This window comes from Eptesicus fuscus, chromosome 12 (assembly GCF_027574615.1).
Source record: "Eptesicus fuscus isolate TK198812 chromosome 12, DD_ASM_mEF_20220401, whole genome shotgun sequence".
Taxonomy (NCBI): Eukaryota; Metazoa; Chordata; class Mammalia; order Chiroptera; family Vespertilionidae; genus Eptesicus; species Eptesicus fuscus.
In genome coordinates this window covers 89,037,975-89,172,568 of record NC_072484.1, presented here as the reverse complement: position 1 = coordinate 89,172,568, position 134,594 = coordinate 89,037,975, and the positions used below count along the sequence as shown (strand labels likewise).

General features: G+C 44.5%; 2 protein-coding genes across 2 annotated transcripts; both read right to left on the bottom strand.

Annotated features, from left to right (window-relative positions):
• Positions 1-17,448: 17,448 nt before the first annotated feature.
• On the bottom strand, positions 17,449-48,863 carry DSC2 (desmocollin 2). Its single transcript, XM_054723851.1, has 16 exons — positions 48,798-48,863; positions 40,615-40,699; positions 39,553-39,752; positions 37,716-37,835; positions 35,523-35,678; positions 34,119-34,263; positions 32,232-32,398; positions 27,919-28,053; positions 27,487-27,672; positions 24,659-24,915; positions 24,392-24,534; positions 23,071-23,298; positions 21,399-21,635; positions 20,905-21,029; positions 18,347-18,598; positions 17,449-17,689 (listed from the first exon to the last, which is right to left on the bottom strand). The coding sequence occupies exons 1-16, from the start codon at positions 48,861-48,863 to the stop codon at positions 17,492-17,494; spliced, it is 2,700 nt and encodes an 899-aa protein (XP_054579826.1). The 3' UTR covers positions 17,449-17,491.
• A 14,313-nt stretch (positions 48,864-63,176) lies between these two features.
• DSC1 (desmocollin 1) lies at positions 63,177-84,040 on the bottom strand. Its single transcript, XM_008148328.3, has 16 exons — positions 83,978-84,040; positions 81,378-81,462; positions 79,902-80,104; positions 78,565-78,684; positions 77,561-77,716; positions 75,890-76,034; positions 74,609-74,775; positions 74,104-74,238; positions 72,505-72,690; positions 70,703-70,962; positions 70,409-70,551; positions 67,864-68,076; positions 67,151-67,396; positions 66,178-66,299; positions 64,612-64,842; positions 63,177-63,728 (listed from the first exon to the last, which is right to left on the bottom strand). The coding sequence occupies exons 1-16, from the start codon at positions 84,038-84,040 to the stop codon at positions 63,531-63,533; spliced, it is 2,673 nt and encodes an 890-aa protein (XP_008146550.2). The 3' UTR covers positions 63,177-63,530.
• Between the last annotated feature and the right edge of the window lie 50,554 nt (positions 84,041-134,594).

Here is a 134,594-nt window from a genome sequence, read left to right as displayed (position 1 = left end):
GTGGGTGCGGCTCCGGGCGCGTCCCCCGGTTCGCACAGGACGCACGGGGTTCCTCCCCATCGGGCGCCCCGTAACGGGAGGCGCAGGATCCCCGGTGGCCGGAGGAGGCCGGCATTTGTACCACGTAAAGGAAACTCTGCCCTCCGACCACCCCAAGCACCCGCACAGGAGCGATGGCCTGGGGCCCAGTCCCTGGCCCTCGAACCTTCCGGGAAAGAACGCGGTTTTCCCAGGCGCATGCCAAGCGGTGCCTTGGTCATTACACGGAGATGGTACTGAGAAGCAACCTTCCCGTGTTCGGTCACAGGGAACTCGACCACCTGAAACCCTGACTCTAAAGGAGACGCACATAGTGACTATCATGTGCCAACAAGCAAAACGTGTGTTAAAAAGTGAAAAGCATTTCTTTGAGCAGAAGGATTGCCACCGGAGAGGCGCAGATGAAGGCGACAGCTCAAACAGTGCTCTGGGAGGACGGGAGGCAGGGCGGCTGGGGCAGAGCCGCAGAAGGTCCCTCTTCCAAGCTCAGGGAGGCCGGCTGGTGGGCTGGTTTCAGTGTGCAGAACCCGGGAGCGAAAACTGCAAGGAGGTCAAGTCCCTGTGTGCCCCAGGGTTTTCATGGCTCAGCCCGGAGCCAAGTCTAGCAACAGGTTTAGCAGCTTCACTGAGAACCGAGGCACACGATGTGCGATGAGCCGAGGCCCTGTTTTGTGAATAGCCTCCTGACTCTCTCAGCAACCTTATCCCATTCCCCACCCCCACCCCCACTATCACATCCAACAAAGCCTTCAGGGCCCCAAATCAAACAGGCAGAAGGGGCTGGTGGAAAGGAAATGTGTGAAACCCACTTCCCGCCCAAAACAGTTCCCAGTCTACGGGGGAACCAAGGCCACCATCATGGCCCAGAAGGGTAGACTTTTCCGGGGCGAGGTGGCGGGCAGCCCTCGTCCTTCGTGTCCCCCTGGGTTGGATTTTGTGTCCTCTGAGCCGCCACCTGCAAGATTCACAAGGAACTCCTTCCTTCTTAGATGTGTTGCTGCTCCTCAAAGTCCGTGGGCAAGGTCCAAGGTCAGAGCCCTCGGGTGGTCCAGATTACCCCAGCAGGTGCTCCGCCTTCATTCACCCCGACCTCGTCACCTCAGGAGGCTCAGTGCCTCCAGTCTTGGAATTCCCTGAAACTCACAGGCCCCGGCTCTCAGCACTCAGACCTTGTCAGCGTTTCCAGCCCATCTCTGAAACTCTCAAGGCCTCCATCAAGAGGTTCGGTCTCACCTCCAGAGGCCTCTTCCATGCCCACGAAAAGCTTTCAGAATTTCTCTCCACTCCAACCATTGCACCTCCCATCCTCCAGACCTTCACCTTCACCCAGAACCTCAGGGAGCGCCCCTCCAAGTTTCCTCGGGCCCAGCCAGCCTTTAGGAACACACGTGGATTGTGGCTTTCCCAGAACATAGGTGATCGTTTCTGGGAACTAAGTTGCATTCCCTTAAATTCATACGCTGAAGCCCTAACCCCCAATATACCTGTCTTTGGAGATAGGGCCTCGAATGAAGTAATTAAGTTTAAAAAAGATCGTAATGGTGGGGCCATGATCTGATGGGATTCGTGTCCTTATGAGGTGAGACACCAGAGAACAGAAAGCCAACCTCCTCTTTCTTTTTCTCTATCTCCCCCCGCCCTCTCTCTCTATCCCCCATCTCTCCTTCCTACCTTCCCACCCTCCCTCTCAGGCATGGACACAAAGAGAAGGCAGCTGTCTACAAGACAGGAAGAGAGCTCTCATCAAAAATCACATCAGTCTGCACCTTGATTTTGGACCTTCAGCCTTCTGAGCTCTGAGAAACAATGCTCAGGTAAGAACCAGCAGAGGGAAGGGGCAGCCGGGCAGGAGTGTGTTCCAGGCAAAGGCAGCAGCAAAGCTGTGGGGAGTCTTGTGAGGACTCCCCATGCCCTGGCAACAAGGGAGTGTCCTCAGAACCAGCTCCTGTGGCGAGGAATGAGGTTAGAAAGAGGCTGGCGACAAACCAGGCTGAGGAGTGAGATTTCACCCTGGAAGAGATGAAGAATCATCCACTCACGCTAGAGAAAGGGTTCTAACGGAAACCGGCCCAAAGGACCCTCAGGTTCTTTTGCCTCCCGCCACGAAGCCAAACACAGGACTCAGGGGCTGACAGAAGGAAAGTGGTTTATTCAGGTGCCGACTACCTGAGAAGATGATAGGCTCATGGCTTAACAGCCATCTTAATCTCTCAGGGCCGGCAAAGGGCTTTTCTAGGGGGATCCTGGAAAGAGGAGAACTAAGGAATTCTGGTGACAGGATGTGCAATTTCACATTCTAGCTCTCAATGGCTTCAGTGCTCTCCTCCGTGCGTGTCAGCATCTGGCATTTGTTTGTTTGTTTTTTGTCTCTCGGTGGGTTTTATTTCTGGGGATGGGATGTTGCAGGCCAGGCCAGCCATCAGCACTTGGTACGCTTCTGTGGTCGAGGCCAGTGAGAAGGGAAGCTGGTACTGCTGCTGCCTGTAACATGCTTATTTATGAAACTATTAATATTTTAGACTAGAAGTTTTGTTCGTATATTCTTACTTTCAATTCTTGGTTAGCTAATTAAATGTGAGGGGTTTTTATACCCTATACCGGTGGTCGGCAAACTGCGGCTCGCGAGCCACATGCGGCTCTTTGGCCCCTTGAGTGTGGCTCTTCCACAAAATACCACGTGCGGGCGGGCACGTACAGTGCCATTGAAACTTCGTGGCCCATGCGCAGAAGTTGGTTTTCGGCTCTCAGAAGAAATTTCAATCGTTGTACTGTTGATATTTGGCTCTGTGAACTAATGAGTTTGCCGACCACTGCCCTTTACATACCTGCTTACCTGTTACATAGCTACAGTTAGAGAATTATCACTCTGGGTGAGGTAATGAGCTCAGTTTCATCAGTGAGCCTGTGTATGCGTTGAGACTGCTTTCCCTGAATGTTTAAGGAATAAACTACTTCGAAATGTTTCTCTTCATTCTAAGTAATCCTAGTTTTCAGTGATTTTAACGTTCTCTACTAGAGTGAGTCTGACCTGATTATTTTTGTCTTCCTGGGGACTAAAACTCTAAGATAGCTATCAGCTGCTTGTTTCATCTGTGCTGTGTAATAAGAAGATTGTTAAGCCCATTAACTCAGTGTTAAACGTACTGACTGTACCCTAAGCTTTCATTTTTTGCTGCTACAAAATAAAAGTTCTCAAAATATACTCCAGAAATAATGTAATGAAGAACATTTGGAGTACTTTTATTTGTACTGCAAGATTCTAGCTGCAGTATAAATAATAAATAACTGGACATAGTATTAGTAATTATCTTAAAATTGCCTGTGTTATAGCATGTATTTGCCCATCGTAAGAATATGAGTCTAAGTCTTAATAAAAAGCAAGGCATTTTTATAATTTAGAGAAGAATTTTTACAGGCAGTTAAAATTATCACATAAATATGACTTGGAGATAAATTTAAATTGCTTTTCTTTTTCCCGTGTAAATTACAATTTTAAATGAGTGTTTGCAAATTTATTTAAAACCTGAGCTACAGCCCAGCTGGCCAGTGGGCCAATGTGGTGTGGCTCAGTGGTTGAGCATCGACCTATGAACCAGGAGGTCGCAGTTGGATTCCTGGTCAGGGCACAGGCCCGGGTTGTGGGCTCGATCCCTGGTGTGGGATGTGCAGGAGGCAGCCGATCCATGATTCCGTCTCATAATTGACGTTTCTAGCACTCCCTCCCTCTCCCTTCCTCTCTGAAATCATTTAAAAAGTATTAAACAAACAAACAAACATGAGCTTCAGTTTGAATATAATTAAAACTGGAATTAATTTTAAGTCATTATGAACCATCATAAAGCATAAACGTTTTTCTGAAATATCTTTATTTTAATGCCCTACACCCCAAATGCAAAGTCATTTGAAATCACTACTAAAAAGAGAAAAGAACTCATTTCCCCTGTTATCTTCTTAGTTTGAGGCAAAAGAGCAGCAATAACAAAGGATCAAAAATGGGAAGTGATCTTATGCGAACGTACAAAACTTTAGGAATGGATGCAGGTGAGTTGTACAACTTTCAGTAAAAAGCAAACAGGATCATTACGAAGAGTTCTCTGTGCCCAGGAGGAAGCTGGGCCCAGGGCCTCAGGGGAGGAAGCTGGGCCCAGGGCCTGGGGGGGGGGGGGCGGGGCTGACCCCTGGCCCCCTGAGCGCCGCTTCCTGGCCCTGGAGGCAGTGCAGGGGGTGGCCTATGAGTCTCCGTAAAGACACCTAAGAAATACAGCCAGAGCAACTCCTGATGTTCGCAACGAATGTGCTAGCAATGAAAACGGACCTGGATGAAAAGACGCTTAAGACCAAGTAAAAGATTGGTTTGAACAGTCCTTCTTGTTTCACAGCATGAGTTCTGCCATGAGAAGGCAGCGCAGAATCCCTTTTAGAACGTTATTTAGGATGCATAGGGCCATAAATAATCATCGAACAGCTTACTTGGAACAACAGGAGGGCGCACTGTACAAATGTGAGCTCAGGTGCCAGGAGCCCTGCAGGTTCCAGACCTCAGCTGCCCTCAAGGTAGCCACATGCCCTATAGAGAGGCCCTCCCTCCCTTCGGCGTGGCGGCCGGATTCTCTCGCCCACCGCTGCTTCCTCCTTTGGGGACCAATGCCACTTCCTGTCCCCCTGTCCCAGGTGTGACTGGAGGCCCTCCACCAACACCCCAGAGCACCCCGAGAATAGCCATGACGTCTTGGCCATTTGAAAACTCCGCTGGAAACGTGGGGAGAGCAGGAAGTGGAAGTCAAGAGGAACCTATACTAGTTAGTGCATTGCTGCCCAGAACAAGGCCATGCCAGAATCCCCGCCCCTCTCCTCTCCTGTCTCCACATGGCCCCAGCCCTTCACCCTGCCCTCCCCCCCCCCCCCCCCGCAGGGCTACTCCCACCCCCAGGGAAGTGATCCAGACAGTGAAGAGAACTTCAAGTCTAGCCCAAATGACCCCTGGCCTCTCAGGCAAGAGAAGTTTCACCTTCCTCCTTCCCTGGCCGGTCCCCCAGTTCTCACCTGGGATTAGTTTCGGCCCAGAGTGATTGACAGTGGGACCGTCCATTCCCTTCAGGAAAAAACTCACTCCCATCCACAGAGGTGTGGCCTTTCACTGTCACCTGGGCAACAACCATACCAAATTCAGACACTTGTGCACGTCTCAGATTCAGAATTATTCCGCTGAAGTCACACCTTGACAACAGTCTAATGCACATAGGGTGTGCAGGGCTCAGAAAGGCGCTCTCCCAGGCTGTCCTGTCCCACTTACCCACTAATGTGGGAACTGTTACAGTGCTTTCCTCTCCCCCACTGGGATCTTCAAGGGGCCTTTTAAGGAGGGAGGTGTGGTCTCCTGGTGACTTCTCCCAGGCCCGAGGGCACGGTGATTTCCACACAGAAACAAAAGGTTATTGTGGGAGTGATAACTCCTTACAGTAACCGAGAGTCACCAAGGCCTGACAGGGTGAATTTTCAGTCCTCCTCCTCTTAGATCATCTCCAACCCTCCCCTCTGGTTCAGTCCTGACACAGGGTGAATTTTCAGTCCTCCTCCTCTTAGAATCATCTCCAACCCTGCCCTCTGGTTCCCTGCGGAGGGAGCCTCCTCCCACAGGGAGCCTCCTCCCACAGGGCGAGGCAGCGTCTGTCCTGATGTTCTCAAGTCCGGAAGCTCTTTGTGCGCAGCTGTTTGTGCAAAGGGCATTGCTCAAGCGCCAAGGGTACAGGTGTGAGCGGGCTGCCTTCCAGATCCCAGGTGCCATTCACCCCCACCTCACTCTGATTCACTGCCGCATCAGCCTCCTTTCTTCCCAGGGGTTTGGGGGGGCCGTCCCGCCCCAGCAGCTGGGGGAAGAGGCAGATCCCCGCTGCTCCCATGCCTAGCCACCAGCTCCGCAGTAGAGAGGCAGCCTTTCCCAACAGTTCCTCCTGGGCACGGAATTATTTAATTCAGCGTTTATAAACGTATGCGTGCTAATTATTTCATTGACTGTTAGTTATATGTTCACTGATTTTTGTTTATTCAAGACTCACTCATCTTCCGACTGCGGAATCTCAGAGGGAAGGGGGGGCAGGGTGGGTGGGGAAGGTGATCAACCTAAGACCTTGTATGCATATAATGATAGCCCATGGGCACACATAGGGTGGTGACGGCCTGGGGCAGGGGGCGCTGGAGGAGGTCAATGGGGGGGGGGGAGGACATATGAAATAATATCAACCATAAAGATTTTTTTAAATAAAAATAAACAAACAAATAGGATGTCTCATCTTGATGCGTCTTTTCCTTTCAGCCCGCCCCGTGCCCAGGCCCTCTGCCCCTCGATGCGGAGTGGTTTCCTCCCACCAGCTGTTGAGCAGGCTGATGCCTCCACAGGTGGTTCTTCTCGTGCTTTGCTCTCAAGCATCACACTTGTGTACACACTCCCCTCACTGGTGATCTCGTCTTTCGTCTTCACTTGCACATGTCTCTGTAAGGTGACATCAGATACCTGTTCCGCTAAACAACCCCAATAGAGAGGGCCTGCCTGAACATTAAAAAGAAAAATGAGGTGCGGCTAACACTCTTAGTAGGCGTGTATGTACCAGAAAGGTTATCTCCTGCTCAAGACAACATGCCACCAGATGTTATCTGGAATGGCTTCTCCATCGTCTAATGACGATCTGATCTCACCTGCTGTACTGTTTGTCCCAAAGGTCTAGCAGAGACTGGGGCACTGCCTCCTCCCACTCCTGTCACCCCAGGAAGGGTGGACAAAAAGAAGCTGGGCATGGCAAGCATCATGGGTACGGCCATGGCATCTTTCCTCCTGTATGGTGACCGGCCTTTCTGTAGTAATCCCAGGACACTGGACACAGATGTCGCCCAATCTCAACTTTTCCTTTGTCACCGGGTGCACCGGAAGTCAGGTCCTCTTTCTCCAGAGAGGTCCTGCAAAGTGATGAGCATGCACAAGTTACGACAAATGTGAGTCACAGGACATCTTATTTTCCGCCACATTCCCTGATGGTAACATACACATCCTTCCCTGGGAATGAAGGGCTCTGAGCCTTTCTCCCGCAGCCGCTCCCAGGGACAGTTTTCCAAACTCATCTGTTCACAGAGGAGGTATGGATGGTGGCAACTGGCCAGGCATGTGCCAGGGTTTTTCTCCAAATCTGACCAAGGGCCTCTAACATGGTCCTCTCCTCAATTCCTTTTGGGGGGTTCTTTACTCATCTTGAAATGTGATGACAGAGATACAAAACCCATGCAATCAGGAGACCCATTTCGGAGGAATTCAGGCCTTGAAGTTTCCCAAAGATGCAGGGTCTTCATTTTTTAAGTGTCATTTTGAGTTAGAGGTAACATCTCCATTCCCCGTGGGTGAGCCCTTATTACAGAAGCTGTAGAAGCCGTCTAATATGTACTCTTACAAAAAGGCTCAAGGCTATTTTTGTGTATTTCATTAGGTTCTTACCTAATGGGCATGAGAAATAGACTGTAGTTCCTGGCCATGATGGCCTGTTTCTATCCCTTGATGTCAATAAATTCGTGGAAGTATATATCAAGCAAGCATTTCTCCCACATGCCCATTCATGTCTAAATGTTTCCCGTCCTTAGGGAAATACAAAATATTCATGGCTAGCAAGCTTCCAGTGGTTTTACTTTCCCATCTCAAGGAAAAGAATATTTAACTCTTGGGCTTGGCGTTTTAAATTGTTTCCAGATCAACTACCTATGTTATTCAGATGTCCCTCTGTTGGCAATGGACACCGTTCTCCCAATTTACTTTGATGGCCACGGCCTTTGGGAAAAAGAAAAACATCCCCTATTATTTTGGGATTCTTTTCCCATTCGGATAGCAAGAGCTGTCTGGTAAGGCTTTTCGCATCATGGCCCCGTAAACATGAGACGAAGAGAGGGGCTTCCGTTGCCTTCAGACCAAGCACTGCACTGCAATAGCTTAGGAATCCGGAGTTGATGCCAGTGTCGGGGAAAGCACTGCCCTACTTCTCTGTCAGATACTAGTAGCTCTGTTCACCTCTACCTGGTGTTTTTATTTTATTTTATTTTTTAAATATATTTTATTGATTTTTTACAGAGCGGAAGAGAGAGGGATAGAGAGTAGAAACATCGATGAGAGAGAAACTTCGATCAGCTGCCTCCTGCACACCCCCCTACTGGGGATGTGCCCGCAACCAAGGTACATGCCCTTGACCGGAATCAAACCCGGGACCCTTCAGTCCACAGGCAGACGCTCTATCCACTGAGCCAAACCAGTTAGGGCTGGTGCTTTTATTTTTGTTTTTGAACCTTTCCCTTTAGCTCATGCTTTCCCTGCGTGTTTGCCTTTCCGTCCCACACTCTTAGCTGACAGGGTGCGAATGTTCTGACGCCACATGGAACGGACAGTGGTGAAGGCGTGATTCCTGACGCTACATGTTTTAGGAAGACCAAACCGTCCCGACACCCACGTAGTTTACAGTGAGATGACCAGCGCCCCCACCCCCACCCCCACCCCGCGGGCATCCCCATGACCACCCTCAGCTGCTATAACCCGCTGGCTGATGCTGCTTGGGCTTCATGGAGCCCTCTGCCAGTCAAGCTTCTGCGGGCTCAGGGTACGGCCCTCCTCCCCAAACTGCAACAGATTCCCGCAAGCTTGACATACAACATAGAAAGAATGTCTAGAATGTATGTGTATGCCGCAGATGGGAGACAGAGCCTGGGAAAGTAGAAAATGCCAATCCCCGCTTTGTTCAGCCTCTGGAGGGGACTCCGCTGAGCCAGCACCGGTGCAAATAAAACAGTTCTTTTCTGATCTCCGAGTGCGTGTGGTCTGACGCTCCCCCCAGCCTGGTTTCTGCCGTAACAACGCAGCCTGAGAAGCGGGTATTTGTAGAGGCCAGGCGGGAAAGGTTCCTGAGACGTGACCTCTGGTTGGAGACCTGAAGGGCAGAGGGGCCCACTGATCTGGAGGGAGAGCCGTCCAGGCGGAGAGAACAGAAGTGTGAACCCGGGCAGGGAGCACAAGCTCAGTGTGTCCAGGGAACAGCGAGAAGCCAGGGGAAACTGCAGTGGAGTGAGAGGTGCTGGCACATGAAGCGGTAAAAAGAAGCAACAGGTTTTTAAAAAATCTCATAGCCTTTGTTAAAGAGTTTAGTTTTTATTTTAACCCCATCTGTTCATAAAGTCACTGAAGCACTTTGAAGAGGGAAGCACTTTGAAGGGACTAGGCAAGGTCTGATTTATACTTTTCATAAATCACTACACGAAAACAGATTGTACGAGGCAATACTGGCAGATGTAGTCGTTCAGGCCAAAGCGGGTGGTGGCTTACCCTGTCCATGTAGTAATGGAATTAGTTATAAAATTTCGGATTTGTGACATAGCTTGAAGTTAGACCTCCGAGGATGGGTTGATAGATTGAAGATGGATGTGAGAGAAAGAGAAGACCCAAGATGCCCACCAAGGACTTCGGACTGAGCATCAGTGTGAACCGAGTGAATGAATGAGTAATTGAATGAATGAGATAACTTGGGAGAGGACCTGGTTTGGGTTAAGCTATCAAGGGTTTTTACTGGGCCTGCAAAGTTTGAGATGTCTCTTATATCCCAAGTTAAGGTTTTTTATTTACAACTTAGAGACTAAAAGAGAACATCTAGAAAAAGAGTGAAGACAGATCCCTGGGGTACCACAAGAGTCAGGAGGGAAAGAGGGACCAGTCTCTCCTAGACTAGGAGGCGTGGCCAGTGAGTGAGGAGGGACACGCTATGAACGTGGTGTCCCATAAACCCAGGGAAGACAGTTTGTCAACAAGACGGAAGTGTTAACTGTGGCATAGGCTTTTGAAAAATCAAGTAAGAGTAGGGCTTAAAAATTGACCCTAGAATCGGATATGAAGAAGTCATTGGTGATGATGAAAAAGTGAGTTTTGGGGGAGTAGTGGTGAAAAAGTCATAATTGCACCCTGACCGGTTTGGCTCAGTGGATAGAGTGTCAGCCTGCGGACTCAAGGGTCCCAGGTTCGATTCCGGTCAGGGGCATGTACCTTGGTTTCGGGCACATACCCAGTAGGGGGTGTGCAGGAGGCAGCTGATCAATGTTTCTCTCTCATCGATGTTTCTAACTCTCTATCCCTCTCCCTTCCTCTCTGTAAAAAAATCAATAAAATATTTTTTTTTTAAAGAAAAAGTCATGATTGCCAAAAGCCACAGAGAGACTAGGCAAGGTGATGAGGAAATAAAGGCAGGCAACTCTTTCTCAGATCATCCTTCCTTGCTCCTGTCACACTTGGTTTTCCTAACAGCAGAGCCTGGAAGATGGATGTGCGAGGAGCTAGTCTTTTGGGAGATACTCCTGGAGGCCCTGGGGCTGCTTCCAAATCGTGGCTATTTTAAATGATGCTGCAGTGAACATAGGGGTGCGTGTATTCTTTCCCACCAGGGCTGTGGTTTTCTTCATATATATTACCAGAGGTGGAATTGCTTGGTCATAAGGCAGCTCCATTTTTAGTTTTTTGAGGAAACGCCATACTGTTTCCCACAGTGGCTGGGCCAACTGCATTCCCACCAGCAGTGCACCAGGGTTTCCTTTCCTCCGCATCCTCGCCAGCACTAGCTGTTAGTTGATGATAGCCATTCTGACAGGTGGGAGGTGACACCTCACTGTGGCTTTAATTGCATTTCTCTGATGATTAGTGACACTGAGCATCTTTTCATATGTCTATTGTCTGGCCATCCGTATGTTCTTTGTCCATTTCCTAATTGGATTGTTTTTTTTGGTGTTGTTTTATAAGTTCTTTATAAATTTTGAATATTAACTCCTTGTCAGACGTTTCATTGGTGAATATGTTCTCCCATTCAGTGGACTGTCTTTTCATTTTGTTGATGGTTTCTTTTGCTGTGCAAAAGCTTTTTAGTTTGATGTAGTCCCATGCGTTTATTTTTTCTCTTGTATCCAATGCCCAGAGAGACATATCAGAAAAATACTGCTACAAGAAACATACAAGATTTTACTGCCTGTTTTCTTCTAAAATGTTTATGGTTTTGAGTCTTACAGTTAAGTCTTTAATCCATTTTGAGTTTATTTTTTTGTGTATGGTATAAGAAGGTGGTCTAATTTCATTTTTTGTGCACAGCTGTTCAACTTTTTCAACATTATTTATTGAATAGTTAATTTTTACCATATTGTATGTTCTTGCCTCCTTTATCAAATAGTAATTGACCATAAAGAAGTGGCTTTTATATCTGGGCTCATTCTTTTCCATTGACCGATATGTCTGTTTTTATGCCAGTACCATGCTGTCTTGATTACTATGGCCATGTAGTACAGTTTGATATCAGGTAGCATGATTCCTCCAATGTTTTTTTTTTTTCTTTCTCAAGATTGTTATGGCTATTTGGGGTCTTTTGTGGTTGGAATATTTGTTCTAGTTCTGTGAAATATGCCATTGGTATCCTGATAGGAATTGCATTGAAACTACAGATTGCTTTGTGTAGTATAGACATTTTAATGATCATACTTCCTTTCCATGAACACGGTATATGCTTCCACTTATTTGTATTTTCTCCAATTTCGTTCTTCAATGTCTTATAATTTTCCAAGTACAACATAGTAAACTTGGTTGAGTTTATTTCAAGGTATTTTTCTATACAATTTTAAATGGGATTGTTTTCTTAATTTTCCTTTCTGATAGTTCATTATTGGTGCATAAAAATGCAGCCAATTTCTGGGTATTTATTATGTATCCTGGTACTTTACTGAATTCATTTGTCAGTTAGTAGTTTTTTGGAGGAATCTTTAGGGTTCTCTATATAAAGTTTCATGTCATCTGCTAGGTTTTTCTATAAAAAGAACTAGAGAAAATGAGGCAATAGTTGAAGGACATCTTGAAGTCAACAAGTCTTATTCACACGAGAGAAGCAAATTGCATAGTGGTTAAGAACATAAATTCTGGATCAGCCTACATAGTTCAAATATTGATTCTATTATACCCTAGTACTGCCACTCTCAGCTAGGTGCCTCAGTTTCCTCATCCATAAAATGGGAATGACAGTTTCTAATTTGAGTAAGGATTAAAAAAGCATTAACATATGTACAGTTTTTATAACAGGATATGGCACATGATAACTACTATATCCATGTTTAACTATTACTTCTATAAAGCATTGCTGTTTATTTATTATTGGGAATGATCTAGGCAAGAGTGTATAATTAATGATGTAAGAGACAGCAGTTTAATCTCATGGACAAAGATCTTGAGGAGGAATAAGGTCATGGGACCCAGTGTATTAATGGAGAGGTTGCCTTAAGTGGGAGCAGAGGCAGCTCAGCCATTATAAAGGATGGAGGCCAAAGTATATGGTATGGTTGTTGGTAGTCTGTTGCAGAAGGTGGTGGGAAGATAAAGAAGTTCTCTTCAGCTTTAGATTGTCTCTGAAATCTGATGCAAAGTTATCTTCTAAGTGAGGAAGGTGGATTAGAGATTTGAGCAGAGGGCAGGTGTAAAATTTAAAAATGACTATGTTGGTGTTTTGAATTATTGACTCAAGTTTTCAATAAGCAATATTTTAAAGACTTTTTATTAATTTTAGAGAGAGAGGAAGGGAGAGGGATAGATAAACATCAATTTAAGAGAGAAATATCGATCAGCTGCCTCCTTCATGCCCCCTACCAGGGATCAAGCTCGAACCTGGACATGTGCCCTGACAGGGAATCTAACTGGCAATCCTTTGGTGCCTGGGATGATGCCAACCAACTGAGTCATACTGGCCAGAGCAAGACACATTTTTTAATGTTGTGAACTGGTACACAATTTATGTATTTAATCTGGAACAAGAGTTTCACGAACAATACTTACTATCCCTATGTGTAATATACACTGACTGTTTCTCTTCATTAATAATGTATATTGTCACCCCTCAAATTAATTGGCTGTGTCTCAATCAGTGGCTACGTCTCACTGATTGAAAAACCCTTAACTTAGGTAACAGGGCAGTTACCCAAGGATGGAGGCCAAAGTATATTGTGCCTCAGCACTGAGAGTCAGCGTGGTTAAATGTTTTTCTCTTGAACCATGTTTCAGAGCTCAAGTAACAGTCATGAAACAGGTGTATCCACTGACAGGGTTTTGCCAAGGGATTACTAAGGAGAAGGGAAAGAACACTGAGGACAAAGGTGAAATAGATTCAAGCAATCCTATATAATAAATAGGTAATATGCAAATTGACCCTCACTGCATCACACAAGATGGCCACCCACATGTGGTCAAAGATGGCCACCATAAGATGGCCGGCAGGGGAGGGTAGTTGTGGGCGATCAGGCCAGCAGGGGAGGGCAAGTTAGGGGCAATCAGGCCAGCAGGGGAGGGCAGTTGGGGATGATCAGGCTGGCAGGGGAGGGCAGTTGGGGGCAATCAGGCTGGCAAGGGAGGGCAGTTGGGTGCGATCAAGCCAGCAGGGGAGCAGTTAGGCATCAATCAGGCTGGCAGGGAAGTGGTTAGGGGGTGATCAGGCAGGCAGGCAGGCAGGCGAGCGGTATGGTTGGGAGCCAGCAGTCCCTGGATTGTGAGAGGGATGTCTGACTGCCGGCTTAGGCCTGTCAGGGATCAGGCCTAAACCGGCAGTCAGTTATCCCCTGAGGGGTCCCAGATTGGAGAGGGTGCAGGTTGGGCTGAGGGAAACCCCCACTCAGTCATGAATTTCGTGCACCAGGCTTCTAGTAAATAAATAAATTTAAGCTGAGAAATTGGTGTTTAAAATTCTCAGAAAATTGGGCAGTTTGGTGCAACAAATAGATTGTGTGAAGCAATGAGAGAGAAAGAATTGAGGATACTGTTTCTGGCCTGAGTGATTAGGTAGACCCTCTATGGAAAACACAGGAAAATCTGACCTGATGTGGGAGCAGGTTTGCCTTTTGGCACAGTAGGTTTAAAGCCCTGGCAGGATCACGGTTCTCGCAGAACCGAGGTCTAAGTGGGTATCATACAACCCTCGGAGCTTCATTTAGTCCAGGAGGTTGGACATCGACGGCTCTAGCCCCATGGAGGGGAAAGTGCGTGGTCCTCAGGATGTTACCTAAGGGCTGACCAGGGCAACATCCGGTGTCAAGAGTTCAATGTGAGCCCAGGAAAGGGCTGGAGATGGAGACTGAGGGAACCTGCTGTCAAAGTCAGATCAAAAAAAAAGAAGAGAAAAAAAGCGGTTACAGGGAGATCCTAACACAGGCTGCACGGAGCCACCAGCAAATCCCTATGGCTTTTTCCTGTTGAAACAGCACCGCCCATTTCTCAGGGAAAGCCTCTCAGGGTTTGAATGCTATTTGCCTCCTGAGGCGATCTAAGGTTGATTAGTCATTGTATCTGCTTTTCCTTCAAGTCTCAAGATTTACCACAACCTCGTGATGGTGGGCTGTGGATAAGATACAGCTTCCTGAATACCTGGGAACCAGTAAGCTGTGGAGCCATCACAGTGAGATACCGTCCAGCTTCTGGGGAGGACGCGGCATCGGGGCCAGGTGTCAGCTGTCCAGCCAAGTGGAGACTGGAGCGATGGTCACTTCTAACCACAGCGCCCTCTTCCCATCACACTGCAGCAGCTAACACACACACACACACACACACACACACAGACACACACACACACACACAGACACACACACAGACACACACACACACAGACACACACACAGACACACACACACAGACACACACACACACACACACACACACACACACACACACACACACACACACACACACACACACGGAGTGGTGACTCTGCCAGCTCTTCCAACTCTGATAACAAGAGTACGAAGCGGACCCCTCCACCTCCCTTACGCAGGTCAGACAAGGGAGGGAACTAGACTCAGAGTTGAAGGGGCTTCTGAATCCCGCAGATGGGAAGGGGGAGCGGGGGTCTGCATCAGGCACTCTCTCCGGAGACTCTGCACTCACAGAGGGGCTGCCAGAGAGATTAGACTCCCAGGCAGGCCAGTGCTTGCCTCTGAGGCCAGCCCTCTCTCTGGCAGGGCAGCTGGGAGAGCAGCTGAGGCAGGGTTCAGCAATCTTTGCAATGTACTCGTATGTTCTGAACTATCGAACATATAATACCCAGTTACCAAGCCAGCGTGATGAAGAGAGACATACTCAACTGACAAACACTCTAAAGTGAAAAACAAAACAAAACACTGACCAAAAACCTTCCCATTACCTTATTTTCTTAATTGATTTTTGTTAACATGACACAGGTTGTACAGGTGACTTATTTAAAATCATTTCGTATTATTAGGAGTGTCTTTTAGGTGTATAACGTTCATGCTTAAAACCCATTTTTTATTCAAATGCCTTACAGTCACTCTAAGAAAGGAGTCCTATTATTACTCCCCATTTTATGATGAAAAAAAGACACAGAGAAATTATGCAACTTAACAATAGCCCATAGCATCACAGTCTTTAGAATAGAAAATAATAACAATGGGTGATTATCTCTCAAAATCAAACTCTAAAATTCTAAAAAATAAAGAACAGGATTCTAAAGAGACTCATTTCTCTAAATAAGAAAACAAAATCCCATAAATAAATTCTCATATCACACACGTGATTAACAACCTCATACTAATTTTTAAAAACTACTTGATTTCCTTTATCATAACCAATACTATACAAGAAATTCATATGTAATTTATTAAAAATAACTTTGAGAAACAGTATATTTGACTGGGCAGTAATGAAACAATGGAAAAGATGAACCGATTATTGACTAATTATCAAATGTTAATCCTTAAAAATAATTGTTACAAGCCAACCTTGTGAATTCAAGATAGGCGTATGACTAACAGTCACAAATGTTAGAAAAGCACTTAAAATGTCCATATGGTTAGCATATATAGAAAATTTATTGACTAAAATCAGCTGTGAAATCTGGCCTGGAATTTGGTTGACTATTAAATTTAACTTTGTCTCATTATTTCAAAATTTAAATAGTTTTCTCTACATTATTAAGAACTGTAATCTTAAAATAGTAAAAAATAACTTCACAAACACACAGCTATGACGAACCATAGCATCCAAAAAGCTATACAATATCTGTTCCCACAGAGCTTTCCCAGTCCCTGTATTTCAAAGCTTATTTGAAAAACCATCACTATTTTGCATTTATAAACGGTATCCTCGCACTAAAGATAGGAACTGTAAATATTCTATCATATACAAAATGGCCACATCCCAATTTTAACTACAGTATTCTTTTGTTAACATAGAAAGTTGTATCTAATAAAAAAAAATCACACATTTCTACAATTTCAAAGGCAAAATTAAAGGTTCTTTGTTGAAGAGATAATGAAGTAATCACCAAGATGTTTGAAACAATAAAGTCAACATTACATTGATTTCAAGGAAAACTAAGAATGCATGCCTTCACATAAAACAGAAACGGAATAACTCACTTTACAAGAGAAGAAAAAAGAGATAGCTTTTAAAAATATATTAAATTCTCCAACCCAAGTAAGAACTTAAAAATAAAAAAAAGAGGAAAGAAAGAGAGAGGGGGAAAAAGAGAGAGAAATGGAAAGGAGAGGAGGAGAGGGAGAGAAAGAGGAAAGAGGGGAGGAGGAGGAGGAGAGAGGAGAGAGAGAGAGAGAGAGAGAGAGAGAGAGAGAGAGAGAGAGAGACCAAAACTTTGCAAGAATAAAAATACATTCTTAAAGCACTTTTTAAACTTAACTTTTGCTGACAAGGTGGGAAACAGAGGGAACATAGACTCAGTGCAAGATTTCATATAGAATACAACCTAGAAACTCAACTCCACCAAAATGGAATATAACAGTCAACGCCTGGTTGGGAGTCTCCCTTTGCATTATGAAGAAAGGTCTTGTTGTAAGAATAAAAAACATCAATAATGCAGTATATATATATATACACTTTAGAGTGGTTAGGAGTACAACAGTCTTCAAGCACCACACCAACAATGAATTAACTAGGTAACAGGAGATCACGTTAGAGCAAGGCCTCCACAATGTTTCTGTTAGGTAATACTTGGGCCTACGATAAAGACTTACGCTAATCATTTTTATTGCACTATAACTTGGCTGTTGTCATTATGCCAACATGTAAACAATAACGCAGACTTCCTGAATATTTCTGTTTCTGTAGGTCTCTTGGGGTGGAAGACAAGTAACTGAAAACTCTGTGAAGAACTGAGAAGTGTGTGCACTCACTCACAGCATTTCTCCCTCACTGCATTGTCCTCAAGACATCCCATCAAAACAAAAGGGTAGCCCCAACTCCAGCACAGTGTCTTCTATTGAAAAAAACAAAAAACAAAAAACCAACAAAAAAAAAACCAACAAAAAACCCAACCCTGGTCTTTAATTTAATTTAAAAAAAAAAAAAAAAGGAAGGCAGAAAAGGTGATAAAGCCACTGGCTTCGGTAGCCTTATCGGATGCACTCATCTCTTCACGCATGCTTCTGCGAGCGTCCTGAACTTGGGTTCCAAATGATCCAGGAAGTCCAGGCCGTCCTCCTCCTGCCGGTCGCTGCAGCAGCCCACGGAGCCGGCCGCCGAGCCCTGGCCCTCGTAGCGGTAGGCGAGGACGTAGTCCTGGGCGTGTCCGTGACCGTCATCCTGGTTGCACAGCTGCACTTTCTGCCGAGGGGGGGACACAATGCCTCTTATTATTAGCATTTTAAACACCAGGACTTACCAACGTGAAAAAAGGGCTTGGATTTACCTTCGATTGTTTAATTTTTAATCAGAGTGTGTCCTCTAATGGATTCCTACATGTAAGAAATGCACATGATTGGTCTGTAGCACAAATCACACTATACATTCATGACATAGCATGTTCCTAAAAGCCACCCACGGGACACAAGGGTACAAGTGCTCATTTCAAGGGACCCTCACTTTCCCTTTAAACATGTTGGCTGACATGAAATGCATCCCTTAAACTGATCCCAATGGACGCGTGTGCAGATCTTCCCAGAGAGGCCTGGGGACCTGCTGGCAGGGATCCTCTGAGATCACCCTTCTGATTTGTAAGCCACGAGTTCCCACGTGGGAAATATAAACACGACGCCGTGAGGAAAAGAATTTAAATATCTCACATAATTTCGGTAAGAACTAAAAACCAAACAGCATGTGAGGCAAAGACCCACTTCCCAGAACTAAATCAAGACGAAGGAAAGCAGCTTTCCTCTCAGTAGGCTAATCGTTAAGAGCTAGAATCAGTCAGGCCATTCGATTGCGATCACTTAGGAAGTCGCAGAGGAATCGGTGGGGGTGCGGGCGGCTGGGGAGACGCACCTCGCCGAGGCGGTGCTGGGTGAAGCTGCGCCACTCGGAGTGGGTGCCTCTGCAGGTGTCCACCTCCACGCGGCCCGCCCCGCAGGCCTCCAGCGTGTGATGCTGCCCGGGTCCCCGGCACAGGTCCAAGGTCTGGTGTCCCTTCACCATTTCGATGGCCTCCTGCCCTCCGTGGATCAGCCCGGATCCCACGGGGCCACAGGCCCCCGGCCCCGCACTGCCCACGGTGTGGGTGAAGCCGTTGGCGGAATACTGCAATGAAACAGACTGTGTCAGGGCCCACAGAGGAGAGGAAGAGGAAGAGAAAGAAGGAGGAGGAGAGGAGGAGGAAGAGGAGGGGTGGGGAAGGAGAGGAGGCGGAGGAGAAGAAGGAGGAGGAAGAAGCAGAAGAAGAAGAAGAAGAAGAAGAAGAAGAAGAAGAAGAAGAAGAAGAAGAAGAAGAAGAAGAAGAACAACAACAACAACAACAACAACAACAACAACAGGCATGCAGGTAAGGCCTGAGTCTCTGTGCCAGGAGGTGAGCTCCCTGAGAGCAGGAGCTGAGCCTGCCTGGCAGCCCTGAGGCTCAGCTATTGCAACCGCAGGCCTCAGTCGTGTCCGAGGCAAGCCGCAGATGGCAGGGGTTGATCGGCCTGGACCCTGAGACAAATCAGAAAGCTGACGGGGGGTGGGGGGTGGGGGTCCTGTGGTTAGACACTTCCTCCAAGACTGCCCAGCTTCATCTGCTAAAGCCTCCCAGCCCCTCCCGCCGGCAGCCAGGCCTCCAGGACTATGGCCACACGCGCTTCCCCTGCTTAGTCTAAAGCCACTCCCGCCACCTGAGTGGGGAAACAGAGATGAGGACCAGTATTTTCATTCCGTGTCAAAGCCGGTTCCCCTTCAACTAAAACAAGAACAACAGAAATAAAGGGGCCATAAAGGAATCTTAGCTGTGGCCTGGGCACGTGTGGGCGGGTCCCACTCGATGTGTCTCTCTCACATGGATGTTTCTCTCTCTCTCTCTCTTCCCCTCCCTTCCACTCTCTCTAAAAATCAATGGAAAATATCTTTGGGTGAGGATTAACAACAACAAGAATTCCAGCTGCAATAATGCGTCTTTGTCATCTAAATAAATAAAATACATCAGCAGGGAAAGGAAGGCTACCGGAGCTTGCCCCTGATTTGCTATGTTGTGTTGTTAGAGAGAACCCCAAGTTTCATTTTTCCCCACACCTTCCTAGACGCCACCATCCTTTTGTTTTCTAAATCTCTCCAGCTCTAACCATCGATTATGCCTTTTGCAGGGAATTTACTTGTTCCTCATGGACATATTAGGCGAGAAGTCAAAGTTGGGGCAATGTAGTCACTCGCTGGCCTTGCTGTTTCATATATGAGACCCGAGACTCCTCTCCAACCCACATGAGAGCCAGAAAGACTCCACTAAAGTCCTTCTCACGCTGACCCAAGCCTATAGTCAGTTTAGTGCTGTTGCCAAAAAATAAGATTAAAATAATTCTGCTAATGATCAGTGAATAATTAATTGAAAACTTTTTACAACACAAACAGCGGTTTCAATATATATATATATATAGATATATATATATATAGATATGTAATGTTGAAATCATGAAACATTTGAAATGGGAAGTAATGCTGGCAGGCTCAAGGACTGTTACTATTAAGTAACACTGTGTGGCTACATGGAAATGCCACCTATTGCCATGGGAATCGATGTCCTGTTATATGTTCCATGGGACCGATGACGTTTCTATATAGCAAGTTACCTGATTTCAAAAGAACTTTGTTCAGAAAAAGATGATGATCGTTGGTTAGGCCAATTTATCCCTTGTGTTTATTTTAAAAAGACAGTCCTGGCCGGTGTGGCTCAGTGGGTTGGGCACCGCCGTCCTGTGCACTGAAAGGTTGCCAGGTGGATACCCGGTCGGGGCACACGCCAGGGTTGCAGGTCCGATCCCCAGTGAGGGGCGGGCAGGAGGCAGACGATCAATGCGCTCACATGGGTGTTCCTCCCTCTGTCCCTCTCCCCTCTCCCTTTCTCTCTCTGTAACAATCAATTTAAAGATCCTACCTAATAATAGACAAATATGCAAACTGACCGCACCTTCGCTACGCCCAAGCCATGCCCACCAACCAAGCCACGCCCACCAACCAATCAGGACGAGTATGCAAATCACCCCCCAAAAATGGCGGCTAATTTGCATAGCAAGACAGCTTAGAAAGAAGCCAAGAGATGCTGAAGGGAGCAAAGCTGCAGAGAAGCAAGCAAGCCGGGGGGAGGGGACAAGGGAGGAGCGGAGGTGGGGCCGGGGGAGAAGGAAGGAGAGCGGGGCGGGCTGGCGGAGAAGGCAGGCCGGGGGACAAGGGAGGAGCGGAGGTGGGGCCGGGGGAGAAGGAAGGAGAGCGGGGCCGGGCTGGCGGAGAAGGCAGGCCGGGGGACAAGGGAGGAGCGGAGGCGGGGGCGCGGTAGAGTGCAGCAGGAAACCCTATTGCAGGATTTTTCCTGCAATGGGAATGCTAGTATTTAAATAAAAAGATAGAAAAGACAAACCGCTTACCACCTTGTCATCGCCAGGCGCCTCGGTGTTGGACACAATGAGGTTCTGCTGGGTCACATCATCAGGGAGGACCGTGGGCCTTTTGGCCGCCCCCGTGGTCCCACAGACCAGGGTGAAGAGGATGCCTGGGGGAGGAGAGAGATTCCCTGAGGTTAGCACCCGACAGCGGGAGGAGGGGATGTCTGACGTGAACACCAAGGTAGCTTTCCAGAAAATGCACCCCCGGTAGCTGGTATCAGGGTGCAGAACAGACACGCCTGCCCTCAGCAGACAGGGCACAGCGGCCCGCCGCACGCTGCGATCCTGGGTTAGGTTTTGTTTACGCTGAGATAACAGTGGAAGTAAAATAAAGGCACCTTCATGGTACACTAGATCTGCGTGTGCACAGGCATCCGGCTACAGCGAATGAACAGCTACAGCTAACGGTGCTGCTCTCACCGTGTGTCCGGGAAGTTACTGCGGAGGCTATTACTTGGGTGCGCGCAGGGACTCACAGAACAGCAAGGCTATGCCCAGCAGGATGGCGAGGATGGCCCACTTTCCAAGTCGGAGCTCCCCGGTGCCGGTCCTGGGGACCCCGCGGAGCGAGCAGTCGTTTTCGGTGATGCAGTCACACATGATGACAGTTAAGGGCGTGACCTGGGACAGGCCGTGTCTATCGGTAACTCTGACCCGGACCGTATACGGGCCAAACGGAGCGTCGTTTTGATTGAAAAGACGTGCTGCCGTATCTGGAAAAAACAAGTCAGTAAAACCCAGCGTCATAGAACGTCATCGCTTTCTCCAGAGCCGAAGTCGCTGTGACCGGACAGTCCCCAAACCTCCCTGCAAATGGGCGTTCCCGATGGGATGGCACAGCGGCTGCGAGATCGCAAATGTGGACGGACCAAGTGGTTCCAATCTACGGCCGCTGCAAACCCGCTGCATGGGAACGCTGGTCTCTGCTGCCCCTTTAGAAAGGCCTTCCGGTTTTTGCAATAACATTCATCTGTCCATGAATCAAGTCTCCCTCTCCTAACCAGGAAACTTGTGAAGAGATTGGTTTTATCACAGCTTTGACAAATTTAACATAAGCACTCGGGGTATGATTTCTTTCTTTTTTTTTTTTTAAATATATTTTATTGATTTTTCACAGAGAGGAAGAGAGAGGGATAGAGTTAGAAACATCGATGAGAGAGAAACATCGATCAGCTGCCTCCTGCACACCCCCCACTGGGGATGTGCCCGCAACCAAGGTACATGCCCTTGACCGGAACCGAACCTGGGACCCCTCAGTTCGCAGGCCAATGCTCTATCCACTGAGCCAAACCGGTTTCGGCAGTATGATTTCTTTTAGACACGATTCTGACACAGGGCCTTGACCTGCCACTACGGCTTCTATCGACCTTATCTTTCCTCCTCCATTCTGTCCTCCCTCTCCCTCTATCCAAGCCCTTTCTTCTTTTCCTTTGCCACCATGAGAAGCTGAGGAGTAGTCGCTGAAAGCATGGGATTGACAATCTTTCCGGGGCATTTTAAACACAAACCCCGCTCAGCTTTATGGGTCTGGATCCTAAAAGGGGGGGCGCAGGGAGACAGGGCATCCTGGGCCCTGGGGGGACAGTCAGCAGATGGAGAAGCTGCGGAAGGGTTAAGAGCTGACATAGGCAGCGATGCCACGGGGCATGGAGAAGGTCCCTTTCACTCTCGCCATTCTTGTCAGCAGAGATGTGATTGTGCTTCAAGTCAGAAGTACAGACGAGGAGCCAAGTTCAGGGAGAATCCCAAGCAGAAAACAATAGTGATGTCACAGACCACTGCGGTGTGGATGTGGAGCAAGAATGAACAGGAGGATTCACGTTAACACCTGAGGGAGCCCTGGCACAAGACTGATTCGAGATAAGCCCCGGAGAGGTCCAATTCCTGCCACAGTAACACTGAGAAACCTGCCTTCTTCATTGGTTCCCACGTCTGTGGCAACAAGAAAGAAGTATGTCCGGGCGGCCGGAGGAAGAGCAGGATAAAGGGCGTCAAATGTATTAGGATGGGGGAAGGAGATCAGACTTTGATTGCACCCCAGAAACAGATAATGTTACCCCAAGAAATTCAATTTCAAAAAATTTAAAAAGGAAACCACATTTCAGACATCCTCACGGGGAAAAGGACCAAGTGTTCGGACGTCCATACCGTTAATTTTTGTCAGTCCCCACATCCTCTGGGCGTCTGAGTCAGAATCCTCCTCCAAGCCGAAGGTGAAGGGCGGGCCGTTCACAGGGTCATCGGGATCGAAGGCCACGATCTCCGTGGAGGACATGGTGGGCTTGCAGATCACCGCCGTCTTCTTCAGTATGACTGGGCCGTTGTCATTCACGTCTTCCAGGATGATCCCCAGTGTCCCAGTGCACGTCCTTCCAACTAGGAAATCGGATATAAAAACACAACATTGAATGTTTGGAGTGTTCACTAGGAAATTATGCATGAAAATTTTTATTTAAATATTTATTAGGCACCCTTCAAATGGGTCCAACAGACAATAACTGCTATTGAGATTTGTCATTCACTCCCTAAACAGCTACAATAGACATGGAAACGTTTATGGACGTGAGTTTTGACTAATTTTTAAAAGGAGAAAGGAAGGGAGTACGGACAGGGCTTAAAAAATATATTTTTTATTTTACGGCGGGGCAATAAGTATGTTCTCTTTATAGTGAATTTTTCTGCCAAACAAAATAGTATAAGAGATATGACTACATAACTTGAAGCTAATGTTACTTGTCATTTTTCTCGATATTTAACGGATACGTAACTTTTAAAAGTGATTCAAGTTCCAAGCGTTTCTGTGGCTGTTATTTTATCCTGACATCTAAAACTGAGGGTGCTGCCCTAACCGGTGTGGCTCAGTAGACAGAGCGTCGGCCTGCGGACGGAAGGGTCCCAGGTTCGATTCCGGTCAAGGGCATGTACCTCGGTTGCGGGCACATCCCCAGTAGGGAGGTGTGCAGGAGGCAGCTGATCGATGTTTCTCTCTCATCGATGTTTCTAACTCTCTATCCCTCTCCCTTCCTCTCTGTAAAAAAAATCAATAAAATATATTTTAAAAAATAAAAAATAAATAAATAAAACTGAGGGTGCTATTAGAAAGCAGACAGGAGTTAAGAAGTTACAGCATGCCGAAACCGGTTTGGCTCAGTGGATAGAGCGTCGGCCTGCAGACTGGAAGGTCCGAGGTTCGATTCCGGTCAAGGGCATGTACCTTGGTTGTGGGCACATCCCCCGGTAGGAGGTGTGCAGGAGGCAGCTGATCAATGTCTCTCTCTCATCGATGTTTCTAGCTCTCTATCCCTCTCCCTTCCTCTCTGTGAAAAATCAATAAAAAAATACATTTTTTAAAAAAGAAGTTACAGCAAACGTCTCCATGACTGTAAGTGCCGCCTGGGGAGAAATACTCTGAGGATGCACACCGCTGGCTTGAACATGTCCGCGGCTGGCTCAAGGACAAGGCTCTCACCTTTGTCTGTCGCAAGGATGGTAACGTTGTAGACCCCGTTTCTGATGGACTCGGCCTCTCTATCCAAGTTTCTAAAAGTTGTAATTGATCCCGTGTTTTCATCAACAGTGATCCAGCCTTTTGGGTCATTTATTTTCTTGTACCTGTCCATAAGGAGTTAAAATAACAGAACGTATCAGGAGCCAAATTACAATCCTGGTGTCAAAACGAATCCTAAATGTAAAAACCACGGTACGTTTGGAGTTCGTGACGCTGAGTTGTAAGCACCTTATGTCGCTGCTGCCCTCCGTGTCTGGGTTGTACGCTTTGTACCCGCCGCTCCTCGTGTTCACCGGCGCGTTTTCTTTAATCCGAACCGTCTGCACGGGAGGGACGCACTCGGGGCCCTCGTCCTGGTTTTTCACGTTCACCGTGACGGTGGCTGTGCTCATGGCTGACCTTGAAGTCGTCTCTTGGTAATACGGGGCTTCGTTAACCACGCCGATTTGCAGGGTCAGCTGCTGTCTCTCCTCATAATTCAGCGGCTGCAAAAGCAAGTGAGTTGGAAATCAGTCCAACTGGACTGCGGGGCAATGCCAACGGGCTGTGGGGTCCCCTTTTGTACGTACTCACAGGGAGCATGGATCAAAACTCATGACGATGATGACATTCCAATGGCAATTTAATGGAATGTATAACGTATAACTGGCATAACATGAATGAAGGAGGTATTATACGTTATACAGATGACAGTCCATGCTGGGCAACGACTTGCTTTTGGAATGCTGGGCAATAACCCCTTACATCTGGAACCGTGTCGGTGCGGTGCTGGGAAGGGTCGGGAGAACATTAAACACGTGCCCAGAAACGAGGTGGTGGGGAAGGAGGGCCATCCTTCACCTGACTCAGTGTCTGGTGGAACCGGCAAAACCAAACCAACCAAAACCCTGCTCCCCAGCTGCAGATGAACACAAGGCACATCATGGCTCCTGACACCAGTTTCAGGACGTGGTCAGTGAAAGTGCTTCCAGGTTAGCACCTGAGACATTCCTTTAGGACCGTGGTCGGCAAACGGCGGCTCGCGAGCCACATGCGGCTCTTTGGCCCCCTTGAGTGTGGCTCTTCCACAAAATACCATGGCCTGGGCGAGTCTATTTTGAAGAAGTGGCGTTAGAAGAAGTTTAAGTTTAAAAAATGTGGCTCTCAAAAGGAATTTCAATCGTTGTCCTGTTGATATTTGGCTCTGTTGACTAACGAGTTTGCCGACCACTGCTTTAGGAGATCCAGACCCTAACCAACAGCTCTTTGCTACTCCTTTAATTTCAGGACAGCTCCTGAGGTGAATAAAATGATTTGAACCTGGTTTGAGGTAGAAAACATGGATCAAATCTTATAAAACACTAGAGGCCCAGTGCACAAATTCGTGCATGAGTGGGGTCCCTTGGCCTGGCCGGTGATCAGGGCGATCAGGCTGTCTCGCTTAGTCTGATAGGGGCTGATGGGGCCCAGCCGGCTGGGGAGCAACCACAGGAGGGCTCCAAGGAGTGTCTGGCCTGTCTCGCCCAGTCCCGATGGGCCAGACCCCTACCAGTCAGAGCGTCTGCCTCCTGGTGGTCAGTGCGTGTCACAGCGACCGGTGGAATGGTCGGACACTTAGCATATTACGCTTTTATTATATAGGATTTTTAAAAGAGAGAAGACATGGAAACAGAAGGTAAGCTTCTGGCCATTACACTTCGCTTTTTTATCTTTTCTCATCCTAATTACTTTCCAAAAAACTGGCAGTGCGGAGCTGAATGGAGGGTTCTTATTTTGCCTGGTGTGACGTTGTAATGAGAATGGGTGAGAGCATTTCCTACAGGACAGAAATGGGTCAGGCCTCAGACTTCACAGAAGTACATTCCCTTCTTAGAGACCAAGGATGAGGGCAGGGGCTGTTGGGTGAAGAAAGAGAGAAGATTTAAAGGACATTTCTTTGCTGTTTTGAAACCAAGAAAACCCACCCACCGACTGCAGCTAATTGTCATCATTGTGAGAAAAACGCACTCATCCTTTTTGATCCACGCTCCCTGTGAATATGTACAAAAGGGAAAACCCACAGATCCAGCACTGAATCGTGTTCTAGTTAACGAAGCAGCAGGTATGACTCTGTCTAGAGCCGAAGAGGCTCAGATCACTGTATGTGCTCACTCTGGCCCTGGAGTGAGCGGCGAGTTCTACGGAGATGCTGTAGAACAGTATTCCAAAGACGGTGTACAAGTATCCACATGTTCGAACGGCCAGCAAACTAAGGATGAGGTGCACGCCGGACACCCAGGACGCTCTACCAGCAGCCTCCCTGTGGGTGTGGCCAGGAGCAGCTCGTCACCTGGGGAAGCCCGAGAGTGGAGGCTCCTGCCCCAGCTGCAGAGCGATGGGCTGGGCACGCCGGCCCTGGCCCCTGGCATCACAGCTGTATGAGTGTCTCAATTGTGAAGAGACACCGGTTACACCGTGGATACCATTATCATATTATTTGAATACATATATACCTATTTTTACATCATGACTTTCCACGAGGTTCCTCACGCTAGTAATTTTTAATTGATTTATGGAGATAAGAGTTGCTTCTGAAATATAAAGTACCACTTATGGGCTATTGAATCAACTGGCCAAAAGGTACACATTTCCATTATAAAGTCAATATGTCATGGGAATCATGGGAATGTCATGAACAGCATGGTGATTAGAGTTAATAATCCCGTATTGCATATTTGAAAGTAGCTAGGAGCATGGATCTTGAAAGTCCTCATCACAAGGAAAACATTTCTTGTAAGTATGGGTGGTGACAGATACTAACTTGACTTTATTGTGGTGATCATTTTGCAATACATACAAGTATCATGTTGTATACCTGAAACTGATGTAATGTTATGTCAATTATACCTCCATTTAAAGAAAAAGGCTCCCAAAATGATATATCCATCCCATTATATATGAAGAACATAGCATTTACATTTATCTATATATCTATATTATTCCTACATTTATCAAAATTCCTTCCTTTTCATTAACACTAGTATACTAATCTATCATATTGTAAGCTACGAACAACTAATTTACTAACTTATTCTTACCTTAACCACACACAGCACCCCTTCGTTGGTTTTGGGATCTGTTACAATTTTAAAATGTCCATTTTCATTGCCCATTAAAATGGTATACACAGCTCTCCAATTAGCAGTATTAATTAAATCCTTATCCTCAACGCTCACACGCAAGATTTCCACATCCACTGTATTCTCTTCCACTGATGCCACATACTAAAATAATAAAAACAAAACAAACAAACAAAAAAGAGTTAGTAACTCCCAAAAACAGAACACCGTGTGATGGAAGCCTGCTTCTTCTCATTTCCGAAGTTCTATGTTTCCATGATTTTAAACTCCAACTCCACGCTGCCGTCAGGGGACCCTCCATTTGAAATCACGGGACGGGGATGGAGATGGGCCTCGTCAGCCACGCACACTGGGCCGCGCGTCTTTCCCTCGCGGAGACCATGTACTTACAGAAGAGCGTGTGAAGGTCGGCAGGTGGTCGTTGACATCTTCAATGTAAATGATGCAGGTGGCAGTCGTCTGCAAGCCAAAATGTTGGCCGTTCATGTCTTGCACTTTTATTTTCAACTGGTACTTGTCGAGTAACTGGAAGGAACGTAAGAATTCAACGGCTGAGTGAAAGCACCATTAGAAACGGAGTCTTATTTTTCACTTTACCATTTCCCCTGCATTAAGAGTTTAAGAGGGACACTGTTAAAGTTCATCGCTTTCAAATGCTGGCAGAAGAATAACCCCCTCCCACTAATAATTTTCAGTTAGTTCATGAAAGCAGAGCAGTTTCTCAGGTGTAAAGTGCTACTAGTAGATGGTGGGATCAATTGGTTTTAAATTTACTCAATGGAAAGAAAAGATATAGTCCTAGCCCAGTGGTCGGCAAACTCATTAGTCAACAGAGCCACGTATCAACAGTACAACGACTGAAATTTCTTTTGAGAGCCAAATTTTTTAAACTTAAACTATATAGGTAGGTACATTGTTATTAACTTAATTAGGGTACTCCTAATTTTGTGGGAGAGCCACACGCATGTGGCTTGCGAGCCACAGTTTGCTGACCACTGTCTTAGTACATTTAACATTGCCTAGTAATCAATCAAAATCTTTCTCTCCCACCCAAAGCACATTCTTGTATGTTCAAAAACAGATAGCAGTGACTCATGCCAGATGACATGAATATCATTCTGTAAAAAAAGAGAGATTTTAAACCTTTACATTTAAAAATTTACATTGATAAAAAGATCATTAAATTAGCATGAAAACAAGGGTCGGAACTATGTCATTTTTTGTCTCCAAGGAAAACAGAATCTGGCTCTTAGGAATCTCCATTCCTCAGAGATTGCAGAAAGCTTACCACTAGTTAAAAATGTGTTCCTCCTTGTGGTGGTTTTATTTATCATAAGTAATTGAGGTATAGATTATAAACACGAAGAATAATGCCTCCAGACTGAACATGAGAAGACTTGGGTTCTATTCCCAACTCCCAAAATAACAAAATGTAATCGCAGGCAGTTGAAAAATTCCCCTTACCTAGGTTTCCTCTTTTATAAAACAACTAGAGGCCCGGTGCACAAAATCTGTGCACGGAGAGGGTCCCTAAGCCTGGCTGGCAATCAGGGCGATCAGGGCCTTCCTTCGTTCCGCACCGCCCCCTGTTGGTCAGCGCACATCATAGCAAGCAATCGAACTCCTGGTCTCCCAGTCAAACTCCCGAGGGGACAATTTGCATCTATATATTTGCTTTTATATATAGAGAGATGATAATAATGCATAATTCCTACAGAATTCCCCTCTTTTCATAGGACAAAAATAATGTGAATAACCATCCTAACCTTCTATTTAGTGAATAACCATCCTAACCTTCTATTTAGAATATTCACCTTCTTATTTGTAGTGGACTAAGACTTATTGGAAATAACCAATTGGTTGATAAGAGAAGACATGTAGTGTTGTGGGCCTAAATATTAACTTGTGATGTCCTCCGATGGAAGAACAACTCCGGTGTTCAAAGGCCTTCAAGGGTTGGAGGTAGCAGATGGAAACCAGACACCTGGAGCCGGAAATGGCTCCAGAGCCACGTGATAAAACCGCCCCAAGACTCCTTTGTTCGTCTTCAGCCGATTCTGTCAGAAGAATCTACTCAAGGGACTGATTCACAATCTGCTTTTCCTGATTACGTCAATTCCATGAAGGACCTGCATACGATGCAGAGCTGTAACACGAATTCATGCATTTATCCAGGAAATGATATTGTATTCTTCACTGGCACATACAATAAAAATAGATGAGTTTATAAATAATAAGACAAATAAGTGCCAATTTCACTGCGGAATTTCTTTGTGGATGCGGTGAAAAAAATGATTACTTTATTCAGTTTCAGTCCACAGCACAAGTAAAGAAATGGGAGGTGTGAATGGGGCACTTGTGCTGAATAACACAGCCGGCGGTTCCTCTCAAGGAAAAGCACTCGTGTGACTGTTTGGTTTATGAGCTGAACTAGCTGTTGCTGTTGTTGTGTTTATAAGCTACCGTCTTTAGATGAAAGACATCGATGGTTCTTCAGATGGGTACATCTGAAAGACATTTTGTCAAACATAAAGTTTGACACTTTGAGGGGGGAAAAACTATTTGCTACCAATAATACATTGGAGTGTTTAAACAAAAATGAGAATTCTAGAAAATCTTTACCAATCACTGTGGTATTAATGCAAGTGAGGAGGTGGTTTTTCAACATTGTTTAATGAAATGTGTCCATATTTGGGAGATCTGCATAACTTAGTGAACCAATATGATGGATGTGTGGTGTCACAAAATCATACATGGTTAAACCGTCCACACACAGTACAGACAGACCGACGGGCCTTAAGGGAACAATGTATGGAAGTCCACGGATGAGCCTTCCGAGTGCACTCTGCAAAAAACCATTTGGGAAACGACCACTTGTCACGCGTGGGTGTGGTACCGAAGAGGAACAGCCACGGGATCTGAAATCACCATTAAAACACTCTGCTCCTTTCTGACGTCGCTTCATGTCGGGTTTTCCCTGTTTACTCTAGCTAATACCGCATCCTATGACAGACTGAGTGCACGAGACACGGGAATCCATCTGTCTTACGTAGCCAGCTATAAAGAGATCTGGAAAACTACATAATAATGTCACTATTCTCATGTTATTTATTATTTTGGAAAATAATTACTTTTTAATAAAAACGTTATTTATGTTAACATGTAACATACCTATTATTATTTTAACTGGGTAATTAAATATGTATTTTACATTTTTATCAGTTTTAAATGCTAATGGGTAAATACTGATAAATATAACCCACATAAACAAAATATCTTTGGGATCTTCAAAAATACTTAAGAGTGTAAAGGGATCTTGAGATCAGAAAATGTGAAGATCACTGCTCTATTCTATGAGGGATAGAGAGAAGAAGAGGAAATGAATTAGATACGAAGTTTTAGAAATCAAAGAAATACCTGAAAAACACATAATACTGTATTTTAAGATTAAGGGTTATAAATGTAGTAAATAAACTGTCTAAGAATTCAGCTGAATATGTGCTTGGTGGAGGAGGTTAACCAAGTGGATAAGTCAGTGGTCAGCAAACTCATTAGTCAACAGAGCCAAATATCAACAGTACAACGATTGAAATTTCTTTTGAGAGCCGAAAACCGACTTCTGCGCATGGGCCACGAAGTTTCAATCGCACTGTACGTGCACGCCCGCACGTGGTATTTTGTGGAAGAGCCACACTCAAGGGGCCAAAGAGCCGCATGTGGCTCGCGAGCCGCGGTTTGCCGTCCACTGGGATAAGTGACTAAACTATGACAGTTGACAGTTACAGTGGAAAGGAGAGAATGTAACAGGAAAATAGTTTTGGAGGTAGTATCAACATGCTTTGGAAAGTGATTTTGATCAAGGGGAAAAGAGGAGATTTCAAATACAATTTGGAGAATATGAATTCAAGGTCATAACAGAAAAATTATTAATAGGACAAGAATGTATTGATGGCATTCTGACTAGAAGACGTGGGAAGGAGCGCCTGTTCAGAAGGAAAGGGGAGCTGGATTTCAGATGTGCTGCATTTAGGTGCCTGGGAAAGATGCCAATAAAGATTTCCGGGAGACAACTGAAAATGGCAAGCCAGATATTAGAGAGATATGGTCTTTTTTTAAAAAAAAAAATTATTTATTTTTTACAGAGAGGAAGGGAGAGGGATAGAGAGTTAGAAACATCGATGAGAGAGAAACACCGATCAGCTGCCTCTTGCACACCTCCTACTGGGGATGTGCCCGCAACCAAGGTACATGCCCTTGACCGGAATCGAACCCGGGACCCTTCAGTCCGCAGGCCGACGCTCTATCCACTGAGCCACACCGGTCAGGGCTGGACTTTCTTTTAAGCTACGCAAGTGGACGAAAGCAAATGAGCTTCATGAGGAAGATACGATGCAGACAGAGAAAGGAACACTGTTGTGTTTCCAAATTTCTACACATTTCCAAAAGTTCCACTTTTCCTATTTGATATTTGCTTTTAATACTACAAATATTCGTATTAGGAAATTCGATTTTTATAAAACACAATTAGAGAACACATTAGAGATTCAAAATCAGTGCACTGCAAAGTTACTGACCCCCATTAACATACTAAACATGGTAATGTTTGGAAAACTGGATTCATGACATACTGTTCAAAACACACTGACTACAGGTGCTACTAACTAACAACATGGCGAAGAATACGTGGAGAATGTTGGCCTTACCTCTCTGTCGAGCTGAGACGTCGTGGTGGTAATCACACCTGTGGTCGGGTTCATGAAAAACAGCGTGGGGGCCGCCGGCAGCTGCTGCAGGATGGAGTACTTGAGCTGCGTGTGCAGCGTGCCAGGCTCATCGTTGTCAATCGCACACACCTGTCCCACGGTGGAGCCTGCACAGTGGAAAATCCTCTTTAGCTGCCAAAACTTTCACATTCCCAACTTTCCCTTTACATACATGTTGTTATTGATCTCAGTGAGGAAGGGAGAGGGAGAGAGAAACATCCGTGATGAGAGAGAACCATTGATCGGCTGCCTCCTGCACGCCCCACACTGGGGATGGAGCCCCCAACCCGGGCCTGTGCCCTGACCAGGAATGTGACCTCCTGGTTCATAGGTCGATGCTCAACCACTGAGCTACACCAGCTGGGCTCAACTCTCCCTTTATATCATTCCTTTCCATCTACCGTATTTTCTGGCGTATAAGACGACTGGGCGTATAGAAGATTTTCCTGGGTTAAAAAGTCGTCTTATACGCCGGAAAATACGGTACTTCGAAAATGCTTTGGAAAACTTACTTATATGTCAGAGTAATAATCGTTTTTATTATAATAATAGTTTGTGGATTTCTAGATGAAGCATCCCCTCCTTCTCAGTATCCCAGCAGCCTAACATCTTGGAATTCGGTGACCATATCCATATTTACTGCATTCAATGTATAATTTTATAAATGTTGACACTATTCCTTCATGGTCTTTGTATTTCTAGAATGAAGAGTTCTAATTATTCTTTGGCCTTTTTCTATTTGTAAGATTGTACTTAAATTGATCATACAGGTCCGTTTTCTCTGAAAATTCTTGGTTTAGTTGGATCTTTCTAGAGGAAGACTCAAAGACTGCATTCTTCCAGCTAACATGGTGCATTCCCACAAGATGAGAAAGCACCTCTATTATTATCAATGACCTTGATGATTGTGCCCAGAATAGTGTCAATCATTTAATCACTATAGACCATCAGTAGGTCTCTTCAAGGCTAAGATTTTACTATTTTTGGCGTACATTCTCTTAAAAGGATTTCTTTTATCTCACACATTCTTCTTCAAGCTAAACTGTCCCCTATCCTTTCTGATTCCACATCTTCCCTGGTAATGTTAGTTACACAGGAAGGCAAAGTAACGTTTATGGAGGAATTCCTACTTTTCAGACACTGTGCTTGGCATTCCATGTGTATTATGCTTCAACTAGAGGCCCGGTGCATGAAATTCGTGCATGGGGGCGGAGGGGTGTCCCTCAGCCCAGCCTGCTCCCTCTCCAATCCAGGACTGCTGGCTCCGAACCGCTCACCTGCCTGCCAGCCTGATCACCCCCTAACCACTCCGCCGCCAGCCTGATCAACACCTAACTGCTCCCCTGCCAGCCTGGTTGCCCCTAACTGCCCTCCCCTTCAGGCCTGGTCACCCCCAACTGCCCTCCTCTGCCAGCCTGGTCACCCCTAACTGCCCTCCCCTGCAGGCCATCTTGTGGCGGCCATCTGTGTCCACATGGGGGTGGCCATCTTTGACCACCTGGGGGCAGCCATCTTGTGTGTTGGAGTGATGGTCAATTTGCATATTACTCTTTTATTAGATGGGATTACTCTTCATGACAAACCTGCATATTGATACCCCCTGTTTCAGACAAGAAAACTAAGACTTGTCAACATTTTAGCAATTGCCCAGGGTCCCGGCATACAGCGAGCTAATGAAAGGCAGAGAGAGTCGCACCCAGAGCAGCCTGAGGAGAAGTCCCTCTTCCCTACCAGTAGGATATGCTGCCTCCCAACAGCACAGGAAAACTGAACTTTGGAATTGACACACCAAGCTGCCAAACATTGTTAAAGTGGGTGGGTACTCACCAACTCTGGAATGTTCAGCAATTGTAAATATGTACGTTGAATTTGTAAAAATGGGGTAATTATCATTTTCATCCTCAATTCTGATTACCAGGGGAAGCGGGAATTCTGGATGGTAGCCATCTGGAGTTGCTGCGAAGGCCACTATCTGTGAAGAGAGTGAAATAAGAAGAGCAAAAATAATCCATCAAAATATGGTTCACACTAGTGTTGGCTGTAAGCTGCACACTGTTCAGCACTGCAGTGTGAGGCTTACCACTTGTTATTGTATCTGGACGTGGACATACCCTTAAGGCCACAAAAGGTGGTTGATTTCATGTTTAAATCAACACTCTATGTTTAAGTTGTCTAATGTAATAACAGATAATTCTGGTTTCCTCACTGTTGCTGTACAAGAGTGTAATGGTTTTTATTATTATTTTCCCAAAACAGTCTTAAGGATGATTATGTTTTGCTTTGTTTGAAAGTTTCAGGTGCATTAATTTTAAATACAATTTTCTGGATCTTTTTCAACTTTGGATCTTTAGGACTCCAAATTTCCCATGTGCTGTTAACTTAGATATTGTCTTATTTTCTACTAATTTTGGTTTTAGGCATATTGATGGTTACATTTAAATAACTGCCTTCATATAAACTTTTTGATTTAAAAAAGGGGGCGTGCGAAATAGAACAAATGAATGGCTGTAAATTGTGTGGACAATGCAATCTATTTCTTTTGATTTTATAATATGAATTTCAATCCCAGTTCTTCTCAGGACAACTACCATAGAAAGAACGGAACAACACAGGTGTTTAGAGGGCCATGCTGTAGCAATTCTATCCCTAACTATTTAATTCAAAGTATAAATGCCTGTTCAGTTAATTTGGTCTACTAGTGAATAATTAATCAAAAACAGACATAAACTAATTAAAATTGATTTACGCTAATGACCAGGTCCTCCTGGAAAATCAATACATTAGGTTAAATTCTTACATTATTAGCTCTCATTCCTCCAAGGGAAGTTACCCAGATGATGAAACGACTGAATAATCTGTCCGTAGTCCTTACTTGCTCACCACAAGTTAGTTTTCTCCCATTGCAAAGGTACGGGGCCTAATTCTAAACGTCACTGACCTCCCGTCTCTCTCTCCACCAGAAAGAGGCTCACAGAGCTCTTCTGTCAACTAAATAAATGTTTTTGAAGTGGTATTCCTTTTCCTTTTTGAAAAACAAACAGCAAAAACACTAAAACTATGACACCAAGAACTTTCTAAGGGAATCCATGAAATTCGTTTTGCCTCAAGCGAAGTCTGCGCTATCGGTTGCCTCGATGATAAACTCAGAAGACAGAAAAGGGTAAATGAACAGAGGAACACAACGGACAAGTGTAATCGTTACTGAGACAGTGTGCACACGCTAGGCTTCACCTCAAAAGAGTCGTACTGCTCCCGATCCACAGGACCGGTACAGAACAGGTTCCCGGTATTCCTCTCGACGTAGAATAAATTCAGAGGTGCTTTGTCGACGCCAGGCCCGCTGATGGAATAGTATATAGTGTAGTTCTGTGCTGTATCAGATTCGATCTAGAAGGTGGATATTATATACGTGAGACAAAACTTTATTTCAGCAAAACCTTCATCTATATATTTATATAATCACATTGCCGTGTTTTACTGAAATTGCTAGCTGCCCTCTATTTATGATGATGTATGAATGAAAAGCAAAAGAGAATAAGGACATCTGATGATTGAGAAATTTCAAGAGCAAAGCATGAAGAAAATAATGTAGTAGCATCTTACTTCTCCAGAATAACGAAGGAAAATGTGGCTCAAACATCTACGACTTTGCCTGTCTTAGAGAACCAAGTATTCTGAGCATGAAGAATTACCCTGCTGCTCTTCCTTGCTGTTGTTAATCCTCACCTGCGGGTATTTTTTCCATTTATTTTTAGAGACAGTGGAGGGAGGGAGGGAGGGAGGGAGGGAGGAAGCGAGGGAGGGAGAGAGGGACGGAGGGAGGGAGGGAGGAAGCACTGATGTGAAAAAGACAGGTCAATTGGTTGCCTTCACATGCACCCAGACCAGGGCTGGGGCTTGAGCCTGCAACTAAGGTATGTGCCCTTGATCGGGAATCGAACCCAGGACCCTTTGGTCCACAGGCTGATGCTCTCACCACTGAGGGGTTGGCAAAAGTAGGTTTACAGTTGTAATACAAGTAAATAATACAATAATTAATAAATAATAATACAAGAATGAACACTGTTCCACATGCTCACAACTGTAAACCTACCTTTGCCCACCCCGTAGGATAGCATATTTGAGATAAAAAGTGTTCTGCCTGCACAGCAAAAACTTGGAAAATGCTTTGCTGAGTTAGTGTCCGTTCTTTGTCAGCATCTGCTTTATTACAGGAGCTGAGTTTCTGTGTGGGGCGGGGATCATGGGAATAAACACGGCATCATGTCTGGGCCAGTGTAATCGTCTGGCGCTTGATTCAAAAGCAAGTTTCTTCCAAGTCGTGTCCGGCCTCTTGGTAAGGTCCTGACTGTACATGGGATGACGCACACAGCTGCTTCCCAGCCGTGTCTCTCAGCTTTGTCTGCTGGCGTCTCAGCCCATGAAGGCCGTGGGCAGAACGTCAAGGAGGATGCTCTCTCACCGTTTCAAGAACTGAGGGAGAGAGACCCGAGTCATGGACCGAATGGTGGTGGCCACTGGGAGTGGAAGAAGGCAAAGAGAGCTGCTAAGGTTTCCACTAAACATGAGAGAGAGAGAGAGAGAGAGAGAGAGAGAGAGAGAGGAGAGAGAGAATGTGGATCCAGTTGATGGAAGCAGGGGACCTGGGGATAAGCAATAGGAAGGTGTATGTGTCTCTTCCCTTCACAGCATTTGGCCTTTTCTCAACAAGCAATATTCATCCTTTTTTTTTACCGGAGATGTTTGGGAGTTTTCTAGACCACACCCCTTGTTGATCCCCTTGTTGACAGGAAAATCCATTAGGGAGCCATGTGTCTGAAAGTCTTAACTGGGCTTTACAGTTTTAATAATGGCTGTTGCATGACTAACACTGCAAAAAGTACATCTAATCTAATAATAGACAAATATGCAAATTGACCGCACCTTCGCTACACCTAAGCCACGCTCACCAGCCAAGCCATGCCCACCAACCAATCAGGACGAGTATGCAAATTATCCCAACAAAGATGGCGGCTAATTTGCATATCAAGACAGCGTCCAAAGAAGCCAAGAGCTGCAGAAGGGAGTAAAGCTTCGAAGAAGCAAGCAAGCCGGGGGGGGGGGGGGGGGGGGGGGGGGGGGACGGGAGAAGAGGAGAAGGGCGGGGCGGAGGCGGGGCCGGGGGGCGAAGGGAAACGAGGGCGGGCTGGAGGAGAAGGTGGGGCGGGAGACAAGGGAGGAATGGAGGCAGGGTAGAGTGCAGCAGGAAATCCTATTGCAGGATTTTTCCTGCAACGGGAAAGCTAGTGTAGGTATAAAGACATATATTTATCCCCATGTATTTAAACATATGCTATGCATACCCCTTCATTCATCTATCACACACCACTATGTTTTAAATACTCGCTGTCTATATAAAAAAAAAGTGGCAGAAAGCAGACGCACCTGCTGCAGGAACAGTGGAAAGGGGCCCAGGGAGTTCTCCATCATTGAGCAAGGAATGGGAGCCCACCTCCTCTTGGCTCGTCTCAGAACCTTTTCTCTGGGCTGCCTCTGCTGTGGTGCCTCGATTCAGGAGAAAAGAAAAAAGAAAGTCAACGGCCATGTCATTCTCCAGCACTGGGCGCTGATGCACCCTCCTGCTCTCCCGGGCTGAGCGGGGAGGTGTGGGACCGGGTTGTGCTTGGAAATAAAGCTAAACATCAACACTGCGAAACGGTCATGAAGACACAACGCGGCAGCCCTCTGTGAAAATAGTGGGACGGGCTTATGGAAGAGAGAGATGGAACTGTAAGGCGAGAAGCAACGCTGAGAACGAAGATGACTCTCGCCACATGGCCATGCAAAACCATGGAAGGGGAGCTACGCAAAGAACATGAGTGGACTGTGCGCCCTTCTGGGTTTGGTGTGAGCTTCTTCCACTCACCAACAAGGAGGAAGAGCCGGGACCCCCAGAGAGAGCTGTCAGAACGAGGAGGGAGACGTGGTGACAACTCCAGCTGCTGCAGGGAGTGCGGCCGGGGTGGAACAGAAGGCACTGTGAGCTTGGACGTCACCATGCCAGAAGCACAGGTCAGGTCCAGACCACCACCTGACAGCCATCTACGTTCTAACCCTCAAGACCGTGCCGTCTAAGGCCTAACCGTGCCGTTCTAACCGTTCATGCCGTCTAAGGCCTAACCATGCCCTTCTAACCATTCATGCCGTCTAAGGCCTAACCGTGCCCTTCTAACCGTTCATGCCGTCTAAGGCCTAACCGTGCCGTTCTAACCGTTCATGCCGTCTAAGGCCTAACCATGCCGTTCTAACCGTTCATGCCGTCTAAGGCCTAACCATGCCCTTCTAACCGTTCATGCCGTCTAAGGCCTAACCATGTGTTCTAACCGTTCATGCCGTCTAAGGCCTAACCATGCCCTTCTAACCATTCATGCCGTCTAAGGCCTAACCATGTCCTTCTAACCGTTCATGCCGTCTAAGGCCTAACCGTGCCGTTCTAACCGTTCATGCCGTCTAAGGCCTAACCGTGCCATTCTAACCGTTCATGCCGTCTAAGGCCTAACCATGCCGTTCTAACCGTTCATGCCGTCTAAGGCCTAACCGTGCCGTTCTAACCGTTCATGCCGTCTAAGGCCTAACCGTGCCCTTCTAACCGTTCATGCCGTCTAAGGCCTAACCATGCCCTTCTAACCGTTCATGCCGTCTAAGGCCTAACCATGCCGTTCTAACCGTTCATGCCGTCTAAGGCCTAACCATGCCCTTCTAACCGTTCATGCCATCTAAGGCCTAACCGTGCCCTTCTAACCATTCATGCCGTCTAAGGCCTAACCATGCCCTTCTAACCGTTCATGCCGTCTAAGGCCTAACCATGCCGTTCTAACCGTTCATGCCGTCTAAGGCCTAACCGTGCCGTTCTAACCGTTCATGCCGTCTAAGGCCTAACCATGCCCTTCTAACCCTCAAGACCATGCTGCGAGGCCTCCAGATACAGTTTCAAAACTTGTTCTTAAAAATCGATTCTACAGAAAAGACAGAAAGTGCTCCTTCGTGTCTAATCTCAAGCTCTCGTGCTGTAGCTCATCTCACGCTCTTGGATGTCCCAAACCACAGCCTCCCCTGAGCCCGTGCCGCACAGGCCTCTTCCGTGTGAGCACGGATAAGCTGGTCCCGGCTTCGTCCTCCTGCAGCCAGACTATCCCGTCGCCGCTCTGCCTGCACATGCTCCCGTGATGGGGGTTACACCTGGAGGACACCCTTCCCTCCACTGCCTTTCGGAGTGTGGTACCTTTGTCTGACGCTCTAAAAGGACGTGTATTTTCCTGTCTTCGTGGGTCTGCGAGTTGGAAAGGGAGACGGTGAAATGTCTCTTCGCGGAGGAGAAGAGAACAGCTTTGGCTGTGTAGACGGAACCGTCTTCTAAGACCTGGAAATCAGCATCACTGGAGTGGATCCGGTTTGCGGACTGCAAGCACCCCTCCAGGTTCACTGCGAAAGAACGTGCACAGCGCCTTCGTGAGGAGCGCACGCTAATGTGCGGTTTTAGCGAAATGTACGCATGGGGCAAAAACGTAGAATTAACCACTGACACTGGTACATCTTTCGCTTTTAAAAGAACATAAAACTCTGGGTAACTAAGTTGTGCTAAACACAAATTGGCACATGCATCACTGCTAACCCATATACTAGACCCTTTTATAGAGAGGCATTTGTCTTGATATAAAAGCATGGAAACCCCATTGTTTGAATATTTAAATTAACACCAAAAAAAGTTTATTACATGAAATTAGTACATTTGAAGTAAGTAGAATCTAGAGAATTAAAATGGGCAGTTATTGAATTAAGATATTCTTGAACTCTTTATGTCTATTATTAAATAGTCATCATATTCTGTGTTCTCATTGGTCTGATTTTTTTTCTTATACAGTTGAGTTATATAAAAAATTAATTACTGAAAAAATGATATGTGAAAATCAATGTCAATAAGATGCCAAAATGTTTTAGGACAAAAATCCAAAAACAATACCATTAAACTTAGGAAACAGTTTCAACACAATTTCTCCATTTCACAGAAACATGTTAAAACATATGCCATCTCCTTCAATTAATGCGAATATTAATAATTTTTATTACTCAAAGTAAACATTTTATCTATTTCATATTATCATGTTTTTAAATTAAAAAAAAAAACCAGTATTCCTTTCATTGGAATGATACCATAAGCATTATAAATGATAATGTGCTATATTAGTTCTAGCTCTTGGTTCCAATACAGTTATTCCTCTGAAAGTTACACTCACTTCACAAGAACGTACAAATCAGGCTTTTACCTACTGGGGCAGTTTCTTACCTCTCCCCACAAATTTCTCAGCATCCAGTTGGGAGGGAACATGTAGTGTCACTGTTTTGCACGCATCACAGGCACATGTTAAGATCTAAAGATCAATTCAACGTTATGAGTTAAAAATACTTTTAATGTGTATATATATATATATATATAAATTATAAATTTGTACAATTATAAATCAGTTTATATAACTAACAAAATAAGGTCATAATTACACTGGAGTAAAACATCAGAAAAACGGTATCAGGGTAAGAAGAAAACAATAGACTAAAGTCCTGGCTCACGCCTTCACAGAGAATGTACTCAGAGAGTCCCTCCCATCGTGGGCTTTGTGCCCTATCCTATAAAATAAAGCTAGTAACCATTTCCCAAACTCAGTGGGAATACTGAGGAACCAAAGGCAACCTATGCAAGCACGCACCGAAACTGTTAGGAAGGCAGCACAGGTGTGTAAATAGGAGAGAGAAACAAAAACAAATCAATGAGCCGGCAAAATGTTTCCATTAATTGCCAATTGCCTAATTGAGCTGTGGTACCAAATCAAAAACAGCCTAAATAAAACCCCAGAGCTTCGCCCTAGCTGGTTTGGCTCAGTGGCTAGAGCATAGGCCTGTGGACTGAAAGGTCCCGGGTTCGATTCCGGCCATGGGCACATGCCTGGGTTGTGGGCTTGATCCCTAGTAGGGGGCGTGCAGGAGGCAGCCGATCAATGATTCTCTCTCATCATTGATATTTCTTTCCCTCTCTCTCTCCTTCTCCCTTCCTCCCTGAAATCAATAATAATGTATTTTAAAAACAAAACAAAACAAAAAATACCTCAGTGCTTCTAAAGAGGAGCACTGACTCACTGCCCCGGGGTGATGTGGCCCGTTTCCATGTAAAACACCCCCAGGAACGAGCACGTAACCTTGAAATACTAACTTATTTTGAAGGTCCATCTTCTCATAAAGGAGAGTTGAGGTCATTTTAGAAAATATTTTACTTAAAAATTTTTTTAATGATTTAGTGATTTATGGTGAACCAACCAATTCCAATACAATATATATTTGAACACATTGCAATTTAATTCCATTTTCTCTGACATTTTACAATGGATGCTTCTGAAAAATGCACCATTTTTCTTCTATAGTTTGACCAAATGCAAGATCAGTAAAAGTAACATTTACATCATTACTTACAAAGTCTATAAACATAAATTAAAATCAGCAAAACTTGAATAAAAAATTTGACTTCTGCCCGGCAGGCGTGGCTCAGTGGTTGAGCAATGACCTATGAACCAGGAGGTTACAGTTCAATTCCCGGTCAGGGCACCTGCCTGGGTTACGGGCTCGATCCCCAGTTGGGGGCGTGCAGGAGGCAGCCAGTCCATGACTCTCTCTCATCCTTGATGTTTCTATCTCTCCCTCCCTCTCCCTTCCTCTCTGAAATCAATAAAAATATATTTAAAAAAATAAATTTTACTTCCAATACACATAGAAGAATCTTTATCTAATTTTAATTGCATGTGAAGAATCAGGTAACACAGAATTACAGTTCACTTGGAAACTGGGGACAGACACCATGAAGAGAGCGTGGGAACTGGAAGTTACAGTATGGGAGGAACTGTCCAGGCTGCAGAGCCCAGAGAGAACAGGAGTGCAGTCCGAGGACTGGGGTCCCAGCTCAAGGTGATTGCAAGCGAGCATCCACTTTCTCATTCAACCAACCTTCAGGGGCTGCTTGCGAGCTGCTGGGCAGAGTTCAAAGGCTACAGCCATGAACAAGGCAAAGTCCTTGACCTCTTGGAGGTGACATCATAATGAGACTCAACGAGTTAATACACAAATGCACAAAGGTCACATGAGGCCAGGAGATAAACGTTACGAGAAAAACAAGACACGGAGAGCGGCAGTGGGAAGACCAGACGCGTGAATGCAATGAGGACAATGCAGCAGCGGCAGAGCCTTCCGGGTGGACGCACCAGAGCAGGTGTCCTGGGAGGGAACTGGTTGAGTTTTACGGGGACAAAACGGAGGCCCTCGGAGAGGAGCAAGCGCGGGAAGAGTGACAGGAGATGATGTTAAAGAGACAGTCAGGGCAGATCACACAGGGTCTAAAAGGCCACACGAAGGAGTGCAGGCTTCACTCTGAGTGCAGAGAGGAGCAGCCTCAGGTGTAGGAGCCGCAGAGGCGTATTCTGGCAAGTATTTACATAAAACCATTCTTCATTTGCACAGATGCATTCCGGTAGCTATGTGACGATAGGCTACAGAAAAGCAAAGATGGAAGCCAGGAGACCAGTTTGGAAGCTATAGCAGGACTCTAAGAGAGGGAGAATGGTGACCTGGACTACGTAAAAAACAGGGGAGAGGGAGAGAATGAATGAAGACGATACTTTGGAGAAGTGTCCTATACATCCACTCATTGATGCATCCAACAAATATTTAGGAATGTCTGCCATGTGTCACACACAGAGCAGTAAACATGATCCTCACAAACACTCCGATTCAAGGGCAAGGCATATTTGCAACTTGAGTGAAGTAGGGTAAGGGCTGTAACAGGGGAGCACAGGGCACTATGGGAGAGCGGGGAAACCAGCCCCGGGTCAGAGCCGGATGATGTCACCTGAAGAGTGGCGGCACGGTTACCCACGCCAAGAAGGAGCAGAGTTTATATGTTCCAGGCAGAGGAATGGCAGATGTAGAGGCTCAGAGACGGCACAGACCTGAACATGAAAATCTGGAAGAGCCGATGCATACAGCACGAGAGGAACAGAAGTTTAAAATGTATTCTGACAAGTAGGTGTGGACAGATTCTGAAAGCATGAACAAAGCACATGGGTCTTACTTCCTACAGAGAATCAGACAAAGGCTGGTTGTAAGCAGATAAATTACATAAGAACCTTTCCATTTGACTAAGTAAGTCTGACCTGTGTGAGGAATGGAACTGGGAAACCATTTTAATTTCCAATAAAGGCAGCCAGGACATTCAGACAAACCCCCCGTGCCAAAAATGAAAATGACGGATACGTTGTTTTGGAGACGTCCTAAAGCATCTAGCAAGGAATTGCTAGGCAAAAATAGGGCAAAGGAGGAACTCAGAGTAGTAACTAAATATGACTTCTGATCCGAAAAGATTTGACTATTTTTTTTTTAATTCCCTGGAAAAGAGTGAAAACAAAACATGGGTCCACCTTAGATCTAAGACAAGTGTCGCCCTCATTAGCCTGGGACCCAAACACAAAGCCTTCATCGGAGGGGCGAGCTGGAGGTAAGCCGGCCCTCGCAGGGGTCTGGGATACACATTCCTGTCACTGGCTTGGTCTAGGAACCTCATGCCAGGAATTCACGAGGTCTAGGAACCTCATGCTGGATGGGGCCTACTGGACAGGGGGAGGGACCGCAAGAGGTCTGCTGGCTAGGGAAGGGGCTGTGGGAGCACACTGACCACCAGGGGGCAGCTCCTGCGTTGAGAGTCTGCCCCGTGGTGGTCAGTACGTGTCACAGCAACTGGTCGACCGGTCATTCTGATCGTCCGGTCATAATGGTCACTTAGGCTTTTATATATATAAATTATAATCACAACATCAATAGGAAAGCACAAATGGCAGCCACACTAAACTCAGCAACAAAACAGACTTATGAAGGCCATTGTTTACAGTTAATGTGACATCTATATATTTAACCCTTTGCACTCGCTTGCTTTTTTCTCGATTCCTTTATTCTAATGCTAACCGTGTCGAGTCACACTCGACATCCGAGTGCAAAAGGTTAAAACCTGAATATGCAAATAGACCGAACGGTAGACCAGACAACCAGATGACTGGTCGCTATGCGTGCGCTGACCACCAGGGGGCGTGCACAGACCATGGCAGGCGTCGGCAGCAGGCAGCAGAGCACGGAACATGGAAGGCATCAGCCACAGCGGGATGGTGGAGCAGGTGAGCGGGGAAGCCAGACCAAGGCGGGGCACCAGTCACTGTCATCGGGGCGAGCCTCTGGTGGTTACTGAAAATTCTTTGCTCCCGTGCACTGTGGTCCCGCTGTGCTCTCGCACCTGCTGCCCGCGCCAGCCCTGCTCACACCCACTGCCGCCACCCGGTGCCGGCCCCGATCACTCAGCGCCGTCAGTGGGTGCGAGCAGCGGCTGCCCACCCCGATCACCCATGAGGGCTTCTCCACTTCCCCCTGCTCCTGAGGGGCCATCAGGGCAGCAGCCGCCACTCGCACCTGCTGACGGCACCGGCCCTGCTCACACCCGCTGCTGGTGCAGCCCCAATTGCTTCATGCCATCAGTGGGTGTGAGCCAGGCCGGCACCGTCAGCATGTGGGAGTGGCGGTGGCAGAAGCGGGGCTGCCGGCAGACAGGGGACTGGGGGCCACGGCGGGAGAGGCCAGGAGGGGGCGTGGAGGATGGGCCGAGACCTGCCCCTGTGCCCGCTGCAGCCTCGTGACTCACAGTTCCTTTCAAGGTGCATGAATTCGTGCACTGGGCCCCTAGTTAAAGTATATCAGGCAAGAGAAAGATAGGAGATGGCATATGAATTGGAAAGGAAGAGTAAAAAAAAAAAAATCTCTATTTGCATTTGATATGACTATTTACTTGGAAAATCCCAGTAAACCAACCAATAAATTACTATGAACAATAAGAGAATTTCAGTAAAGGAGCAGCAGTAACAATTAAAATAGAGAAGTCATCAGTATTCATACACATAAATAAAACCAGTTAAGTAATATAATGGAAGAGAATAAATAATTTTCAAAAGTAATAAAATAGAATCCTAGGGAGTAAATTTAACAAGAAACATGTAAAACCTACTTGAGAAAAATCTGAAAATATTTCTCAAGGGCATTGAAGTGGACTTGCAACAGATATATCTTTATTTTGAAAAGGAAAATAAACAACATAAACGTATCAATTTTCACTGTTATAAATTTCATAGTCCTAATAAAAATCCCAACAGTATTTTCTCTGGAACTAGACATGATGATTTAAAAGGTCATAAGAAAATATCAATAATTAGGAATAGACAGGAAAATTATGAAAAAGAAAAGCAGTGCAAGGATATTAGCCTCAGCACATGTTAAAAGATCCTACAGTCTCGAAAATAAAAATAATGTGATATCCGTATATGAAGAACTGAAAGATATTAAATGCATTCAATTTGGAAAGGGAGAAGTAAAAGTTTCAATTTGCATGTGATATACCTGTATACAGTCCATAAAGTAGTAATTTTTGTCCCATTCACCAGCTATGAGACTTTCAATTTCTTCACATTCTTGCCTACACAGCAAGCTGTCCAACTTCTGGATGTTTGCCAAACAAGAAATGACTCACTATAGCCTTAAAGTCACCTTCTCTTATTATGAATGAGGTTGAAATATTTTTATGGGCTGAAATATTTTTTATTTTAAAATATTGTTACTTTATGGGAATTTTTCATTCCATGTTCATGTCCATGTTCTTGATTCAGAAGAGCACTTGATATATTAGATTAAACCTTTAAAATGTGATCTGAAATGTGTTTCTCCACACTGTCAGTTGCCTTTGACATTGGCATAGTTTACTGCCATGGACAAGTGTTTGTGTCTGTGTGTCTTAATATAATTGATTTTCTCAATTTTAATAAATGGCTTTTGAAATCTGAGCCATAAATGTCTACTCCAAATTTAAGTAGAAATTTGTCATGTTTTCTTCTATTATCTGTATGGTAGATATGTTATAATTAAATCTCTCATCTGTTCGGAATTTTCTTGGTGTTCTGCATGAGTTATGGATTCAACTTTATCTTTTGCCAAATGACTGCCTAGATTAAGTACCACATACTCACAATGTGGTATACTATGTGTATATCTATCTCCTCAATGATATGATATGCTGTCTATCATAAAATAGCTTCCTGGCTAGTCATACACAACCTCTATGGAGGGGACAGGGAGCTGGTGACACCTATAAGAAGTACAAAGTCATTTATACTGTTATCTGGCCATCCCATTTCTGGTAATCCATCCCCACAAATATGATACACTTCCCACATAGGAGATAACGTATGTAAAGGTTTATTCATCGTGGCGTTATGTGTAACAGCAGAGAGTAGTAGCCGAGGTGATGGAGAGCAGGAAAGTCAACCAGGAGATACTTCTGAATGTGGATTGAAAGGGACTGAAAGAGGGATCGAAGGAGGGGAACAGTGGGGAAGGAAAAACAAACAGCTTCCCGACTTCCTTGAGGAACAAGGTGTCTGACATATAGGACACCAGAAGAAAAGCAACATTGTCTGGGAAGATAAAGGTCGTGCCACGCCTCACACTAAAGGCCTATTGTTCAATGGAGATATCCAAACTAGCAAAATAAACGTCGGCTATGCAGGCACCTGTAGGACATTTCAGGGACAAGACCTAGAATGGGGAGCCGGATTCTGAGCGGCCGGGAAAGAAGAGACGAGTGCATTTCCAGAACAAAGGCACCATCTCCAAGGTGGAGTTGTGTAAGGAGTGACTTGGACTTGGCAATAAATCGCCTGATGATTCGGGAGAGAGAAGCTTCCTGGGTGTTTGGGCAGAAGCCAGAGTTGAAGCGGAGGGGGGGGGGGGGGGGAGTGGAAGGGGGAAGGACTCCTTGGCGTGTGCGGGTCATGAAATGTCAGGGGCGTCCTCCAAAGTCACGCTTATTTAAGAACATCTTCGACCAGGCCTTCCTCCCGAGGGCAGCAAAAGGAGGGGGGCACCCAGGCCCTGCCCTCTCCCCACCCCACCTCTGGTCCATCCTGCCGAGAAGCTAAGCAGGACCCGGGCCTGGGGGCTATTCCGTGTCCTTAGTCACTTATCACCACTGTCTTCTAGAAGGATCTGAGATGGACGCAGACAGTTCTGTGTGGAAGTGCATACAAGGCGATGCTATTTATTGCCTGAGACTAACCACCCCTTTTCCTTAATAAATGAATGAATGAATGAATGAATGAATGAATGAATGAATAAATACAAACAACAACAAGGGCCCAGGAATTCAGTGAAGGGTGTGGGGTCCCTGGAGCTCGGAAGACCTTCCAACAGTGACAACTACAATCTCATCACCTAACAGTTCCAGGGGTTCGCTGTAAAATAAGAGCGGCAGCGAGGGGGACGCTGTCCCAGTATTTCAGCCCCCGGTTCCCCCCCAAACCCCTGGCCCCAGAGGAACCTTCCCACGGTCCGTCCGTCTGTCTGTCCAGCCCCCGGTCCATCGGGTCTGACTGCAGACCCAGCGCCAGAGCCTCTGTGTCCAAGGAACCAGAACCAGGACCAGAGCGCCTCCCCGCCGGGTCTAGTTAATCTGCACTCGGATGTCGAGTGTGACTCGACACGGTTAGCATCAGTAGCAGCTCGTATGTCGAATGGTATGGAATGTATCAATAATTTGAAATATAAAAAAATCCAAATAAATAAGTTTGTATGAAAAGAAACTCCAGTTTTTTTTATTCTACTGCCGCGCTTTGTAAGATCAGGGGTGTTTAAAAAATTAAATCCCGAGTAGAATAAAGGAATCGAGAAAAAAGCAAGCGAGTGCAAAGGGTTAACGCTTCTCCCTCCCGAGGCCCCAGGCCACACCCTCCGGGGGGCCGCTCCCCCACGGGGTCCGAGCCTTCGGGTCCCCCAGGCCGGTCAGCCCGAGGGGAACCGTCCCACCCCGGCCGGCCACCCCTTCCGCTCCCGCGGGCCGGGGCCGGGCTGTGCGCTTTGGGGGGGCGGGCGCGCGGGAGCACCAGGTGCCTCGGGCAGGGATCTGGGGGGGCATCTTCTCCAACAGGAAGGGAAGGTCACCCCCGGGGCGACCAGAAAGGAGGAAGGGAAATGGAAAGGACGGGCGCCCCCAGAGCGCGCCCCCTGGAGCGGAGGCCGGGGGTCCGGACCCACCACGCGCGCCCTCACCCCCGCGACCGCCCGGGCCCTGCTTGTCTGGGGCGCCCGGCGGCCCCCGGAGGCCTGAACCCGCGCGGAGGCCAGGCGACCCGGAAGGCGCGGGGGCGGGGGCGCGGGCTCCCCGGGCCCCGGGGCCACGCTTTCCGCTGCGCCCGCGGGTCGGATCGGCAGCGACACCTCCGCTTCCCCGGGGATCGCGGCGCCCGGGCCGCCGCCTCTCCCGTCCCGTCCGCCCTCCCGCCGCAGCCACCGGCTCCATCGGGTCCCCCAGCCCCCCGCGCCCCCCGACGGGCCGGGGCCGGCACTCACCGCGAGGGCCAGCAGCAGCCGGCACAGCGCTCCGCTCGGGGCGCGCGGGGCGGGGGCGGCCGCCATGGGCGCTGCTGGGGTCCGGGGCGGGCGGGGGCGCAGGCGGCGGAGGGGCGATCCGGGCGCAGGAGGCGCCTCTCTCCCGGAGCCTCTGGAGCGCCGGCCTCAGTCCCGGCTCTACAGCCCGCCGGGTGCGGCTCCCGACCGTCCGCAGCTGCGGCGCCGGCCCCTCCTCCCCGCCGAAGTCCGCGTCCTCTCCGACCCGAGCGCAGGTGGGAACTCCCTGGGCCGCCCTCTCCCCTGCGCCCGGCTCCTCGCCGCCGCCGCCTATAAGCCCATCGCCCCCGCCCCGTCCGCCGGGGGATTAGCCGGAGCCCTGCCCAGCGGAGCCCTGACGGGGCGCGGGTCCGGCTCCCTGCGCCCGGCCTCTGCCCGGTCCCCACCGGCCCCGCCCCCGCCCCCGCCCCGGGGTCAGCTCCAGGGGCGCAGGCCGCCTCCAGCCGGAGGGTGGACCCGCCCGGAAGACTAGGTTACAAACTCTGTTTAAGCAAATGTCCAGCAGACCTCCTGCCTCCCACAGGCCTTTCCTTTGTAACTGATTCATCTCAGCTGTGGGTGTTGTTTTGGGGTTTTTTGTTTTGTTTTGTGTTTTAAAGAAATCTCATGGCCAATAGGACAGCCATACAAAAAAAAAATGAGCCTAAGTTAAAGACAACTATGTATTATAGACAGGGCTGGGCAAAAGTCTGTTTACAAACGTGAGTACGTGAAACACAGCTCATTTTTGTGTTATTATTTATTAATGGTTGCAATATTTTCCAGAGGAACAACTGTAAACCGACTTTTCCCGCCCCGTCTGTTCACCCAGGCCACAGGACAATGAGGCCGAGGCTGGGTTACCACGGAAAACGCACTGTTTGAGGTCCGAGAGGTTGGCCACATGGTGGGCTACTGGTTTCCTCCAAAATCGGCCCTTATCACAGTTAAAGCTTAACTAACCGCTGGCCCTATAATTCATCGCCTAAAATGGACCTCCGGGCACCTGGTGGGCATGTATCCTTCCTTTCCTGCCACCGAAACCGGAGTGTGATGAGAAAAGAAAGAGAGAGAGAGAGAGAGAGAGAGAGAGAGAGAGAGGAGAGAGAGAGAGAGAGAGAGAGAGGAAGAGAGGAAGGAAGAAAGAAAGAAAGAAAGAAAGAAAGAAAGAAAGAAAGAAAGAAAGAAAGAAAGAAAGAAAGAAAGAAAGAAAGAAAGAAAGAAAGAAAGAAAGAAAGAAAGGGATCGCCTTGGCGCTTTGACTTGCAGTGTGCTTAAACCCCAGGACTTAGGCAGCGCTCAGCTGGGAGGGTTAACGCCCAAAGCTGGGTGCCTGCAGCTCCCAAAGCAGTGAGGGCGCCTGACTCACCCTCTGCCTTCTGCACACCGGGAAACGCTGACCACAGAGGAGAAACTGGCCCGTTCCGCCTCATTTCCTTTGTCTCCTCGAGGATGTTTGGAGAAACCTGTTTGAAGCGCCAACCGTAACTCTCACAGCGTGTCAGTCCTGGAGACGGTGAACCACCCTCATGACACACCACCCAGGGCAGCAGCGCCTGAGCGCCCTGCGGGGCGGGAGCAATGTCACACCGTCAGGCCCCCCACCCTGGAGGGGTCCCGGGCTCTCTCCCATCAGCGAGGAACCCCGTAAGGAGCTGTTGGGGTGATTTCATATCCATAACACTGATCACTGAATCTTTGCTGATAACACAAGCCTGGGTCACCAGCACCAGACTCCAGTGGACATCCTCTTTCTATCATGTTTTTTTAAATATATTTTATTGATTTTTTACAGAGAGGAAGGGAGAGGGACAGAGAGTTAGAAACATCGATGAGAGAGAAACATCAATCAGGTGCCTCCTGCACACCCCCTACTGGGGATGTGCCCGCAACCAAGGTACATGCCCTTGACCGGAATCGAACCGGGGACCCTTCAGTCCACAGGCTGACGCTCTGTCCACTGAGCCAAACCGGTCCCAGCCTCTTTCTATCATTTTTAACCCTCGAGTTTCTCCAGCAAAGATTTCATGGAAACACATCATCCTATTGATGACATCATGACCTCTCAACGGCAGCTTTCCCCAAAATAGAGACGAAAACTGGTTTGTGTTTCCGGTTCCAGACATGTACTCAGGCCAGCGTCGCAGCCTTTGACAAGAGGACGGCTCCAACGTTGCCTCCCTTTGACTCCTAGTGCCTTTCAGGGTGGCTCCCGCTTTCCCCATTCCAAAAAGGGGTGGGGGAGCCCTTAGAGAAGAATTCATCCAGATATTTACTTTCATCTTCCACTCGAGGTAAGTGACCGAGGCTGTCAGGACGGTGATTTCTGTTGTTGCTTCATCGTGAAACTTTTCAATGAAACACACACATTACTGACTCTGTAAACGTGCGGCCCCGTTTATTTAAGGGGTTTCCATTCGGCTGTCTGGTCACTGGATTTCCCCACAACCCAATTTTGAAAAAACGGGTCCAAATGTGAAGAAACGATGAAATGTGGGCAGGGGACTTTTCTAGAAGAACGGCTGCTGGCGGGGAAGGGGAAGGGGATCCCGCGGACTTGCGGTGGCTGCCCGCGTGCTCTCGGACCCGGGGCATCGGACCCACAGTCGGAGCGATACCCTCCATGCCTGGAGCTGCTCGGTCACCCCTCAGGCCCCAGCGCGGCCCTTTGCCGAGTGAGATAACGGAAGTGATGCTCCATGCCCCTGCGGTCCCTTCCACGCCTAAAACTAAGCCGGTGAGTCTTCTGGGGACTGAGTTGTTGAGAAGATTGGCGGGACAGGGTGCTCATTTCTGAAAGCCAGTCACAACCAGAGCTGTCCTTGAAGAGATGAGCCAATGGCCACCAAGGGCCCGCGGGGCACATCTCCGCAGCCCAGCTTCACAATCTTCCCGTTCCGGGAACTAGACGTTAAACATAGTAAAGACAATAAAAACTCCCACTCCCTCGCTGAGGTGTACATAGCCAGCTCTCCCTGGGCTCCCTGATTCCTCCAGTCCTCCCGCTGCTGGACCTGGGGGTGGGGGTGGGGGGGGGTAGGATCCTCACAGACACTGGATCTTTAGGGCAAATCTGTCTCTGCGTGGCGGTACATGACAACGAATGGAGCCCAAAAGCAAGGAAAACACAGACCTCAGGGCAGAAAGCAGATGAAAGGACCTTGTCTGGTTACCTTTAGGGGAGAGGAGGCAGGGCAGTATCTGATGCCCACAATAAAGAGAGCACAGAGCATCGACTTCTCAGAGATTCAATGATGGGAAGCATGGCAGACATGCAGAACAAAGCCTGGCACACACTAAGTGCTCCCCCAGGTCTGACCCCACCTCTCTACAGCCCACTCACGTTCCCCACCCACCTCCTCCCTAGGACAGCTCCCTCGTCCCGATCCCCAGTTCCTCTCGTCAGGCCCTGGCCCAGCGCTGACCGCCAGTGTCCATTCACTGATCTCTCCCAAACCCTCCCCTCCCCTCCCCCTCAACCCCAGACCTCGTCCCACATAAACACATGAACTGTCAACTAAGATGAGATGCCACAATTTGTGCTAAAACGTACACCAGTATTTTGTAAAGAATCATTTTACAAAGGGAGGGGGGAAAAGCCTTGATGGGTAAATAAAATATTTATTTTTAATGCTGTCTATGTTTCTCTGAAGTTCTTTTTTCAAAGTTGGCCTTGATAAAACATAGCATACTAATCAAAATCAATTTCCATTGCTTTTCAAAGTATATTTTTGAACTATGTAAGGGGTAAAGTGTGAAATAAACTATAAATCAATTCTTATTATATATATATATATATATATATATTTTTTTTTACTTAAACCCTCATTAGGAACACGCCAATGAATGAATATTAGACGGTTGCGCAGAACATGCCCAGAGATTGGTTCCCAGGGTCACGTCTGCCTTAATAGACGCTGTTGGTATCCCCTGGGAGTGCTCTGAAAGAATATATCCTTAAAACTACAAAATGTTTATGTTTGCTTTACTAACTAACTAATTTGACGTGTATTTAATGAACACCTACTATGTCTCAGCATTGCTCTTGACCTTGAGTGAACACGATACAAAGGGCCCTTGCTCAAGGGGAGCACCTGAGGAGTATTAAAAGGTTGGGTAGGACAAGTACCCACCACCTGAGATTTACATCATGCTGACTCCTTTCTGAAAGAAAAGAGGAGATTAATCTCAAGGTAAATGCAAAATGACATTTAAGCAGCATTCTGTAGGATAAAAAACTACCAGTGCAACAATCATGTGTTAAGATGTGCTCATAGATTATGAAATGTCACTTTCTTTTTTTTTTTTAAATACATTTTATTGATTTTTACAGAGAGGAAGATAGAGGGATAGAGTTAGAAACATCGATGAAAGAGAAACATAGATCAGCTGCCTCCTGCACACCCCACATTGGGGATGTGCCCGCAACCAAGGTACATGCCCTTGACCGGAATCGAACCTGGGACCCTTCAGTCCGCAGGCTGACGCTCTATCCACTGAGCCAAACTGGTCAGGGCTGAAATGTCACCTTCTTACCTGGATCTCGGGGCAAGAAGCTCCCTCTCTTGTGAGCTCGCCTGGTCTAGAACATACTGGTTCCGGTTTCTTGGAAAGCCGGGTCTCCTTCTCTCCTAGGTGCGCTGTTACCTGCCTGGAGTGTTCTTCCATCCTAAAAGTATCCACTTTTATTTTCTCCCTAGCAGGTCAGACCCTCTCTAATCAGGTCAAATCGTACTCTTTAAATAGTCGCCTCTTCTGTAGACTTCTAGTCACAATTATAATGCTCAATTGGTGTGAGTAGTTACTGGACCAACGGTTGTTTCTCAGCAAAGACTGGACAAGGACATGAATGCAGCAGCCTGTCCTTTTTGGCCCACCCCTGTGTCCCCACGCTATCCATCCTGAATCCTGGCACACAGTAGGCACCTCATCAGTATCTGTTGAATGAGTGAGCAAATGAATACATGAATGAACAACTTCTGAGGATTTGGGGGGCAAGTAATTCTTTGCTTTTCTTTTTCTGATTTTAATGTTATTTTGAATGACTAATAAAATGAGGTCTTAGGTCAAATGGCCGGGTGCAAGTTCCTCACCTGCTCCCAAGCATGATGGGCATGTGCTGGAATATGTGTTAAAATGTGAAATGGGTTTACCATGGGTTTCCAGTGCGGGTTTTGCACAAAAATGGGCAACTAAGCTAGTGGATTTTAACTTAGAACCGCTGAACACACGGGCACGCACTGCCTGATGAAACTGCTGGTGGCACACGCCACTGAGAAAAGAAGCGATCAGTGAGTGGTGGCCGTGGAACAACTGAGTCGTCATTAGAGAACAAAGTAAAACTGGTCCCCAACTTAACACCACACGCACAGTGCCTTCCAGATGGGTTAAACTTCCATGTGAAGAAAAAGACAAAGTCAATGGAAGACAAGATAGAGTAACATCCACGTGACCTAGAGGTAGACAGAGATTTCTGAAGTAAAACTCAAAAAGCATTTACCAAAAAAGGAATAAAAAGATCCATTTAGTTACATTCAAGTCCAGGCTTTCTATTCAACAAAGAACACCGTGAATAAAGCTAACAGGTGATAGATTGGAAGAATAGCTTAGTTATGACTAAACTGAGATGGGAATAATATCTGTAATATACAGGAACTCCTACACATCAGTAAGAACATGGCAGGAACCTCAAAAGAAAAACAACAACAACAGGCTGCAGAGTGTGGCCAGGCATTCTACATAGAGGAATTTCAGAGCCGACAAAGCATATTTTTAAAAATCAGAGAAGCGCATACTAAAATCATAAAATACCCCTTTATACCTGTTTGACTGACAAAAAAAATAAAAAAATAGAAAGCTCTTTCTCTCTTGTCAAAGTCATTGCCTGATTAAACCTAACTCTCCACCTTCCCAGCTGCCACACATTTAGAATTGAATGTGGCTAGAGATAAACTCACATCCAAGATCAGAAGTTTCACTTGACAACCATGATCACTATCTTAAGTAAATCTCAATGCTGCCCTGCAGTCACACTGTTTGCCAAACCCATTCACTTCCCCATTCTCCTTGGCCCTGTCCTCATACCTCCTCTCTCTCTCTGCTCAAACCTTCTGTGCATCCTCCTCTATACTAAGGTGACCAGATTTTAACATTGGTAAAGCAGGACACCATTGACCGGGGGGGGGGGTGGGGGGGAGGGGGGGGTCTTGATTAAAAATTTGGTCTATATGGAGCAACAAAAATTTTCATAGAACGCAAAATACATAATTACATGAACATATTTTATTGTTAGTTTATAAATTAATTAATTTGATTGTTATAAAGTAACTATATTTTTAAAATTATTTTAATCCTATATTTCTTTCTAAATAATAACAATACTAACTTGTATTATTTTTCCTCTGAATTTGCTGTAACGTAAGTCGTGTCACTTTCAAGGCCGGCGCTAGACTTTTTGCCGCCACTATAAAATATAAATAATACGAGTACTGTCTGCTAAATTCAAGAAAATGTATGTGTTTATGAAATAAATAAATAAATTACTTACCTAAATTATCTGAATAGCTGATTTGTAATGACATCACTTGTTTAACTAGCTCACTAGCACGCAGTACGATGTGTATCGTCTGAGAGACAGTTACAAAACGTTTTCGTCGTTGCCAATCCCCAAAAATGCCATTGTTCATTAAGTCCAAACAATGGTGGTCGAATTCTAACAACTGATCAACAATGCGAACTTTGATAAGCAGTTCTCGATAATCAGTTCTCAACAATTATTCGTTATTATTAAAGTTTAACATTATAAAATTAACAAAAATAATATAAAACTCATATCCTGGCTAAATAGCCACATGGCCGCCGAAAACCGTATATTCCCTTCCTGTTCTCCCGCCGTTCCCTAGCTTGTCGTGCATTCTTTTCAAAAATCGGGACTTTTTTAAAACGCCGCGGGACGCGGGACAAATTGTTCAAAATCGGGACTGTCCCGCCCAAAGCGGGACGTCTGGTCACCTTCCTCTATACTCACTTGCCCTGACTGACTCAGCCTCCTGCTTCACACAGAAAACAGAACTGACCACGGAGAGCTGCTAGGAGCTTCCCCACATCTACCCACCGGCACGCATCGTCCCACAACCACGGGCTTTTCCTGGATCCCACGGGAGAACTGCCTCTGTCTGTGGCCAAGGGCAACTGCTCCACGTGGCATTCATTCATTCCCATCCCCCCCCCCCCCACCTCCTCAAGGACATTGTCTCACAGCTCTGCTCCTTCCTTCCCACGTCATCAATTGGCTCCAGCTCTATCTCCCCCAATCGTATGTAAACAAAACTAAACTTAGAAAGAAAAACACCAGAAATCCTATATTTCTTTCTAAATAATAACAATTATTATTAATAACAATCGCTACCTCTCTGTGTCCTGTTTCTCTCCCCAGCTATGGCACCCCGCTTCTCTGCTCGCCTTCACAGAAAAATATTCTGGGGAAAGCTGGTCTGTATGTACTGCCTTCAGTTTCTCCTCTTTAGCTGCGGAACCCTTTTTAGTCAGGTTCCCTCTCCTCCACTTCCCCGAACGCAGTCTTAGAGAGTCTGCAGAGCCGTCCACAGGGCTGAATCCGATGGCCACTCCTCACCTTCTGGTCTGAATTGCAGAGGGCTGGGCACCATGCTGGGAGCACATTCTTCACTGGTTTCTGGTTTTCCTTCTCTGCCTCAGCAATTGATTCCTCCTCCTCTCCTCTACCTCTTGCTAGTGCACTGCCCCAGGGCTCAGTAGTTGAGTCTCAATTCTGGTTCCATGTACCCCTCACTCCCTTGTTGGTCTCATCCGGTCTTCAGTCCGCTGACTGGCAACTCTAAAGCTCTACCCCAGACCTCTCCCTTGACCTCCAGGCTCCTGCCGACCATCTTAGGTGTCTAGTAGGCATTGCATAGTTAATCTTTCCCGTTCTGAGCTCCTGATCTTCTCCATTAACAATGCCCGCCCCGCAGCCTTTTCCCTTTCAGTTAATGGCAACTCCATCCTTCCAGTCATTTAGGCCAAAATATCTGCAGACTTCCTAGACTCTTCTTGAAATCCAATCTGTCAGTAAATCCTATAAGCTGCACCTTTGAAATATACGTGGAATCCACTCCCTTTTCACCATCTTCATCCAGTCCAACACAGGGTCATCTCTCACTGAGTTATTAAAAACAAACAAACAAACCTCCAATGGCTCTTTCAACTGCCAACACTACGCACTTCAGTCAATTTTCAACCCAGAAGCCGGATTGTCCCTGGAAATAAGTTGGAGCATGACATTTCTCTACCCAAAGTCCTCCAGAATTATTCCAAAAATACATAAGACTTTAAAATATGCCCTGCCGATGCCTCTCTTCTCCTTGAGACCAAACCCGGAGTATTTCCAGTGGTCCCAGGCCCTTCCTCCACCTGCATCTCGCTGACCCCCGTTTTACCTCCCTCCCTCACACTCTGGGCCACAGCGCATCAGCCCCCCTGCTCCCACGGGGCACCCCCTGTCCTCAGGAAGCCTGGTGCTCCTCTCCTCCTCAGGTCTGACTCTTGGGGCTCCTTCTGGAGAGGCCCTTCCCGAGCACCCTGATTAAAATGTCAAACATCTGACTTCCTCTCTGAGGCCCTGCACTGAGAGCCTGGCAGCTGGTGTGTGTGTGTGTGTGTGTGTGTGTGTGTGTGTGTGTGTGTGTGTGGCCACGCCTCCTCCCGGCCAGGCCTTGGCTTCCTGCACCACCAGGCTGTGGGAGGCCTTGCTGTGGAGCAGAGGGGTCTGCCTTTGTCTTACTCCCGGCCCCCCGAAGGTGTAGGGCTCAAGAACTCTCTTGGAGGGACCTCCCCAGTCTCTGAGGTCGTCTCTCCAGGCCCGTGCCGAGGCCTCCAGGTGGCCCTGTTGGATCCTTGCAGTGGCCTGGGCCCTGTGTCTTCAAATGCTCCCAGGGGACAGTGGGGGGGACAGTTGGGGGGGAGGGGGGGACGGTGGAGGGGCAGTGGGGGTTCTCCCACAGACATAAACGCCCCTTCCCCTGGCTGCCCCTCTCTGCAACGCCAGCCTCTCTGCTTCTGTGGATTCTGCTGCGTCCTGGTGGCTCGAAGCAGTTAGATTCTGTGTTTCACCAGCTCTTCTGGTTGGCCTTGGTGAGCACATTGGCAAAGCACTCCATCCTACCCTCTCTCTCTCACATTTACTTATTTTCCTCTCTTAGTCTGTCTCTCTGTATTACAAGGTAATTCTCATGAGGTTTCACATTGGTCTCTACTGTTGGTGCCCACAGTCATGCCTGTCCCCCTCGGAGCCTCAGTAAATGTTTGCTGAGTATAATCACAGGCTAATTATTAACCAGTCAGTGGTTGCTTTGAGATTGCCATATGTAAAAGAGGAATTCACTCAGGGCCCCTGAGAAGAAGCCCCGCTACAGAGGCTGCTACCCTTCAGGACAACTGGAAGTGAAGCATGGGAGTTCTACTAGTAGTTCAAGGTGGGTGGGGAATAATGGTCAGATAGCCACTCTGAGTCAAATCAGAGCGCCACCTCTAAGAAAGAGCGAGGTTAGGGGGTAATGGGTAGATAACCCGTGGTCTCTGCCCCCGTCCCACAAAATACCAAGGAACATGTGTTTGTCAGTGACAGGTGTCCTCCTAACGTTTAACTTCAATATTAAAACATCAATATAAATTAATATTTAATATTAATTAAGACTTTCTATAGTAATAATTATTTATATGTGTATTTGTCTTATACTAGAGGCCCGATGCACGAAGATTCATGTAAGAATGGGCCTTCCTTCCCCTGGCTGCCGTCACCGCCTTCGCTCTGGCCAGAGCCGCCTTTCCGCCTTCCCACGCTGCCCAGAGGCCCCGAGCTGCTAGGGTGGTGCGGAACGCCTGCATCGTTGACGACACAAGTGTCCCCCCCACCCGCCCCCCGGCCACTTGGCGCCTATGTATGCAAATTAACCTGCCATCTTTGTTGGGTTAATTTGCATACTCACTCCTGATTGGCTGGGGGTGTTGCAAAGGTACAGTCAATTAGCATGCTATTCTTTTATTAGGTAGATTATACTAATTATATTATATTATATTATGTACTTAATATCAATTAATAGTAAATTAAAATATTAAATCAAAGAAACTAAAATTTTTTCTTAATTTTCTTCTGATTCCCAGTCTGAAACAAAAAGAAATAATCATGACAGGATATGATTACTTACTATGACAAAATCGGTTCTGACAGGTTCTTAGCCACACCCAAGATACTCAACATCAGCTACACCCAGAAAAATAAAACGTTAAAAACGCACATGGTGATAAACTGGCTCATCATGAAAAGAATACATCACGAGACCTGTTGACCAAAATGGTCTCAGGATGCTGTGTGTTGCTTAAACTATCAGGGTTTTTATTCAGACAGATTGGTTTTTGAACATAATTTGGTAAATTTTTTGGATAGGCCTGACCAAAACCAATTACTGTCAACATGTGATTTTTCTTTTCTTAATTATGGATAGGCAAAATAAATTTACTAAGTGACAATGAACATGCCTTTTACTTCAATTTGGTTACCTTCTGTGTCATTGTATACCCTCCAATGTATGGCATGCTTAGGTACAACGTTCAGAGTCAGTATCCGGCTACATGAGAAGACGGAGTGGGGGGCTCTGCCCAGTGGCGGTAGACCTGCGGCCCGAGGCCACCTGTTTCTAACTCTGATTGGCTAATCGTGTGGTTTACCTTTACACTTCACAGGCTCCTCTCGGGGTCCTCTCTGCACAAAGTTCTGTGTGCAGTCTTGGCGAAAGGCAGATTCTGGCTCCGTAGGTCTGAGGTGGGGCCTGAACTCCCTTTCCTCGCAAGCTCTCAGGTGATGTGGACCACACTGAGCGGCAAAGAGCTGGTGGTACAGAGGTGACCGTGATAGGACCTCACCAACCCCTGCAGACCCTCACCCTCAGTTTCCTGTTTTGTGGGTCTGGGGGGTGGAACCCAGGAATTAGCATTTCTAACAAGTTCCCAGGTGATGGATGCTGTGGCTACCGGTCCGGGAATCACACTTCAAGAATTTCAGTGTGGATCTCACACAGGTAAGAGATATCTCAAACAGGTAGAACAGCAGGCGGTCCCTCCTATAGGACACCTGCTATGGACACAATACCTTCGTGGATTTGGGTTTTAAGTCTTATGTACATGAACTATGTATGTAAATGTCACCCACCCTTAATTCCAAAATGTTCTACGTATTTTATAGCAGAGGCGAAGCCAGAGCAAGGAAACGCTTTCATTTCCACCGTGCGTTAGGCTCCTTTTCGTTTTTCTTGAACTACTGCTAGCAGGAAACAATTCTGCATGAATTCTGAGTGTGAAGTCAAGGTAAAACCTTGAAGTTCTTTTTAAGTTAATAATTCAAGGTTACTGTATTTAAAGGTCCCTAAACATGGGCAAATAAAAAGACTATAAATAGGAACCTGTTGCACAATAACAACTACATTTTAAAAAGTTTAAGATCCTGCCGAAACCGGTTTGGCTCAGTGGATAGAGCGTCAGTCTGCGGACTGGAAGGTCCCAGGTTCGATTCCGGTCAAGGGCATGTACATTGGTTGCGGGCACGTCCCCCAGTGGGGGGTGTGCAAGAGGCAGCTGATTGATGTCTCTCTCTCATCGATGTTTCTAGCTCTCTATCCCTCTTCCTTCCTCTCTGTGAAAAATCAATAAAATATATTAAAACAAAAACAAAAAAAACAAACAAAAAAGTTTAAGATCCTGTATAGTCTCAGGCCAAATACAGAGGAAAGCCATACTTGTTCATTTTTTTCCCTCTAAAGTTATGAAATAAACAACTTTCAACTCTACAGATTGGTTTTGTTTAAGGACATTTTATTCCTATCAATCAAAAAACTTACTGTAAGAAGTAGAGATTTTTAAATAATTTGATCTATCTTTGCAAATTGTATATCATGAATCTACTTTATACATTTGTTTTTATAATGTTTCTTATAAACTTAAATTAGTCTCTGTATTTGAAAATGTTATTATTTTATCGTTAGTAAGAATTTGAGGTCACGGTGTTTTTTTTAATGCAACATTATCCTTTCAAAGAGTTTTTTTTTTTAGAATGATATTTGCTCAATTTTATTGGGCCCTCCATAATATAGAAGAGTCTATCCATTCTTAGTAATGCTTTCTCCTGCTGTAGTTTTATTTTCTTTCTCCTACATAATTAGAAAGACAAATGTAATGTCTGGCCAAATGCCAAGTTCCTTTAGATTTATTAGAAAAGCAGATAAAAGAGACCAGAGACATGAAGTGATATACATCGTTTGCTTGACTGCCTAACCTAACTGATGGTTTTTAACCAGTGCAGGACTTTTACAACTAACACATCATAAAAAGGAAGTTAGCTTTTCCTTTCTATGATAATAAAAAACCTCAACTCCAAAATATCTATAGTGTACATTTTCCAAATAACATAGCACATTCCATTTAAAAAAGTAGATATATGCCTACATATCAAGTGTTATAAAATATTTTAACAAACTCAGGAGGAATTAAAAACTCAGGAAAGACAGTATTTAACAAAGCTCATTTATAATAATTATATGAATCTTTATCTATTTTGAAGTTTCCATGGAATTTTTTACATGAATCAAGAAAAAGAAAATTTAATTTTACCTAACTATAGAGTTATAGAAAAATAATTGATAATGATTCAATTACTGACAATTAATTTATATGAAATAATCCATAAAATACAATGTTTTAATAAACTAAATTTGTAAACAGTCCAGTGGAGTTTCAAAACTTTCATCAATCATACAATTAACATTTCATTTTGAGTGTAAACAGAGAATGACTATGAATTTCCTACATAAATCAAAAAACAGTCACAGTTTCTCTGTGAGATAAATTTCATTGATATTTGAGAACATTTTAAGTAGCTAAAACTTCTTAGTACAAATTCATTTCCCACACTTTCTAATAATTCTGGCAATACTTTCAGTGACCAAGCAATCTTTCTTTGGCCTTTAACTGTACCTTATGTTCAGATATAAGTTTTCTCTTCCATATTGAAGCAAAGTTAAGAAATAAGAAGACATAAACAAACACATATAAGTTAATGTTTGGTTAGCAAATTTTAACCGTTAAGAAAACATTCTCACCTACATTAAAGAGTATTACTTATCATGATAGTATGATATATTTCCAAAATTTTAATATTACATTTTAGAATTTCAAAACTGGTATCATTGTCAGAGTAACATGTATGTCAGACTACAGAAATTGTATTTCCCTCCAAAATTATTTTCCTCACAATGACTATAAAATCATAGAAAGTGGACAGCTTATAAAATAAAACCTTACTTATTAAAACTACTTTTTTTATTCTGCTCTAATATTCAATTTCATGCCAAGAAACACCTTTAATTAGGAACTGCTGAGAGTAAGGAAACTAATCACAAACATTTTACAAACTAAGCACTCATTTTTTAATAGTTAACTAGTTTATAGTTTTATGAAAAAAGTTTTTATTGACTGAGATATTTCTGTGTGATGTATGCTGTTATTGTTTATAAATTTATGGTTTGGCACAGAAAACTCTTAAAATATTACTTAGACACATGGTTTCTTTCTAAATTAATAATATCTAGTATCCTGTTAAAATATTAGGCATTTAAAATAATTTATTAGCTTACATGTTCATTCATCTATCGTGCAACAGATGTTTGGTAGGTGTTGCTTTAACAGACCTCCGTGGTTAACATACGCACACCAGACACGCTTTCTTTCTGGTTTCCCACTTCCTTATGGTCATTCCCAATGGAGGTGAGCATCACGCTCCAACACGAAGGAATGGCCACTCGGTCCACAGCACGTTCGAGGTCTAAGCACGGTGGGTCCCAGCTGCAGGCCTGAAGCCCACAGGGCTTGTCCCACACGTGCCTGCAGAGGGTGGGCCACACGAGGGACTGCGCCTTCTTGCCAAGGTATTTATGTTCTTAAAAGCAACTAGACATCCTGACGAGCAAGCAAAATAGATTTGTGGGTCTAAGTCCACCCCTGGCATCAAGGTTGCAAGTCTTTCAGGGAGATCCCCTCGTGTGATCCCTATCAACTCTCTGTGGTTCGGAGGCTGGGAACGCGTTCTGCTCCAAGCCCTTCCCTAACCCCAGGAGCTGTGGGAAGCGGAAAAGGCACTCACAGGGCAGAGACCAAGGCCCAGCCAGGAGCCACGGTGCCCAAGTGAAGGCTGCACCCAGCACCCACCACCCTCCACCACCGAGCCACGGGCTCAGCAGCAATGCGATGGCACAAAGACAACATCTCTGAAAGCAGACGTCTCCCCGAGGTTTGGAAGAAAGCGTTTAATTGTCATCTAAAATAAAAACTCATTTTTATTGGACTCCGCAGTACCCAGCTCTCTCTCCCACACTCTCCCAAGGACACAGGGGACGGAGGATGCTGAAGGGGCGGTATGTACAGGCTCACGGGAGAAAGTGGACGTGAAGCGGTGATTTCTAGGAAACACGGAGGCTATGTCAGACAAGGGGTGGAGGGAGCTTGACACGTGTAGTAAGTTCTCCGATCACCGGAGTTACCCCGTTACATGGATGCATCGGCAGGTGCGGTGTCACGTTTACATCCAGCGAACGCCTCCTCGGCATCCCTGGGGGCACCCTCGGGACAGGCCCCTCATTTCCTTACACACGTCTTTGCCAGCGTCCTGAATTTGGGTTCCAGGTGGTCCAGGAAGTCCAGCCCCTCCTCCTCCTGCCGGTCGCTGCAGCAGCCCACCGACCCGGCCACCGAGCCCTTGCCCTCGTAGTGGTAGGAGCGGACCTGGTCTTCGGAGTGTCTGTGCTCCTCGTCTTGTCCGCACAGATACACTTTCTGTAGCAAAAAGAGCACATTTTATTATTTTTTAAAAACACCTGAACATAGTAGCGTAAAAAGAATGTCTTTGATTTACCTTTTACTGTTTAATTTTTAACCAGAGTGTGTCCTCTAATGGATTCCTACATATAAAAAATGCACATGATTGGTCTGTATTACAGTCATTCTTAAAATATAGCAAATATATCAATGCTGCCAGGGAAAACATTTAGGAAAAACTAAGGCTGCACATATATCACACAACCGACCTACTAGTACCATTTGAACTTAAGATTTGTATCATTGAAATGGGTCTCTGTAACTTTGCGTATTTGGGGAAACCATTATCGGCTACGATTCTTATTGTTGATATACTATTAAATAATATTGTGTATACACTATAATAATGTATTCTATTAAACTGGCTAATATTAACCTATTTTGATTAATCTGGACATAAAACAAGAAACTGAAAACCCCAAGTAAAAGTTTAACAGTTTATCCGACTGATGTTGAAAGCCAGGATTTTATAATCATGCGGAAGGATTCAACACACTAAGAAATGTTCACCATTTATGATCTGGGCATTACTCTCTAACAAATGCTTCACTCAGGTGACTTTCCTTGTAATGTTTAGGGGAGAAGCTATCAGTCTTTGTACACTTCCTACACGTGTCTACATAAGCCACTCCTAGATAAAGTTTTGCAAACCTCATTTTAAAAAGCGAACTTCACAAAATCATTTTTTCCTTTGGGATGGGACTTGACATCCATGTCTCTAATAACTCAACATCTAAAAGATGATGAATTCAGGGTGGACGAAGAGTAAAACCTTGGGGACATCCTGATTGACAAACAGTGTGAACTTCCATGTAACATGAACCAAAGACACGGCACTCACCTCGCCAAGCCGGGGCTGGGTAAAGCTGTGCCAGTCGGTGTACGCGTATCTGCCAGCCTCCAGCACGCCCTGCCCTGCCCCCTTGACAGAGTCCAAGGTCTGGTGTCCGCTTCCGCCTTTGACCATCTCAAAGCTCTGCTGTGTTTTGACTCCCTGGCCCCCGAGAGTGCCCACAGACATGCTTGTGTCGCAGACGTGGGAGGTCTGTGTGGGGAGTCTAATGTTTGCCTCCTAAAAACAGAGTGAGAGTTAGAAAACGAGTGAATCCCATGGAAGCTAACAGCTTGCGCTCATGTCTCTCCCACCCCGGAAAACCACTTCCTTGCTGGGCCTCTCAGCTCCCCATACATCAAGCCAAGACCATCATGGTCCCCCTAGCGTAGGGGTTAGGGTTGAGTGGTGGCCCCCCAAAATGTTTATGTTGAAGCCCTAACTCTCAGTGCCTCAGAATAGGATCCTAGCTGAAGGCAGGGCTACTCAGATGTTATTAAATTGCAATGAGGCCATCCTCCGTGAGGGCGGGGCTCCTCCCAAGGGGAAATCTGGGCAGGGACACGCACACAAGGAGAATGGCGTTGGAAGCCCCAGACAGCGACTCCCCAGCTCCGTCAGAGGGACCGTGTCCCTGCCAACACCCTAATTGCTAGTCAGAACTGAGACCATCAATTCCTCATGTGTAAGTCACCCGGTTGTGGTACTTGGATATGGCAGCCCCAGGAAGTGAATGCAGTAGAACTATGGGGTTTAAATGAATTAATACATGCAGGGCACGTGGAGCTCTGCTAGCATAGCAAGTGCTCAATAAACAACAGTTGTCTTATTATTGCTAGTAGAGGCCCGGTGCACAAAATCCGTGCACGGGGAGCAGGGTGTCCCTTAGCCCAGCCTGCACCCTCTCCAATATGGGAACCCTTGAGGGATGTCCGACTGCCCGTTTAGGCCCACTGGGATCGGGCCTAAACGGGCAGTCAGACATCCCTCTCACAATCCAGGACTGCTGGCTCCCAACTGCTTGCCTGCCTGCCTTCCTGATTGCCCCTAACCGCTTCTGCCTGCCAGCCTGATCACCCCCTAACCACTCCTCTGCCAGCCTGATTGATGCCTAACTGCTCCCCTGCCAGCCTGATTGCCCCTAACTGCCCTCCCCTGCAGGCTTGGTCACCCCTAACTGCCCTCCCCTGCAGGCCTGGTCCCCTCCCAACTGCTCACCCCTACAGGCCTGGGTCCCCCCCCAACTGCCCTTCTCTGCAGGCCCAGTCACCCCCAACTTCCCTCCTCTGCCGGCCTGGTCACCCCTAACTGCCCTCCCCTTCAGGCTTGATCGCCCCCAACTGCCCTCCCTTGCAGGCCTGGTCCCTCCCAACTGCCCTCCCCTGCTGGCCATCTTGTGGTGGCCATCTTGTGTTCACATGGGGGCAGGATCTTTGACCACATAGGGGTAGCCAACTTGTGTGTTGGAGTGATGGTCAATTTGCATATTACTCTTTTATTAGATGGGATTATTATGTAATCAGCTGTCATCATTGCATCACCATACAAGTAAAAGAACCCTGAAATATGGTTTACCATTACTTCTTCTCCAGGTCCTTCAGTATTTGACACAATTAAGTTTTGCTGGGCTACATCATCTGGAATACATTTCTTTACTGTTCTCTTAGTAGCAACACAGAAGCATGTAAACAGAGCACCTAAAAAATAAGAATATTTAGGTAAGTAATATTATTTCTCAGGCTGACATATATTCAATCATTTGAATCATACAACTGTTCAAAATTCTCTTTCCAGAACTTAAAAAAAAAAAATCTATCAGGGTTTTTATTTCATAAACTGAGATACACTTGGGTCATAAAATTAAAACAGAATATTAACAAATACAAATAGGTGTGTGTAGTTAAATAGATTGTTAATAAAAAGGGATAGGAGGGAGGCCGGAGGTGGAAGGGAGGGAGGGAAGTGTGGGCAGGGATTTCCATTGCTTTTGAATCTCTAAAAATAGTTGGCAGAATGCAAAGTCTTAGCATCTTTGCATGTATTACTCTTCCTCAGCGGCTCACCATATGACCATTTCCACTCATTCCACTCATTGGAGTCTTCTGCAAGTGTATGCTATATCGCTTCACTACGAACACTCATAATTCGCTACTCTTTTCACGAATTCTTTTTGTGCACTCACTACTACGTAAACTTGGTTGGTTAAAAGACTAATATTTTGTATGAGAGGGAATCTTAACATTAATTGTATCCAACCTCTCATTTTACTTCTGGAAAAAGGAGCTCAAAGAAGAGGAAATGGCTTGCCCAGTGCCTCACAGATAGTTCCAGAAGAACTAGGGCTAGCCCTCTGAAAATCATTCTAATCTGCTTTTATTGACACTTGTTTTTTCTCCGGTGACTCAGAACCCTAACTTACCTAGTACATGCAAGATTATAAAAAGGGTACATTTAGCAAAGGCTATACATGTCATCGATATAAAGAATTGCATGTATTTTTTAAATAGTAGAAAAAAATGCAGCTAACACAATCTAGGTAAGTACTCACATAACAACAGTGCGGAACCCAACACCATGGCGAGAATTGCCCATTTCCCAAGGATTACATTTGGGAGCTTGGCATCTCTGTCCCGTACTTTACTGCTCATTCTACAGTCAGACGGAGTTGTACAGTCACACACTCTGACTGACAATACGTGCTTTGCAGCAAGACCATGTCTATCTTTTATGGTGATGGGCACATTGTAATAGTTATAATCCATATGTTGTTTTGCACGAAGAATGGCAGTTTTACCTATGGGGGGGGGAAAAGAAGACAGAGAATATATGTTAATATGACCGCAATATTATTCTGACTTGGAGTTCTTAGGGTGGGGAAGAGGAATAGGAGGCACAGAATTTAGCTTAGAAGAAAAATTCTAGTGATTCCTCTTTCTTTCTTAAAAATGATTTGAATTCTTGAAAAAAAGGATAATTGATATTGTTTCTGCCTATATTAGAACAATCCATACTTAACATGTTAGTCAACTATTATATTAAGATAAATTTATGTTTTCTTAAAATATATCCAAAACAAGAGTCTAAACTTCATAAATACATTACTTATTGCTCTAAAGAAAGCAAGGTATTATTCTTTTGGGAGGATCAAGAAAAAAATTTCCTAAAATGAATATTTATTTATTATCATGATGTTAGGTAAAAGTTAAGACCATCCGCCATCTTAAGTTTCTGTTGATGACAAGATTTAGCATAATTACTCACCATCCTTTGATCCTAAGGTCCAATGTTTGCTGGCAGAATTATCCAGAAGGAATACAAAAGGTGGGCCATTCTCAGGCCCATCCGCATCATTCGGTGAGAGAACAGCAAAATCCTGCGTGTGCTGACAAATGGTCACGTCCTTGTCCACCTGTGGCGGGTGGTCATTGTTATCCTCCAGAAGAACCACTAATGTTCCAGTGCAAGATCTGCCCCCTGCGGAGAGTCAGCACAGGCACATCTTCACTTACCACGTGTCCCGCCGTCTCTGTGACACGCGCGTGGCTGCTTTCCGCTAACTGTCTCAACTTGGGTAATGGCAGCCACATTCCCCTCTCATTTCTCACTGGCTTGTCACGGACTCGCTGAACTGCGAGCATCGTCCATCCTCAGAGCTCAGTCATATTCCCCAGGACAGCCTGGTGAAATGCCCAGTGTGTCCCGGCTCACATATAACGTAATACCAACACACCGAACAGAATGCACTTAATATTTTTATACTTCTTGAGCACACCCGGGTTTTCCATGAGGCTGGGACGTAGATTTCTACATCTGAGATTTGCCATGTCATTTTTTGTGTTAACACTATAGACAAAATTAATCTCTTATATCTCTGTTCTTCATGTTTTCCAGCTCTCCAGAGTACTTCATTCACCAAGCTTCTGTATTTGTGTGAAATCTCCTACTTTTATCTTTTAATCTGGGTAGCTCTTAACTGATTTACACTTCTGATGATATCCATACTTTCTTTTATACCATGGAACCTGCTATGAGAATATAATAATCTTTTCATTGATATCATGTGAATTTTTTTTTTTAATCTTCACCCAAGGACATGCTTAGAGAGAGGAAGGGGGGGGGTGGAGCGAGAGGGAGGGAGAAAGAGAAACATTGACGTGAGGAGAAGAGAAAGAAACATCCACCAGCTGCCTTCTGTATGTGCCCCACCAGGGATCGAACCCGAAACCTAGCTATGTGCACAGTCAACCATTCTGTGCACTCAATATACCGAACCACTCCAGCCAGACAACATCATGTGAGAGTTTGACCTTGACTTATGAATTCTAGTTTCTATCGTAACTTGTCTAGACAATCAAGGTTTGTGGAATAAATTAGTAGATATAAATTCTTGTTTGACAGCATAATTGTGGCTTTGAACCATTCAGATTTCACTTTTACTTATACAGGAGCAGCAGTTCACCCTAGATTATGGAGTCATGGCAACGTTAATTCTGTCTCTCAATTAATGGTTCCCCATGCTTTGGTAGTTTTTTTGTTTGTTTACTTGTTTGTTTGTTTTGTTTTCCTGTATTGAAAGAACTACATTAAAAGTAGGTGAGCCCGTCTCCACCTATGACTGACCAATGTTATGGCTAGACGGCCACCATGGTTCTCATTAGGATTGCAAAATGCCCTCAGGAAACTCTGGAAAAAAACAACAAGTTTTTTACTTGTTTTTAAAAAACAAGCAATTACATGGCTCCCAGGGTGCAGTGGGGTGGGGTGGGGTGGGGTTAGGTGGAGAGAAGGGAAGCCTGAGGTCAGGGTGAGGGGGACCCGCGGGGCTCCCAGGCTCATCCTTTATGGGTACATTTAAAACGTAAGCGCAGGAATGCAAAGAATGAGGAGTGGGGAACGCAGCCTGGGTGGCACCGTATTGATGCAAGACCGCCATCTTCGACGTAAACCTCACGTCAGGGACCTGCATTGTGAAGAGCAAAGCCAGCGGCCAGGAAAGACACTAACTATACAACACCGTTCTGTGCCCAAGACGGCTTACATCTGGAGCAGATGTTCACAAGGTTCTGAGAGGCTGCTTTGTGACCTTTGAAAAACATTTCTTCACAAGACAGGTTCTAGAGCTAACCTTGGCAAAGGATGGCAAACTACAGCGAAAGACTTGTCCAAGACTCATTGCTTGATCATTTCTTTAGGAAATAGGACAAAAGTTTTATTCCTCATTTTGAGGGGCTCAAAACAAACCTACCCTGAACCCAACTGTTTTAGGTGGTTGGAACCTTTTCAGCATGATCAGGACATAGTGATCTAGCCTGGACATGGTGGCTCAGTGGTTGAGGGTCGACCTATGAACCAGGAGGTCACGGTTTGATTCCCAGTCAGGTCACATGCCCGGGTTGTGGGCTCAAACCCTGATCGTGCAGGAGGCAGCCGATCAATGATTCTCTCTCGTCATTGATGTTTCTCTCTCTCTCTCTTCCTCTCTGAAATAAATAAAATATATATGTATATTTTTAAAGAAGTCATAGTAATCCAAATCTATATTCCTAAAAAAAAGTGGAAGTCCTTGAGGAAGCCCCATGTCCAAGGCAGAGGTCAGTAATATGGAACTTGAACTTTGGACTCCCACCTCCGGCTTTGCGTTATTGATGCACGGGGGCCTAACTGGGTGGTCTCCAAAAAACAATGCAATCATAATGCAAACAATTTTGGCAATAAATTTTGATCTGGACATAAGCAAATTTCACCCCAAGATTTTCTTTAAATTATACCCCATGTTTATATTTTATTTCTAGAAAATTGCACCTACCTGCATCGGTTGCAACCACGGAAACATTGTATTGGTCGTTTTTTACAAATTTTGATTCTCTATCTAGCACTTTCACAGTTCTCAAGTCACCCGTGTTTTCGTTAATTTCAAACCAGTTATCTTCATCTCCTAACTTCTTATACCTAATTTGAAGAAATCAAATGTAAACGCTCAAACCAAAAGTGGACATCATCTCAAAACCTGTCATTCTGAAAAATACACAGAACTTTCCTAAATTTGAAATCAACTGACATCCCAGTTAAAAGTAAGGAGCTTTCTGAAAACACGCGTTACCTTAAGCCTTCACCACTGCGTGTTTCTGGATCCATTGCTTTGTATCCAAGGAGCTCCTGGCCGGCTGGGAGGCCGTCTTTACTCTGAATGACTTTTACTGGTGGCTGGCATTCTGGGCCCTCGTCGCTGTCTTTAACTTTAACGGTGACGGTTGTAGTGCACATGGTAGGCGGTTGTGAGTTTGGTGCACTGGAGAACTGCGCTTCATTAACGACACCAATTTGCAAAGTAACTTGGCGATTGACTTCATAGTTCAATGGCTGTTAAATAAGCATACTTAATTAGTCAATATTTCACACCATAGATAGAAGACTTATAATCATGATTCCAACTTTTAACACAAAAAGGAACATCATTTTTATGTATACAATGTTACCAAAAGAAGGTGCTAATGTGGTTGAAGACTAATAATTAGCTTCCTATAATGACAAACACTAGCAAATGCAAAATTTCTGTTTTTAAAACCTTACTAATTTTTCTTCTCACTTTTCTTTGGGAAGGTCCTGCCTTCGTGTTGTTGTTGTTTTTAAGTTTAAATATTAATAGGAATACAGAATAAGTGTTTGACTAAATTCAAATAGATTACCATTTATTTCATTACTTATCAAATGGCATAACAGTGGTAACCAAAACAGCAAAAGTCCCTTCAAGCTAAGTGCATGAAATAGATAGACTGCTAGCATATGAGATTTGGCTATAATGGTGCAGTTATCTGAGTATATGAGTTAAAAGATATAATCATATTATTTAGCAGCACCTTTCAAAGTGCATTATATTTGGTTTGCTTAGTTCCTAAACAAAATGCTTGGTCCTGAACTGAATAATTAGAAATAATCCAAAACAATAGTTAAATAATTAGAGACTGAAATCTATCAAGATAACAAAAAAAGAAAACAATAGATAGAAATCTAGAAGTTCCGCTCCAAAAAAAGAAGAAGAAGAAGAAGAAGAAGAAGAAGAAGAAGAAGAAGAAGAAAGAGAGAGAGAGAGAGAGAGAGAGAGAGAAGAGAGAGAGAGAGAGAGAGAAAGAGAAGGAATAGGCAATATAATCATTAAAGGACCTTTTCTAAAAATCTTATGAGGAATCACAATTTGTACATAAATTTCTAACACAATAGAGTCTCTAAGAAATGAATGAGGAAGTCTGTAACAGGTTAGTGAGGGCTATAGGCAGAAGGACTTAGAATAGAACAAGGTTCGGTTAAAGTAATCATGGTAGGTGCCAGTAATTATAATTAAATCTTTAAAATCCTAAAGCACTGGCTATCTCAAATATAGGGGGATTAATGGGAATAGCTGCTTTATATTCAGTAGATTGTCTTATGAAATGTACAACAGAGAGCCAACAAAATAATATGAGCATGAAGGGAATTGAAAAGTCAAGAGCTTTGATGTCAAAGAGTGATTCTCCCATTCTATCTGTCTATTGTTCTGTAAAATGAGGGTTTGGACAAGGAGGTGTCTAAGCATGCTTCTCAGGCTAATCTCTGATTACTAATGCAGTACCTCTCTCCTGGGCCTGCCCCACCTGTAGAACAATGAGTTTTGTGCCTGCCATGCCTTTCCTCTGAGAGAGAAAATGAGGGTGAAATAATAATAATAACAACAACAACAATAATAATTTTTAAACCAATGTAGTCATTTCAGCATTGCACTGTCATTCTCTAGTCATGTACACACAGAAATGTATACACATACACACATATATATAAATGCCTATACCCCAATTAAGTTCGAATTTTATATATCCATTGACAGATGCCAATTGAAGTATGGCTAGATTATTATTTTTGTTTGTTTACCTTGACCACACACAAGACCGCCTCGTTTGTGTTCGGGTCCGTGCTGATTTTGAAGTTGCCGTTCTCATTGCCCTGGAGGATTGTGTACACAGCCTTTGAGTGAGCAGTATTCGCCAGATCCAGGTCATGAACCGCCATTCGTAAAATCTCCACGTCAATTCTGTTTTCTTCGACTTCTGCAAAATACTAAACAAGTTGCCTGTTGTTATTATAAATTTATAGCTTTAACAATATGGTTTTCTCCTCTAAAACTTATTATTTAAAGTAAAAGAAAGCAAACTAATATGGAAATGTGCAATCATATATTGGGAAGAATTTACAAATTTAATGCATAGGTTACTCTTTCCTCACTATTTTTTCAAATCTTATTTACCCTTGAAAGACTCACTTATATCTTAACCTTCCTACTTCTCTGAGGCAATTTTCCTACTCATATTTGTCTCTATTCTGAATCTATAACATTTATAGCGTATCACCCCTTTCAGATATAGCAAGCACTTAATAAATGCTTTATAGTTATATATTTAGCCTTCAGTATTTATAGATAATTATAACCTACATTCATCTCTTATTTTTACTGGGTGATCTGTTTATTATGCCAATTATTTAAAAATTTACTTTTGATTCACTGGCAAACACTTTAAGGAAATAGTTTTTCTTTTTTTTTTTTTTTTTAGAAATTATCAGAGTTTCTTCCCACCTCCAAAAAATAAGTAATGTTATGGGAGCATATGAGACTAAAAGACTAAAACAGTAGTAAATCAGAATCTTCTAGAGCTGGAGGATGAACTCAGAGAAGGATGTCAGCCTCAGAGCCTCAGGAGCAAAAGAAATCTTGAGTCTAACCCCCGTTTTCCTCTCACTTGGTTTGTATGAATGAGATCCGAAGCAAGTCACTTAACTGGCCTTCCATTCTCTCATAAGAAATATGGAGTAAGTCCTAGCCTTACAAGTTACAGCCATTAGTGTAAAAACATTGTATGGATGGCTCATCACTGCGCGTGTTCCCTTCTTTGATTTGTACTCTGACATTCATGAATGAAAAAATGAAGATCACGTGCTAACAGGACATGGAGAAGTATTTCCCGGAATCTTCCTCCTGCCTATGCTTCCTGTTTCGTGTAGCCCCGAAGGGAAAGTTTGCTCTACACGGGACACGTGAGGAGCCTGCGCAGAGGTGGCGGTGGGCCAGCCTAGACGCCTGACCCCCAGCAGAGTGAGGACGGGGCGTGAGTCTTTCCTCCTCCCTAAGGTGCTGAAGTACAAGTGACACCAGAGAGAGGGCTCTTCTCCTTCCTCCCGAGAGGCCTTTCAATCCAAGGACTCTGCCTCCATAGCACGGCATCCAAGGAAACACTAACGACATGAACGGCCTCCAGGGCCAAGCACGTCCATGTGGCCGAGGGACAGCCATTCCCCTCCGTCCAGGGAAACTGGCCCTTCAGTGATTTTTAAAGAAATCCTTTCATTTCCGCCTGTTTATTCTGAAGTGGTAGCCATTAAAACCAAACTGTGTACTCTCACCGAGCCACCACATTCTAGATTTGTTTTTTGAAGAGGTAAGTGAACTTAGATAAGTGAATACAGAGAGATACTCACAGAATTTTCTGTAAAATACGGTGAGTTGTCATTTTCATCTTGGAGTGAAATAGTGATTGTTCCTGTATTAAACAAACCAAAATGTTGGCCGCCCATGTCTCGTACCTCCATTATTAACTGGTATGTATCACATTTCTGAAAAAAAGGGAAAGGGAACATTGATGAACATCCCTCTCCCCCCCAAAAATGAGCATAAATGAAAATAGAGCAAGAGATTGGTCAGTCAGGACAATGGAAAGCTGATAACCTTTCAAAACCTGAAAGCCAATTTTTTCTATTTCAGCACCCGATCAAGCCAATAATCTCGGGGAGACCCCGTCTCACACCTGTCCCTGCCCAAGCCCTCCGCACAGACGCAGGAAGCGTGCAGAGGAGCCCCAACCACAGCCCGCCGGTCGCATGCTGGGGGAGGCGGCCCCGGGGCCTGTGTGATTCCTCCGGGGCTCATGGTCAGTTTAAATGTAGGTGAGTGAGTGAGTGAGTGGGAAATGAACCCATTCATTACTTCTCTGTCCAGTAGGAGTGAAGTTGTGGTGATGACACCTGTGTCCGGGTGGATGGAGAAGTGCTTTGGATGATCCGGGATTTGCTGTAAGATTTTATATTTCAGACGAGTGTGCAGAGTGTCGGGTTCGTCGAGGTCGATGGCAGTCACTTTCCCCACTGAAGTTCCTGTTTAAAGAAATCCAATATTGCCAACAATTTAAAGTAGCAATATTGCAAACAGAAATAAAAGCAGGGCATTGCTATGTTCTCCCCCAAGCCCCCAGCGTATCTCTTACAGGGAAGTGGAGGAGTATGAATGCTCTCCAACACGCTGAGCCTCCCTGGCTTTGAAGTCCAGCTAAGTGGTTCCTGCGAATAACAGGATCTGTGTGCTGTATCTGGGAGAGCCCCACCCCACCCTCGGTAACAGTGGTTCTCAAACCCACTCCCCCAGGGCACAGGCCACTGTGGGATGGGACCGTCTCTGTATATCCTGTTTCCTTTAGAGTTCAACTTGATAGTGTTCATTAGAGGAATAGTACAGCTCTGCATATGATGAAGGTTTTATGCTTTTATATTTTAATAAATGTGCTGAATTATTATTATATGCAATTATTTATTCATAAATGTTAGACACAAACCTTTTGCCTCAGGCTGAGCTTTATGGCCCAGAAATCAGTGTACTGAATATGGCTTTAACAAACCACTTATTTTAGGAGAATAATATTAAATATACACATGTAATGGCCACAGACTGGAGGAGCTAAGAACAACATTTCTTGCAGGTTTTTTTTTAAAACTAGGCAGTCTTGTCAGGCCCCTGGGTATACCAAGATCACAATTTTGGCAGCCCAGAGCATCAAACAAGTTTAAATTATTTTTTTTCATTTTGTCTGAAAAATATGCCAAGTAAAGCAACGTATGTTGTTATAAATCAGATTTGCCTTTCCATGCTATGATATATTTCTAGGTCCTTGAAAATGTAGCGAGACTTTATAAATATTCAAATTATCCTGCTTTATAAATACATCTGTGACAGATAGGTTCAAGGTCAAATTAGAAAATATAAACAGCATTTGTCACACATTCATATTCATTGTGGATTAATCTAACAAAGTTAGTGACTTTATGCATTGGCTGCCTCCTATATGTGCATAGCAAAATGAGCACAAACAGGTTTGCATTTGAAGAGTATATCATCTCATAAACATTTAAACATGTTGAGCATAAACTGCTTAGAACACTAATGAGTAACTCAATTGAAGCAAAAATCTAGTGTTTTCCTAAACGGTGGACTTACCAGTTCTGCAGTTTTCAGGCACAGTAAAAATAGTCACTTTGTTTTCAAAATACGGGGCGTTATCGTTATCATCTTCAACCTTGAACAGCAAGGGGAGCGGGTACTCCGGTGCGTACCCATCGGCGGTGGTGGCATAGGCATACAGCTGGAAGGAGACAGACACCACAGCTTACTCTTCCATAACAAATCAGCACAGAATTAAACTTCCCCGGCCGCTGGGGAAAGACGTCATGTCTAGAAGGTGTATGTAACTCAGAACTTAGGCCGCAGAGAGACAGCACACCAGCACGGTGTGGGCCGGCCGTATGGCTTCAACCTCCCTCCAACGCTCATTATTCTCCCAGGGCCACGCACGCCAGCTGAGTGAGGCGGTCCCTTCCCTGAGTTAACTGCGTGCTGTTCCTCTCAGTAGAACACATGTGGACTCCCCCCAGTTATGCTAATAACAAGTATTTTTTTAAGTTTATAAATAAAACAATTCTATTTACTTGCAGTTGATATGTCAACTATCTCTGGGTGACTCAATTATTTTTTTCTCTATTTACTTGAATTTTCTCATTTTTCTACCAAAAACATGCATTTCTTATGCAATAAAAATGCAAATAAATGCATATACAGCTCAAAATTATATATCTTGGCCGAAAATGCCAGCATTTAATGACCTTTCCCTTTCAACACCATCACATTATTTCTGTCCTTTTACGTGGTTTGTGCCTGGGTCAGTGGTCAATGAATGGCTGTTGAGTTCAGCAGGTTTTCTTCACCGACAGACCAACTAAACCTGCCCAAAGTGAAACCTGTGTGAACTCAGTTCTTCTCCACGCAACCAGCTCTCCCTGATTTCCTTACTACAACCATCTTCTAAACGGAACCAGAATTAAAACTCCAGTTACATAAGTCCTCCCTCTCTTTCATTAGCCTTTTTAGTCAGTTGCCAAGTTCCAGCATTTATGGCATTTCTGTGTTGCTATCATCTATATTCCCTTGTGACTAGGCCCCCTCTCAGAACGATTAAATCAGAATTTCTGGGGATAGGCCAGAGCAGCATAATTTTTTTTCAAGTTCTCATGCCATTTATTCAGTACAGGCAGGGCTGAGAATAACTGAACTATGTTATTGTAGGGAACTTTGAACTCAATAAAATGAACTGTTGTTGTCCTAGGATTCCCTGGATCGAAACTTGTCCTTTAAAATTCTGTCCTATTTTCTATAGTTCTCCCCCCACTTTTCTTCCCTTTTCTACCCAGTATGGCCCATGTTTTTTAAATTCTTATTCATATTCTGAATGTACAAAGTCACAAACTCTATAAGGAAGAATACATGTCTATTGTCTTTCTTCAACAATGGCATCAATAGAAATTTGAAGTTTATATTACACACTAGAGGCCCGATGCACGAAATTCGTGCAAGAGTAGGCCTTCCTTCCCCCGGCTGCTGGCACTGGCTTCCCTCTGGCACCCAGGACTTGGGCTTCCCTCGCAGCCCTGGCTTCATCTGGAAGGTCGTCCTAAGGACATCTGATCTAATTAGCATATTACGCTTTTATTATTATAGATTATCTATATGAAATATGAAATCAAATTACTGATTCTTCTAATACATAAACAATGCTGAAAATATTAAATCAGTCCTAAACAACATAACTCTTCATAAGTAATCCAATAACCTTACCGGAAACTCTTGATATTGCTCACGATCTATGCTTCGGGTACAAAAGATATCCCCGGTGTCTTTGTTGATGAAGAACAAGTTGAAGGGCTCTTTGTCCACGCCGGGTCCACTTATCGAGTAGAAGATGGTGTAGTTCTGTGCGGCATCAGACTGGACCTATCGCAACGAGTGACAATTCAGGGTAAGAAATACCTTCAATCTAATATCTTGCAATGGTTGATTTTTTTTTTTTTATCACTGGCTTTCTTTCCTACTAACCTATTCTTTCTTTCCTCTGTTTATCTACCCAGTATGCCCCAGGTTTTTAAAAATTCTTATTCATATTCAGAATGTACAAAGCCACAAACTCTATCACAAATTTGACCCCAATTTTTTTGTTATCTGCATATTTATGGACAATTCATGGAGTTAAATATACTTTTATAATTCTTATCCACTTGTTCCTATTCCTATATAAGTGATAGTAATAGCTTTAGTAATTTTGAATTATTTGGAATGAAACAATTCATGATGAAAAAAAAGGAAAAATACTGCAAGTTTCCCCCCACAATTAATTCTTCAATAGTTTCAAAGCTGGCCTATGTTTACACACCAGCCATGTGGCAATGACGCTACCTTTGTGGTAAACAGAAATACTGGACTCTTTTTTGGTAAGGTTACATGATAAGTGGAAAGTTAAATTATGCAAAACGGGTAAGCATGTCCTCTGCACGTGAGTGCTAGGATGGTAGGGTATTTGGGAAAATCTGGGTATAGACCTACGAGCCCCAGAAACTCAAAATATGAAACTCTCTACGTGCTAAATACGGTTTCTGCAGGAAAGCCACAAATTACACTGACTCACTTCTACAGGCCCTTATTCTGGTGAATAGATGGTTATACCAATAGATTAGTACCAGTAAGGCCAAGCCCTCCTTCAAAATACTGCACAATTCAAATGGGAAATGTAAGCACAAACAAACAAACACCCTCTAACATGTCAAATCAGACAATATGCAATGTACCTGCTGGACGTGCTGTGGAAACGGGCCTAAGGAGTTCTCCATCAGGGAGCACGGAATCGGGGCCCAGCGCCGCTTGCTGCGCTTGAGGGCTGCGTTTTTGGTGTGTCTCTTTTTCAGAACCTGCGTTTGGTGAGAGAGAGAAATGGAGCGCTGCTTATCATTCTGGGAACTGGGATGCTAGCATTTATATCACCAGGAAAATAGTAAGGGTGTCCATAACACTATCATGGATAACCAACCCCCAAACTATTTCTGCTTTTCATTATTTTATTGATAAGATACAACACACACACACACACACACACACACACACACGAGTAAGAACCAGTTTCACCAAATTCCTTAACCAGTTAAGTAACCAGAACTTCATCAGGCATTGGCAAAAGAGGTCATCTTGAGAAGTAGAGACTCCCTAAAAATAGCTAATTTATTAACAAATATTTAAGAATTGATTTTATTCCACTAGAAATGGTACAACCAATGTTTTTTTAAAAATTCTAGCTGCATTTCAAAGCATTTGTATACCTATATAAAGATACAGGTCAGCATTCACGCAAGTATGTTTTATTTTACGTGATATGGAGATTCCTTACAATTTTGACATAAAACAATGTTTTAAAAACTCTGAGCATGTTCTAAATTTGATGAAGAGGAGTTCTTGTGATCAAAAGGAATTTAGATGGAAAAGCCTCATAAGTCGAATCACTTATTAATAACTGATTTTATAAGACCAAATTCGTGTGTAGAGTTGGCTTGAAGTGAGATTTGTGTGAATTCCAGTGACCTTCTCCTTTCTTACGCCCTGATCACCACCAATCACTGTAAGAAAGTGAGTCTAGAATCAGAACATTCAAACCAACCCTGTGCACTGGCCATTATCCGTTTCTTCAAGAGAAGGAGCCCATGAGGTTTTCAGTTAAGACGGAAGTAAGCTGGGGACAAACCCTTCTCCTCTGTAAAGAGACTCACCCCCAGTCAGTAGGGAGGGAGCCACTCAGGGTGGAGCGCCACACCTCCAGCCTGAATCCATTTCTCTGTTTCAGACCCACCCCTGTCTCGTTCTACAGGTTGGTTGTTCTTACTGCCACACCTCAGAGCTCTGTCTGGAACCTCTGATATTCTGACTTTGCTCCCTGGCTACAGAAATGTTCATTTTTATACCACTCTGCAAATAGCTCTACCACTCCTTAAAATAGTCTAGTATTCGCACATGTTAATTATCAGTGGGACAGACAAATAAGTGAGCATTCAAAACAATGATTTGAACAGGGAAGAAGGCTGGGAAATGAATGTCTCACATAAGCAGATCAATATGGTCAAACCTTTGCCTAATATACCTTCTTTCCTCTTGCTTCCAATACAATCTCCATCTCTCTCTGCTCCTGCTGCTGACTGTCTGAAAGGAAAATGGAAAAACTCTTCCTTGGAGGGGACAAGACGAGGTCGTGTGTTGTGTAAACTGAGCCATCTTCTAGAACTCTGAAGTCGGGATCACTTGACCGGATTAGGCTGGCCGACGGGAGACACTCCTTCACATTCACTGCAGGGAAGAAATATCACAGTAATTCGTAAGATGAAACAGCAATAGAACAAGTTTTACAGGAAGAGCAACTGCAAGTTAGTGCATGAGAAACAGAAAGTGACACTTGGAATTTGCTGAGAACCGGCTGTTCTGAGACTGAGAGGCCATGAACATTAAGTAATTAATTTAATGAAGTTACAGTTTCCACGGCTTTCATCATAAGTTAATTTATGAATAGACATAAAACATTTTATTAGTGTCACCGGATTTATTGTTTCCACTTTACATTTTATTCATGGATCTGTGCATACATATAAAATTTGTTGATTTATATTGTATTAGTAAACTATGACATCAGTAGATTTTGAACATGTTTGCAGCAATCTTTGATAGTTAAATCTTGCATACACAAAAAGAAAACTGGTCTGTACTTATACAATACTTCTCAGTAATATTGCAAATAATCATTTCATAATGTCTTTTGAAGGTTTAATAAATGAAATACTTTGTATGTATTGTGCTTGTTATAAAATATTTCTTTTACAGATTTATATTTAATACACTTAGCATATTTATTGTGTGTCTTTAGAGTACAGACTGTATATCATTAAAATGTTCTTAAAAAAATATAAGGAATTAATTTCAAGCCCTGGTCCAAGCAATCTCTATCTTGCAGAGAGCACCACCTGTGTATTCCAAGTGCATTTTTCAAAGTGTAAACTTGAGCCAATGAAAAACCTGATGGGAGGAATGTTGTCTTTGGATTCAGAACAACCAACCTACGCTTCCGATATGGCTGTGAAGGTAAGACCAGTTACAATTTCATTTGACTTTCACAAGATAGTCCGTGAAGTAGATCACGTAACTTCTTGCGGGGTATGGCTCATCGTCATCAACCTCAAGCACAACTTTCCATCGGAGGCACAGAGGTTTTGACACATCTGTTTCACACGTTATCAGTGAAAGAATCTTGGCTTTGGAATTTGGGCAGCAGGTTAGTCAACAGGAACTAAAATACGCTTCTGGTTTTGGTGTCTTGCTTTGTTTGAACTGAAGGAAGATAATTTAGCCCTCTGATGTTCACTAATTTTTCTGGCATGAAAAGCATACAACCAACTTGGCCCTTTAGTTGTTTCTAACCACTATCAAAAAACAACTACATCATCTTTCATTTTATGTCAAATTTTTATGCCAAGTATCTCCTATATGGCTTCTATCCCAAACTTTACCAGAGCAGCCTGAAGCTAAACGCAGCAGTCAAAACTGTGGAATTCTTAATGCTGTTTCTCACCTTTGCCTACAAGTGTTTCAGCCTGAAGATGAGAAGGAACTTGAAGAGAAATTTTCTGACAAGCATCGCAAAACAATATTAAAACCTCAAAAAAAGAAAAAAGAAAAATCAGGAGTTACATTTGATTATAAATTTTCACATTACAGTTTTGTCTTACTGATAAAAATATTGTCAATTTCAGCAACAAAGAAATGTTCCAATCCTTCATTATTTTCATCTTTATTTTAAAAGGGAATAGCAAAGAAAGTGGCTTGAGGGGCACCACAGTCATTTAGTATCGATGAGATAATTAAAGTGAACAGTAGTTCTTGGCACCTAAATCACATTAAAAATGTTAAGAAAATGTGTTACCAACCATTGATTTTATATGGAAGTTATCATCTTTAAGGTCATGTATAAGTGTCATTCTAATTTTTTAGCATAAAGCAAGTACTTAACCCTGGAATATAATAAAAACATACACAAACCATCATTTTCACAGACCCTCAAAATTTGTGGTTATAGTTGATTAAGTCTAGAAAATATTTGAAGATTATTTGACCTCTTAAAGAACAACACCCAAAATATTCACTGATATGAAATCATTCCTTGGATTGGCTTGGCACAAACATCAGCGTCTAAATAATCTCACTCATCAACTAATCTCAAAATATAGAGTGTAGCCTTCAACGGGGTAAATGATTCTAATTAAATGTAAGACACAACTATTGTCTTAAAAAGCTATCAGTTCAAGGAAATGTGAGTATAGAAATGTGAGTATTGTATGTTGTCTGCAATGTTAAGACAGCTACAATGTCACAAGGTAATGGGAATTTTTCAGTTCCATTAGGGTCTTATGGGACCACTGTTATATATGTGCAATTAAAAAATACTTGTCTTCAGTTTTAATTTAAATAACCACTTTTTAGAACATGAGATGTTTTAATTTATTTGACTTTTTAATATTTTTATTCCTAATGCCAAGGAATGAACTAAATTATATCTAAAGACCTTTCTGAGAATAAAGAATTCTATTACTAATCACTTAAATATATAATGTGGAAAGAGCATTTTGTAATTAGAAATATGTATACATATACAAATAGACACATATACATACACATATATACACACACACACATATATTACACACACACACACACACACACATATACACACATTATTTTCACAGGATATATCCATATTCCCCACCCATCATCTCTCCTTCCTGCCAGGACCCCCAATTGTTGGTTCTGCCTTTGCCAGCAGAGCCAGTGGAAGGCTCCAGAGCTACCATTCCAAGTCCTCAGGCTAAGTTAGCCGCTTAGCGATGCAGAGGGAGGTTGGGTTAGACGCCCTTTGGTCATCACGAGGATAAGGGATGGATGGGCAAGGGATGAACCAACGGAGGCTGGGCAGAACCGAGACTAGAAGCAGAAGAAAGCTGGCGAACCCTTGGAAAGCTTCCACCACATTTTAGCCAACTAGCACTAACTCACGCAGGTCTCCGAGTGTTATTACCCTCCAGGCAGTTACAGAACGAATACAAATCATCAATCCCACAGCATGTATTATTTATATGGAGAAAATATTTGTCCCCATACAATAAAATATTTACATTCTGAAAATATAATTTGAAGGCAAAATATTTTGCCAAAATGAAAAGAGGAGGAAATTCAGTGCTCAGAAATGCCAGCTATGTGGGACAGCTCATCTCTACCCCTCCCCACCAAAACCAAAAGTAGCACCCGAGTACACAGTTATAACGTTATTAAAAACCTAAGTGGGCCCTGGCCAGCGTGGCTCAGTTGTTTGGGCATTGTCCCATGTACCAAAAGGTTGCCGGTTTGATTCCTGGTCAGGGCACACGCCTAGGTTGCAGGCTTGATATCCCCAGTAGGGGGCGTGCAGGAGGCGGTAGGTTGATATTTCTCTCTCACTGTTTCTCTCTCATCGATGTTTCTCTCTCTCCCTCCCTTCCTCTCTCACTAAAATCAATAAAAACATTAAAACACACACACACACACACACACACACACACACACACACACACACACACAAAGAGGAGGTCAAGTTAATGTTATTTTTTCAATGACTATTACACTATTCTTATTTTTCTCAAGTAAAACCCTTTGCTTTAAGAGCTCCACCCTTCTCTTAGCTCTTCCCAAGTTAAGAAAGTCTTGAATAATTCGCATCTTTACCCAGAATCCTTTTCATCTTCTCCCAGCTTAACTGAACTAAGCATGTTAAATAACTGCAGCTTATTTAATGACTAGTAGCAAAAGCAAACCTCAGAACCTTCTGGGCCAAATGCCTGAGGAATGAATTCATCCCACTATCCTCCTTAGGAAAACACCACAGCAAGACTGAACAGGGGGTTCCCTTCAGAAACTAGCAGTGTGGCGTGGGCACTCGGAGAGTCAGCAAACACCTGCCATCCCGGGTCCCCATCTCCCCACGCTTCCTGGGATTTTTCTCAGATCTGTTTTCTTTTCCCAGCTCCTCTTCTCTGCCTCCGCCCTGTCCCCTTCTCTCTTGCAAGCCCAGCCGGGAGGGGGAAGCTGAAGCTGGCGCGTGGTAACCTGCCTGAATCCCTTAATCCCCTGGTTGTTACTCACCAGGAGAGAGAACAGGAGCTGCCTGCAGAGGAGGCTCCCCGGGGCAGCGGAGGCCACAGCCATCGGGAGCGGTCCCAGTGGCCGGGACGGTGGCTGGTGACAGGGCAGCTGGGGGTGCAGGCGCCGAGCAGGTTCCCAGAGGCTGGCACCGAGCAGGGAACTCTGCTACCCTGGCCCAGACCAGCTAGTTTGGAGGAGAGTCAGGAGTCGTGCTGAGCGACAAGAGGAGCAGCAGCACAGAACTGCTTCCCTCCTATTCCTGGTCAGCCTTTCTCCATCCAATTCAATTCCCTCTGAATGTGAGAGGTTTGCCTGCAAGTGGGGCGGGTGGGGTACAACACAGCCCCAAACCCAGTCACTAGCTCCTCCTCGCTGCAGCTTTCCAAACTTCCCCCGCCACTTGACACATCAGCAGAAGCAGGGGGAACTCCCTGGCTCCCCGGCCCTCCTCCCTTCCCCCTAGGTGGATGCTCTGAAGTCCTCCCCAGTGATTACCCACTCCCACGGCCTCCCCTCCTCCTTGGCCTTATTAACCTATCTTGCCCCTGGGTGCAATTGTGCACAACTCCATGCAAGGAAGCGACACCCACTCAGCTGCATTGGCAAATCAGGGGACACAGGCCCTGTAATCGCATCAGCAGCAGCTATCTCCCCATCTGAGCATCTGGGTGGAGGCTGGCTCACTCAGCGCTGCCGCTCTGAGCGCGGGCACTCCTCAGTGGCTCACTACGCTTCCTGTCTACTCCCTTTGCTGTCTGTCCTCGGTGGCTTGGTCCTCTGGATGCCCCACGGAATTCACCAGGATGTATATAGTCCTCGGAAAAGTGAGAGAGTAAAGAAATGGCCGAGATATGATCTTCTTGTTGCATTCTTTTTATTATGCATGAAGCAATATTTTTTTCTTGAGTATTTTTATTCAAAAGCAACAACTGTCTGAGACCCAGTCTTCAAAATCACTCCATTCATCCTAATTACTTGTACATTACATGCAGGACATCCTAGCTTAAAAGTACAAAATGTCATCAAGTTTATTCTTTTAAACACTCATGACCCTTGCAATGAGGACTTTAGCACCAGATCTCCTGCCGCAACTTAGTGAGCTCAATATCAATGGTGATGGCATTTGGGGAAGGAGGGGAAGTATTTTCAAGTGGTAATTGCTTAATTTGGGGGAGAGAGAGGGAAGGAAAAGTAACCATGATGGGCATTTCAGTGAGTCCTCCCGAGCAGTCCAGTGAGGACTCCTTTTAAAGGGGGAAGCCATGAGAAAGCAAGCAAGCATCCTCGGCCCGTGACCCGCCAGACGATGGGGAAGTGCACCTCTGGACCCGGTCTCACTGCCACCGAGCGCAGTCACTTTGAAAAGGAGCAGGAGTATTGACCGGGTTCAGGGGGAATCTGGCTGGCTGGACAATTAGCCATGGTGACACTAATAAAAGGCATTCAGAAGCACTTGAAATCCACTCCTATTCCTAACAGCCGATCGTTCTAGAATATGCCCATGTGGGCTCTTGTGTAAGAGTCATCCTACAGCGAAGTAAAATGGCTGGTAAACTACTTACTTTCTAAGTTTTTATACCAGAAATGACTCTTCCTGCTCTTGCTACTCACATTTCTTTCCATCTCGTGCTTACCTGAGGAGTGAGGGGCCAGCCCGGTCCCCAGGCGCAGAGGAAAGAAGGATGGGATGTTTTCTTTGGCTGGTTTGACACGAAGAGCAGTCCGTCTTGTGTGAGAGGTGAGAATAATCACGTTACTGCTTCTCTGCAGTTACGGGCCAGAGAGATTTGGGAAATAAAAACTCTGGAACAAGAACTAAAAGGTACCTTTGTGGTATTTTATTGCCAAAGGTATAGCCACCAGTAAGTATGTCTTATGTCTGCATTGAAATTTGATTTCTTAATAAGAAAATAAAACACTTTAATTGAGTATTTTTATATCTAATATTTTGGGAGAAAAGAATGGAAATACAGAAATAGGAATAATTACCGAAGTGGGTACGTGTAGACCCAAGTGTAACGCTGTGTGTGCATTTAATTATCTAAGTGTGTATCTAAGTGTATATGTCTGTAGCTTAAAGATTCAAGTTCTCCAGTTCTGGAAAGCGGGAATACATGTTCCTCTAATGAAGTCATTGTTACATCTTCCTATATTATGGAAATGGCAAAGGATGTATTACAAAAACCAGACTGGCGATGCTGAAAAGTGAGCATGCATTGCCTTTCGGAGAGATGCGCGGATTGCTAAGTTCAAGTGAGTCCAGAATAAGTCTCCACGGCTCTGCAAAATTGCTTACTTTGACCCTACTTCTTTTAGGCTGCCCTTACGTTTCTTCTCCCATCATCTACCTCAAAAGTAATTTAAAAAACTTGTACATACTTTCAACGATAAAGATGAAAAGAAAAGAATCTTGACAACAACAACAACAACAATAAAAACTTGTACAAAAGCTAATTCCAAGTCATTGGTTTGGTCACATCAAAAATATTCCTCCCAGATTTTCTACTTATACACAAAGATGTCCTTATCTAAGTACTTTATAAGAAAACTACTGTAACAAAATTGATTGCCTTAAGATCATGTTAAATAAAAACAAGATTGATCTCTTCCAATTTCCTGCCATCAGACTCCCAGAGAGAGCACTATGTTCTCTTTATGTGTCTGCTTGCTGTATTTGTTTGTTCTCATCCATGTCTAACAACATAACTGAATAACTGATCGTGTAGTGCAGTGGCCAAGAGCTTAGGTTCTGCAGCTAGAGAGCAGTTTCTTGACCCCTCATGCCTCAGTCTCTTCATCTATAAAGGAGGAGCAATAATAGCTGTTAATTCCTAGCTTATTATGAAGATAAATGTGATGCTACATAGAAAGCACTTTGGACAGTGTCTGGCTCATAACAAGGACTAATTTTTATAGCATATACTAGTAATTGCCTAGGTACGCAATAAAAAGTTAAAGAGACTGGACTTAAAATGAAACAAATAAAATTATTGCAAGGTCTCTTAGGTAATAGCTATCCAAAGATATGCAAGTACATTTACTCATTGAACAAATATTTAAGGTCCGGCTAGGCAATGAGTACCATATACAGAATCAAGAAGACAGAAATCGTATTATTATTTTAAAAGGCGCACGCTGTAAAGAAGAACACAAATGTAGTTCTCTTTCCAGTTCAAAGTGTGGGGTGAAAAGAGGACTGTAGAAAATACTAAGTATCTCAGCAACTTAGAGAGAAATTAATAGACAATGATCGCATTCATAGTGCAGAGCCTCGATCGCATTCATAGTGCAGAGCCTCCTGCAGAAGAGAATTTATTTTAAATACGTAAATGTTGCATGATCTGTTTCCCACCACCGATTTATGGTTGTACAGAGAAAGATTTAAATCTAAAAACCCATATGACCTTTGCAGTTCTTTAGTTTTTATCTTAAGGCGTGTCAAGAAAATACACTGTCCTATGAAGTTCAAAGTTGTGTCTTATGGAAATACTGCGACAAAGTTTATGTTTATGCACAACCAACTTGCAGAAAGTGCTGGGTATAAGTAAATTCCAGGCCTCAAAATAGCGGCTTACTGACAGAACTATTACCTCTGACCAGGGAACCAATCTGTTCTAGAAGATGTGAGACTTAGGAATGCTGTACACATTAAGGAAGCCACAACAGGGCTCTTTGTGTTAAAGAGACACGGCAGGGGGACACAGGAGGTGTGATCTCCCTATGGGAGAGTAGACGTGTTTGAACGAAGAAATAAGAAGCCTTGGCGACAGCGGACCTCTTGGTCCCGTGAGATCCATGTTCTGCAGTGGAAAGCCCCTTTCATTCCACGGGACTCACAGACTCCCATCTGGGTAAAAGGTTAATAAAAATTAGGAGTAACACGTGGGTACTAATAATTACCGGCAATGATTTCTTAAGGCTGTTGGCATAGCATACTGATTAATTTTACATGAAATGACCACTTCCTGTGAGCTCTTATCAGCACTGCTGGCAGACCTGTGAAAGAGAAATGCCAGCACACATCTCCGTATGATTTAGAGCTCCCTCTATTCAGCACGCACACCTAATTCCAGCTGGCTTAAGAGAAACACAGTAAAATGGTTGAGGGGAAGGGATTTCTTTAGATCGTGTAATTGAGAAGTCCAGGGATATTCTAAGTCCAGGCATAGCTCGAGCCAAGTGATCAAATGACGTCACCAAGGCATTGTCTTTCTCCGTTTCCTGGTTTTGTCTTTCTTTGTGCTGGCTTTGTCACTGTTCAGTCTTCTCAGTGAGGTGACAAAGATGCCACCAGGAGCTCCAAGGTCACCTCCTGTTGGCTTAGTATTCCCTAGCTGAAGCAGCAGGGTTTGTTTCCAATAGTTTGAGCAACACACAGTCTCACTGGCCATCTCTTGCCATTATTAGCCTAAAGTCAAGGGGTGAGCCAGACACCTGGGCAAACGGTGGAAGAGGTCGTTGCCCAAAGACAGCTATGGTCTACTAACAGAGAAAGGAGGAATAGTGGCTAGACAGGCAAATCAAAATATGTCCACAAACTAACCTTTTCAAATTTCCATTGAAAACAATACCAGTCTACTATCCATCAATCATTTATTAACACCTTCTGTACTCTAAGCGTTACTGGTGACCGAAAGCGAAAGAAGACATAATCCCTGGCCTCACGGAGCTTACAATCTACTATATGTTTGAACATGAGTGAAAGTATTTCATACGATGTGGTCGAGATTAAAATCCTGGTGCAGTGAATATAATGAGTGATTTATTCACTTCCCAGGATTTCCTCCAATTATTATTTTCTTTGGTGGCCTTCAAAGTTAAATGTATGAAGCATTGTTGTTGTTTTTAATGATAGATAAAATCCTACCGTCACTTATCAACTTTATATACTAAAAATCATATCATTAAATGTTAAGTATAGATATTCAGTACCTAAACTTTGTTAAGATTAAAAAAAATAGGAGGGAAACTTTGCTCATGACCTAAGGGATGTTAATCTTCCCTGAGAAACTATTGGTATTTTCTGAAGTAACAACTACAAAATTCTCCCAGAGTTTTACCAATTTGCTTGTTGGCTAAATAGAAGTATGTGTTGTCATTTCTATATAGCAAATGCGATATACACTCAAAGGAACCATTTCTAACTTGTCTGCTGTTGAACTAAAAATGAAAGCCATTCCCTAAGCTCCTGTAGCTTGTTTCCCACAGAACAGAAGGAAATGTCTGCTCTCGGTTCTGCACAGAGTTTCATGAAGCGCCCTGAGAACCTGTTCCTGCCTCAGGTGACTCACAAACAGCCTCTCATTCCAGTGGTCTTGTTGCCACTCTGCAGGCCTAAGGGTGAGGATGAGGATGGGACTGCTGGTCTTGACAATGGCTGCTATGATCGTGACTAAGCCTCATGCACTGGAAGATGAGAAAGATGATAATGGGAAGCAGAAACTGCTCTGCATGATCAAACAACACACTCCCACCTGAGTGGACAGAGAAGCACTTTGTAAATCGGGTGTCTTGTGGTAGAAGTTTCCCCATGTGAACTTGAACTAGAATGTTCCTGAGAATGTTTGCCTGCGCTCTGAGATGTGGGTGGGTGTCCACACTGTGTTTCTCCTAAGACAGATCAGAGGTCTCCAATCAAAAAGCTCAGCTTTACCTCACCTTAGCTTCGACGGTTACGCTAACTCTTGATATTTTACCACAATTCTGAAGAGGAAGCACATTATCGCATGTTTTGCCAAGGGGTTGATAGTGTTACCTTAAACCAAAAAATCGGAATTCTGTGAGTGCACTGTTCACCACTCTGCCCTGTGGCCTGTTCTGGCAGGGCAGGAGGATGGATATTGAGCTTCATGAAGAGGAAGGACATGGGGATTCATACCATGAACAACTGAAGGCAGGACATGGGCCAGGCTAGGAAGGAGAATCAATGAGTAACTTCTGGTGACTTTTTTCCTTTTCTTCTTCTGCTTGGACTTGAGAGGAATATTTATACGTTGAATTGTTTTAACTTTTCCCGAAGGTGTGACATTTCATATATATTATATATTTATAATTTTAAGTATATAATTTTAATTTATATATCACATATTACATATGGGGAAAGAGAGAAAGGAAAAAACAACAACCCAAGCTTAGGAAGAGAATCATAGGAGGAACAGGCCATAGACAAAAAGCAGGCTGCAATTCCCATTGGCTATGGGTAGTCTGCAAATACCTTGTTTATCCAATATGCTAGAAAAGGGATACTAGAAAATGAATACAAGCTTGAGGGTATCATTTAGTTGTACTGTTTTTAAAATAAAATATGAATTATTCTATAATTCTAGTCTTTGTTAACTAAAATACTTGCAAACATCTCAATGTATAAGAACAAAACCGCAATATTCGTGATTTTCAAATTCTACAGCACAAAATTAGACAATAGTGATAGCAAAAAGTTACTAGAAAACACCCAAGTTTATAAATGTTAAAATACAATGCTTGACAAAAATATTAAAGATGAATAAGTGATAAGAAGACTAGAGGAAAGAAAAAGAGAGAAGACATGAGCAAAGATAGAAGAGGATCGAAGAAGAATGATGGATTCAGCTACTTCTATTGAATGCTTATTATGTCCCATGCACATGACCAGTATCTATTCAAACAAAAGTGAAAAGTTATCTGACCACAATAAGCTTTCTCTGATGAGAGCACAAAGGAGTTGTAATTAACCAACTCAGAGCAGAAGAGGCAGGGAGATCTTTCCAGAAACATGACATTTGGAATGAGTCTTGAGGAAGGTAGAGGAGTTTATCAGTAAAGGAAGAAAGACAGGAAGGTTTCTGATGTTGATAGCGGAATAAACAATGGCACAAAGGAGAGAGGGTAAAAGAGTTACAGCCTGATCAGAGCAGCTCCATGTGGCTTAGACCAAAGGAAGCACAATCAAGCATGTTTATTTTATAAAGAAAACTAGAGGCTTGGTGCATGAAAATCCGTGCATTCAAGGGGGTCCCTCAGCCCAGCCTGCACCCTCTCACAATCCGGGACCTCGTGGGTAGGATCCCTAGGCCTGGCCTGAGATCAGGGCCTATCGGAGCTTTTCTTCCCCGGCTGCAGGCAGCTGGCCCCACCCCCGCCGCTGCCACTGCTTGCCATCTTTGCAGCACTGCCTCCCCCGCCCTCCTCTGCCACCAGTGGCCTCCCTCTGCAGGTGACAGGTGTGGGGTGCGATGGCTTGGCTGGCCTGGGCCTCCCTCTGCGGGGCAATTGCTGGCCGGCTGCACACCTGCCACAGAGTCACCGCTGTGGCCTGGGCCTCCCTCTTTCTTTGCTGGGTGGTGGGGCCAGCCATGTGAGGGGCCCTCTGCCTACCTGATCACCCCTAACCACTCTCCCTGCCTTCCTGATCACCCCTAATCCCTTGCTTGGGGGTGGGACCAGCCCGGCAAGGGGCCGTCTGCCTACCTGATCACCCCTAACCACTTGCCTGTCTGCCTGATCTCCCCTAACCACTTGCTTGGGGGCGGGGCCAGCCCAACGAGGGCCATGGTAGTTCTGGTCTCTGGTCGTTCCGGACATTACGCTTATGGTGGCTGGTCTTTTATTATATAGGATTACCATAAATCCCCTTGGAATAATGCCATTGTGCTGTGCACCTGACATGCAGCCCGACCGAACTGGGGAAGTCTGAATGAACGTAAAATTGCTTTCACCAAAGAGGACTCGATATTTTGTTCAATTGATTTGAAGGTCCCTTAACAATGGAGCTCCTAAGGTTCTTCATTACTCAGGCTTTCCTTCTTTTCTTCAAATTTTAAAATGCAGAATGAGTATCTTCTTAAAAGTATTAAAATGTTATAGTATTACAGTTTACAGCACGCGTTCATGTACATTATCACATTTAATGCTCCATTTCCAAATGAGAAAACTCTGGGAGAACAATTATATGTGCAGGATTCCTCCATTAATCTTAGTTAGAGCCAGATTTAGGTCTTTCTAGAAGTCCATAGATCTGGTTTACTGATTTGAATAGTAAATTAGTAAAAATACAATAAATAAATCAAAGCTGTAAAATAGTTTTTCATAATTATAATTTCTAGAATTAGATGTTAGGTGCTTATGATTGTAATATATTATTCAGATTTCTGCAAACCGCATAGTGAGTTTCCGTTAAAAGAAATGGCAAGCCTGGCCGGTGTTGCTCAGTGGTTGAGTGTCGACCTAAGAACCAGGAGGTCATAGTTCGATTCCCGGTCAGGGCCCATGCCTGTGTTTTAGGCTCAACTCCCAGTGTGGGGCCTATGCAGGAGGCAGCCAATCAATGATTCTCTCTCATCATTGATGTTTCTATCTCTCTCGCCCTCTCCCTTCCTCTCTGAAATCAACAAAAAATGTATTTTAAATAAAGAAAGGGAAAAAACTAGGGAAATCTCATGTTATCTGTTGTATTATACAAAAGGTAGACAAAACAGATAATGGAAAGAAATATTTTCTTAGACATCTATATTTCTATCTTTATTAATAAAGTATATAAGAACTTTTAACTTTCAAATATGATGTTTAAATTGTTACGGGACGGAGACAGGGAAGATAGTAACCCATAAATATTTTTCAACTAAACTACTTTAAAAATATACTTTACGTTTGTGTTAACTGTGGTTTTCTTTATGTAATTGAATTAAGAGTTATTAACTTTGAACAAAAGAAACTACACCCTTTAAACACACTCCCTTTATGAAATCGCCTCAATTAGCCACTGGGCTCAAATTATCATTGCATTATAGGGCTTTTGCAATCAAGTATCTACAGACAATTCTCCTGTGATGGGATAATTGAGGGAAAGTGAGTGTAGAAAATGCTGGAACTTCCAGATTCCATTCCCTGAGTCTGGGTTCAATTGAAAAAAGCCCAGTATTTTGCCAGGGCCTCTGATAGTGACAATCACACTTGTTCAAAATCAAAATTGTTTTTAATTTTTATTTTTTTCTGGAGAGTTGGTCATTAAACAACCAAATATAACATATCAATGTTTTGTTTTTAGACCTGGACAGTCTTATTCTATTTTTAATTGTGAGTAAAAAAAAAAAAAAAGAACAGGAAAATATATCAGTACATTTTACTTCCTAGTAGAAAATTAAAACAAAATAAACAGTGAGACTAAGTAAAATAAATAAATAAATAAATCTAGCTACAGAGGGTTTGAAGATCCAGTGAAAAATATCCTCAGGCAAAAAAAGAAGTATAATGAAGAAGGGAAATAAAGAAAGAAAACCTAATTTGTTATTTTATCAAATGTCTGATTTTGTTATTGATGATAATGCCATTTATTTACTTGTATTGGTTTTGTTTGTTTGCTAAATGTGGAAATACTACTGTCTCTGGAGCTACAACTTCATACTTCCTGAATGCAAGTTACAGAAAGATCTTTCCAGATGACAGGTGTATTTCTAGAACCTTATGTCAACTTGAGAAGTACAAACGTGCATAACAGATGATATACTCGGAATACTGCATATAATATTTCAATTATGAAAATATAGGAGTTTTTTCATCCCCACCCCACCCACCTGGACGTGGTGGTTGTAGCCTGACCCCTGGTTGAAAGATACTGTCTAAGAAGCAGTTCTGTAGAGTCTCATGGGGCAGAGCCCTTGACTAGGCTGGTCAGCAGAATGGCACTTCCTTCCCACCCCAATTAGTGCTGTTGTCTCCCAAATGAAGAAGAGGACGAGGTGCCAGCAGGGAAGACCTGGAGGAAATGGAAGGAAATGTGCTGGAACATATGCATTCTAGGCCCAAGGCGTCAGACTTTCAGAATGTCAGTTAACGATACCAAATTTGTCTAGAACATGGTGATTCCGAATTGGCGAGGAAAGTAGTATCTGATTGTAAAGAAATCAATGATCCCCAAAGAAAAATGTCATTTTAAAGTATTTTTGCATGTGTGTGTTTAGAGTGATTTATACAAATATTTTACCACTATGCATATGTGTGTATTAAATAATATTGCAAATTGGTTCTTGAATACTCTAAATGGATTGGTGAATAGCTAAGTCGAATACACATACATAAACACACACATGGAAAAAATATAAAAAGTAAAACAAATTTTTTTTCAATGAGAGGCAGCAGTAAAGTTAGTTTGAGGAAATTTTGTCGTAAAGCGAAAAGCAGACCAGTCTAGCTTGTTTTGCACTTTTAATGGACGTCCTCGGTGTTTCTCAAACTTGGCTAATTATCAGAAGCACGTAGGGTGCCTGTAAAAGTGCTGGGCTCCCTCAGTCCACTCAGAATTATGGAATGAGGTTCTGGAGGGTGTGGCCTATGAATCTACATTAGCAAGTGCCCCAGGTGATTGTGATGAGTAGCCAAGGATGAGAAACACGGCCTTAGATCAGGGTTCTCAACTTCGGCAACACACTTCCATCAGTGTAAAGTTAAAAAAAACAACAACTCATGTCTGAGCCTCACCCCAACCAATTAAATCAGAATCTCTGGGACTGGAACGTACATTCATTAAACACACACACACACACACACGCGCGCACACACACACACACACACACACACACACCCCTTCCAGGTGATTGCATGTGCTGCCAAGAGAGAAGCACTGACCGCAGGCCCACTTAAACAGTAAGCTGACAGATGTTGCTCTCAGACAGGAACCCAGGAAGTCACGTGAACACCTTTGTTACTTATGCAGTAAAATAGGGAACTGATATAGTTATCAGGTACTACTTACAAATCTGGCATATTTAACTGTAAAGATTTTCTTTGAACAGACAGGAGAAATATACTTTGCCGCATACTTTGTGGTATATTTTAATTTACAGGCTCTATGAGCAAGGTGGAACATTTTAAATAGGCTTCGTTTTTTAGAGCAGTTTTAGGCTCACAGCGATGTTGAGAGGGAAGTAGAGATTTTTCTTATTCCCTCTGCCCCCACACGTCAGATTCCCCACTATCACTATCCCACATGTTATAACTGATAACATACCGACACAGCATTCTCTTCCAAAGCCACAGTTTACTAAGAGTTTACTCCTGGTGGTGTACACTGTGTGTCTGGACAAATGTATGGAATGAGTCCCTCATTAGGGTCTCATACAGAGCAGTTACCCTGCCCTAAACATGCTCTGTGCTCTGCCTAGACATCCTGTTCTTCCTTCTCACCTCTCACCCTCTCAGCTTTGCCTCCAGAATGTCGTATGGTTGGAATCGCTTTCTAGGGCTACTGTAACAAAATACCACGAAGTGGGCATTGCCGCACGGTTCACAAGCTGTCAGCAGGCTGATGCCTTCGAGGCCGGATCTGCTCCGGACCTCGCTCCTTGCCTTGCCCTTTCCCTCTGCCCATTCACACTGTCCTCCCTCTGCATGTCTGTCTCTGTGCCTAATGTCAGCCTTTTGTTTGAATACCAGTCACATGGGGTTAGGTCCCATTCTAATGACCTCATCTTAGCTAATGACATCTACAATGTCCCCGTTTCTAAACAAGGCCAATTCTGAAGTACTGGAGGTTAGGACTTCACCATCTGAATTTCCGAAGAAGACAATTCAACCCGTAGCTATGTTGAGGTTGTGTATTTAACTCTTTCAATCCAGTGAAAAAAGACAACTGCACCCGTGCTTTCATGCCCTGCTACGTGTAAGTCCCATTTATGTCCCGGGTTCTGCTTAGACATCACCCTGGTAGGCAACCTTTCCTGTTTGTTCCCGAACCCAAATCAGTGTTCGGTGCCCATCTCGGGCAGAGCCTCCTCACTCTGCTTAGTCACCTCCAGCTGACTTGCAGGTTTCCTTCCTGGCAGATAAACTGTGTGTTCAGAGACCGTATTACCTCCGGCTGGACTCCTCCCTCCCACGTAGAGGAAACAAATAAATAGTTGTTGAATGGGAAAAAAAACAAACAAATAGGATTAAGTGTTGAGAAATTAATTTGTCCAGAGGAGACCACCCCCGTCAGTAGTCATTTCTCCTCTTGATTAGGTCGCTGCCTGTCCCTCTGTCTAGAATGCCTACCCACCAGCCAGCACATGGCGCACCCATTCTCATCTGCATGAATCAGCTTCAGTCACCTTCTCAGAGTCCCTCCTGGGCACCCAGCTCACAGTAGATCCCAGGTTCCCATTATTTTCTCTTATTTGTTTCATTCTTAGCACATTCAATACACAACCTCAACATAACTACGGGTTGAATTGTCTTCTTCGGAAATTCAGATGGTGAAGTCCTAACCTCCAGTACTTCAGAATTGGCCTTATTTAGAAACGGGGACATTGTAGATGTCATTACAACCTAATATTGCATTTTACTTAGTTCATTTCTTTTTTAATATCTTTGTCTGTATTTCCCACTAGAATACGTCCGTGAGTTAGAACAACTTGAAAAATGAAATAATTACATATTATTGGACAACAGCCCCAAATTAAAATAAACATTACAAGCCCATGCTGATATAAATAGACCACTAAACAAATGGGAGTAGAGAGACAATTTTTTCTTTACAGATGGACTCCGATTAATAAATGTGCACAGAAAGAAGGAAATAGAAAGTCACCTTAGAATACCACAACAGTAACTGCCACAGGGAAGACCCACCCACTCCTGCTTGTGAAAATTTGTGGATTTAAGCATAAATAGCATATTTGCATAGCCTCAAAGTATCTCTACAAAAATATTAATTATAAAAGAAAAAAATTGTGACTTTTGAATAGAATCCTGTCACATTAATTACACAATAAAGCTTAATAACATCAATATCAACTCCATGTACTTTTTTATACAATGAACTGAGAAGGCCATATCACCTCTGTGGTATCCTTTAAAAAATGCAGAACCTCAATCTAATCATGAGAAAATATCATACGATCCTAAATTGAGGGATATTCTACTAAATAACTGATCAGTATTCCTCAAGAGAGGAGGGTGGTTTTGAGGTAGTCCATGTCAGGATTTCAATTTTCACTCAAAAGTAAGAGCATCATTATAGGACAGAAATGAGATTAGGACAGAAGTCAGCCAGGGACCTCGTATAGATATAAGCCCCCTAATCCTCTATTTTGATTTTTGGTAATTATATATAACTCTGCTCCCACAGTCCAGCTGAGATGAATAGACTATAGATTTAGGTTTAAAGTTTCTTGGTCAGGACCAGAAGAAACCCAAGAGTCAAAAGGTAAGAAAGCAGATGAAGTGATGAACTATGGTACCTAAGCTGGACAAATATCATTATTATAATCACCATCACATCATAATAACTATTATTTAGTGTCTGGTATCTATGTCGCAGACACTGTTAAATGTTTCACATGCATTATCTCGAATCATGCTCATAACAACTCTAAAAAGTTGGTGCTATTATTATCATCCCATTTTATAGACAAGAATACTGAGGCCCAGAGAGTTCAAGTAACTTCCCCAAGGTCTGGGAGCTAGTAAGTGATGGGGACAGAACTGGAACCTACTTGAAATCAGCAGGGCACTGTGAATGGGACAACGTGTAGGAATCGGAGCTTAGGAGTTGGAAAGCAGGTAAAATGAAAGTAACACAGTGAGAGGACTGGATTACAGGAGACTGGTTGTGGTCAGAGAGGAGAACGTTTGCGTCTATTATTTTACGTCTCCAGTAGTTCTGCGTGACGAGTCTCAAGGTTCACTGTGGAGGCAGTGGGTGCACACGCTGCTCAGGGGCACGGTGTGGAGCACAGTCTGGAACAGTGGAGGGTGCGGGTGCTGGGTAGGTTCTAAGGCAGTTCAGGAGCCGTCTCCTACGGCTCCCTGCGCACCAGCCACCTGTGCTGGTGACAGACTCAGCGATGTACCTGTGGACGGCTTTTCCCTTCCCGTGTTTCTCTCCCCTGGCCTTCACTCCTGCTCCCTGAGATTGCTGCCTAAGCAAGCAGCCCCAACCCAGGCTCTGTCTCACCTCAGGCTCAGCTCCTGGGAGAATCTAAGCAAAGACAACAGGAAGTAGCCCTAGAAGACACACTCTCAAAAGGAATGCTCCTCCTGGCTGGGAGTGAGCATCCTCTTTCAACATCCTCCCTGCCTCTCCTCGTTCTCTTCGGGCCTATTATTAAACTTAGGTTTTGTGTTTAGTTCTGCAGAAAACTAATAGAACCAAAATATATCCAATAGGATGTGTGTGTGTGTGTGTGTGTGTGTGTGTGTGTGTGTGTGTGTGTGTGAAGAGAGAGCGAGAAAGATTCATTTTAAGGACTTGGCTCATGTTAAATTCAGATAAGAGTTGATGTCTTGAGTCTAAATTCCACAGAGCAGCAATCTAGAAACTCAGGGAGGGTTTGCATCGTCAGGAGAATTCCTTGTACTTCAGGGAAATTCTGACCTTGTTCTTAAGGCCTTCAATGGACTGGATGAGGCCCACACACGTTTTAGAGAGTAATCTGTTTTACTTAGTCTACTGACTAATCACATCTAAAAAACAGCTTCATAACAACATCTAGACTGGTGTGAGACCAGGCTGTCTGGTCAAAGTCCTCAAAGAAGTAAGATTAGAAGACTGGGAATATTTGAGATGAAGGGTGATGGTGACGGTGATAGTACTGGTAAAAATAAACAATAATATACTGTCTGATCTGCTAATACTAGTTCCATCTTATGAACAGTGTTAGTCCATTTGTAATAAATGCTCAGCCTTGCAGCTTTCTTACCCTGTTCCTTGTTGCCCACAAGTTATCTCCGTTTGGGAGTGAGTGTTGTTTGTATATACTGGGAGAGCTGAAGAGGACATATATTTCTGTGGGGTTGTGCTGTGGTCAATAAGTGTGTTTTCTGATCTAAGAAACACCTTGCGGATTCCCCTGGCTTCTGCAGCAGAACAGTATTTTCCAAACACAGGAGTTTCCAAAGCCTGTCACTATTTGCATGGCTAGTTGATGTCTTTACAATCTTTCATTTTTAATTTAGGTATAAACTACGACTCTTAGTTTATTATTATATATTTATCAGTAAAATTTTGCAATTTTCTTCCTATAGATTATCCATATAGGTTATTCCGGTCAATCCTAAGGGTACATAATTTATTGTAGTGGTTGTTGTTGTTGCTAATAAATCCTCTTTCCAAAAAAAACCTACTTCATCTGTCCACTGGGCCTGCGCCCTGAGGAACTGGCCCTGGAAGGGTGAGCGGTGGGGGGGTGGGGGGGGGTTTGAAGCTCAGCCCAGTCCTCTGGCCTCAGCTGGGGGCCCGGGCATGCGCTGTGTCTGCCAGAAGAAGAGCTTCTTCCTCTGTTTCACGCGAAGGTTCCTTCTGGACCCCATGTAGTGTGTTCGTGTGTTTTGAGGAGGGGAGGTTAATCAGGTTATATCTATATTTTAAAATATGAAAATTTTTACATATTTCTTTTCCTTTTAATCCACTTTCACAAACAATATGTTTAGTTTGTAAACTATTCTTCCCCACGGAAACCTAGTGCACTTGCTGAGAACGAAGGGCCAGTGGGACAGAAGTGGGTGCTGCTTAGTTTCTGGGCCTCAAAGTCAACAGTCAACAATACTTTAAGGATTAAACTTAAAACCTTATAAAGAAGGCAAAGGAGTTTATAAGAATGACCAAACCTACATTTCCTAATCAGAACTCTAGTCAGCTTGCTATAAATATTTCTATAAAATGAACGATAAAGCTGTGTTTCACAAATGTTCCTATGAACAACCGTCTATTAGGTGTCTACTAATCTCAGGCATGGTGATGTGAGATTGAAATGAGAATGTATGTGCAAACAGCAATTTTCGTGTACTCTTCTGATCTTTTCCAGTTTTGCATCTCTTTGTTGTTGATGTTGTTGATGTGGGTCTTATTAAACTTAGAATAGTGTTAGAATAGTGACATGAAGGTGTGTTTTTTTTTTTTCATTTCTGAATTTGGGGCAGCCTTGTTTTTCCGTTAAAGATGTCCCACTCTTTCATGCTGTAAACGGAGCTGGCCTTCACGCCACGGTGAGCTACAAAATTCCCAGCCGGCCAGGAGCGCTGTGTCTGGAACTCCCAGACTGCTGCTAGGCTGCTCACAATCATCAGGAGCTCTAAGCACCGGGCTCCCCTCCTGCTTATCCCACTCTCAGGTCACCCTACTGAACTTCTGACTGTGTGGTCTCAGACATCACCCGCCCGCTCTCATCCTTCCATCTCCAAAGTCAACCAAGGCATCCCCATGTGTGAAGACCATACTGTGCTCTCGACCTGGCGGCCTTTTGTACATCCTGGTTCCACCAGTCACTGGCTGCGGGATTTTGGACAAATGAATTAGCCTGTCTATGCCTCGGTTTTCTTGTTTATATAAAAAGCATCATAGTCCCTACCTAATCCGTTCCTGGGAGGCTTAAGCGATAACACATGTGTGCATAGTGCATAATTAGTGCACAGCATGCAGTAGATGCTCAATAGATGTACATAGTATTGGCTAAATGGGGAAGGGAGAAAGGGGTCCCGCCCACTCCCCCGTCAGGGCCACTCTGCAGCTGCTTTTCTGTCACCCCAGTTTTGCCACCGCCTGTCATTCGCTTTCCTGCAATTCACCAGGTGGAATTCCCTGCCCACTCTGGCCCTCTCTGTCAGCGTCCAATCAGCCACATTCCCTTTATAGCCCCAGCCTTTATGCGCAACGCCACCCACAGAAACACATGTGCCTATGACGCTTCGCTGGAGCTTAGAGAGTGGTTGTTAGAAACTAAGAAATGAAAACAATAAAGCAAAGCAAAACAATGCTATAACATTACACATGCTTTTTCTTAAAATATAAAAATCTTCCCAACCACGGGGGAGGAATTGCTTAGTGGCTTCTGCTTGAATTCCCTGCCTTTTCTCTCCCTGTCCTCCGCTCTCCCCTCTTCTCTCCTCTACAGTCATGCTCCTTTCTAATGTAAAGTGGTTTATCCATTTCTTTATTTCCTATCTCCTTGGAGTCCTTGCTTCCAGGCCTTTATGTCACCAAGTTTATCAAAGTATTTCCCTAAACAATGACATTTCTCTTCTCAAATGAAGCCCTCAACCATCAGCCACCTGATCTCATTCCAGACCAGAGCAATCTGTCCTGAGATGGGGAAGGGATTGAGGAAAATGCATGTTTAGTAAAACCCCTGGTTTGTATTTCTTCACCCTAACATTTGGAAACTACCGATTTACAACTTTCTGCACATACATCTTTTGCATAGGTACTGAAATGGCTGCAAAGTAATTCTCTTTTCCTAGATTCTAGTCCTGGGACCAGACACCAACACACATAGCAAGCTCGCTTACCTTAGAGCTCGATTTTTCCTTGGATATGGCACAGATTGGAAAACGCAATCACCTTTTATTCCTGTGAAAGAAAGCCAAAATTATACCTCAAAAAATTGGTATAACCAACCTAACCCTAATAAATGTATAAGCAGAGAACTGTACAAAATCAAAAGTCTATTTGTCTGTTCCTGTAATATCTTCTGTTGGTATTTTAGGTGCTCTCAAGTATCTTTCTTCATTTAGATAAGAAATGTTTATATAAATATCTCACTGTACATCCTCACAATCAAGTATTCTGTTTTGGAAGTAGGCTTTGAGGTTTAAGATATATTTTAAAATGCCAAACTATAAAAATATTCATAAGCATCAATATCTGTTGCTAAATTCAGTAACATACAGGGTTGGCCAAAACTAGGTTCACAGTTGTGAGTACATAAAACAGAGAATTTAATCTTAAATTATTTACTACTGTATTATAACCGCCAACCCCTGAGTAATGACTCTTACCACTTATCACAGCATCAGGACAATCAGATCATCCAAAATATAATTGAGCCCAAAGAATATGTCTCAAATCTGTCAGTTGAGGGGAATTAAGAAAAAGAGATAAATGGAAATCATTTTTCCACATTGAATTTTATAATCTTACATATTTAATTGCATAGTGATACATTTATTTAATAGAATATGGTTAGCATCAACTTCCATGTTCTTTAGTTTAACATAAAATGACAGCATTCTTTTTAAAACTTGCATGTTTTAAGATAGCAGAGTAAAACCGGACAAGATTCTATTAATTTAGAGTTCTCCCAACCAGTCGTTTTGGAGAATGCTGACCAACTCAGTCTTCGGTCTGGTAGTTGGCTCCTCCAAGGCAGTTCGAACAAGTTTCCACCTGAATTATTAGTGCTTATCCCCACTCAAAGCCTGAGTCAGTCTATTTGTACGTGTAGAACAAGCTTTAGTTTCTCATTAAGTAACAATCACACAGAGCGTTTCTCACCGGGGACTGACTAAACATTTGCTGATCCAAATGAATGAAAGTCGTTGGGAGATACTACCAAGAGGGTCTTTGAAGTTCATCTCTTCCATGGCACTCACCCTGGGAGAGTATCTCAGGGTCTGCTTATTTTAATATGTTATACTGTCAAACCATCTTTCATTATGGATCTTAAAAGGATTCTACAAACATTAATTCCACCTTTTCCGGAGGTACGGAGGGATGGCAATTGCACAGGACTAAGCAGAGCGTAGGAGAACAGCTCCAACCTGTTCGACCCTTGAGAGACCGAGTGGATGGGAAGCCAAAGGCGAGCTGTCTGACCAGGAGTTGGCACCACGCCATGCAAGACTGAACTTCACCTCAACGATTGCCCTGGAGGAGATAACAAAGTCCCTCTGGTTTGGAATTTTTTCAGGAACTCGGGTGAATTTAGATAAAAATATACCCTCTACAAAAACAAAACAACTTCCCGAGTAAATGCTGATGTAAGAAGATGATATATTCTTTCTCATACTATACATAGAGACAAGGACCATGCGAGTCAGAAACAAAAGATGCAATTGCTGCGATCAAGTCCGTAAGCTACAGTGCTCCTAGCTAAGACCTCTGGTGGATTAGGATTGACCTGAAGTCATGGTAACTAGAGGTCCAGGTTTGCCCAGACAGTCCCTGTTTATACCTTTTATTGGGGCATAATTAAAACTTCAGTCCCCAAAGTCTTCTGGACCGAGTGAGCTATACATCATCACTAAATTCACCTTCACTTAGGTGCATAGTTCTAGACTCACAGATCTTTTCTTTAAAAGAAAGGAAATTGAAAGCCACAGTGGGTGAAGGGAAAATGCTCAACCCTTAATGCTTATCCTCCCAAACATTAAGCTCCTCATAAGGAAAACAGATAATGATGTCTATTTCACAATGTTGTTATGAGGATAAAATGCAGTCATATAAGTAAAGTCCTCCCCCAACACACCCCTGTGAAGGGCCTGGAATATAACAAGCTTTCAGAAGTTCAAGTCTCAGTCCATTGCTTTCCCTTTTCCCTTTATCACAATAAGAAACAAGCACGTCTATGATGGATTCCATTGTTCCTAAGAAATGGCAGAGAGTTCAAGCTATATTGACTGTTCAGTGGCACAGGACTCCTCATACAAGGTCCCTCCAAGGTCCCTTCGTCTCCTTGTTTGGAAGAATGTAAAATGAGAGGACAGGCTCAGGACCTCCTGAGAAGGTGTCAGAGTGTGTGATGAGCCTGCAGATGGTAGGGGCCCAACTATAAAACAGTGCAAAACTTCCAGGCCAGATTAATCTCTAACATAACAAAAAACTTCCAACTATGGGTTTCCCTACCAGGCAAGTTCCTTGCCACTAACGAGGACACATCTGGGAGGGGATCAATCATATGATCAGGATATTATACAGGAGGATTCTGCTTCCCAAGGGGCGGTTAGCTCAGTACTGGGACTATCTTCCCCTTTTTCTGTCTATACATGTCACTCATTTGAGTATTATATATATAGTTCCTATATTATCCAAGAAAACAGGGTTGGCCCATAATTTTCCCTTTTTTTTTTTTTAACTTCTAATGAAAAGTATAATGTAACATGGATGGACCTGGAGAGCATTATGCTAAGTGAAATAAGCCAGGCAGAGAAAGATGAATATCACATGATCTCACTCATTTATGGAATATAGTGAACAACATAAACTGATGAACAAAAACAGATCCAGAGACCGAGAAACATCAATCAGAACATCAAACCTCAGGGAAGGTAGGGTAGGGTGGGGGTAAGGGGGAGAGATCAACCAAAGGATTTGTATGCATGCATATAAGCCTAATCAATGGACACAGACAACAGGGGGGTAAGGGCATGAATGGGGGGTTGGGGGGTAACGGGGGAATAAGGACACATATGTAATACCATAATCAATAAAGAAATTTTTAAAAAAAAAGAAAAGTATAATGTAGTCCTACTGTTTTCCCATGTTTCTTATGTACATTGATTCAAAAGGACCATGTCCTACATGCATTTTGACTTACAATCCCTCTCAAATGCTGAGCATATAGTGGCTGCTCAACAAGAAATGCAGACGCATTCCTGCCAAGATTTTCCCACGCCTGACACAGACACCAATTAGCACTCTGTCAGCATTACCCATAGACATACATCTTTTTTATGACTTCCCATGAGGCAAGAAACATGGCTTTCAAGAAACTCTGAAAATGAAATGACCTTTTGATTATGGCTCCAACTTTTGACAGTAAGACTGAAACTATAAAAGTCTGTGTCAATTAGGCTGATGATAAATAAAAACGAAATATACTGAAACATTACAGTAAACACTTCAAGTCAAGCCTGATAATCTAATAAAAATACAAATAAAATCATTACAATTGTTCAGAACATAAGACATCTGGAGATACTTTGCTGTTTGAAAGTTTAAAATGTTTAATATGTTAGGCCAAATAATAACCAAAACTAAGATTATAGATAAAATGGGAGGAAAGTGACGGATTCTGACAAGAACATTGATTATTTCAAATCATTTAGAAGGTTTTATTACTATAATTAAATAAAAATAAAATAAACTTGAATTGAAAAAAATGTATCTAATTCCTATCAGAACTTTCACATGCTGGAGTAATAAATTAAGCTTACTTGGGAAGCTTTTTCCAAAATCACTAATGTTTTGAATTCAAAATATAGTATTAAATGTAGTCTATACAAAACTGAGGTATGAAAATATTGACATTTATGCAAAATGATAAACACAAAATATATTCAGTTATAACTATTGCAATAGACTATTGTAGTTATTTTTCCTCTGTTGGCTCAATCCCACATTTTCTGACGATGCTTTTTTGTTGCCACTGTTTTTAGTTTCATGTCTTTCCCAGAGAGTAGCCAGCAATGAAAATTTAAGTGAGAAAAGCTAGTAATAAAATTACTTCTGCCATCCCCTCTCTCAAAACAAGTGCATTATGTGAGAAAGTTAAATAATGTGATTTTCCCTCAACACTATATGAAATCTAAGGGTATTTTGAATTTTTTATTCAATTAAAACTCTTTTGGCTTCAAGTTATAGAAACCCAGTAAAAACTGGGTTTTGAGGCCAAAAAGAAAAGCTTGTTGATTCACAAAAACAAAGAACTGGGTTTGGGGAGGCGGGAAGAGGCCCCGCAGGGTGATAGGACAGGGCTCCATCTCCTCCAGGACTCTCCATGTGCCCTATTTTTTGTGCCTCTCTTCGCCTTCACTCTCTGCAGAAGATTGCCTTCTTCCTTCGCCAGCAGAGATGACAGGTGTTGTTTTTTCCTGTCAACTGCCATTTTGATTAATCCCAAGATATTGTGCATCTATTCCTCACTCATACATCCACCCCTGTACCCAGGTGAGAGGAATATTATGATGAAAATATCCCTCTAAAAGTACAGGCTTACAAGGAAAGGAGCATTAATTCTCAGAGGAACAGGCGTGTCGCTCCCAGGAGAATGAAGGAGTGAAAGAGAGAATGCTGTAGTTGTCCCTGAGAATTCATGACTGTCATTGGAGGCCCAGGTATCTGGCTCTGGCCCGTGTGGGACCACAAAATGTAACAGACACCGTCAGAAACATTTTTTCTTGGTCTTTTACTTATGTGGCTTGTTGAAGTGATGAGCAGGTGCACAATTAGAAAGAGAATGGAAAAGATCTTGGTGCTTATAAAATAAGAATATTGGGGATTATAAAATCCTGTGTGAAATGTATCTTCTGTACATCAAGCTTGGCTTGTGATTTTTTTGTCTGTTACCCCTGGTGCCATTTCATCAACAACATGGTCTAAGATGCTGTGGTTTCTGGGTTTATTTTATGCTATTCTTGGACATCAGTCAATTATAGACATCCTTATACCATTAATTTTAAAATGTAGTCTTCATTAATCTCTATTGGGTATTTATTCAGGATTTTGTCAAAACACTCCGTTATCAATTTAAAATCTTCCAACATTTATTTTGATCATGGAGTCAGTTGTAAATTCCTACATAAAAATTCAGTAGACATGACTTGTAATAAAGCTCAGAGGTTGTTTGACATACACCATCAATGAAATAATGACAGCAAAAAGCCTTGAAAGAAACAGCTTGAAATTGAAAATCACTGGGGTTTTGCCAAGCTAAAAGTTTACAATTATAGTTTTAAAATAGCAGGTACTTCAGCTGGTGACTTCACTTTCTGTTGAACTGTCTTGGAAAGCAAACATGTGCTGGTTTGATACCCACTATCTCTGAGACACTGATTCACACGTAAGACTTTAGAAACACCTGGAGAGTTTTTTAATATAATAATGCCAACCTCACCAGATTCTGAGTCAGTGGATCTGTGTTGGGTCTTTTAACTGCTTTATTTTGTAGGTCCATTTTTTAAATTCCTCAGGTGATTCAGAGGCACTGCCACTTGGGAAACCATGAATTTACACTCAAATGCCTAATATTTATGCAGATTTTATGAGCAATAATTTGCAAAGTTTATTCATTTTATATAACGCATGACATAATTGTTATTAAAAAATTGAACTATTAATAGAGGAGACCAGATTTTTGTCCTAACAAAAACCCAATCCTGTGGTGGTAAATAAAGCCTCTATTTTCTCACTGACAAATTGAGGGGTTGAATGAGATGATTCTTAAAGTTGCTTAAACCATAACTATAGTTAAGCTATGTAATTTTACAACATGGATTGTAAAAAGGGAATGTGAATGTAAACATGTCTGACAATTTTCTTCAAAAATATACGGGTCATAAAAAATGTAGAACAAATCAAAAAGTCATAAACACATGAGTTTAGTTCTTGAATTTAAGACCAAAAAAAATCACACTCATACTTGAATCTTCCTGAATAGAGTCATGTAATGATTTAACCTGCCCTGGTCAGCATTTTCATTTAATCTCCTTGCCAATCCAGAGTGAGTATGGTGACATGTCTAGAAAGTAGTCAGATGCTGAGTTTGAGCAAAGAAGAGCTGCCGGGGTGGGTGGGGTGAACCTATTTTTTCTAGAAGTCACACCTGTCTGATTAGGACGCTGTGAGTCACCGTGTATTTGGCACACTCTCAACTGAAACACACCTTTGCTGTTCTCCCTTTGGTCTCTCCCTCACTTATCATCATGGGAAAATGCACGAAGTCTAGATTAAGATACTGCTTCTCGAAAGAAACATCCCATCTTGTATTCACATCTAACCTCTCAGAACCTTATGTTGGCTGGCTATTTTCAACCTAAAAATACTATTTATTATAAAAGGCTCTAAATTATTGCATTATTCTTTTGTTTCTTATTCTTTAACTGTACTGAGCATACCTACCTTTTGTCCCATTGGGAAATGGCTATATTAAGTGGTGATTGGTACAGTTTCAGGTGGCAATATTACAAACCATTTCCTAAACGTCTGAGATTATTTTGTCTTTACTCTCTTGTACCCTTAAGGACATAAATAGTACCATGCTTCCATTCCTCTCCTACTAGACAGATATCAACCCCACAGTGAGGAAAAAGAGAAATTGCCATGTGTTTTATTTAGGTTAAATAGCTTCATATAATTCTTCAAGCTATTGCTTATGCTGTCTCTACTTTTCATTTACTTTGAACGAGAGTGAAAGTCACTACCTTTTGAGTTATTCAACGAGAATCTGGTTCCTTATTGCAAATTTAACTTTGGACCTTGGCAATAAATTGCCCTCAACAAACAAGTACATTGAAAAGTCCTCTCCCGCCCTGACCCCGCACAGACCTAAGCTCTCCTCTTGGGGCATCAGAGCAGCTCTGATATCAGCAGCTCCCCCTCTCGTCTCTGGGGTCTTTACTCTTCAAGTCCAAATCTCTCCCTGATCCGAAGAGCTCGGGAATCGGACACTGGCTTTTAGATTTCTACCGGCAGATAACACTTGATTTTCTTCCAAGGCTCCAGCTGAATTTTGATGTTCCTTTCATCAACGATTGGCTTCATTCTAAAGTTCCCCAAATGGTGACAAATCCAAGGTTGCCAGGTCAGAGAACTAGGCCACCTCTCCCACTTAGCAAAAAAAAAAAAAATACTCTGTTGGCACATTCAGACCCGTCTGCAGGCCTGGATCTAGCAGTCTGGTCAAAATAAAAATGCGCGTTTACTAAATGTTCCTCACATTGTAAAAATCCTTCTAAAAGCAAAACTCTTAGACTCCACCAAAGCTAAAATATTTGCCGCATGAACAGAATGCATGTGTAGTGTTTAAAAATGAAATGCAAAATATAGGTGTGTGCTCATATTTACAGGGACGAAAGCAGGTTGTACTTCTGGCCGGCTGCCCATGCCCACTCTCTGGAGCGTGGAGCGGCGCCCGGCGGTGAGGGCGGCCTCTGGGTGTCTCCAGCTTCCTGCTGTGATGGAGTCTGTGCACCCAGCACCCAGCACCCAGCCCGGGAACAGGCTCCACCCGGCAGCCGAGCGCAAGCTCCTCCACCTTGAGACTCGCCTCCTTCGTCTTGGGAGGTCAGACTGGATCGCGGCGAAAGTCCTGATTGCTGGCTGAGATAGATCATCTGGAATAACTTGATTGCATTTTTGCAACTCGCCGACTGGGTGGCGGCGGCATGGCAATCATGCTAATGGAGGGAGGGATCCCAGCATGCCTTCCGAGAGATGGGCATCCGTATGGAAAACCCTCATGTTTACCCTGACACTACTGGATTTGTCCGGAAAGTGCAAACTCTGCAAACCTCAGGAAGTCTCTTATCATGCGAGTCGGACAGCTCTGTGTACATTAGCCTCGACCTTTGGTTTAGCGGAGAAAAATGACTTTATTGCCTCCGGAGGGAAACATCCCATGGAGAATGATGGACATTAGCACGTGCAGAATACACAGCCGGGGAAGCTGGCTGCTGAAGCTGTCTCTCTCCGGCTCTCAGCTGGGAGGCAGTTCGGCCCTTTATTCCCGGTTCTGTGTTAGAAGTAAGTGTCCTATTAAAGGAGTTCACAGATATAAGCTTTTAAAAAATAAGTTGAAAATGCAAACTGGGACTTGGTGTCGTTCATTCGTTGGTGAATTTTTGCTGTTCTCGTTTTAAATGTGTGGAGTTGTTCTCGCTTACAAGCATCAGAGCTGTCCTCAGTCGGACCCTTATGACGACAAACTTTGGGAACTGGAATGGGGAAGGTCTGCAGCCTTGGGAGGCTGGGAAATAGCAGCGGCCAGATCTCCCCCAGGGGGAAGCGCAAGGCCAGGAGGCTGGGAGTCAAGATTCTTTTTTTTTTTTTTTTTGCTAGCATCAGATGCGACCTGGTTTAGAATCTGAGAGTGGGGTTCAGAAGGCGTGGCATAATTTAATTTTAAAATGGTTCGCACATTCACCAGCCTCTTATCTTATTCCTGGCAAACTTGGGCACTGAACTACAGAGGTTTATTTTCTCCACTTAAAAGGGAATCAGGCCGCAGTTGTCTGTCTAACTTTCTCCTTTCCAGACGCACTGAATCCTCCTGAGGGTGCAGGGAAGTGGGAAGTGTCTGTATTTGTGCTCATCCGCCTTAATTATGCATTCAGCCATGAAGTGAGGTTTCTTGGGGTGGGTCTCACTAAACTGTAATCAGATTTTATGAAACTTCAACCGAAAGAAATGGGGAAATGTATCTTTTGTTTTACCTTTAAATGTCCTAATCGGGAGCAGAGCAAAGCAAGAGGCTCTTGACAAGCAGGAAATCGCTATGAGAAGTGCAATCAGCCACAGAGATGACCACCATGGGCCCCCGTTAAGGGCCAGCTGTTGTGGTCACAGAGCTAAGGCTGCCCCAGCGAGCGCAGGGTTTAAAGAAGGAGCTCGTTAGTTCACACTTGTTTGCTTCCTCCAGAGAACAGGCACCGGGTGAAAGGCAGCCAGAAGATATTAGAAGTCTCAAACGTTTTCTAAATCGTACTGCCTCATTTGAATATTCACTTCCAAATTGTGAAAATGGCAAATGTGTTTCTGTGTATCTTACAGATTCTATAGCGTCAGTAACCAATTAATGATTCTGAATCAAAGGCGCAGATGCATCAGTGTCGTGTTATGTAAGTTAGTAGATCGATTGTGTTTGTAAATCTAAGTTATTTCCTTAATAAAATATCATTTTAGTACATTTACATTAAACTGTGAATAATCCTATCTAATAAAGAGGTAATATGCTAATTGACCCTCACGCTGTTGCAAAGATGGCAGCGCCCACAGCCAATAAGGAGGGAATATGCTAATTGACTGCCCCCACCCTCAAAGATGGCGGCGCCCATCCCTTCAGCCCTGCCAGGGCGGCAGGCACATGGCAAGCCTCTGGAGTTCCCCAGTCCCCTTAGCCCCCCAGCCGCCCAGGGCTGGCCTGAGGTGCAAGCAAGCCTCAGAAGTCAGCTGCCCAGCCGCCCAGGGGCACCTGAGGCTCAGGTAACCAGGGCCATCTTCCCCTGATCACCAGGTCACCTCTTGCCCCTGAGGGCTCCCAGACTGTGAGAGGGGGTAGGCCGGCCGGGCTGAGGGACCCCCCCCCCTCCAGTGCATGAATTTTCACGCACCGGGCCTCTAGTCCTACCTAATAATAGACAAATATGCAAATTGACCGTACCTTCGCTATGCCCATGATTGGCCAGGAGGCGCGGGGGGGGTGGGACTCAGGGTGGCCGGGGTGGCCGATTGGGCCAGCGGGACGCTGAGCTCGCATCGCCAGCGGCGGCTCGAGCTCAGCATCTACGCCATAGCTATGCCGCAGAACAGAAGGGGCCTCTGGGGCAGCGAGCTCATGTCCCACCGCGGACCATCAAAAGCGGGGGAGCTGGGTGCCTGTCCGCTCAGGCACCAGGCCTTTCAGAAGCCTTCACCGCACCGGAGGCTTCTGAAAGGCCTGGTGCACCAGCGGACAGGCACCCAGCTCCCCCGCGATCGAAAGCGAAAGCGTGTAGGGGACCCTCCACGTGCATGATTCAATCATGCACTGGGCCTCTAGTCTATATATAAAAGCCTAAGCAACCATTACGACCAAATGGCCAGAACGTCCAGTCTCTGTGATGTGCACTGACCACCAGGGGGCAGACACTCAATGCAGGAGCTGCCCCCTGGTGGTCAGTGGCTTCCATAGTCCATCTCCCCCAGCCACCCCAGCCGGCAGGCCCCAGGCTGGGACTGGAACCCAGGATTGGTGGTGGCAGGCAGGGCCCCTTTCCCAGGGGGCCAAAGGCCGGCTCCCTCAGGGTCCCTGGCCAACCTCCCATGCTCCGTTCCTCCCCTCGGTGGACAGGCCCCCAACGGCCCGCTGCCCACCTGCTATGGCGGCGAGGGATGGAGGAGGGGGGGGCAGGGAACCGCGCAGTGGTGGCGTCCAGCATCCATTCCTTCCGCGCCCAGCCCGGCGACCATCGCCTCCTCTCCCGATCCTGCTAGGGCCTTTGGGCCCCAATTGGCCGGGCCCCAATCGGCTCAGCCCTGATCGCCGGCCAGACCTAGGGACCCTACTCGGGGCCTCTAGTGGATAAATAAAACACGTGATCAAGCTTTCTGTAAGAAATGCCTCATTTGCATTTACTCTGGGCTCAATGCTGGGTTTAACAATTTCATTCATTAGGACAAATTCCCCTCAGAAGAACCCCCTGAGTGAGTCATGATTTTTTACTGGTGAGGAACCTGAAAGGCAGAGGTTAAGTAACTCGCTCAGCTCGCTCAGTTAATAACAGATGGAGCCAGAATCAGGCCCGGACATTCTGTTCCCAGAAGTATGGCACCCTGATCGATGCTGCTGATAGCCAGCATTCCTGGAGCCACCCGGGGCGCATCTGAATAAGGCAGACAGGTCACCTGTGCTGAGAGCCATGCGCTGGGGCTCAGGAACGGGGCCAGCGCCCCCAGAGGCCAAGGCCGCTTGCTTGGCACCTCAGACAGAGCTGCCCCAGGCTCGCCGCCTTCTGAGCGAGCTGCTCACCCGGCGGGGCTCTGTGTCCTCTGTAAAGTGAAAAGTGAGTGTGGCCCCTGCAAGTTGGCAGGAGGGAGAAGGAATGTGCAAGCGCCTCCAGCACAGGCTCTGCCCATGCCCGCTGGCACCCTCCCTCCTCGGCCCGAAGGACCCCGCTGGGCTGCGAGGGAGAAAGGAGACCAAGCACCCGCCGCACTCACATGAGCCTCAGACACGGAGAGGATGCGGCGGCTCAGAGATAATGACTCGGAAACATGCTTTCTCTGAAGCCAAACCCTCTGCCAGGAAGACCAATGATGAGCATTGGGGGGAAGCACCCCCTTTCACGGAATTAGAACATGTGGTGCTGGTTCCACCAGGTGGTCAAGAAAGCACTGGACGGAGGAAATGCTGAGCAGGGCCTTGATTCCTTCCTGGTGTCTTTATGTCACGGACGGGAAGGGCCTCGGGCTGGAGATCAGCAGGCCTGAACTTCGCTCCCAGCTGCACCCCGACCAGTTAGTCCTGTGACCCCAGCCAACAGCTCCCCCGGTGCGGCCTCGTTCCCTTCCTCTGAGACGCTGGAGCCCTCCTTCTGCCCGGAGAGCTTTGAAGGGACCACTTTGTGAGACAACTGAGAAAAAGCGCCTGAGAACTTCACCGGGAGTAACAGCTGCCATCTGTCAGCTGGCATTCCGTCTGGCTCCGTTACGTGCTTGATTTAATCCCGGAACAGCCCTTGGATAGGTAGTGTGTTTCCCTCTCTGGGTGAGGAAAGCAAGGCTGACGAGGTTTGGTAACTGGCCTCCAGCCACACCGCGAAGTGGCAGAGCTGGGATTTGAACCCCGTTCCCGCTGAGACAGGGAAGCCATGGTCTCCACTCCAGGGTCCTCTCTCCTCTTCCTCCCCGTTTCTTACAGATCAACCACAAAGCGCTACGGGTTCTGATTTAAAATACTGAATAAAAAATATATTTTATCACAAAAGCCTGAGCACATATTTATGTATGTGTCAAGCACATAATTTCACGGGTAACACATTTTTGCAATGTAATTAATCCAAGCAATAATTCTGTCCCGCCCTGACATATGTTCGTCCCAGCCCCGATAGCATCTTCCGAGCGGCGGAGACGTGCAATCCGGCGTGTGCTTGCTCAAGCCACGCAGGGGCAGCTGCTCCGGGCCCCACTCCCAGGGCAGGGGCCCTCAGCCCCTTGGTGAGTAATGGGGTGACTAAAGCCCACAGGGAAAGGAAGCAGTGCCTGTCACAGAGCCACGGCATAAAGGAGGACACTCAGGCCTGTCCCAGCAACTGCCAATGGTTTTGCTGGCAGAGCCCCACCCCTGGGGCCCCAGCCATTTCCCATTTGTAGTTCCCATCCTGCCCCTCCCAGGCTCCCCCCCCCCCCCCCTGCCTGCTGGGGCCCTTCCCAGGCCCCTCCCTCTTTCCAGGGTGCCTGCACCGGGCCAGCAGCTCCCACACCACACCCGTCTGCGCCCAGGCTCCGGCTCCAGCAGGTCCTCTCTGTCCCCGCCCTCGGGCCCCCAGCTGGGCCTCAGTGAGGCCTCTCATTAAGGCGCCCTCCCTGCCTCCTCCGCAGACAGCTGCCTCCTGCATTCCGCAGCCAGTCTGCCCGCATGCTCCTGGCTGCTTTCACGGATCCTTTCCAAACTGCCTCAGCCCACGGCAAAGCAGAGGAGCTGAGTCAACCTGGGAGACGCTTCCCCGAGACAGGTCACCTGGCATGAATGGACTGCTGGACTCCCAATTAGCCCGTCAGTTCCCCGGATGCCAATGCCTCCTGCCAGTGTCTGCTCTGGTACAGACAGGCAGTCACCAACTCCTGATGGACAACGAGGGTGCTCTTGTCCTTCGCGTAATCATCACAATAGCACAGTGACAATGACCCCCTGCCTGGCCCAGGACTCGCCCTGTGGCGGTGCCTTTGATGTAGCTGGCTGCTCACTCAATCCTCCTAGCAATCCTGTGAGGTAGGGATTTATCCTCGGGAGAGAGAGGCGCAGATTAAGGCAGAAAGAAATGACGCTTGTTTGGTATCATAGGGATAAAGTGCCAGGAGCACACGCGCACCCGGTCTCTGTGAATGCGGAGCCTGCCGTGCTCCCCAGCGCCCCCAGCATCTGCCCTTCCCTTCGCCCGTCGCTGCCATTCCCACCTGGTCACCACGAAGCCGAACCTCACAGGCCTGCTGCTTCCTCCTCATTCGTCCCCTTAAACGTGCCCTGTTGGGATCCTGCAGGTTGTATCTACTGGACACTTCCTCAGTCTGTCTCTCCTGCTCCCTCCCACCAGCCACCCCGCTCAGGCCTTCGTTACCTTCCTCCTAAACAATCATCCGCCCTTCTGGTGGGTCAGACTGTCTCCCTCTCCTTTTTCAATCCAGTCTTCACACTGCTGCAAATTCCTCCTGCCTAAAAACACATCAGCGTCTTTCTTCCGCCACTTCAGTAAGGGAAACTTTTTAATCTAGCTTTAAAAAGAAAAGAAAGAAGAAAAGAGAAGAGAAGAGAAGAGAAGAGAAGAGAAGAAAAGAGAAGAGAAGAGAAGAGAAGAGAAAAGAAAGAAAAGAAAAGAAAAGAAAAGAAAAGAAAAGAAAAGAAAAGAAAAGAAAAGGAAAGAAAAGAAAAGAAAAGAAAAGCCAGACCCACCGCTGCAGACCCAAGGGCCGACGCAGCGACGCTGGACCGGCCCGCCGCCATGCACCGGGCGCACCGGAGCTTCACCGAGCCGCCGCCCGACGAGTTCTGCAGCAGCCGTCCTGGAGCTCTGGAAGGATGGCCAGGGGAATTGCTGAGGGGGGGTTGACCGGCAGGAATTGGGATCGGGAAAACGGGGCCCCGCTGGGACCCGGGTGCGGGCGGGGTTGCGCGCCTCTGGGCTCGGGTGTGGTCACACGCCTCTGGGTATAGGTGAGGCCTCACGTCCCTGGGTCTGGGTGAGGCCACGTGCCCCTGGGCCCAGGTGAGGCCAGATTCCAGGTCCGGGTGAGGCCATGTGCCCCTGGACCCGGATGACGCTGGGTCCCGTGCCCGGGTGAGGCTAAGCGCCCCTGGGTCTGGGGGAGGCCGCACTCCCCTGGGTCCGAGTGAGGCCAGATGTCCCTAGATCCAGTTGAGGCCTCGCACACCTAGGCCAGGGTGAGGCCACGTGCCCCTGGGTCTGGGAGAGGCCACACACCCCTGGGTCCAGGCGAGACCATGTGTCCCTGGATCCGGGTGAGGCCTCGTGCACCTAGGCCCGGGTGAGGTCACGTGCCCCTGGGTCTGGGAGAGGCCAAGCGTCCCTGGGTCTGGGCGAGACCATGTGTCCCTGGATCCAGGTGAGGCCTCGTGCACCTAGGCCCGGGTGAGGCCACGTGCCCCTGGGTCTGGGAGAGGCCAAGCGTCCCTGGGTCCGGGTGAGACCATGTGTCCCTGGATCCGGGTGAGGCCTTGTGTACCTAAGCCCGGGTGAGGCCACGTGCCCCTGGGTCTGGGAGAGGCCAAACGTCCCTGGGTACGGGTGAAGCCGGATCCTGGGTCCGGGTGAGGCCGTGTGCCCCTGGATCCATCCGGGTGAGGCTGGGTCTCAGGCCCGGGTGAGGCCACGCGCCCCTTGGGTATGGGTGTGGCCACGTGCCCCTTAATCCGGGTGACGCCGTGCCCCTGGGTCCGGCCGAGACCAAACCAGAGGGAGTCGGACCTCCGTTACCACCATTTGTCCACCATCCAGAGCTGAGGGGTCAGTGCTGACATGTACACATAAGGAACTGCTGGACATTGAAATTGGGTCTCAAAAGAACTGTTGGTCCAGGGGGAAGCTCGCTACAGTCTGATTCATTTGCCTGTCAGCATAACTATTATTGCTCGTCTCACATTCAGTTCTTATTAGTATATATCTAGTGACATATGATCTCGCTCATCTAGGGGAAATGTTGAACAACATAGACTGAGGAACAAGAACAGAACCAGAAGCAAGGAGGCATCGATCGGACTATCGGGCCTCAGAGGGAGGATAGGGGAGGGTGGGGGGAGGGGGAGAGTTCAACCAAAGGACCTGTATGCAAGCATATGAGCCTATCCAACGGTTAAGTTCAACAGGGGGTTGGGGCATGCGTGGGGAGAGGGGTGGGATGGGAATGGGGGGATGAGGACAAATATGTGACACCTTAATCAATAAAGAAATTAAAAAAAAAAAAAAGAAAAGAAAAGAAAAAAGGGAAGGGAAGGGAAGGGAAGGGAAGGGAAGGGAAGGGAAGGGAAAAACCCTCTATAAAATGAGAGTTGACCTAGTCACTGTCGTATTGACCTTAAGTAGTCACAGGATTTCATGTAGCTGGAAAGCTGGGGAAGAGACAAACCACACAACTAGATTTAGGATACGGACTAAAACATCTAGAAGACCCCAATTCTAGAAGAAGCATGCTGGGCGGGAAACCAAGGCAAAACTTCATGCAGAAAACAGAAACACCAATCAGAAAGGACATATGCACCCCTATGTTCATAGCTAAGATCTGGAAACAGCCTCAGTGCCCATCAGCAGATGAGTGGATTAAAAACTGTGGAACATCTACACAATGGAATTCTATGCTGCCATAAAAAAGAAAGAACTTTTACCATTTGTAACACCATGGATGGACCTAGAGAGCATTATGCTGAGCGAAATAAGCCAGTGAGAGAAAGATAAATATCACATGATCTTACTCATTTGTGGAATATAATGAACAACATAAACTGATGAACAAAATCAGATCCAGAGACAGAGAAGCATTGATCAGACTATACAACCTAAGAGGGAAGGCGGGGGGTGAGGGGGTAAGAGATCAAAGGACTTGTATGCATGCACATGAGCATAACCAATGGACACAGACAGTAGGGGCGTGAGGGCTTGTGATTGGGGGCGGTGGGGGAGAAGTCAATGGGGGAAAAGGGAGACTCATGGAATACTTTAAACAACAAAGAATTAAAAAAAAAAACAAAACTTCATGCAGAGAGAGTGAGAGAATTGGGGCCCAGAAAGAGCACTGGGGGGACAGATGCATTCGGGAGATACAGTAGACGTAGGAGTGGAGCGGCGTAATGACCAACAGGGGTGGCGGTGCGGGGAGAGGGGAGAGCATGAGTCCCCGATGGTGTGGCTTTGAGTCTGCGTGAATGAGAAGGTGTGTGTGACCCAAAGGAGGAACGCCACAGCGGACCTTGGATCTGGAAAGACGGCAATTCTGCTTGGGACACGCAGCTCTAACCCCATTTATCCTTCATCTTGAGGGGATACGTTTTAGGTGCTACTGGCCTGGCTCCATACACCGATCAGAATGGTTAAGCAAATGTAAATGTTCGTCTTCATTGTCCCAGAACGGCCTCATTTTTAAATTGCATGTTGATTCCAAAGAGTAAGCCCTAGATACTGTATTAGAAAGAAAACGGTTATGCTTCTGCCGGTCAGAAATGCATTGGCATATTTAGAATCCCCTTTTGGAATTTATCTCTGTGATTTCCTTTGTCTTAAATAGCAGGTAGAGGGGTTTTCTCCAAAAGCTTTTTGGGATCATTAATACATTATGGGCTGGGAAAGAGAGAGTCCCACCTCAGGCTCCTGTCACTAGCCTCCTCCACACTTTAAACAGAGCATCTGCATTAACCGCTCTAGATTTCAAGGCTACTGATTAGTAACAACAGGATAACTTTATTTATAAGCGATGGATCCTAAAATGAACACTTGTTGAAAAATAGCTCCCACAGTACTAAAAAGTTTCCACCATCTGATTCCTTTTCAGCATGTGTGCACGTCATTCAAATAATTAAGGATATATTTGAAAGGATTTTTAGAAATATGAGTAAAGCTGATTATAATTTAAAATTTTTGTCATTGTTCCTTTGGAGAGCAAGGCAATGTGAACTGAATAGCTGAGCCATGTAATCATGTCACTTGGAACACACTTAGGTAAGGACAGCATGTGTCCAACATACCTCAGACCTGTGGTTCCTCCCCACACCCACGGGCATTCTTTAATGAATTAACACTCAGATGCCTGGTAAAATGATGGAGAGAGAGTATAACAATGAATAGTCGTGGGGAAGAAGGAAAGGATTCATCTCAATGTTAAGTAGTTAAGAAACAAACAATTATTGTTTTAAATTAGTAAATATAATAAATGCACATTACGTTGAATGTAGCTAGGTCACAGATCAAGAGACAAGCTCATTCCAGTTCTAATTTAGTGTTATCTGTTAGAGAAAGCATTCTCTTGGCATTTCACCCTGGAATCATTCAAGCATTTACGAGTAAGGACAAATTCGAATTGTACATAGAAAATACTTGCTAAACATGACTAGCCCTAAAAATGACTTCCATTCCGCACTCTGTGTACAGCAACACAAACAATTCACATCATTTTTCAAACACATTTTTGAATTTACACTTAGTACAATTTACCCCTGTGGTCTGGAGTTCAAAGCATTCTGACAAACGCACTCAGTCCTATTGTTGCAGGAGGCATTAACGGGCCAGATTTCCCAGACACGAGTGGGAATAAGGTGCTTGCGATATCTCAGAAAATGCATTTTCTAAGATTCCTGCGGGAGGGTGGGATGGGAAGATTTTGTGGGCGTGGTTACAGTTCTTGGGTTCCAAAGTCTCTTGCCTTTAAGCCAGTCCTAGGAAAGGTGCAGCTGGGGTTCCAGCAGAGCCGGGAACAAGGCCAGGGTCCAGAGCTGCCGGTCCATGTTGCAGCGGGCGTGGTTCAGCGTGCAGGCTGATGAAAGTCCATCCGTCCATGTGTGGAGTCCAACACGGCCGTGCACCAGGTGGGCACACGGGAGCACATGCCCTGCCACGGGAGAGCTGGGAGCCCAGTGCATGAGAGAGATGAGAGAGAACTTCCTTCGTTTGGAAGTTTTCAATATTCAGGCTTCGCGCCTGCAGTGGCCAGACCCATTCTGGCCACTAATTCGTTCCCAGGTATGACTGGCAGCCAGGTAGGTCTCCTTCCACATCACTCAGATCTTACTGGGCACGCATCTAAATTGCCCTTGTCCAGGCGCTCCCCCGTCGATCAACGGGGAATAGATGTAGAGAGTGTTAAATGCAGCTTCTTGGCAAAGCTGTGTAAAGGGCATGCCTATGTTATCCGGTTCCCCGTTTCACTCCGTGACTATTAAATAATAACCACGTCATTACGGTGGCATCAATCTAGCCACCACAGAATTTATTGGAACAGCTCCATCAATCCCCCACATTCCTCCGTGTTGCCTTTTATAGTAAACCTCTATTCCAACCGTTGTCAACCACTAACAAGTTCTCCAAACCTAGAGTTTTGCCTTTTTCAGCGTTTCATGTAAACGGAACCCTACGGTTTGTGGGGTTTTAGGTTTGGCTTCTTTCGCTTACAAATGCTTTCAAGAGTCAACCGTGCTGTTTGCGTGTGTCAAATCCGTTCCCTTCTGTTCCACTTCCCAGGGTTTGTTTATCCCTTCTTCCATGGAAGACATTGGGGTTTCCCCCAGTGTTTAACAGCTATGAATTAACTGTTATACATATTTCCATAGGGGTTTCTGTGTGAACAGAACCTATGTTTGCATTCCTCTGGGGTAATTAGTGGAATGGGATTCTGGGTCCTTTGGTAAGGGAATGCTCAGCTTTGTAAGAAATGACCAGCCCTGGCCAGTGTGGCTCAATCGCGGCCTCGGGACTCTCGCCCATCAATCTTTTCGTGAGAGCCAGGTGGGCTTCCTGGAGAAGAGCCGAAGGAGGGCGGGGACTTCGCACACACCGATGGGCCTCAGCGTCTCCGCACTCTCCCAGCTCCCTCTTGGCTCCCGCCAGTCCCTTCACTGGACTCTTGCGCGGGACTCTGTGTGTGTGTGTGTGTGTGTGTGTGTGTGTGTGTGTGTGTGTGCCGGGTGCATCCGCACCAGGTGAAGTGCTCACATCCCTCTCCCCCTGCAGGTATTTCTCTCTTCTTATCTGTCAGGCTACATAGCTGTCCTATGACTGCAGCTCTCTCGGGGGTTTAAAGTCAAGTCATAAATGTGTAGATTGACTTCTTATCATGACTGTAAGGGTGAGAGTCATGTTCCTCCCAGCTGTCGGCATCCCAGGAGTAAACCGGGAGTCTTTATATCTTTCTTGAGGCATCACATGCATTTAAGATTCCAGCCCTGGCCTAATACATTAACCTTAAACAACACACAGCCTTTACATTACTTGTTTATTAACATACAGACTGAGTTCCATTTACACAGTGCGAAGTCTTCCCTAGCCACATCCATGTTATCCCTGCAGAACCCTGTTATCCTTGTACATCTCTAAGGTGCTTGTTGGAACCGCATACTACTGGTACATGGGAATCAGGAGACCTGGTTTATCCACTCACTAACAGTATGACTTTGAGCTTTATTTCAATGTCTTTTCATCTCAGCTTTCTCAGCTTCAAATTGGAAAGTTAAGGTAGATGGCCTTTATAATCTTTCCTAGTTAAACCATTTTTGAAATCGCCTGTCATTTTTATGTTTTTTTTGGTTAAAAACGGAATTGTGTCCTATCATTTTTAGTTATTACCATGCAGCTTTCCCAGAGCACTGAGTCTACAGCACAGTAAGCCAGCAAGCCCAGGACTCAAAACCTTATTATGCCACTTTGGTATTCTATGTACTTTGAGTAAATTACTTTTTTTGAGCCTCAGTCTTCTTATATGTGAAGTGAAAATAATGAAATAATACATAGTTGTCCTAAAATAAAGATGTAAGGTATCTAGCACAGATTCTGTAAGAGCTCAATAGACATTACTTGACAGTCTTCCAAAACAGTGGCCGGATGTCACACTGGGGTCAGCCATGTGACTGTGGTCTAATTGAGGATAGCAGTGAGGAAAAGTGACTGATTTTTGCGCATATTCTAATCAGAGCTTAACAGCTGGGACTTTTTAGGAATTCACCTAATGTTCAGAAAAATCAAGACTCCCCATGGTACTGAAGTTTTGGGAAAAGCCAACCTCACCACGAAAAGGTGTGCTGACCCTTATATTCTTGGATCAAGCATTTGGAGTTGCTGGCCTAAAATACGTAGTCACCACTGCTAAATGACAGTCCATATTCTCTTTCTTTTCTTGTCTCATTAAACAACAACAACAACAACAACAATACCTTTCTGAATAGAACATCTCTTCCTGTTTGACAAAGTGTGCTTTATTTTGATTTTAAACAGAATAATAAAAAGACTTGAAGAAAGTTAAAAGGAATGACATTGGTAAATTTGGGCCAATTCAAAGAGAAAAAAAAATGTGCTTGGAGAACGAGAAAAATAATTAATTTCTAATTTTTAATAACATTGAAGATTCTGTTCTCATTTTTATGGTTGTATCATTCCTTCCGGGGAGTCCAGTAAAAATACAGATTCCAGATCCTTACTCGACCAGATACTCTTATTCATTTGACAAGGTCGGCCCACAAGGCCCATTTTAACACACCCCCTAGGTCACTCTGCTGTGTCTTCCGGTTTGGAAGCTGCTGCTAGGTTACCAGGGTCATCAGCCATTCTTTAAAGACTACTTGAAATGTAGCCTTGAAATAAGACAGAGTTGAGCCTCATCTGAGTAAGGCCTTCACAGAAGCCAGCAAAGGCTCCCCCAACGGCAGGATAATGAGCTGTGGGCAAAGCTGTAGGATGAATCTTCATATAGACTTAAGTCTCCTGGGTTGTGTGCTGGGAGATTCCAGGCTCTGCCCTCCTCTCCCACAGTCGAGGACTCATCAACCTCACTTCCCACCCTTCATCCTGACAACTTTAATTCCCAGCATTTTCCTAGACTGCAATTCTGGTCTTGATCTTAAACTGAGGTTCTGATAATACCTTCTGCCTTTTCCCTAATGTGCCCCGACAAGGGATTAAACCCACAACCCTGCTATGTGCCCTGACGTGGAATCGAACCCACAACCTTTTGGTGTACAGAATGATACCCCAATCAACTAAACCACACAACCAGGGCAGAGAATTTTTTTAAGAGTGTTTTCTATGAAAAGTAAATAAATCTTGTGAGTTTTAAAATCACATTTATGTTATTTTTTAGCTATTGCATTGTGATTATGTAATATGGATGGGAATTTTTAAAAGATTTTATTCACAGCCAAGTGCATGACTGGTTTTTCTAAATGTTTCAGGGACATGAGAATTGAATGGACATGTAAGTTATTGGACCATTGGATGCACTATTAAAACATGCTTGCTGTTCAACTAGCCAGATCTTCTATCCTTTGTTATATTTTGCTTACTTGTTCTGATAATTATGAATTCACTCAGTATACTAAATCCCTTGCATAATTATGATTTTATCATAATCTCTTAATGTCTGCAAATTTTAGCCTTTTTATTATTTGTTACATATGTCTATCATACTTTTTTTCATGGGTTGTATCTTTTTTCATTATATTTAATGCTTTGAATTTTGAATTCTCCTTTGCCTGGCATTAATATTGTCTTTCCTCCTCTTGAATTGCCTTTGCCTGCTCTATTACTATTGGCTAGCTTTTATGTTGTTACCCTTCCTTGTCACCTTTTTAATGCATGCATTTTTGAGCAAAAATAACAAACATGCCTGATTTTATTTGTTCCGCAAATGTGATGTTATTACATAGTATATTTGTTGTTGTTTCCTTTGGGCCTTTCCTTTCCTTTTGCTACTTTTCCTTAAATAGCTGTTTATATCAGGGTAAAGGCTAAGCTGCTATTCCAGAGAATTTTGAATAAATAGAGTACTTAAAGATAGAAATGTCTCTCTATATTATGTTACAGTGCTGGAGAAAGTGGTCCCGGTTCATGGAGGCACCTCTTGTGTAAATGGCTTTTGAGAAAACTGAGTTGCTTCCGTCTTGTTTTTCTACCACCCTGTAGTTCACTGCCTTTTACATGTTTGGAACTGGGTCTTCAACTGAAGGGAGTGGGGATCAGTATCTGCCTCCCACCTCAGGGGGGTGGGAAAAAGAGCTAGGAAATCAGAGCAATTCTTTAGATTTAAACACGTGAGGCAGAAATTGTCCCCGGCAATTTTACACACACGCATTGACAAGCACGTAGTCACGTCACATTGTTATGTGCAAGGACTCTGGGAAATGTACACTGGCCAGGGAAGCCATCTGCTCAGCTTATGGAAGGAAGTGTTACGGAAGAAGGGAGAACGGGATTTGGTGGAAAGTTAACAGCCCCAGAAACAATACTTGGCTCTATCTAGCCACCCAACTATGTAGATGTAAATTTCTTTCCAGAAATAGAGCGTATTCATTTCCTTTCCAAGGGAACATGAAAATCCAAACTCCAGTTATTTCATCAGCTCAAAGTTCAGAATCTCTGGTTAAAGTTCAGTCCTCTTTACCAAGTCAATATGGTACCTTCCCCCCACACCCAACCCCCTGAAGAAACAGCCTGGAGGCGTGCAACATGTTCATTTACAAGAAATACATACTTGGTTATTCAGCTGACCAAAATCTATTTCTCACATAGATTTGGTCTTTGCTCATGGTTCTTGGCTCACAGCTCCCAAATCCTTGGAATGTCCTGAGCAGTAAGAGCAATGGAACGTCTTTTGCCATGTTTGGCCTCTTATCCTGAGGTCCTAAAATCACTTCAGAGCCACAGAGATGAAATGGGTGTCATGTCAATTATAACAAGCCTCTTTCCACACTGCTGGGTTTATGCTAATGAAGTGACTTTTGGTTAGCACCTATGGATGGGGAATGGTTGTCAAGGGAACCAATCAGGAATCCAGGGTTGGAACTTTTAGTTCCATCCCTTGACCTCTGAGGAGGAGAGAGGGGTTGAAGGTTGGATGGATCACCAATGGCCTACAATCTAATCAATCATGCCTGTGCAAAGAAGCCTCCATTACAGAGAGAGAGAGAGAGAGAGAGAGAGGGGATTCAGAGAGCCCCTGGGTGGATCCCGTGGTGATGCTGGGAGCATGCTGCACCTGGAGAGGGTGTGAAAATCCATGCGCCTTCCCACATACTTTGTCCCATGCATCTCCTCCATCTGGCTGTTTCTGGATGATAGTCTCTTATAACAAACCAGTGATCTAGTGAGTACAATGTTTCTCTGAGTTCTGTGAGCCACTCAAATAAATTAATTAAACCCAAAGTGCTGGGTCATTAGAACTTTTGATCTATAGCTAGTTGACCAGAAGGCCAGGCCAGGACCTGGGCTTACAACTGGCATCTGAAGGAGGGAGGGGGCAGTGGTGTAGGACTGAGCCCTTAGCCTGTGGGATCTGATCCTGTCTCCAGGGAGATAGGGTCCGATTGAGTTGAGTTTTAGGACACCCAGCGGGTGTTCTAAGCATGGCTTGGGGGTGTGGAGGAAATCCCCACACCCACACGTTGGAATTGATCCCCGAACCTTTTCAATAGAAACAGGGTAACTGCAATAGAAACGCCAACTTGGACAAGAAAAGCATGAGAAACACACTGGAGAGAACGAGCTAGAGCAGACTTCGCTCTGCTGGGCAGGAGCTGGTCGTCTGTCTGAGCCAGTGGTGGAGGGAATCCTTGGCTGGTCCAGCTGGCGGCCCCGCTTCTGCTAAGAGGAACTCCTTTGTCCAAGGCCCTTGCTGGCCTCTGGTGCTGCCTTCTGGGAGCTGTTTCTTGTCTCTTACACTCCAGGTCAACTCTTAAGTGAATGTTGGAGAGGATGCATTTCTTGAGGACTGCTTCAGGCTTCACAATTTTGTTTTTACAGGCTGTGCTGATTGCTAATAGATAGCACATCCCTTAAAAACATAGCGATCTGCAGATTTATTTGCGTATAGTGTATTGCATGTTCCAATAACCACACCCAAATTTTTTTGTGTGTGTGCCTTTTTTTTTTTAGTCTTAAGCATATCTGTTTTCTGAATTCTATGCTATAAACATTCTTCTCATTTAATCTGTCTGGAAATTTCCAATTACTTCATCTACAGATACAAGCTCAGTAGGAAATTTATTTTTCTTGTAAATCATTGCAAGTAATATTTTCAACACATAATGGGGGGACCATTTTTCCAGACTACTGTATTTGTGTCCTCACTGTATAGTACCTGCGTTTCATGCCAGTATCACATCTTTTCTGGTTTTGTGATGGCTGCGCCCCACCTCCAGTACTGATTTTTCTAATGTTATAGAAAAGGCTAAGCTATAGTAATGGAGATCCCCAAATAGGGCGGCTTTATTAAAATAAGCATTTATGCCTTTCATACGTTAACAGTCCCAGGATGAGCAACTGAGGTTTCCAGGGCAACTCTGCTCCACTTCGCTATCCAGGCACCCGTGTGCCTTCCATTTTGTTGTTTGGACCCATCGCAGATTTCATTTTTCACTTTATGGCCAGAGCTGGCGTGTGAACATGTTTGTATTCAGCTTGAGGGTTAGAAAAATCCCGGTGGGCAATTTCTCTTTAAGGTACAGCAGAAGTTTTACAAGTTGCTTCTATTCACAGTGTACTGGTGAGACTCAGTCACAGGACCACACCACGCAGTCTGTGTGTGTACCCATCTTACGCTCCAGAAGAAAGAGAATGTTGATTCTTTGTTCCCTTGCTTTTTAACTGGAAAGTCTATGCTTTTCTTTTATGCCCCATGGTTGCCTTTACATTAAGAGTCATTAATAAATATTTCTCTCTTATTAACTTAAATTAATTTTTATGTTCCCCCACGACGATTTGTCTATATTCTACACACACACACACACACACACACACACACACACACACACTTTAGCATGCCCTACTTTCTTCCCTAATCCACTCTGCACACAACTCTGGTGTTCCCTAAACTAGTTCATAAAAGAATTAGTTCCATGCTATTACTTTTCTCCTTACGTAATGTTTCTTCAGGTTAAAAAACCCGGATGTGAGAGTTAGCATTGTGTTGGTCCTAGAACATACCCTGCTATCATACATTATACATGCAATGCACTTTTGCTGGTTAAATAAATACATTTTTACCACTGATTTATCATGTCACATAAATTGTCTATAAGTATATATTTATTTTTGTATATAATATAAATAAATATATATAGTATATATACTTTGTATACCAGTATATATAATTCTAATGGTATGTAATACTGGGAATGATGCATTGAGAGTGAATATATACAGTATTTTATTAATATCATTTAAGAACTTTAAAAAATAATATATTTTATTCATGTAATTATAATATTTTACTAGTACAAGGCCAGGTGTTTTTTTTTCTTTAATTAATAATTAGTGACACTTTTTGCATGCCATTCAAAAATGTCTATAAATTGCTTTCTTCTGTTGATTCTTTGATTATTGCCTTATTCTGCAGTGTTTTGTTATGATTAGTGATCTCAATAATACCACAAAGCACATCCTGCTGAACTTGAGAAATAGAAATAAGAATGTCTTAATATCAAATATCCAGTGAAGCCAACACTGAGGAGCCAGCTTTCAACTCTGCTGATTCTCTCCGTTTCTTTGCTTTGTTTACAATATGTCTGCCCATTGGTCTGTTTGGCCAGTAATCAAGTGTGAGGGATGTATGACCATTTTATATGCATAAGGAATCCTCTTTCTAAGAGTTTCCTGGAACAAAACAAACAAATATTACCATATCTTCATCCGGCCAAAGAGAAAAGTGAAACTTAGAGATTATAATAAGGTAACAAAGGTGTGGAGAAGATATTGTAACTCAGTTCTCTTCCTGAATCTATAGCTTGATTGTGAGACAAAGCTACTCCAGCAGTTGCCTAACATTGAAAAGCACTGTCCTGTCTGTAGGCTTGTAAGAATTTTAAAAATCTTGCAGAATAGTCCAGGATGAGGAACAATGCTTTGCTTAAAATATTATATACTTTTAGATCATTATTTCCCACTTTATTTTATTTTTTTTACACTTTTTATTTATGATGCTATAACTCCTAGGTATGACTCAGAGGCATGAATGTTTAGTGAAAAATAACAGAATAGTCATTCAGGTAGCCTCCTGTTGCAACTACATCGGATTAACAATGCTCTGTTTAAACAAGTCCCTCTTCTCAGCACTGAAAGACGGTTCTCTCTGTTCAGTGAGTCAGACCTCACCAGACATGCCCGAATGAGGCAGGGACTACGTGGGAATAATACCGGCTTTGTTTTACTTCTCTGTGAAAGAAAAGGGAACCTATGTTTGTTAAATAAATGGAGTTAGATGAGACACTTAATTTCTAAATAAATACAAAGTTCTTTAAAATATATTTAGTAGTTTATCTTCTAAAAATATACATATATATATATATATATATATATATATATATATAGAGAGAGAGAGAGAGAGAGAGAGAGAGAGAGAGAGAGAGAGACTTATTTTGGTGAATCCAATTTGATAGAATGTCAAATTTAGAGTGAATCTCAGATTAATAGTTCCTATGAAATGTCAGATTAAAAGTAAAGTCATTTTCAAAATCAGGAAAATGCATTCTTTCAAAGAATTGAGCCTACTTCTTTCCAAAAGGCATTCAATTCTTAAAACTTTCCCTATATTATTATTTTTATTATTATAATCTTTTAAGAATTGGCAAGAAGATCAATAAGGAAGCTATTGGATAAATGTCATGAAATCAATAAACTTAAAGCTCATGCACTTTATGCATTGACTATTCCTTTGGATCCTCCATTAGAAATTGTTTACTTCTATTTTGCACACTTTTAAATAAACTTTATTAATTTAATTTCAAATGTAATACTGATTAGAAACAGCCAAATAGGTGAGAGAGCTAAGTACATGTAAATAAAACAATACTTGTTCATAGTATTGATCCTGAATTATTAACAAAAGTAGAAATAATGTTAAGAAGAGAGGGAAAGTACACTGTACCTTTTTCAAGATATTAATATATTTTTTATTTGAATTTCTGGTTTCTTTATGAAAATTGAACCTGACTAAAACCTGCTCCTTTTACATTTTATATCCCTGTATATTAAATAATTCTCTCTTGCAAATAATCATTTGTCAAGATTATACAACACATAAAATGCTTTCCCACTATATTTATGCAATGAACTAAAGAACTGAAACCTAGATGTTAGCCTGTAGACCTAAGGTTGTACAATTAAGCCATATAAAATAGAAATAGGTGTGCAACTAGTAAAATGTGTTAACAAGAGATGTTGGAATTGTATAATTTAAACCAATTATAGTCATTCTCTTTCTCTGTTGTTTTCACCAGGTGTTGCTGGCCAATTCACCCTCCTTCCTTCTAGGGAAAACAGCCCTGAGTTTAGGAGAGAACAGAGGATCCCTGCAAACTGCCCCTCCCACCTCCACAGTCCCCGAGGCTGAATTATAGAGAGCAAAGAAGAGAGAATGAGAAAATACCCACCCAGACAAAACAGATTTAAGCCAAAAATGGTAACAAAAGACAAAAAAAGGTCACTATATAACAAGAGTAAATATATACTCACACATCAGAGTATCTATATATATTAAACAATTACTAGCAGATCTGAAGGGAGAAATAGACAAAGTTACTACAATAGTAGGAGACGGTAATACCCCACTTTCAACGATGGATACATTATTCAGACAGAAAATCCAGACCCAGAACACAACTCTTCTCAAATGCACACAGATTATTCTCCAGGGTGAACCATATGCCAATAACAGAAACAAATCTGAGAAAATTTAAGATTACAATCATACCAAGAATCTTTTATGATCCAATGGTATGAAAACAGATATCAACAATATGAAAAAAAAAAACTGGAAAATCTAAAAATATGTGAAAATTAAACAACAACCAGTGGGTGAAAGAAGAAATTTTTAAAAATATCTAAACAAATGAAAATGGAAACACAACATATCAACATTTATGGGATCCTGCAAAAGCAGTTCTGATAGGGAAGCTTATAGCAATGAAAACGGATATATCTCAAATACACAACCCAACTTTACACCTCAAGGAACGAGGGAGAAAAAGAACAAACTAAGCCCAAAGTTAGCAGAATAAAGGAAATCACAAAGATCGGGGAAGAAATAAGGAAAATACATTTTTTTAAGAAAAAGAAAACCAATCAATGTCTTTAAGATCTGGTTATTCAAACCTTTAGTTAGACCAAGAAAGAAAGAGAGAGAAGACTCAAACAAAGTCAAAATTAAAGAGGATACTTTACAGCTAATGCTACAAAAATACAAAGAATCATATGACACTACTCTGAACAATTATATACCAACAAGTTGGATAACCTGGAAGTATTGTGTAAATTCCTAGCAACACGCAATCTACCAAGACTGAATCAGGAAGAAATTGGAAATCTGAACAGATTGGTAATGAGCGAGGAGACTGAATCAGCAGTCAAATGCCTCCTAACACAGGACCAGATGGCCTCACTGGTGAACTGTATCAAACATTTAAACAAACAAACAAACATTTCTTCTCAAACTCTCTCAAACAGTTGAAGAAGATCAAACTCTTCCGAACACTTTTATAGGCCAGCATTATCCTGATACCAAAGCCAGAGAAGGGTACTCGTAAGAAATGAAAACTATAGACCAATATCCCTGATGAAAATAAATGCAAACATTCTCAACCAAGTAACAGCAAACGGAACTCAACCTGCCTAAGGAATCCAGTGTGAGCAGAGGAGTGCACACTCAGGATGGCACCCCCTGAGCCTGGCAGGTCACGGGCCCCAGGCTGACCTCAGCCAGGATGCGTGGTAAGCCCACCCACGCTTCCCCCGTTGGCAGCTGTGCTGAGGGCTCAGCCTGTGTCCAATGGCTGCTCAGTATCTTCTCCATCACACCTGGCTTGCCTGAGCAGTGCGGAGTGGGGTTCAGAAAGCACGCCCCGGGACTGTGCACGCTCCTGGGAGGTGAGCATTCCTGCGGGAAGGAGGCCAGCAGGCCGCAGATGCGTTAGGCGGGGACCACAAGCAAGCACAGCAGGCAGTTTCAGGAACGTTCAACATAAGGAAAACGTTTCCGTGTTTTGCAAATTAACATTAAGCCACTTCAAATAAATATACACTCTTGAGTAAAAGCGATATTCCTGCCATAAGCTAAACCCGCAGGTCTGCCTTCCTACCGGGTCGCTATCCCTAAAGCCCGAATGGTAGAGGCTTCCTGTCGCTGTCCTTGCAGCGAGGCGTCAGCCTGAGGACGGACAAGAGTCGCTCCCCTGGAAATAAGTGTGTACCCCACACCCCATGAACATCAACACACCTCCAAGTCCTCCCACCTACTAACACCTCTAAGTCCTCCCACCCACGAACACCTACAAAACCTCCCACCCACTAACACCTCCAAGTCCTCCCACCCATGAACAACACCAAGTCCTCCCACCCACGAACACCTCCAAGTCCTCCCACCCACGAACACCTCCAAGTCCTCCCACCCACGAACACCTCCAAGTCCTCCCACCCACTAACACCTCCAAGTCCTCCCACCCACTAACACCTCCAAGTCCTCCCACCCAAGAACACCTCCAAGTCCTCCCACCCACGAACACCTCCAAGTCCTCCCACCCAAGAACACCTCCAAGTCCTCCCACCCATGAACACCTCCAAGTCCTCCCACCCACGAACACCTCCAAGTCCTCCCACCCATGAACACCTCCAAGACTTCCCACCCACGAACACCTCCAAGTCCTCCCACCCATGAACACCTCCAAGACTTCCCACCCACGAACACCTCCAAGTCCTCCCACCCACAAACACCTCCAAGTCCTCCCACCCACTAACACCTCCAAGACCTCCCACCCACGAACACCTCCAAGTCCTCCCACCCACGAACACCTCCAAGTCCTCCCACCCAAGAACACCTCCAAGACCTCCCACCCAAGAACACCTCCAAGTCCTCCCACCCACGAACACCTCCAAGTCCTCCCACCCACTAACACCTCCAAGTCCTCCCACCCACGAACACCTCCAAGTCCTCCCACCCACGAACACCTCCAAGTCCTCCCACCCACGAACACCTCCAAGTCCTCCCACCCACAAACACCTCCAAGTCCTCCCACCCACGAACACCTCCAAGTCCTCCCACCCATGAGCACCTCCAAGTCCTCCCACCCACTAACACCTCCAAGACCTCCCACCCACGAACACCTCCAAGACCTCCCACCCACGAACACCTCCAAGACCTCCCACCCATGAGCACCTCCAAGTCCTCCCACCCACAAATACCTCCAAGACCTCCCACCCACGAACACCTCCAAGTCCTCCCACCCACTAACACCTCCAAGTCCTCCCACCCACGAATACCTCCAAGTCCTCCCACCCACTAACACCTCCAAGTCCTCCCACCCACTAACACCTCCAAGTCCTCCCACCCACGAACACCTCCAAGTCCTCCCGGCCATGAACACCTGCCGGGAGGAAGAATGAGCAGGGAGAGGAGATTTCATCCTTCATGTGACTATTTGAGTCCTGAATTGACTGAGAAATGGTGGGATTTGAATGCTGTTACCTGCAAGGGTCTAGATCGCATTTTCCCGCTCTCAGCTGAAATGGGGACGTGAGACCGTGCTAATGAGAAAGGACAGGTACATGTTTCATGTCTGACATGGTGCCCAGTGAGCTGCCTTTGCTGCTTCGTCGGGAGATGGCAGAACAATGACATGATGAGCAGATTTCTTGGGACAAGTCTGACAGCATTGCCCACGCTGCCCTGAACGGAGAGGCCTGGGGAACGAGTCACCGGGAACACAGCCGGGGAGCTCTGAGGTCGGGCTTGGACTCTGGCACTTGGAATAAAAAGGGAGAGTGTGACGTCTCGGGGACATGTGACAAGGCTTTGGATGGAGAAGAAAAGACAAAGAGGCATCAAATGGATTCTGTTTCGTGCCCGCCTCGCTAGAATGGCCTGCGAAGGCCACCGAGTCCTCAGCAGACACCGGCGCGGCCGTCGGGGCCACCACTGAGTGTGCGTGCGGGGCTCCTGGCCACAGCAGTTGGGAGGTGCAAGTGCGTTTTTGTCCTTCTGAGTGCGGCTGACCTTGGGCCGGGACAGAGCTTGTCAGGGAGACAGCGGCACATTCAGCAGAAAGACGGGAACACGAGAATAGCAGCGCGATAAGGAGCGTGACAGGGATGTCTTTGTGAACTCTGGCACCGAAGTGAGAGCTGACACCGCGGCTTGGAAGAGAGTTCCCGAGTGAAGGGACCGAGCAGCCGGGCAGGGACTGAGCCACAGCGATGCCCAGCGAGCGACACATCTCACGCGGCTGTAGTGTCCACTCGCTCTCCGTGTCCGTACGGGTTTTAAAAAGAAGGGTGGCTTGTTCTGGCCAGAGGGATCCAGTGCAATGTGTAATATGAGCTTGCTATAGACAGAGAGAAAACTTGGCATAGAAGTGGCACTTTCTTTCAGTCTCTGCATCTTATTATGCATTAACATATTATTCAATAGTCATTAACATTTTTAAAGGAAGCTTTGGATGAAAGTGTTGGCATTAAATTTCTTTAGCAATAAAGTCTGTGGGTTATTTTCTAAAATTAAAATCTATTTCTCCAGGCTTTATGTACCAACGATAGTGTTGCAGTTTTGATCAGTGAAACCTGTAAAGATTATACTTAGTGTTTTGGTTATTTCCAACTTTTCATTAAATATAATACCTCATGATAGCAAATTTGTGTCTATCTCAACCATCACCAAAAAACTGACAGGAAAATATTCATCTCCAGTCAACAAACCAGACATTTAAGACAAAGAAGAAATGGCCTTTTTGAAACCACGGGAGTCTAATTGTGGTTTCAAACACAAGCTTTTGTAAAAAGGAATAGGTAAAAATCTTATTTTCATTTGGGGAAAATGTTGAAGGCCTAAGAGAAAACTTTTGATAGATTTTTATTTTTCTAATTGAACAAAAATATTTCTCTAAGAAGAGTATTCAGTGACTGATCCTATATAATAAAAGCATAATGTGCTAAGTGTCTGACCTATCTGTCAACTGTTTGGTCAACTGCTCTACCAGTTGCTATGATGTACACTAACCACCAGGGGGCAGATGCTCCAACTGGTAAGTTAGCTTGCTGCTGGGGTCCAGCCGATTGGGACTGGGTGAGAGAGCCAGACATAACCCTGAAGCCCTCCCATGGTCTCTCCCCGGCTGGCCGGCCGGCCACCATCAGCCTGATCGGGACTGGGAGAGATGGCCCAGATCAGCCCCGATCACCAGCCAGGCCCAGGGACTCCACCCATGCACGAATTCATGCACCGGGCCTCTAGTGAATAATAAAAATTTCTTTGGCATCTAATTTACCTTAGTTTGTGAGAGAGAAAAAAAGAAAGTGGTGATATTTGATAATGAAATAACTCAGAATAGTCACATTATCTTTAATGACCATAAAATACCTGTGGTATAATTTTCAACAAAATACCCACTGTGAGATTATTCCTGGTATTGAGACACACATGCACCTTACACACACACACACACACACACACACACACACCCTCTACCCCTCTGCAATGAACTCCCCATTTGCCTTCTCCCATTAGTTTACCAATGCCTGGTGAGAGAATATATAAAATTTAACATCCAGATGAATAAGCTTTTAAATAAATGGAAGTAAAATCTATCATAACATTATGATCTAATGTCATCTAGAAAAGATTGCGAAGGTGCCATCTTCTGCAAATAGATCACTGTGCTGGTGTACATGGCAGGGAGAGGGTCATCACTGCTTAAGTGTGTAAGCAATGAAACATGCATGAATGATACACTTGGCAATTAGAGAGAGACAGCAAAAATAAATAAAACATCACAGTCCAGCGTGGCAGTGACACTGGAAACAATATGCTTAGCATCCCATGACAAAATCATCCTATTAAAATACATTTTAACAGCTGGTTAACACCTGCAAACACCGCATTTAAGTGGGACAGGCAGTGTTGCGTCAGGCCCATTTGTGTTTGCAAGGATTCTGAGTGATGCCTACAGATTTGACTGGAGATTATAAAATCTTTAGCTGAGCACAGGATGTCCCCATGCACGCCCCCCGCTCCCCACTTTCTTTCTGAGGGTTCTTTTCACACCAGTGGTGCATGTGTAAGGGGCTCCAGACCAAAGAACATTCTGGAAAATTTTATAAGAAGAGTAAATAAGGGAGGGAGATATTCATGTTTCCTGTGTTTTCTAAAACTCATATATGTTTTATTTACAGGAACCTACATTAACGCCAACTGCAATATGTTGGGGTGTTCATTCTCTGGAAGATATTACCCTCCCCCTTTATTAGAACTTCCCGATCGTCAACCTTTGGGGATGAAGTAGATTTAAGCCTAACTCCATAGACAAAGCGTGTCCTGTTTCCTCTCTGCTCCTGAAGATCCATAGAGCCAACAAGTGGATGTCCATTCCCGTGCGAGTGTAAGAAGGGTACCAGGTTGGAAAGGGACTCCAATTAGGTTGCCTTCCTACTTACTTCCAGACTTACCTCTGTATGTTTTGCTGTCACGTTTGCCCTAGGAGTTTGTGTATGTGTCTGGTGAAACTCCGGATTT

Coding starts and splice junctions, on each gene's coding strand:
- DSC2 (XM_054723851.1), bottom strand. CDS start 48,863: ATGGCGGCCGCCCCCGCCCCGCGCGCCCCGAGCGGAGCGCTGTGCCGG. Junction 32,399..34,118: donor TGCTGAACATTCCAGAGTTG/GTGAGTACCCAC, acceptor TCCACTGTGCAG/GCTCCACCGTGGGACAGGTG. Junction 18,599..20,904: donor CGCCTGGCGATGACAAGGTG/GTAAGCGGTTTG, acceptor GTTTCATTGCAG/TATTCCGCCAACGGCTTCAC.
- DSC1 (XM_008148328.3), bottom strand. CDS start 84,040: ATGGCTGTGGCCTCCGCTGCCCCGGGGAGCCTCCTCTGCAGGCAGCTC. Junction 70,963..72,504: donor CGGTCTTGTGTGTGGTCAAG/GTAAACAAACAA, acceptor CTTATTTAACAG/CCATTGAACTATGAAGTCAA. Junction 66,300..67,150: donor GGGTTCCGCACTGTTGTTAT/GTGAGTACTTAC, acceptor CTTATTTTTTAG/GTGCTCTGTTTACATGCTTC.